General features: G+C 41.6%; 1 protein-coding gene across 1 annotated transcript; it reads right to left on the reverse strand.

The window, feature by feature from the left end:
• Positions 1-15,392: 15,392 nt before the first annotated feature.
• On the reverse strand, positions 15,393-74,667 carry ELFN2 (extracellular leucine rich repeat and fibronectin type III domain containing 2). The gene is made up of 2 exons (XM_063426510.1): positions 73,983-74,667; positions 15,393-18,982 (listed from the first exon to the last, which is right to left on the reverse strand). Exon 2 carries the CDS (start codon positions 18,588-18,590, stop codon positions 16,164-16,166), a length of 2,427 nt encoding a protein of 808 aa, XP_063282580.1. The 5' UTR covers positions 18,591-18,982; positions 73,983-74,667; the 3' UTR covers positions 15,393-16,163.
• Between the last annotated feature and the right edge of the window lie 69,512 nt (positions 74,668-144,179).

The following is a 144,179-nucleotide window of genomic DNA, read 5'->3' on the forward strand; positions in this document are numbered from 1 at the left end:
ATGCTAAAAAAGTTTGACACAAGTGATGAATGGCAGCAGGGCTCTCCTGGCACCATAATCACTACAGAGGTCTGTAGTTGTTAAAAAGCATTTGTTTATGGTATTAGATGATGTAGACAAATTTTCCAACTTAGCAATAGACCCAGTGTGCTGTAGTGGTTAGGATGCTTGGAGTGTTCCTTTAACCCCTTAAGGACACATGACGTGTGTGACACGTCATGATTCCCTTTTATTCCAGAAGTTTGGTCCTTAAGGGGTTAAGACACTAATAGATGTAGAAAAACCTAAAAAGTGAATAATTATTTTCTAATCACCCGTTGGACGCATGTTACCTTTGGTATAAATATTAAGGGGCTTATTTAATAAAAAGTGAGTTTATTATATTTTTTAATAGAATTGGAATTGTTTCCCCAACTTTGCTATTGTGGTCTTAAAATCACCAATAAACACCTTAGTGAATAGTCCTTTTTTAATATTAGATAAAAGGTTCAGATGTAGTTCACAATTTTCTGGGATAGTTATCGTCCTTAAATTTAATGTCACATTTTTTTTCCCCTAGAGAACATGTGAAAAATAATGTCAACCAATAGCTTATGTGTGTGTCAGTGAGCTTGTAGTGAGCATGTCTACTGCGCTTGAGTGTTTGTCAGTGAGCTTAGTGACATTGTGTATGTCAGTGAGCATGTAGTGAGCATGTCTGTAGTTAGGTTGTGTGTCAGAGAGCTTGTAGTGAGCTTATGTGTGTCAGTGAGCTTGTAGTGAGCATGTGTGTGTCAGTGAGTCTGTAGTGAGTTTATGTGTGTGTGCTTTAGGGAGCTAGTAGTGAGCGTGTCTGTAGTGAGCTTGTGTGTGTCAGTGAGTTTGTAGTGAGCTTCTGTGTGTGTGTCAGTGAGCATGTCTGTAGTGAGCTTGTGTGTGTCAGTGAGTTTGTAGTGAGCTTATGTGTGTGTCAGTGAGCTTGTAGTGAGCATGTCTGTACTCTGCTTGAGTGTGTGTCACTGAGCTTATAGTGAGCTTGTTTGTGTCAGTGTGCTTGCAGTGAGCTTGTCTGTATTATGCTTTTGTGTGTTTTAGAGAGCTTGTCTATAGTGAGCTTGTGTGTGTCAGTGAGCATGTAGTGAGTTTGTTTGTAGTGAGCATTTCTGTAGTGAGCTTGTGTGTGTCAGTGAGTTTTTAGTGAGCTCATGTGTGTGTGAGCCTGTGTGTCAGTGAGCTTGTAGTGAGCTTATGTGTGTGTGAGCCTGTGTGTGTCTCAGTGAGCTTGTAGTGAGCATGTCTGTAGTGAGCTTTTGTGTTTCAGTGCGTTTGTAGTGAGCTCATGTCTGTGTCAGTAAGCTTGTAGTGAGCTTATGTGTGTATGAGCCTGTGTGAGTGTCAGTGAGCATGTCTGTACTGTGATTGAGTGTGTGTTAGTGAGATTATAGTGACATTGACAGTATGACAGTATGTCAGTGAGCATGTCTGTAGTGAGCTTGTGTGTGTCAAATGAGCTTGTCTGTATTTTTGTCAGTGAGCATGTCTGTAGCGTGCTTGTGTGTGTGTCATTGAGCTTGTCTGTAGTGAGCTTGTGTGTATCAGTGATCTTGACTTGAGTTAGCTTGTGTGTGTCAGCGAGCTTGTCTGTAGTGAGCTTGTGTGTATCAGTAAGCTTGTCTGTAGTGAGCATGTGTATGAGTAAGAGAACTTGTGTGCGTTGTGGAGCTTGTCTGTAGTGAGCTTGTGTGTGTCAGCCTGGAGGGTGGGTATTACAGTACTGTAATACCCATGGATCATATGGAGTGAGAGACTGCAGGTAAGAAACAATAAAACAGCTCCCAAAGCACATCGAGATAAAAAACATAAACACTCTGTGGCACGATGAATTATAAGGCTGGAATATTTTTTTTTTCCTGGGCTGCTTTCTGTTCCCAGTCTGGCCCTGATTATGACATATGTAATTGCCCATTCGAGGAGTCTTAATTAAGATGTATTGGGAAGCCTGTGGCACCATTTGGAACATATGGAGGGAGACCATGAGTAATGGTTGACCGCAGTATTATAGAGTTGTATTTAACCCTTGTAGTCTGGAATTTACATACGTGCTGACTAGGGAGAAGTGGGGGGGGGGGGTGGGGAGGGAGGGACACAACATAGAATTACATGATGTGATGGTGGGCCTTTCATGGGCTTTGACCGGCAACTTTGTTAATTGAGCAACTTGCAACATTTTCTGGTATGTGAAATAATGTGGATGACCTGGTTGCACATATGTATCATTAATGTGACAGCTGAAGTGGCATAGAAAGGGGAAATAGAACGACATACATACGGAAGGGATATGGTCCCTCTGGAATGCACTGTATGTATGCCGGAGGGTCGGTGTGGCCGTGTGACCAGATGGTGAACTTAAAATGTGGTATGCTAGGGCAGTATATAATCCCAGGCAGCAGGACGGGTTACATATGCCGTGCCAAAGGGAAAGGGCTGAAAGTAAGTTGTAGCGGTAAGCGTCCTGATGGCCATACGAAGAGTATGTTGTGAAGGCCTAGGGAGGGCTGCAACTTAAGTATGCAATCAAAAAGGCTAAGCCCATAGTAAAACTTGGATGGCAAGGTGGCCACATGAAGGTAGTATGTGACTTAGTGGGTGTCTTAATGAAAATATGTGGGTACCATGTCAGCCGTTCAGATGTGTGGCGCAGGCCACTTGCGCATACCCTTGAATGCAGAATGGTGATTGGAACGCGACAGGTGGGGCCAAAGTGGCCTTAGTATAATACCAACTAAGGGTCTAAGTATAATGTGAGCATGACTACTGAATGATCAAATATTAGGGGAAATATGAGTCGAGAAACCGCAGTGTAACCCTATAATTATTCAACAAGCACCTAGTGTAAGAACCAGTGAACATGAGAATGCATGTATTAATGTGGAACTGTATATGATACATTCCTACTTGCGACCAGAGTTTAACTTCTTAATGCTTGGTAACATGACCCTCCCTGTCCCCAAGTATTTGGGCCACCTATGCATGCCTGAGGTGAAATATGGCACCTCCCGTATAGGAGTGTAGTGCTGATGTGTGGTCCCTTTAAATGACAACTTATGGAAATCCGGACCGGTTGGAAGTTGCGGGGTGTCAGAGTTCATAAGGTACAAGATGTGATTGCTGGGGTCTAGGACAACTAGGAAGGAACTAGCCACGTTCCGTATATTGCCGGACCTAACCGGGAATATATATGTAGAGTTAATATTCCCATTCAACGGTAAGGCAGTAAGACTGCTTAACCCAGATCCTACATGCCACTATGCCTTTGGCCACATTTGCCTGCGAGGAGTGAACTGGAAATTGTGGATGATTTTTTGTCATGAGGGTGTGTGGCTCCCCCCTTTTTGACATGGTAACCTGGTAAATTCCTATCTGTTGTATGATAGTAACAGTCTGTGGTCTTGCCGTCGAGTCTCATGGTTCGTACGGACAATTTAATTGGGGAGGCCCGAATCTCCCTTCCTATCTTACCCCTTATTTTTAAATCTCGACCGTGTCCCATGGCATTAGGAGGTTGGTAAGCTTGAGAGTTTGATGATTGTTTTGTCTCTGTTATGGGAAAATTCCCTTTGCACCATTAGCACATGTAGAGTTAGTTCATATGTTGCTATGACAACAGGGGAACATGCTGAGCCTGACCTGTTACGTGATATTCATTTGTTAGTATGCCGGTGTGGTTCGTGATGGCGATTGGAGTGGGTTGCATGACAAACGTAAATGTTAGCTGGTAAGGCTGCCTTGCGTGGATAGTGCAAAGTTTGTGGCTGTCATGGGGAATAGGTACTCATGTTACCACCATATCCCACGGCCTGGATGTGAAGCCGTAAAATGGCAGCCGGAGCGGAATCCGGCAGGTACATTTGAGGCATGCTAGCCGGATCGCTGGTGGGGTTGGTAGGCCACCGTGGGCCTTGGATGTGTGGTAGCTGTGCGTGGTGAGTGCGAGGTTCATGGCTGTCATGGAGGAAAAGGTACTCATGTTACTGAAGTGGTCCGGATGTGAAGCCATAAAGCGGGGCCTGAGCGGAATACAGCCACTAAGTTTGTGGCACGCTGGCCGGATCGCCGGTGGGGTTTGCGGGTCTACCGTGAGCCTGGGACGTGCAGTAGCCATGCGAGGTGAGTGCGAGGTGAGTGGCTGTCATGGGGGAGAAAGTACTCACATTACCGACGTGTCCCGCGGCCTGTGTGACTGTGTCTCTGTATCTGCATGTGTGGCTGTGTATCTGTAAGTGTGTATCTTTATGTGTGTCTGTATCTGTAAGTGTGTGTATCTGTGTCTGTGTATCAATGTATGTGTATATCTGTGTATGTGTGTAGCTGTGTTTCTGTGTAGCTGTGTGTGTCTGTGTATCTGTCTGTCAGTGTGCATATGTGTGTCTATGTATCTGAATGTGTGTCAATATGTGTGTATGTGTATATGTGCATACATCTCAGCATCTTGCCAACACTACACACAAATACACCCCTGCATTCAAACGCCACCACTACATACAAACACACCTCTGTATTAAAACACCACCATTATATATAAACACACCACTGTATTCAAAAATCACACGACACACAAATGTCAACACTACATAAAAACACTCCCCTACAGTCACTCACACATACTCCATAACATAACATGCTTACATTCAAACACACAAACACTGCTAAGTGTTAAATACATTTAAAAATACAGAAATACTGCTAAGTGCTAAATACATTAGAATGCTTTGTGTTTTGCTTTTTTTTATTTTAAAGCTGGGAGTGTGTGTGTGTGTGGGGGGGGGGGGGGGGGGTGCCAAAGGCATACCAACGTTTCAGCCAAAGGTTACTAAGAGCTAATGGGTCACTTTAGAACCTACAGACAGATCCTATTCCAGGTCTGTCTTTAGGTTCACCCATGAAGTAAATGCAGAAAAAAGAATGAAATAAAAGCAAAAAGTAGAAAAGGGAAAATGAGCACACAGATTGTATATGAATAATGACAGACAATTTAGTGGTAAAGGGAAAACATAAATCACATAGAAGTGCCTAACAGGTATCCAGGCATCCGGTATTTCCATATAATCGTATTTATTGCAGACCATGTTTTTAATTCCCTCGTCTCGTTGCACTCCTTGTAGAATGTGAAACCCATTTCCCTATTTAGTGGACAGTGTCCAATTCAGTATTCTGTTGCACTTTCTCTACCTCACTTTGAATTCCCTCTTCCTTTTATGAACACGCTCCATCTCTCACCTCTCAGTTTTCTTCTCATCCACGGGAAAACTGGATTTGCCACCTAATCCTATTACCCCCTGCGATTTCAGAGAGTATCATTAAATGCGCTCAGCACATCAGGGGAGAGCAGGGGCCAAATCTGTCACAGGATTTACAGGAATGAAAAAAATAGAGAGGAGGTAGGGGCAAAGCAATTAATGGAGATGGGGAATAGTAGGGGGGGGGGGGGGGGGGGGGCAAACGTATGCTCAGTTTATCTGTAAGATGCATTTAAGTAGTTACTGGCCCTGAAAGAATAAGGTAAATAATAAAGGCGAGGGAGGGAGAGAGTGAATAATGTGGAGAAAATTGAGATACATGCATACACAGGAAGATGTGTAAAGTGTGGTGGTCTCCTGTTCATTAGTATCCATCACACGGTCTTGCTCTAAGGCCTTGACTGTTACAGCTAGTGAGCTGCTTCCCCTTGGGGGGCTATTAATGGTAGGATTTGATTTCTACTTAGCAAACAGGGTAAAGAATGCCCATCACATCAACCTTTCAGCCAGGGGCAGATTCTCAGCTGCGTATCAGCTGCAGACTGTGCCGTGCTGGGAGGGAGACAACACAAAATGTATGTGTGATGGGGAGAGGAGAAGTGATACATGAAGCACAGAAAAAGCAAGGATGTGTGAGAGAGAGAGAACGAAAGTGAGAAGCAGAAATTAAAATAATGCTGTTAGCTCCTCACTGTGCGTTATGAATGCATTTAGTTACAATGCTAACAATGTAAAATAAATAGTCATCAGTCCCCTCTTCCCCTAACTTAACCCACATGCCCGATCATAGTTTCTAATTTGCTAAAAGCACATTTAAAAAAAAAAATTTACTCTGCAGAGGTCTGACATGGCAAATACCCCCCCTTCTACAAGGGATCAGGAAAATTCGCCTTTTAGTCAGTGTTGATGGGGGAGAGGAGACACAAGAGAAGAGGACAGATGGCACTGCGATTATATAATGTCACTTGTTACTCTGTATTTGCACGGGTATTTGTGCAAATCTGTCAGATACCCATGGCCCCTGTCAATGCAGTCAGCTCAGTGTCAAGGTTTTACTGCAGGTCACATCCATTATGTTTGTATAGGAGCAACATATAGATGTTTAAAGAGTTACAGCAGTAAAGGTTTAAGATGTACAGGATTTAAAGTTTATAGACAGATGACCCAAGGACCTGATATTAAAACAATCTTGTATACAGCAGAGTACTGCAGTAAAAGACAAAGTTATTTGTTATATTGAAGACAGAGTTATGAGTCTTCAGCGGTCATGGTGACGGAGTTAGCTCCCGAATGATTATTAACAGCTTAGCTGGTATTGAGGTCCATTTGGGTTGGTGCAGAGGTTACAAAGAAAAACAACAAATTAAGAAAAACAACAAATTAATTTCATCCACAATAGCTGATATTATAATCCAGAAAATAAATATTCTGCGGGAAAGGTGCAAAATGGAGTCAGGAAAAATCACTTTGTTTGTGGGTGCAAAAAAAAAGAAAAGAAAAACAAAAAAAATGCTATGGACATGGTGGGCCCAGTGGACTTCAAGGTAAAAGAAAAATACAGAGTATGTTATAAAAAAAAATGGAATTTGGATAAGGAACAGCAGACACTCACACAAAAATATAGTTTTAATTTTTACAAGGCTACTTGAAATCACCTATTTTAGCAAACAAATATGGGGACTTGGTTACACCATAAGGCCATATTGTGTTAAGCTCACTACTATATCACAGTACCCCAATTTGGGTGGGTTCTATGATAATATTAACATATGAGATAAACATAATAACTGCAATACTTACAGCTTAAACAGCTTCCAGAGACTCTCCTCAAATGTATGCTACAAAGGGCCACCTAGAGTGGAGTTTGGGTTTCTGGACCCAAAAAGGAATCTGGTCTGGATTCTAAATATACATAGAAAAACATGCATTTCTCAGCACTGGTGCTATTGTAAAAAGTTAAATATATACGAAATATGGATTAAGGAAGAGCGCACCCAAAAAAAATACAGTTTTATGTTTTACAAGACTACCTATCACGTATCCTAGCAAACACTTATTTGGAATTGGTTACACCATATGGCCATAAATATGTTTCTTATTTATTATATTTGTTCTTTTTTTATGTGTGCCGCAGCTATATTTGTAGATATGGTATATATTTGACTCCAATCTAAATGATTTTATATTTTAAGATTTACATTTGTATCATGAAGCTTATTTAATATAGGCTAGCTAAAATTCATGACAAACTTACCGGTATATGCAAATAATTATATTCTACTGGGGTAAATTATAACAATATATTTAAAATGCATTATATGTTTTGATCAAAATAATGTTGCTATTTATTATATAAGAATATATTGCGTTGTGACCTAAACAGTTAATCCAGGATTGAGCTCACCTCCCATATATTAAAATCAGTTAAACTCATTGCCAAACCAATTTTATATCATTGAATGTCAGTATTGGTTTCAGTCAAGAAACTATATAAAGGAAACTGCTGCACAATCTAATACATTTCAGGTTTGAATTCTTTTTGTTTTTGCTTTTCATGTGTATTAAAGAAACACTATAGTGTTAGGCATGCAAAACTGTATTCCTAACACTATAGTGTCCCTCTGCCAGCCCTCCTTGCACCCTTCCCTGCATCCTCCCCAGCAGCAAATAAAAGGTTAAATACCCCTTTTACCCGTACCTGATTCATTGATGCTAGGTTAGGCTCCGACAACAATGTCAGCCAATGGGGGCAATCTAATGTACATGCGCGCCTTAGGTCTTTCCCATAGGAAACCATTGGCTCCTATGGGGGATTTAAAGATGCTGGACGTCCTCATGCATAGCGTGAGAACGCCCAGCGTTGATCACGGAGTCAAACTCCGTGAGAGAGCAGGAAGTACCTCTAGTGGCCGTCTGGTTGACAGCCACCAGATGTAGTCTTAACCCTGCAATGTAGACATTGCAGTTTCTTAGACATTGCAATGTTTTACATTGCAGGGTTATGGGAACAGTGATACTGCACCCAGATCACTTTAATAAGATGAAGTGGTCTGGGTGCCTACAGAGTTCCTTTAAGCTTATCTTGCAGTGATAGTTGAAGATGGAGACGGGCTTATATCTGTAAAAGTTTTGACAATTGCTCCAGTTGCAAGCCATGAAGGGGGCAGGGGCTATGGAGCCTTTACATCACAGTACAGGTTAGGAGCATTGGTAGTGATAGGTCCCTTTAAATCAAACTATTTATTTTAAATCACAAAACACACTACACTGGGATACCTATATTAGAGACTACAGCACTAGATATTCATGGTTCTGAAGATCTTACCTGGAGGAATGAGATTTGTTGGTTGATTTGCATCATTGCCTTAGAGCACTGCTGTCCCTGAGTAAAGCCATGATGACTTTACAGAATTGAAAGTGTAAGTTAATTCACTCAAACCACCTAATGGCCACTGTACTAAATAGCTGCAGTAGCCAATTTTGTGAGTTGAGCAGAGCTCTCATCTGTAAAATAGTTTGGCTCATGACAATTTTGCACTTCCCTATCTTTTTTTTTTTTTTTTTTTAATTTCCTGTTTGAACAACTAAAAATACAACTTGTATGAGTTCCTGGTAATCCATCTTACTTCATGATGTGTTTTCTGTTCCTGCTCTACTATTTAACCATGTTGGTCATTGACTCATTATACAACATTATACAGACACTTCTAGTCAAAAGTCAGAAACCACCAAAACCCCGTAAGACACCTAATGTAAAGTTAGCCTCATTTTTATCGTACATCAGGTCTCTTCCATTATTAGTTTTATTTTATTTTTCTAGTTTTTAACTCATCCTGTATACTTTAGAGGATTAGGACTGGACATTTGTTTGTTACTGCAGCTGGAGTGACTTGATGATTTTGTCTATACTGTCATCAAATTGTCTTTAAATGAATACAGTGGGAAAAGAGAATATATGGTAAGACATTTTTGTGCCCCCCTTCTAGGGCAAAGGTGGCCGGAAGGTAAATCCTCAACTGTCCTACAACTCCCACAATGTTATGCAAGCTGGGAATCCACTATTTTCTGGCAGGGTTGTATTTGTGATCAGTGCATGCATGTTTGAATTAAAGCATATTCAATGCAGTATGTTTGTGTGAATGCAGTAGTGTGTTTGTGAAGTATTGGTATTTGAATGCAAATGTGTGTTCCTGTGTTGTGTGTGCATTTGAATATAGGGGTGTGTTTGTTTGCAGTGTTTTTGTTTGAATACTGGAATGTATATACTGACACACAGATATATATGCACTGACAAACACACAAATACACACACTCACACATACACACTGAGATAGACACAGATTTCTGTATGTTTAGCCACTCTCCTGTATTCTTACCTTTTGGGTGCTAGAGGGTGTCTTACTTAGTGTCAAGTGGGAACTGACACGATCAAAAAAGATGAGCGGCCAGCCCAGGGGTGTAGTGGCAATCTCATTTAACTCTTTGAATGTCAGAGTAGTGTGTTCTATATAGCACAATCAAAGTAATGTTCAAAATGTTATTCTGCTATCTTGATGTGACACGTCATAGTAATGCATATCTAATAATACCTTTTAAAACTTTTAAAAATCACAATTATGATCTTTGATTTCATAAGAAATTTATTGCAAATATAGAAATAGATTTTTTTTCCATCCACTATTCTTTTTTTTTTTTTCTTTTTTTTTTTTTCATGAACAATTGCGTGCCATTAAAACAAAATATGGAAAGACAACAAACCAGAGATCTTCCCAGTTCCTCGTTGACCTCTCATGGAGGACACAACTGCTTGGGCTGGTATCTGAAGGACAAGAAATGAAGGCAAAATGCTTGGGCACAATGTGAAATGTACGTGCGTACTCACATGTCTCCACATGACCAATAAGTGCTCTGCTCTCTGTGAGGTCATGTTCACCATGTTGTGAAGGGAAGTTAAATGTAAATGAGTATGTTTCAGGATAGTATCTTAATAGCAGTGATACATGCATTTTAATGGGGATATTTTGGTTTGTTTATTGTACTCTGTTATTACAAGATCACAGTGTTTGCATTGCAGTCAGTGATTATAGCTAATCAGCTCAAACCACATATAATCTTTACTTCCATCTATTTGAACAAACAATCTTTAATTCTTCTGCATAACCCAGCTTAAGTTATTTTGGACAAATCAAATGAGTGCCCTTTAACATTCAGTCCTCCCCATCCATGATGACCTGATAATCGAACCATTGATAGTGTCCATAATACAGAGACACGCGCAATAGCATTGCCAACACGCTCACTGAGTCACTAACATATAAACAGCATTTCCCTTGCTTTGCTTCAGAGGTCAGGGTCAGCATAACAGAAGATCTGATGCCAGTGATATGTTCCCTATCGTTTCAGTGAATTCATAGTGAAGCCAATGAACATCATGCTATACTATCCCCTTATGTCAGTCATTGACATGGCGGTCTAAAACGGTAAGGTCATTTTAAAATCCCTTCTTTGCAATTTCAAAGCTGTAGATAAAGCAAGGTACAACGCCTATGTACTGCTTGGAAACCAAACTGGTCATTTTTGTGTTTGTTTATCAAAAGTCTAAACATGAGAGATCGGCTTTGAGTATTCAAATACACAATACGTGGATTTCTAACAAATAATAATTATACAGTAGTTTATATTCTTGTTTTCTTCCTTTTTAAATTGAGCAATGGATATACCTGTTGGTTGGAGATAACATAAGCCAGCTAATTAGAAGCCCAGATTCCTATTATGTCTTTTTAGCCTCAGGCTGTCTCCTATCAGGGTTGCATTGATAGTCTTTGTGATAGGTTAGTACACATTTCCTTTCTATATACAGAAAAACACAAAGTATGCCTAAGGTTATGTTTGCCCAATTAGTTGATTGGGGTCCTTGCTTATTATTTGGTCATACATTATAAAGCTTAGTACTTACAAAGAGATTATAGTGTATTATTTTTAATGTAACCAAATCACCAAGTTGGTTGTCAGTATCAGACTGGTTGTTTCCATTGCATCATCCAGACATACAAATTGTTCAAACATAATAATTCTAAAGCAACTTTAATTTCTGTGTTATTAAGGCAACTTTGCTCGCTTCAAAAATAATACATTAAAGCGGCACTGTTACACCACCCTCTGTTAAAAAATTGTATTTCATAGACCTAAAAGCTTTAGGAAATACTCATTTTGACTGTGTTAGAATTTCATTGAAATTCAAACCAGTCAAGAGTTATACTGAGACAAGTTATGGACAACTTCGTCTCTGTATTTCTCCTCCACCTGACTTTCTTAGACTGAAGGAAATTGGCAGTGTCTATGGGGCATCCCCATAGCACAGCAGTGATGCTGGCTCCTGATACTGAAAAAGAGCAGACCAAAGAAAACGGAGCTTGCAAGGGACAGCTTCAGGTAAGTAAATCTCACCTTTATCTCACCCTTCATCCACCAAACCCCAGCAGCGATGCCACCATCAGGGGTCTTTGCTAATTTCCCAGATAGTGAAAGTGCCGCTTTAAGATTTCAATGGTTTTCTGGATCTAGATGTTTTCATTACGTAACTCAATGGTGCTAATTTTTACATATTAGGGAGGATGTTAATTTCAGTGAATAGGTATAGTGAATAGTTTGCTATGTTGCAAGAAGTATTTCAAGTTATGTGTGAATATTTTGCTAACTGTAACCTTGTTTTTTCCATTTTTGTGTAACTTTAAACTCACTTTATATTGAGCAAACACAAATATGTATTGATTGATTATATTAAAATGTAAGGATATCTAAAGCATATCATTTACAATTTAACTTTGTTCCACATTGTATTGCATCAGATATCACCTCCAAAATGTGTTATCCCATACAATTAAAATCTGGATTTGAACAGAAAGAACTGTGATGTTATTACACTGTGACCTTCTTTTGCACTTCCACTGAGTTGTATATGGATGTTTTATGAAGCAATATGAAGGGGTGATATAAAAATGTAGGATGGGTAATATAAGAAACAACGTAAATGATTAAACAGATTCCCAAACCTGTCATTCCGACCCTTCAGATACCAGGAAATTCACAGCAGGCAATCCATATTGAACAGCTGCATTTCTTTAAATTGTGAACACAGCTGAGTGTTTTTTTCATCTTTTGTGTTTTTTTTTTTTTTTTTTTTTTTTTTTACACTAACGCATGCAAAAAAATACAGTTCCGATTTCCTCTTTTGAAAATCATTGGCCAAAAATCTTGAGTACATCTTCCAACACACCGCATACCTTTCTCCCAACCCTCCCATATCCCCGCAAAAAGTGCCCAAAAACAGAATGTCACAGAAACAAAATAAAAATGCAAACCAACGTCCAAATTAGATTTTAACACAATAAATTGCCATAGGGTGGCTTGCCTCTGCAGAGTCCCTATTGCTCTGAAGTAGTCAAAACACGTGAAAATCGGGTTAAACCCATGCAAATATAAATTATGAAAAAGAATGTCGCAAGCTGACTTCATGTGTCGCATCAATCTAGTACAAAGTCTTTAATGGAGAAGACTACATAGTTACTCTATGTCTGCTTCTTTTAGAATTAGAGCAGTGTTTTGGCATTCTTCTTAGAAAAGATAACTATTTTAGTTTGAAACTGTCTCACCAGGAATCCAAGTTGACAAGCTCACTGTTTGAATTTCCATGACTTAACCTACATTCCATTCATGAGCCAAGTGGCTGGGACAAGTACATTTTTACTCAAACATCAACCTTTTTTTACTATGTGTATAGTCTCTTTTATTACCATTTTATAACACTAGTGTAAAGGACCATACATCGATGAGTTGTAACAGATTTTAGATCATGTTATCAAGGGAACATTTTCTATGGTTATTGTTGGTTAGTAAAATGGACCGGGCCATTTTCTGATGAAGAAAGGTTAGCCAAATGAAAATGAAGACTTTCAAGTTTCAAACTCAGTGCAGGAGAAAAGTAGAAGTTCACAGTGAGGTTTGTAGATCTAAACAAAAAAAGCAAAATTATTCTGCAGTCTCAGATCAATTTATCTTTCACGTTATGAGCCAGAATATGTTGTTAAACAATGTTGCAGAATTATTCGATTCAGAAAATAATATATAATGCATCCATTAATTTTATTTGTATTTGTATATGTGACTGTAGTTTAAGGGAGAATACGTATGTCCCCTTAATTCTTACAATATGTATTTTTATGACTTTAACACTGTCCTGTAATTGGTGTTCTAACTACATTAAGCTGTGACAGTTTACTTGTTACAGCTTGTTCTAGAAAGACATGGGATTAACGTATATGGTTGTTGGGTTTATCGGCTGCAAGAAGATTAAATGGAGACTAATACTTATGAAGGAAAGCTACTACATGCAAATTCACACTTAATGTAATTAAGTTAACAACAGCCATGTGTGCAAAATATTTTTAACATTTATAATACTCTACTTTTGTTCAATGGTAGTCTTGCATTTGTTGTAGACTTTTAAACTGTTTATATTCTTGAAGCCGCAGTCACCCGCGGGAGTTAGTGTATAACCTCTGTTCTACTTTCAAATTTTATTATCCAGAAGCAAAACTCGAACATGGAAATTAAATCAAAGGAGACCATCACTTTTCTGGGAACTGAATAAATGAATTACATTGAAACATGTTGTAAATTACCTATAACTTGTGTTAGCCTTTTTTTATGTCATCCTCTGTTATTGTTTTTGTTTTTTTTGTATTGTGTTTTTTTTGTTACATAGGCTGAAAAGAGACACGTGTCCATTAAGTTCAGCCTTTCTCACATCTGTTTTTGCCATTCCAAAAGAAGGCAAAAAAACTAGTTTGAAGCACTTCCAATTGGGAAAAAAATCCTTCTTGACTCAAGAATGGCAGTCAGATTTATCCTTGGATCAAGAAGCTATATGTATATTAAAGATTTAGCAACTGACCTAGGGCACACATTTTCGTTTTTGAGGAGCACAAAGAGAAACATATTTCTGTTTTCTTTGTCTTTCTACCTACGCTCTTCCTATGCTGGCTAACAGGTGCAAAGGGTAATGTAAAGGATTAGAGCAGAGCTTATAGAAAGGTCCTACAGGGAGAAGAGATTCATAGAAAGTAATAGATTCACTTTAAATTATGACCAATAACAGATGAAATCAATATCTTAACTTTGAACTGAATTAAAAAAGGAATTCAAACATTTGGCAAATGAGTTGGCAGAGTAATAAAATAAGATACTTTTGTCACTTACCTATGTTTGCCTAAATGGCATTAGTCAGCTTTCACTTCACCACAACCATCTGCTTACTAAATAAACCTTAGCAACTGTGTAAAATACTTACTATAAAGTAAAAATGTAAAAGCCAAGCGCAAAGTTAGGGTCAATCTTAAAGTCTAGTATTGTTTTATTAAAACAGCTACTTACTTTTAAGTCATGTTAACTCTTATATATATATATATATATTATAGCTCTATAAATAAATATATTTCTGCACAAATATATAGCAATCTATATAATCTATTTAATGATTACGTGTTGTATTATATAGAATATAATCTCTAAATAGCTGCTGTCTTACCTTGTATTGGGGAAGACAATGGTCATTGACCTAATGGATATTTTGTAAGATTCAGGAAGACTTGTTATGTTGAAATGCTTATCAGGGATTAAGTGCAAAACAGTATTTCTGATAAAGTCAACAATGTGCAGATTATTTTGGGCTGTTTTTCTGATCGTTAGCTATTTTATTCTTATGCTGATACTAAAAGCAAAAGAAAAAACACCAAAACAGTCACCTTATCACTCCCCAAGCCACAGAATGTACAGAACCAGTGGTAAATTAAAACCATACTCTATTACAATGGGATCCTTTAGGCTTACTTAATTTCAAGTTTTACATTATAAATTTGTTATAGTTCCAATTATAATTCTCTATACAACGTTGATCTGAACTTCTAACCTAGTGTATCTTTACTGAAGGAAGACCTTGTTATTCTTGGGAGATTTTGGAATGCATCTTTTTGTTTCGAGCTTCACAGTTTTAAAAGCAGACAAAAAGACAAAAGATTTAATATTTAAAAAAAACAAATGTCACTTTTAAATGCTTGATTGATATTTGTGCTTGTTTCTATAGGCAAACCAAAACGGCCTTTCCTAATATTTTTTAATCTATTTTTAAATATTAAGGATATATTTCATGTAACTCCTTGACTGTGGAGTGATTCAAAACACATTCAGGGTTATTTACTATAACGAGAATTCAAATTAAATTCAAAGTGAATTTCAAGTTTAAGGCCATAATAGCAAATTGGAAACCTCTCTTTGACAGCTACATTTACTCAGTTCTTTTCAACTTTGAATTCACTGTCAATTCTCACTTTAGTAAATCACAGCACTCTGTGCACTAGTGCACAAGAAGTAGGAATTTTTGTTTCATCTCTCTATATATATGCTTCTTTATATCTAACCTACAATCTAATCTAGACCTTTCATATATTACACAGTATAGACAAGTTAGACAGAACGTCTAGTTGTGAAAATATACCTTTTAAATGCCTTACTGCTGCATGAACTCAGCTTGCGACATAGAGCATATAAAATATTTTTTGTAAAATAAAAAACAAAAATCTTAAATCAAAATATATAAATGGAGAAAAGCCACCGGTACAGAGTGTGGAGAGGAGGGGGGTTGTAAAGAGGGGAGGTCTGTGCCAGAAAAAACTTTGTCCAGGCTCACAATAATTCTTCTCCCCTCCATTATGAGATTCCACCCCTCCCCACCTCAAATGTAAACTTTAATTGCAAACCGAGGTGCTCCAGCGCCACAATTCTCAACAGGAACCTGTCCACAGCCCTGGTTGGCCCTTTGCACCCTGTCAATCACAGTTTTTGTTGTGCAGACACCCCCTTCCAATAATCCAAGATATCATGCAAGTCCTCCCCCTTGGCAAACTGGACCTTTTTGCGTAGAGCATGTCCAGCAGCTATGTAGACCTCTTCCCGGGTGTGTTTTTTATAGGGGCGGAAACGCTCCCAGATCTTGTGGGTATTTTCAGTGGAGTACTCTGGACTGGAGGAATACCCAGAAAAATGTTGTCTTGGGGAGAGTTGAGAGTAGCTTGAGTCTCTCTTGGAGCGGGAAAGTGGTTTTAGGAAACTGACTCTCTGGCTCAGTGTATCTGCACTTTCCTCATAATAGAGAGCAGGAAAGGAGTGACGATGTTCACTACAGTGGTATGAAGGTTTGACATCTAAATGATGAACTCCAGCAGAGGAAACTAGAGGATGGCGGTCCAGGGGACTGTTGAGGGGGCTGCTCTTTTCAATGTATTTGGAGTCACATTTTAGAGGCTGATCAGGTACATCGAGACTGAAGACACGCGCACTCTTGATAGAACCACTAGACGAAATGCTGCATCGTTTCTTGGCTACTGTGGCAGCATCGGCACTCAGCTGACGCTGAAGAGGGTGCACACCATCCTTGTATGGAGGAGAGAGGAAGCTCAACCTTTCCAGGTGACCCAAGGAGCTGGCTGGAATTGACTGGCAGTCGTAGCCCAGCTCTGGGTCCCCCCCTCCTAAAAAAGAAGCAGTGTCTAGCTTAAGGGCATCAATACAGTTATTAATGATCTGATTTACTTTGTCCACCTCTTTAGCAATAGTGGATATTTCAGCTGCTGAACCTTCACCATTGTCCAGTTCCCGAAAGTCCTCTTCATCTTCATCTGCTCCTGACATCCCCCTCTGGTTTCTATCATGTCCTTCCCCACTGCGTACTTCCATGTAGTTTGTGCCCTTTGGACCTTTTGGTGTGCCCATCTGAGAATTCATTTGTTTGGAACTCATGCCTTTTTCCCCTCCACTACCAAGTCCAGCTACTGAAGTTGGCAATGAAGATATACGAGATATGGGTATGGGGTGTTCTGATAACTTTTGTGAGGAATGAGATGCTAGACAAGGATCAATATCTGAGCCATAACGCATCTCAAGGATGGTTTTCTTAACATTAAGAGATTTATTTTTCTCCTCTTGCATTCTCTTCTTCCTAAGGCAATAATATACCACTCCTAATATTATGACCATGCCAAATAGACAGCCCAATATAGTCATGATATAATGAGTTGTTGTAGAAGTGTTAGGAGTGAACTCTTCCTTATCCCTGGTACGTGTGGCTAGGAAAAGGCATGTGTGATTATAACGTTTTGTGTTGCGAATAGAAGCTACACAAAAAGTGTAGTTTGCATGAGGCTTTAGTTTGTCTAAGGTAATATATTCCTTCTTGTGCTTCAAAGTGGTTACATCATATATAAAACTATTATTATACTGCACCAGTATGTACATCCTATTGTAAGGATTTGGAATAGTGACAATTAGAGTGGCAGAGTTTCCTGTTACATGGTGAATATCAATGGAGGGACTTGCAGAAGAGTTGGTGGTAGAGGGCATTGTGGGTTCTGATGAAAAGAAGTCCCCAGGGCTGAAGCCAGAGTTCTCATCAGGATCACGTATGGAATCTGGAATGAGTGGGGTTGGCCTTTCTCTTGGTATAGAGAGGTAACCACCATTCCTACAGCGAGCCTGAAGTACTGTAATAGCATTTCGACTGTGGTGTGGCCTTGGACTGAGCAGTGGATATCCAGCAAACTCTCGTGGACTTTCACACTGAAGGCGGTCATAGTTGCGCGTGACATTATTGAACATGACTAACCAGTCAAGAAAGCCATAAAGTTCACAGCCACAGTGGAAGGGATTCCCTGCCAACTCACACACCATTAATGCCTGGAGACCAACAAAGGTGGAACTATCTAGTTTTGTCAGTCTGTTCGAGGACAAATCAATGCTTATAAGACTCAGACACTCAGTAAATGCATTTGGTGTCACTACCTCAATTAGGTTGTGCTGCACAAAGAGGAACTGAAGCCTTGGCATCCCTCTGAGCATTCCTTCTGACAGGTTTGTCAACTTATTATAGCCCAGCTGAAGAATGAGTAGATTAGACTGGCCAAGGAAGGCTCCTTCTTCAATGTAAGAAATCTCATTCTTAGTCAGATTTAAGTCTGTTAAGTTTCCAAAGCGTGACAGAGAAGCATAACCAATTATCTTTAATTTATTTTCATTAAGCCGTAGATCGTGAACAGTGCTGTTGATATGTTGAGGGATGGTCTCGTAGGGGGGTTGATTTTGACTGCAGATGGCCAGCCAGACATAACCCTTGTCACCCTCAATCAGCCAGCAATCAGTTTGTGCCCCTGGTGGGAAGTACCAGAAACAAAAGACTATTTTCACTAATAGCCACCAGCATAACATCGTGCTGTCAACAGGGATGGAGGGGCGAAGAAAGAGATTGTCGGGACTCAGTAATTTTAAGGGGTCAACTTAGCGAAGCCCGTGTGTCACAGTCCTGCACAGAATTCTACACATCATGTTCTGTGGCACGGGATATTAGGAGAAAGGTCACACAAATGATAAGATGTGGTCAGCAAGTTGCACCTCGTTTACAGCCAACAGCTGCTCATTTGTATTTTCAACTCTTCCGCAATCAAATCAGGGTAACCGAGGATGGAAGGAATGAGCGAGGGGGGGGGGGCAGAGCAGAGTGATTATGTGTGTATGTGCCAGCCGCCTCTGTGCCCCTGGGATGAAGATTTCAAGAGATGAATCCGTCTCTGTTTCTGTCCGACTCCAGCTGCCACCACAATCTGAAAGAGAAGGGAGACAAAGATACGTCAGCACATGATGGAAAGGGAGGTGGAGGAAGAAGCATGTACTGTGATCCATAGAGGGGAAGAAAGGCAGATGCTTAGAGGCAAAAAAGATGTGGATACAGAAGAGAGAAGAAAGACAGACTATGAAAGAGATAAAAGAGAGCAGAGAGGCATAATTTAACTAAGATCAAGAAGCAGAAGGAATGATAACAAGAGAGTTAGGCAAGTAAAAGAAGTAGGTGATAAATATGCAAATGACCAACACAGATAGAAGGGGGGAGAGACAGGGAGCTAGATTAAGGGGAGATATTCCAGTAATCAAAGGCAGCAGACTGAGAGATAAATACAGAAAAAGCATGAGAATAAAAAATGGAGGTATGGATGAGAATACATACAGCTGCCAACACAACCCCAATCTATTTTGCAGCATGGAGGGGCAGTTATACTGTACCCATCATTTTATAATAGTTTCTTTCACGCATGTATTAATAACATAAACCCATTCTAGTGCGATGATTTAAAAACCTGCATTTTAAAGACTTCATCTGCCTTTATGTACTTAAAGCAGCAATGACCAAAAGTTGTAAGATTATAAAAAAAAAAAAAGACACAACCGGTTCCAATAGGAGCAAACACAAAACTAAATACAGAGCATAGCTATGCTTTAAATGTGTCTTTCTTCTGTTTTGATGAGATAACATTTACTAATGAATACAATAATTTAGCAGTACTTCAAGTATAGAACCTCAGTTTAAAGGCTATATGTGTATATATATTTTGGATTTGACCTTGTGATTAAAAAAAAAAAACAACAACAAAAAAACAAGTAAAATCTGTTTGCACAGAAGTGTTAGATTGGTAAAAAAAAAAAAAGCTTCTTGCCAATGATCTCATCATGGTTTGCTTACAAAACTAGTAATAGTGGGGAAATGCCAGGGCAATTGCACATGCTAGCTCAAAATAGCTTGATGTGACCTTTAGAATTCTTCAAAATCATTTTGATGTGGTATGTACAATTCATTGTCAATTATTAGTTTAGTGAATAAAACCCATTGCATCATTTAATTGTGAATTCTAAAGGCTTTCACTTATTTCACATTGTATAAACAAGCTGTGTGCCTATCAATATGTCCCATTTTGCTATCATATGTCTGCTTTTGTTTTTATGGTTTCCAGATAATCTTCAGGCAGGGTGAGCTCCTGATTGCAGATTAATAGTTTAGGCTCAGACAGTGGTATGTTTATGGTATATGGGATGTAGTTAGCCCCTGACTGAAGATTATCAGGACAGATTCAGATAGTCCTGGGTTTCCAGTTAAAGAGAAAGGATCATCGGTTTCTTCAAAAATTAACAGATTATACAGATTTATACAAGGATCAGTCCCTGGCTGCAGATTACCAGTGCAGTGCTCTAATTTCTGTCTGCTGTAGAATGATTTTTTAGTTACAGATTACTAGAGTAAGCTCAGCGAATGCTGCAAGGTATATGATAAAGAGGAAGCATCACAAATTAAAACTGGCAATTCAGATGAAATTCAGCATGCTTACGATCACACAAACAGCAGGAACTAAAATAAGTAATGAATCAAACTAGAACTGGATGCATGATCTAAAATGTGTGGCCAAATATCTCAGGAATTGGGCCAAATAATTCATGAATTGCTTCCCAAATTAGCCTCAGAATGAACATGGTTGCTAAACTTTTTAAGCATTTAAAACTAGAGAAAGGGGATGCACGTCTTTTGACTCTCTAACAGTCACGCTTGTGTGTGAGGGTTTAAGAAATATGAGTTAATTTCTGCAAAGTCAGAGGAATGTCCCATTTATGATAGTCTCCCCATCCAATCTACATTGTATAAAGCAAAAATATACAGGAGTCCCCAGTAACCCCTTTGTACTTGAAGGGACATTCAGAGTGGTCCCTCACTTCTTCATAACATCGGAATAGTTAATCATGTAAGAGTTAATTATCCAGCTGTTAATGCAATCCTTCTACCATCCAATGCAATGGAGTGGCAATGTTACCTAAGGAATGGTGGAGCTCTTAATACCCGCTCCCCCAACAAGCCTTAGGCTCACTGCTATTCCACACCTAAGGTGAAAAGTTTATAATAATTAGGAAAGATCTTCAGGGCTTAGTAAGAAGTATATATTTCTTCTCACCCCATGTGCACAGTTATTTATAGGCAACTGTGGTCCCCAAGTCCCACAACAAACAGGGAAGAAGTATTGCTCGCTTTCTCTTGTTTCTCCTTAGGAGTTAATATTAATAATGAAGAATGGTGAATAGGGAGCTTACTTTATCATCCCCTTAAATCTACAGTTCGAAGATTTCCAGTTCCATGATGCTAAGGTTTCTGACTCCCCTAAAGTAGAGTCCCCCTAGCGTCTACAATACTAGCCACATCACCAAAAGTAGCCTGACCCACCTAACAAGAGTGATTTAGAAAGGAACTATTAGTTCACGTACTTAATGTCATTAAATAAATGACCATGGGATAATGAGTCTTAACCTTTATTAATACAAAAAAATGAACTTTTCAAAAAAAATAAAAAAATAAACACATGGTTATGTCTCATAAAACTTTTGTATTCATAAAATACTAATCAAATGAGAATAGGAGGTCCATACGTGAACTGATGGAAGAGCAATGCATATAATTCACGCAATTGCAAATGAGAGACCGTAGGACCACCTGCAAGTTATTTTAACAACTCCTCTTGTCTTATTATTACCAACAGCCCCTTACAAACCACTGCCTGCGAAATAAAGGGAATGGATGGGCCATACAGTATACCATGAGGATCCTAAAATAACTGTCTTTACTCATCATCTGCCCATTGGGTATATACTAAGCAGTTCTTGAAACCTTATCTCTCCCCCCCCCCTCTAAAATTTGTATTTATCCTTAATAATTCCAGCAGACATTTACTGTATTATTATTTAGGAATTCAGTTCAGAGACTCACAGATGACAAACTGTAATTGCTAAATGTTAGACTTCTCAAATGATATTTTCCCCTTTTGCAGCCAATAGAAAACCAACAATACATTTTTGAGTTTAGTTAAAATCATAAAACTTGTTTGTACTAACAAAACTGTGAAATGCTATAAAAAGGATTTCAATCGACACTAAGGTGCTTCTCCATGGCTGGAGCTAACACGTTCTACTTGGGTTAGGAGGCAAGGCTAATATATGTGTTTTCTCTATCAACCTATCGATCTGAACCTAGAGCAATTGAAAATAAAATGCTTTTTTTATTGCATTGATGATATATTATGAGTCAATACTATTCTAAAACAGTCATCAATATATCACTCCCAAGCCAGGAAACTAATTGTTTGTTTTATGTATTTATTAGGGGAGCAAACGCATTGCAACCAGATTAACTAAACCAGGTTACAGTCAATTTCTCTTGGGACCTGCTGCATTTAATAGTTAATATTTGGCACTTGGTGATGTTAGCTACCCCAATTTAGTTATTGATATTTAAGGCAATGGAGACTCTAATCGGCAAAGATGTAAGAGGCTTGCAAAACCGTTAGCAATAAGAGTTGTAGTTCGGCTATCATTTTAGTAAGCCAACTTGATATGTACAATGCATGGATTGCAAAATAAAACATTGCCTCTGTTCAAACAAGCATTTCCTGTAGAAATTCAACTTGGATTTCAAGAGATCAAGAATACAGTCCTTTTCCCCCTCATGTATCTATTTGTATATTTATGCTACAATTGATGTAATGTTTCACAGTATGTTATCTTGTTCCACTGTACAGTGTGGTGGAGAATGTTGGCGCATGAAGTTGTTACATAATACATAAAAATATATGGTAAATGGAACATGAAACATAATGCATAATGAATATATGGTATGCATGCTGGAGGATATAGCAAACTTAGATCTGTGTAGATGACAAAGAAGTAAGATCAACCTGCATATCAGCACATGCATTCTGGGACACAGAGGTACATTCACTAAACACCAAAATGAAAATTAATTCAAAACCCAATTGCTAAATTTAGGGTAAAATAGTCAAAGTAGAACAATATGCAGGCCGGAGAATTATTTCCTAGTTAGTTCGTTTATCCTACATTTTCACATCACTACAATTCATTGTTTAGTAAATATATACCTATGATTTACAATTTTTATGGAGACAGGTATGTCTACATTTCCATCAAACAAATTAGTGCCATAAATAATTTATGCTTACTAATCTGATTTGTATTACTGACTGATAAATCCCACCATAACACGGGAAGATCTATTCTAAGAGGAGACAAGACATTACGGTTTCTTCCCCCATAATGACCAGCTTATGCTCAATCAGCAGTCGAAGGTGGTATTGTTGATATAGCAGTTATCTCTCTGATTAGCCAACATTTAAGAAGGAATTCTATATTCTTAAATGTCTTATCGGCTCTGTTCATCCTTATGCAATTTGGTTTAAACTACTGTTATAAATAAGGTTCTATTTCATGACATGGCACTGTGACTATGCTAAGAATCCCATGGCACTGTGTTACTCTGATAAGATTGCTGGCATACATAATATGAGCAAGTGGTAAGACCTGTTCTCTTAGATAATGAAGATCTCTTTTTCTTCCTGTTAATACCCAATTGGTCTGCCACATAGTGATGGAAGACACTAGGGTTGTGTTGGGAAGCAGCAGAGAAAGACTTATGATATAGGAGACACAGGGCTCTTTCAAAATGTATCTGGTACCTATAGGCACCCTCAAGCTCCCCCTTGCTTCACACTTTGGAGGCAAAAGAAATCATCAAATTAAAAGTAAAGAATATATATTAAAAAAGAGAAAAAATGTATGAGGAGCTCGCCACACACACGTCCGTCAGCCATGCTGGTTAGGCCCCTGCAGGAAAAAGTGTATTGTGTTTTTATTACGACATATGCTCAGATACATGTGCCTAGCCTGTTTTGGATCAGTACCCGTACAACTTGAAATTGCAGCAGCCCGTGCTAGGGATTTATTATTGCAAGCTTTTTGACAAATGTTATTGTTATATATAAAGCCTAGTATACCAAAGCAAATCGATCTTTAGCCTAACAGCTAGACACTACTGACTCGCCTGTTACTACTATTTACCTTTTATAAAAAATGTGCAACGTTTATAAATGCCATTCTTTATATTACTATGTATGTCATTGAATGACTTGTCTATGCTATCGTGGCATTAAAAGTGCTTATGTTGATGCTTTGACATACTGAAAAATAAAGAATAATAATAAAAAAAAAAAAAAAGTGGTGGGACATTCCAAGCAGAGAGGTATCCAACAGACACAAATCAATAGGGAGCTTCCATACCTACTGGAATACTTGGCTTGAAAGAGATGTCCACTGCACCATATTCGTTGACACCATAGGTTTGCTTTCCAAACTCACGATACTTGACGATACTATCTGTAGCTGGATGTCCAAAAAATGGCTAGGGATTACCTATAATGTACTACTTCCCAATAATTAGGAGGGGACCAAAGTGTGATCTTGGGTTGCAAACACATACCTCTCTAACTTTATCTGTTCATGGGAGCAGTAGATTTTGGATAATGTGGAAGGTTACTTGTTTGCTAATCCTGTTTTTCAAAAATGTCAATTAAATAAATTCAAATGTAGTAGCATATTAGATTCATTATTTTGCCAATAAAACAACACAAGAGCATGTCTGCGCATAATAAAGAGAATGGAGGTGGACATTTATAACACTGTGTTTATTGCATAACATTAATATGGATAGTTTTCCCTTCAAAATAAAAATGGGACACTTCTCATTCTCTAGGCCAACCTGGCACCATGCCTAGACTAAAAATTCTCTTGATAGTAACGTTCAACGCTGTTAGGATAAATCACCACCATCACTTGCTTGGCTCTTGTGAGTCCAAATTCTGACACACTAAGCAGTCTCTTTTAAAGTTTAACAAGGAGAAATAATTTATTGAAAAAAATAGCTTGTCTGTAGCACTGGGGTGATAGGTAATGTAGGGTGAACTCCTGCCTGCAAATTATCAGGACAGGCTCAGCCAATGCTGGGTTTATATGTATTATACGCCCTGCTCCTGGCTGCAGATTATCAGGACAGGCTCAGACAGTGCTGGGTTTATATGTAATGTAATGTGAGATCCTGGCTGCAGGTTATCAGGACAGGCTCAGACAGTGCTGGGTTTATATGTAATGTAGGGTGAGCTCCTGGCTACAGATTATCAGGACAGGCTCAGACAGTGCTGGGTGTATATGTAATGTATATATTATAAGGACAGGCTCAGATAGTGCTTGGTTTATATGTAATCTAGGATGTGCTCCTGGCTGCATATTATCAGGACAGGCTCTGATAGCACTGGGTTTGTATGTAATGTAAGCTTCTGGCTGCAGATTATCAGGACAGGCATCAGAGAGTGTTGGGTTTATATGTAAGGTGATCTCTTGGCTGCAGGTCTTATATGTACTATATAGTAAGATCATCACATCCTTACATCCAGAGTTAATCACTTTCCAGTCATTGTTTCTGTGTCCGTCCCTCATTTTGTACCACTGTCCCTCCCTCCTTCCCCATTCATTATGTCCTAAGTTACATCATGCCTCTGCCCCCATTAGGATTTTTACTCTCTCTGCCAAATCATCATGTTTTCATGTCTCTTTCTCCCCAAATCAGTATGTTCCTGTGTTCCTGTACTTTCCCAGTCATTATGTTCCTGTGTCCATGTCCCTCCCCAATCATATCCCATTGTCCCTGTTCCTTCTCAGTCATGTTTTTTGTATCACTCTCCAGTCATTACATCCCTGTGTCCCTCTCACCCCATTCATTATGTCCCTATGTCCCTGCCTTCCCAGTTATCTGTTTCTCTTTCTCTCTCTTCCTAGTCATTATGTCTTTGTGTCTGTCTCTCCCCAGTCATTATGTACCTGTATCCCACTCTTACATTGTGCCCTTTCTCTCCCTCCGCCCTCAGTCATTATATTCTTGTGTTACTCCCTCTATAGCCATTATGTTCTTGTGTGCATCCTTCACATCATGTCATGGTCCCCCCCCAGTCATTAGGTTCCTCTGCTCCTCCTTCACATCATGTTCTTGCATCCCCCCACCCATAATTACGTTTTTTTCTGTCTCTTGCTGCCTATTCATTATGTTCTTGTGTCTCTGCCTTCCAAAATATTATCAATCCCTGTGTCCCTTCACTTTACTCTTATTTTGAATATATTTTAAGTAAAATGTATTTTTATTATTTCCACAGCAGTTTGAGTACAACATTGTTTAATGCATGCATCCTTGCAGCTATTCGACGTTGCACACCTATATTACCAGATCAGTGCTTACTGTGGGTTGTGAAGGATAATATGCCTGAGGCGTATGCTAATTTTACACTTCCATTTTGTGCTTTCTATAAACACAGATTTCCTTTGTAAATTAATAAATGACCCAAAATTAGGACTGAAAACTAGTGAAGTCCCTAACGGTTCGCCGGCGAATAGTTCCCGGCGAACATAGCTTGTTCGCGTTCGCCATGGATGGCGAAAATATGCGATGTTCCGTCCGCCCCCTATTCGTCATCATTGAGTAAACTTTGACCCTGTACCTCACAGTCAGCAGACACATTCCAGCCAATCAGCAGCAGACCCTCCCTCCCAGACCCTCCCACCTCCTAGACAGCATACAATTTAGATTAATTCTGAAGCTGCATTCATTTTTGTTATTATTTTTTTTTGTTTTTGTTTATTATACATTATCCCTCATAGTCAGTAACCTGTGTTTATTATACATTATCCCCCCATAGACAGTAACCTGTGTTTATTATACATTATCCCCCCATAGCCAGTAACCTGTGTTTATTATACATTATCCTCCCCATAGCCAGTAACCTGTGTTTATTATACATTATCCTCCCCATAGCCGGTAACCTGTGTTTACTATACATTATCCTCCCATAGCCAGTAACCTGTGTTTATTATTTATTATGTCAGCAGTGTGTGTGTGTGGGGCAATGTATGTATGGGGGGCAGCAGTGTGTGCGGGGCAGTATGTGTATGGGGCAGTGTGTGTATGGGGGCAGTGTTTGTGGGGCAGTGTGTGTATGGGGACAGTGTTTGTGGGACAGTGTGTGTATGGGGACAGTGTTTGTGGGGCAGTGTGGGTATGGGGGCAGTGTTTGTGGGGCAGTGTGTGTATGGGGGGCAGTGTTTCTATGTGGGGGCAGTGTGTGTATGGGGGCAGTGTTTGTATGTGGGCAGTGTGTAACAGCCAGTAACCTGTGTTTATTATATATTATCCTCCCATAGCCAGTAACCTGTGTTTATTATACATTATCCTCCCATAGCCAGTAACCTGTGTTTATTATACATTATCCCTCCCATAGCCAGTAACCTGTGTTTATTATACATTACCCCCCCCCCCCCCCCTCATAGCCAGTAACCTGTGTTTATAATACATTATCCTCCCATAGCCAGTAACCTGTGTTCAGGGCCGGTGCTAGGATTTTTAGTTACACAGGCAAGATGCATATTGGCGCACCCAACCCTCATTAAAAAAAAAGAAAATGCATCTTCACCTGTGTGTCTTTCCTCCCAAGCCACAGACACACAGGCATCATTTTTCAGTCACACAGTCAAAGTCATACAGGTACACTGTCATACAAAGACAGCAATAATCATACAGAGACATACAGACACATACAGTCAGAGACATACAAGCAGAGATATACATGCATACAGAGACATGCAGGCATATAAAGACATACATGCATACAGAGGCATACCGTCATACAGACACATACATACAGACAGGCATACAGAAACATACATACAAAGACATTCAGGCACATACATACAGACATACAGGCATAAAGAAACATACATACAGAGACATACAGGCATGCAGACACATACATACATACATACAGGCATACAAAGACATACACACATACAGATACATGCATGCATACAGAGACATAACGTCATACAGACACATACATATAGACAGGCATACAGACACATACATACATACATACAGAGGCATACCGTCATACAGACACATACATACATACAGAGGCATGCCGTCATATAGACACATAGATACATACAGAAACATGCTACAAAGACATACAGGCATACAGAGACACACAGACACACACATACGTACACACAGAGACATAAAGGCATAAAGTTACATACATGCATACAGAGACATATATACAGACATTCAGAGACAAACAAACATACATCCAGTTACATACATGCATACAGAGACATACAGAAACATACGTACAAGACATACAGGCATAAGGACACATACATACATACAGAGGCATACCGTCATACAGATACATACATACAGACAGGCATACAGAAAAATACATACTCACACACACAAACAAACTCACAGACTCATCCTCGAACACACACACACTGACAGACACACATACTCACATGTGCACACACACACTGACATACACACTCACACACCGACAGACACACTCACTCACACACAAACTCATAGACAAACTTACACACACACTGACAGACACACACACACTCACTCACACACACACACACACACACACGGACAGACTCCCTTCCTTCCTCCCTTCCTGGAGAGCTGGCGTGGGTCTCTCATTGGTGGTCCAGTGGGGCTGCTGGGAGGCGTGCGGCTGAACTGAATTAGGAGGGGGCAAGCGAGCTCTGATCTCTCTGACCGGCTCCCTCGCAGGCTGTTTTCTGACGCCGCGGGAGCCGGAATATGACGTCATATTCCGGCTCCCGCGGCATCAGCAAAAGGCGCGCGAGGGAGCCGGTCAAAGAGATCAGAGCTCCCTCGCCGCCTCCTAATTCAGTTCAGCCGCACGCCGCGCCACTCCGGGGATCCAGGAGGTGACCAGGCAGGAGGGAGCACTTCCCTCCTGCCGGTCACTGGAATTTTGCGCCCCCAGAGCCGGTGCGCCCTAAGGCCTTATGGGCGCGCCGGCCCTGCCTGTGTTTATTATACATTATCCCTCCCATAGCCAGTAACCTGTGTTTATTACACATTATCCCCCCCATAGCCAGTAACCTGTGTTTATTATACATTATCCCCCATAGTCATTTATCGTTGGACCTAGGCAGCATGATGTCTTAGGCCGGCCCAGAGAGTGAGTGAGTGAGTGAGTGAGTGAATAATATATGTTCAGAAACATATTAGTAATATATGTAAATCGGGTTCATGCAAAGAGGGTGAAAAGGTATTAAAGAAAAACACACTTATTCATCAAATTTACAAAGCCAAACTTTTAAAAGCTTTCCTCATTTCTTTCTCGGGATGAGGAATATATCGGTTGTAGACTGAGGATTTCCATCTGCCCAATCTTTTAATAATATGCACTGGAGTGTCAGTGTTGAAGGAGACCAAAGCTGCCCCTATTCTAAATGAAAGACCCGAGACATGGATACAACCCAATCTTAGAAGTAGTGTTCTGATGTAGAAGATGAATTTAGCCGTAGTCAGAGGGATTCAGTGAGAGTAGTGGTGAAATGTGTGTGGCATGACTGAGTGTGGGTAAGTAAGAGTCAAGTATTTTAACTGGGCACTAGTTCTAGGTGGGATAAAGTGGTATAGCGGATGGATGAGTAGTTTGGTTCGTTTTAGAGGTTTGTAGAGAAAGAATATAGTGATCATGATTTTTAGCGATATCCAATATTTTTAAGGTGGTCTTAAACAAACATAAAATGCTATATAAAATTTGTGGGAATATCGAATATTCGTGTACAGTAAATCAGAGAGGGCTCAGAATATCGAACCATCGATCGGGAACCTGGATGAAGTAGGGGGTCTATCTGTTTTATTAAATACGCGGTAATATGCTTTTAATGGGATAGGACGTTAGGAAAGGTGTGTGATTGGGATAAGTGGTTGTGGCTGTATCTCCTCTTCTGACTTATCCGCGTGCACTGACTGCAGTGATCGGTCACGTGGCCCGCCTGGCACTAGGAGCATGGCTCGGGTCACGAGCACGCTCTTAAAGGGGCAGTGGGAGCCAAAAGTTTATTCAGGCTCCAATTGGCCCACGTCATTCCAGCACCCCCACACACAAACGTTTTGAGGGCACAATAGCTTGCATTTAAAAAAAAACAAAAATCTTTTTTGACTGTAATATAATAGCAGTCAGTTTCCTTCACACGTGTGCGTTTCAGGGCCTGCCATGGCACAGTGTCACACCAGTGCAACTCATATCTGGTGTAACAGTAGTGTACATTTAAAAAAAAAATACAGGGGGCTTGGTGTTGTACGTGGCTGGGTGGAGGAAGAGACCTTCAGTGACATCAGTGAGGACATGGGACATGGCTAGCTTGGTATCCAACCTTGTGCAAATGGGGAGTTTGCGGTTGTGCAAATGGACTGTTTGCGGTTGTTTGCGGTGCGTTAAACGGGGAGTTTGGTCTGGCACTGTGAAGCGGTCATAACCCTTACACTACCTGATCGATACAACATTATACCTGATGTTTTAAAGCACGTTATTCCAAACAATTTAGGAATGTTAGGTGATGTATGCCCTTTATGGATTAAAACCAGACTCTGCATCAACTATGTAATTTTCCATGGGAGTTTTGCCATGGATCCCCCTCCGGCATGCCACAGTCCAGGTGTTAATCCCCTTGAAACAACTTTTCCATCACTATTGTGGCCAGAAAGAGTCCCTGTGGGTTTTAAAATTCGCCTGCCTATTGAAGTCTATGGCGGTTCGCCCATTCGCAAACATTTGCGGAAGTTCCCGTTCGCCGGTCGCGAATGGAAAATTTTATGTTCGCGACATCACTACTGAAAACTTTTCATGAAGTAAACATGGGATTTTGTTTCTACAAGTCTATTCTATTTTGTGTTTCCAGCCTATCCAACCAGCACCTGTGCATTATTGATCATATGAGAGGAGAGTGCAACCTCTTTCTCATTTCATATTTTTTTTAAATATAGTTATCATTAGGATTTCCTTAACAACCTGCCTGCTTCTTGTGTTGCACCAACACTGGCCTCTAGCACATAGCACCATTTCTCAAAGATCACATCTGACAGGAGATAGAAAGCGAGAGCTGCCATGCATAGGTCCCAGCTGAGAAGCAGTAGTGCATGATATTACTGTGCTAAGTGGCTTCCATTAGGAATTCATGTTTAACTCCCTAAATTCTAAGAGCTGTATCTTCAGATGAATGGAGCCCTGATACAAAATGACAGCTGAGTGCCACTCTGAGCATTTTGAGTGCTTGAGGGGTGCTTGGTGCAGTGCAAACAACACTACTCTGGTACTGAAAGGGTGTCCATTAGCTATAGTATCTGACGTGTCATTAAAAGGATCAGCACTTTAATACAATGAAAGGTATCTTTTACTCTTTTTACATCTCTTTCAGTCGTTGCACCAAGCACCAAAAAAATATTATTTTTGAATATTTGAATATTTTTTCATGTTTGTTAACATGTCAGCTTCCCAGCTTCCTTGCATATAAAAAATATAAAAATAAATAAACCCAGTGTCTCGCTATGTTACATACTTTTAATGTCCAAACAACTGGGCTTCTAAATTAGGTTAAATTAAGCTGATATTCATCACATTTTAACTGTCAACATATCACATCAAAACTGGGTCAAATTCAACAGCCAAGACTGTTAGTGAATTACCTGTTGTCATCAAATCTCAAAATAGATGAGTCATCTTAGGCAGTACATGCACCCTTGCTTGGTCTCAGATTATCTCAGGTTTTTTTCAGACAGATCCATAAATTGACAGACTGTGTATTTCTATGGAGATATTAGAACTCAATGTGCATAGATTGTGCATAGATTGTCTCGGCTGAGTAAGAGGAAAAAGATCCAGGAATGCCACGTTGCCGTTTTGTAGACTGCAGTGTTCGAGCAATATGATTGGTAAGCCCAAAGATGGCTTTTAGCATGAAGACCAACATGCCATATCTAGAAATGATCAGACTGCTGTCAACTTAACCCAGAAAAAACAAAATACAAGCCATATAAATGTATTACATGGCTTCTCATCGTAATGCTATCAACTCTCACCAATTCCTGCTACTAAATCAAAGCAACAGGTTGTGTAAAGCAGGGGTGTGAAAAGACACCCAGCTGTTGTAAAACTACAACTCCCATGATCCTTTTCAACCCTAAAACAGGAGTCTACCTTTTCTCCACCTTTGGTATAAAGCATATTATTTCCATTTCAGATCATGCATTTCTTATAAACGTCTTTCAGCACGGCCTTTTCTAACAGTCAGCCACGCCTGGAGACATTGTGAATAGCAGCTCATTTACATCATTATATAATGCTATAAATAAGTGAACGCTTTTAATTGCAAATGTTTTCGCTGGGGAAAATGTTGCTTGTTCACAGTGACACACTACTGTTCATAACTTTACATTATTTTACATTTTTTGTTTTTGCTGAAGCAGCTGCATTATTGTCAATTCTGACACGTGTTATAATTAACGAAAGGATATAAACTCATTGTATTCTTAATTGATAAAGCAAACAGGATTGTATAACAACAAGACAAAAAATAAGGCTCCTTTAATTGACTGCCAGTAAATATTTGAGAACTGGCTGGATAACCATGACAAATAAGAATAGTTATCCAGAATAATTTCAATACTAACTTCCTTTAGTACTTAAAACAGTTATGGCCACTTCAGTATCCCTACCACTAGCCGCATTTATGGATATATAGACAGCTGTTGTAGAACTTTAACTACCATGATGGTTTGCAAACCATCATTGGACAGGTAGAGCTGCAATGGCTGGAGCTCAATATGTTGCCTATCCATGCTATAGAAATCAGGCATAGGCAACCTTTGGCACTGCAGATGTTTTGGACTACACCTCCCATGATGCTTTGCCAGCATTATGTGTCTAAGAGCATTATGGGGGGTGTAGTCCACAACATCTGGAGTGCCAAAGGTTGCCTATCCCTGCTATAGATGATACATGAGTGTACTTTACTCACTTAACACATGATTGCACCAATATCTCCTCTGTTGCTTACAGCAGAATTCAGACTCCACCATATCATAGTTCAGGTGATAAATCAGGTCGATTTGTATACATAGACTTAGTTTGCAGTAGTATATGTGGGCAAAATCACCTTGTTAATGAGAGAAGTAAGAGGGAAATGACCCTATCAATTCAAGCTGACAATAACAGAAATAAGCACATGTTACGATAGTGATATGCAGAAGGACTTTTCTGAATGCACAGCACTTTGAACTAGACTTGAGCACGGCGTAAAAACATTTGTTTTAGACAAATTTCTTCTGCCGAAAAAAAAAAAAAATCATATGGGACAGACACATGGCAGCTGGCTTAGTAAAATTTAATTAGAAAAATGAATAAGACAACCCAAAAGAAATGAAAATGGTATGAAAATGTAAAGATGTACTGAAAACTATATACATAATGTAAATATTTGGCTTACAGGTCAAGGGTAAAAAAAGTAACCAATTGAAGGAAAAAAAGGAAGAGCAGTATAAAAAAAGCTATATCTATAAATTAAATATTATTAAAACTATAATATGTAAATAAATAGTTTTTACTGCTCTTCCTTTTTTCCCCTGGATAGGTCACTTCTCACTTGATCTGTGAATAAAATGAACATTTAGTGACTGTCATCCAGCCACCAATCACATTTTTTCCCATCAACCATCTCTTTTTTTTGGCGTCAAGGGTGGAATTCTGAATCACGAATCAAAATAACATGCTTATCCATTGCATGTTATGTTTGGTTGGTGATTTGGTTACATTTCGGCTCAGAGTTTGGGGATGCGACCTATCATTCAATCGGCCCAAATTCAAACAAATTGCTGCTCGTAACAAAGCAAATCTCCATGTCTAAATTGAACCATAAAGCGCATGGGTTAAATCAGTAGACCCGGTTCCACTTCTGTAATCTCAGAAATTAAACTGAAACTATAGAGGGAAAATGTGTAATAAAACTGGACAGTTGGAGAATGGAAACCCATCACCTGACCTGGCAAAAATGTAAAGATAGTAGGGTCAAAATTGTATGTAAACAACACAAATCATTTGATACATAGTGATGTCCCGAACAGTTCGCCAGGAACCGTTCGCCGGCGAACATAGCGTGTTCGCGGTCGCGAACACGCGCCATGTTCGGTCTGCCCCCTATTCGTCATGGAGGTGGGAGGGTCTGGGAGGGAGGGTCTGCTGCTGATTGGCTGGAATGTGTCTGCTGACTGTGAGGTACAGGGTCAAAGTTTACTCAATGATGACGAATAGGGGGCGGACCGAACATTGCGCGTGTTGGTTCCCGGCGAACTGTTCGGGACATCAATATTGATACATTCTGCTTTATGTCAATAATCCAGACTGCTGACAGAGGTATAATGGTGTAAGGCAGGGTGTAGGCGCACTTTGGCACTCCTTATGTTATAGACTTCATCTCCCATGATGACTTGCCAACATAAAGGCTGTAAGAACAATATGGAAGATGTAGACACAAAATCTGAGTTCTGATGGTTACCTACCCCTGGTGTAGGGAATATTTTCTTGGCAAACCTTCGGCTCATTCATTTATTTTAAAGAAGCATTGCTTAAATGCCCCAGTTTCCATAGGAACCTGGCTGACTATATGATGCATTTATAGCTGCAGTCTATCCATCTTAGAATGTCTACTTGCAGCATGATAATGTGGCATGTTAATAAAGAACATGCCACCTCAAGCTAACTACAGTAGCATGACAATGCGGTCACTGAACTTTAATGGCATCCACAGTCAACAGATGTCAACCCAATAGAGCATATTCGGAATGTGGAGGGATTTGCAGACAACAAAACTGCAGCAACTACATAACGCTATCATATCAACATATCTAAGGCATAATTCCAGCACCTTGTTGAAGCTATACCATCAAGAACTTTAGGAGCAAAGGCTGGTCCTATAACCACCGAGAATATATAAAGACAAGCCACCTATACTGCAATTACAATTATTTATTTTGCTCCAACATATTCTGCAGCGCTGTGCAATAGGTAAACAAGGCAACATTTAATTCTAACAAAACATGTATGACATATGGGATCAGGGTAAAAGGGCTGTGCCCAAATGAGCTTACAATGCTGCACTGTGGGGTTAAAGGAACATTATATTATTAGGAATACAACCATGTATACCTAATAGATTAGTGCTGGAGTTGCTGTTTTGGTGACAGACTCCACTCTCTGTTAAGTAAAAATGTATTTTACCCATCTTTTCTCCCACATCGCAGCAGGCCCACCTCCATGGTTTGCATTGTCAATCTTGATTATTTCAATCAATACAATGCTTTCTAATAGGCTGTAGTTAAGCTGTAGTGGTTCTGGTGACCATAGTGTCCCTTTAACATTTAACATATATTCTAAGCTGCTCAAACACAAGGACTTTCCATATATGCTGCTCTATGTAGAATGACATAGATAATAGCTATGTACATATCAATAAATGCAATGCTCCACGTGGTTATAAAGACTGACAACATATAATGCACTGTGTTGATTTAAATACTAACAAAATACAGTGTCCCCCATTAATAATACCCCACCTGCAAAACGTCTCCCCAACTACTCTAATATCCACCTCCAATACCTTCTCCTCTACTGCTCTAATACCCACCTCCAATAACTCATCCACAACTGCTGTAATACACACTTCCAATACCTCCTGCACAACTGCTATAATAACCAACTGCAATACCTCCTCCACAACTGCTGTAATACACACCTCCAATACCATATCCTCTACTGCTCTAGTACCCACCTCCAATAACTCCTCCACAGCTGCTGTAATACACACCTCCAATACCTTCTCCTCTACTGCTCTAGTACCCACCTCCAATAACTCCTCCACAGCTGCTGTAATACACACCTCCAATACCTCTTCCACGACTGCTGTAATATCCACCTGTAATAACTCCTCCACAGCTGCTCTAATACCCACCTGTAATAACTCCTCTACAACTGCTGTAATACACACCTCCAATACCATATCATCTACTGCTCTAGTACCCACCTCCAATAACTCCTCCACAACTGCTCTAATACCCACCTGTAATAACTCCTCCACAACTGCTGTAATACACACCTCCAATACCATATCATCTACTGCTCTAGTACCCACCTCCAATAACTCCTCCACAGCTGCTGTAATACACACCTCCAATACCTTCTCCTCTACTGCTCTAGTACCCACCTCCAATAACTCATCCACAACTGCTGTAATACACACCTCCAATACCTCTTCCACGACTGCTGTAATATCCACCTGTAATAACTCCTCCATGACTGCTGTAATATCCACCTGTAATAACTCCTCCACAGCTGCTCTAATACCCACCTGTAGTGATGTCCCGAACGGTTCGCTGGCGAATAGTTCCTGGCGAACATCGCTTGTTCGCGTTCGCCACGGCGGGCAAACATATGCGATGTTCGGTCCGCCCCCTATTAATTTACTAATACTAAGTAAAAATTACTTAGTATTAGTAAATTGTGCCCCTACTCGCAATACCGCGAGTAGGGGCATGTCTATTTAACAGTGAGCAGCCTGTGGCTGCTCACTGTTAAAAAAAAAAAGGGGTGGGGGCCCTAAAAATCACAATAAGGGGGGGACCTACTGTCCCCCCCAGCCCCCACCCCTGAGCGGTGGGTGGGGGCCCTAAAATGACCCGGCCCCCACCCCTGAGCGGTGGGAGGGGGCCCTAAAATGAAAAATAAGGGGGGACCTATTGTCCCTCCCCGGCCCCCACCCCTGAGTGGTGGGTGGGGGCCCTAAAAATGAACAATAAGGGGGGGACATATTGTCTCCCCCGGCCCCCACCCCTGAGCGGTGGGTGGGGGGCCCTAAAATGAACAATAAGGGGGGAACCTATTGTCCCCCCCGGCCCCCACCTCTGAGCGGTGGGTGGGGGCCCTAAAATTAACAATAAGGGGGGGACCTATTGTCCCCCCCGGCCCCCACCCCTGAGAGGTGGGGGGGGGCCCTAAATACAAAGGGGGGGACCCTAGTCACCCCTCCCCCCCCCAAAAAAAAAATCTACCTACCTACCCCCCTCACCCTAAAAATAATGAGGGGGGGACCTTTAACTAAAAACCTGTAAAAAAAATAGATAAAAACAACTTACCATTCGATGTTTTCTTTCTTCTACAATCTTCTTTTTTCAGCCCCCAAAAAGGGCAAATAAAAAACCATAATAACCGACAAAAATAATCCATCTTCACCCGTGAAGGGCTCCGCGCAGACTGTACTCTGCAGGGCGGGGGAAGGCTTATAAAGCCATGCCACGCCCTGCAATTAGGCTAAGAACACTCTGATTGGCTGGTTTAAGCCAATCAGAGTGCTCTTTGTCATTTTACACAGCGTGGGAAAATTCCAAAGAACTTTCCCACGCGTGTAAAATGACACAGAGCACTGTGATTGGATGGCTTGAAATCCATCCAATCACAGTGCTTTTGTCATTTTACACAGCGTGGGAAAATTGAACTTTCCCACGCTGTGTAAAATGACACAGAGCACTGTGATTGGATGGATTTCAAGCCATCCAATCACAGTGCTCTGTGTCATTTGACACGGCGTGGGAAAGTTCTTTGGAATTTTCCCACGCTGTGTAAAATGACAAAGAGCACTCTGATTGGCTTAAACCAGTCAATCAGAGTGTTCTTAGCCTAATTGCAGGGCGTGGCAAGGCTTTATAAGCCTTCCCCCGCCCTGCAGAGCTCAGTCTGCGCGGAGCCCTTCATGGGTGAAGATGGATTATTTTTTTGTGCGGTCTTTTTTTTTTTTTAATTGCGTCGGTTATTATGGTTTTTTATTTGGCCTTTTTGGGGCTGAAAAAAGAAGATTGTAGAAGAAAGAAAACATCGAATGGTAAGCTGTTTTTATCTATTTTTTTTTTACAGGTTTTTAGTTAAAGGTCCCCCCCTTATTATTTTTAGGGTGAGGGGGGTAGGTAGGTAGATAAAAAAAGTTTGGGGGGAGGGGTGACTAGGGTCCCCCCCCTTTGTATTTAGGGCCCCCACCCACCGCTCAGGGGTGGGGGCCGGGGGGGACAATAGGTCCCCCCCTAATTGTTATTTTTAGGGCCCCCACCCACCGCTCAGGGGTGGGGGCCGGGGGACAATAGGTCCCCCCCTTATTGTTAATTTTAGGGCCCCCACCCACCGCTCAGGGGTGCGGGCCGGGGGGGACAATAGGTCCCCCCCTAGTTGTCATTTTTAGGGCCCCCACCCACCGCTCAGGGGTGGGGGCCGGGGGGGACAATAGGTCCACCCCTAATTGTTATTTTTAGGGCCCCCACCCACCGCTCAGGGGTGGGGGCAGGGGGGGACAATAGGTCCCCCCCTAATTGTTATTTTTAGGGCCCCCACCCACCGCTCAGGGGTGGGGGCCGGTGGGGGACAATAGGTCCCCCCCTTATTGTTAATTTTAGGGCCCCCACGCACCGCTCAGGGGTGGGGGCCGGGGGCACAATAGGTCCCCCCAATTGTTATTTTTAGGGCCCCCACCCACCGCTCAGGGGTGGGGGCCGGGGGGGGGGACAATAGGTGGCCCTTACTGTTAATTTTAGGGCCCCCACCCGCCGCACAGGGGTGGGGGCCGGAGAGGGGGAGGACAGTAGGTCCCCCCTCATTATCTTTATGGCCCCCACCCGAACCCTGGGGTGGGGGCCGGGGGGGGAAGGAGAGTAGGTCTCCTCCCCCCCTTCAACCACTATTGTGGTTAGAAAGAGTTCCTGTGGGTTTTAAAATTCGCCTGCCTATTGAAGGCTATGGCGGTTCGCACGGTTCGCGAACATTTGCGGACGTTTGCGTCCGCCGTTCGCGAACCGAAAATGTTATGTTCGCGACATCACTACCCACCTGCAATAACTCCTCTACAACTGCTGTAATACACACCTCCAATACCTCCTCCACAACTGCTATAATAACCAACTGCAATACCTCCTCCACAACTGCTCTAATACCCACCTCCAATACCTCCTCCACAACTGCTCTAATACCCACTTGTAATAACTCCTCCACGACTGCTGTAATTCCCACCTTCAATACCTCCTCCACAACTGCTGTAATACACACCTCCAATACCATATCCTCTACTGCTCTAGTACCCACCTCCAATAACTCCTCCACAGCTGCTGTAATACACACCTCCAATACCTTCTCCTCTACTGCTCTAGTACCCACCTCCAATAACTCATCCACAACTGCTGTAATACACACCTCCAATACCTCTTCCACGACTGCTGTAATATCCACCTGTAATAACTCCTCCATGACTGCTGTAATATCCACCTATAATAACTCCTCCACAGCTGCTCTAATACCCACCTGTAATAACTCCTCTACAACTGCTGTAATACACGCCTCCAATACCTCCTCCACAACTGCTCTTATACCCACCTGTAATAACTCCTCCACAACTGCTGTAATACACACCTCCAATACCTCCTCCACGACTGCTCTAATAACCAACTGCAATAACACCTCTTCAACCAATGTGATAACCACTTACAATAACTCTTTCTCTACCGCTCTTATAACCAACTGAAAATAACGTGTTGACTGCTCTAATAATGAACTGCAATAACTCCTCTCCAACATCTCAGAAAACCACCGACAGAAAATTCCTTCTCAAGTGCTCTAATAGCTACCTGTAATAACTCTTCTTCAACCACTCTAACAGCCACCTGCAATAACTCCCAAACTGTTCTACTAACCACCTGCCATAACCCTCTCTCCTGTCTGCTTACTTAACCACTTGCAATAAGTCATCCTCTATCGGCTTTAACAATTACCAGCAATAAGTCCTCTGTGATCTGCTCCTACCACCTCCACTAAGGGCTTCTGTCAGCCTCCATATGTCCACTGTAAACGTCAATATATTCATACAAAAAGCTCAGTTGCCAAAAAATGCAACCATATAGTTTATCACAAACCTAAGCAATCATAAATTATTTTTATTATTAGTATTCACCATAATAAAAAGTATAATAAAAATGCCTTGGATGTTCTAAATATAAGGAAAAGCATGGGAGACATCCTCCAGCAATATTTTATTTGTGCATGAGTTGTGTAAGTCACCAAACTCCAAATATCAAATGCGATTAATATATCTCTTCGCTATGATGCATTGGGATGTTGGAGCTGGGGGCCGTGGTCTGCAAAATGACAAGTCTCTGCAAATCCTTCCTCTTCAGTCTCTTTTCATGTGACATTTAAAGCTGCTTTAACACAAGAGAGAACAAGAGACTGCAGCTATTAGCATAGCTGCGCTCATATTAAAGGTGGCAATAATTTAACATAATGTATTATTAATCTACGTAAAAATTTCTAATAGAATATTCAACATATTTGGGTTAATCGTTGCAATGGCTGAAAAAAAAAAAGAAAAAGAAAAAAAAAAGGAAAATAGCGTCTGTCTCTGTTATCTGTCTATTTTAATTTTCACTGCAACGGCTCCTGAAGCTGTTGATAAAACCCAGATAGTCTATTTTCTAAAGTGGGAATTAACCTGGAAATTCAAGGATCAAAGTGAATTTCTAATTTAATGCCAAAATAGCTGAACTGGAAGCACAGCTGAATATATTTATACCTTAAATTAAAAATTTAGCTTGAATTCACTTTGAATCTCTGACAATTCTCTCTAGTAAATAACCCTCAAAGAGTGGTATTTAAACTGACAGGCATCTAACTGTGAGTCACTTTTCAGCTATATTTTCCCATAAAGCTTTTCTGAAAGAGAGGATATAAGTACCAATTTATAGGCAACAATGCTATCTTATTTGGCAAAAGAAAATCTGATGTTCTCCATTCTATAGAAGGAGATTTAGTGTAAGCTTTTGTACGAATAATCAGAACTCTCTGTTTGGGACCATGCATTAGAGAATATGTCCTCGAGAACAGAGCTTCACTACAGAAGACTGGTCTTTAATTACCCACAGTGTACATATGTGCTTTTTCCATATTAGGGCAAGAATTTATATGAGGGATCCTGCCATAAGTACTTGGCACAATGTTGCTACTGTTGTATGTTTTTCCCATTGCTGTGGCACAGAGTGGCAATGAATGGCATCTCTTACGCTCCCTTTCATTCCTCTAGTTCACTCACACAATGCCGATTTAATTAGCCCGTTATCTCACAGTGCCAGCTGCTGCATTGTACACTCACTAGAGAAAAGGCATGAGGTACCCGGCAGTCAGTAGACAGATATAGTGGAGCAGAGGGGGTGAGGAGGAATATTTGTTGGGGAGACAGAAAGAGAGAAAGATTTGCAGATTGTTGAAGTGATGGACGAATGGTTTGTGATTCTGCCCAAGAATGTGTGTTTTTCTTGAAATGATCAAGCAGATGGAAAGTAACGCAGCTGCAGTTTCAATCTGTTCCAATGTGTTTCAACCAATTGATCTTTTATAGTGGATAATGTCGTTTAGAGATCAGCGATCCAAGATTTGATTTATTAAAAATAAGTTTGACACATATTCATTCTTTCACCTCTATTTATAGTCTGATATATGCAACTGTATTCACGTGATTCTGGTCTGCAGGTTCCCTAGTCTGCAAGGAACTGAAAAGGCTAAAATATTGTTGCCAAATCTCCAGTGTACAGCAATATGTCCTTCTGTAAGAATAATGCTCTAAAGAGCTTGACAATAGTATCACCTGGAAGAAAAAAAGTTGCAATTGAATCCAATCTCAAATGAACTCAAATGTGCATCAACACCTCAACAGACTAATGCTATGTAAATGTCATATGATATGAGCACAGTGTATGGCATTGTTATGAAAAATGCATGCTGACAAAAGCCCATGAACCCCTTAAGGACACATGACGTGTGACATGTCATGATTCCCTTTTATTCCAGAAGTTTGGTCCTTAAGGGGTTAAATAAACCCGAATACACAAAACAAAAGTCCTGCGTGCAATCTCCCACTACTCTTGGGTGGCAGCAATGACCCTAGTACACATCAGGCCCAATACATCCAATAAAAAACAGAGAAAAAGTTACTTGAGCACTATTTCAAATCCCTGTGCATATTTATATAAATGGATGTTTTTAGTTTCACTCCAATGGCCATTAGATGTAAGCCCACCTGCCACGTCAAGGCAAATGTCTTAGGTTGGTCCTACACTAACAATTCACCTTGCTTGCTTCAGCTTAAAGCAAAAGAAAAGCTCTAATGAGACTGAGAGGGGTATTTAAAAAAAAATAATTAAACCCCTACATTATTAAGATTATTATTATTATTATTGCCATTTATACAGCGCCAACAGATTCTGTAGTGCTTTACAATATTATACTTATTAACCCTTAATAGGGAACATATGGGGTGGGCGGCAGCACTTTAATATGGCTGTGTGATACAAAAGGTAAATATAAATACACAAAAAAAGTATTTCAAAGTATTTAGTAAACCCTCAAAAATTCTATTTTCTAGGTTTTTAATAAAGGACACATTGGTACCTCTGCTTGGTGGTTGATCACTATGATGTACCAGCTAGTAGCAGTTTTTAAAATGCTGCCTAATAATCTTTTATTGCCATGAGATCCATGAGAAATCCCTCCACACACCACTAAGTAGGTGTCTAAGGTAGCAATGTCCTCTTTAATAGATCAAGCTAAGAGCTACGGTCCGAGATGATCACATAAGTAGCCCCAGACTTTTCTTGATGCCAAAATTAATGGAATAATTTTATATTCCCTTCTGCTTCCATTCTTTTTGTAAGTTAATTGGAGGAGAGAGTTACTTTGCTGATCTTTATACCTACAAAATAAAACTGACCCTGTAAACTATAAAAGATACATTTTATATTAGAGAAACGGTTTAACAAAATGAAACAAATACCTCAAACTCATTGTCTTCTGCCCATGGAAACAGGCTTCTTTAAAATAAACTAGTAAACAAATGTCCCAATACATTAATAGAAACCAATAGCTATATATTTGCAATAGGGAAAATAGACCTCTCTAGTTCCATGGTTGGAACAAAAACTGGACCTTTCAGAAAGTGAAGAATGATATACATGTCCATAATTAATTTGCTTCTCCTGGATTAGTTTCCAGCCAAGCACAGTACCACATTGAGTCTCCATTATCTTCAGTGCCTTTCATTTTGTATTTGGAATGCTACAGATATCACAGTGCTAACCAGGACAGATACATATAGATGCTTTAGAGTCAACAGAGATAATCAAAGTGATAAAAAAGTATTTCTATTAATCTTTATTAATTAATGAAAGTTGGAAACCTTTTGGATAGTATTACCCTTTTTCCATGATATATCAGATAAAAACCATGGTCAGGAGCATAAACCTGAAATAAGTAGACAGGGAGGGTAATGCCAGGTTTGCCGTAAGTAGATGGGGGGGGGGGGGGGGAGGGGGTCACAGTTCCACATTAATTACCACTTATGCATGGGGTATTTAATAGCAACAGAGCTCTCTGTGTCCTTACTCTGGTTATAAGGAGGTGTCAATTAAAATCTGTGAACTTTGGTCAGAAGAGTCTCCAGTGTGTATTGGGATTCAGACTTCAGACAGAGAAGTCTATAAACCATGTTACTCTCCAAGCCAATTACACCTAACCCTATAAAATAACCAATAAGAAACATATCTATTAATAAACACAGTTTTCTCTAATTAAAATATTTTCCCTTTGTAATCATACATGTCACTTAACCTTAACGCCAGTCCTGGATGCAACTTACACTTGAAAAGAAATTTTTAAAAAAGCCAAATCTAGTCTTGCATTTTTTCAGAATAAAACAGAGAGCAATGATGTATCTTACATGGAGTATGCATAGTTATTCTCAACCAAAGTACAAAAAGTGAGCACCAGTACAATTCTACATCTGGGGGAACCTTTTGCTATGAGTTCTGGTTTGTGTGATGCAATTTTCATATGAAAAAGGATAATGTAAATAACAATGTAGAGAACTCTAAAATTAAATTGAAAAAGGGAAGAAGTGTAATAAATACAAATACGAAAGATTATTGTGATCAGAAAAAATGGGTATACGGTACATTTTGGTGGCAGAAAGGATGCATTAATATACATCTTGCATCATACACAGAGACACATGGAACCGGACCTACAATGTTATACCTCTTCCACACAGTCATTTCCCGCTATCACTGAACACAATGATTAGTAAGAGATCTGTGCCATCAGATTCAAATGTCACCTGCTCTTGTTTAGGAGGCCCCAGAGATTCACAAGCTACATAAATCAGTTTGGTCACATTGCTATGTACCATGAGGCCCATCATGACCTTTTATTGTAAAGCAAATTTGTCTATTACTTTTTAAATGCTGAAAATTGTACCGCACATAATAAATGTGTCTCAATATTTTTCAATATGCCAAAAAGAGGAAATGGAACTATTATACATGTGATTGACATAAACATGCTATTTTGTCCAATTCCATTATATTATATTACCATTGGGTATTTATACCTAAGCACTAAAGGGTTTACTCACTTAATTGCGTGAATTGACAATCAGATCGCAAAATATAGGTAAAAATAGTAGAATATAAAACGTATATCCCAAATCAGCTATTGTTCTATCTTGGCTATTTTAGCGTAAATTTGCATCTTGCAGATCATTCTTTAGCAAATAAACCTCAAAGTGTCCATTGTACTTGCGTGTTTAACCAGCGGAAAATGTTGCAAAAAGTATGTTGCAGGGCCTTAACAATTATGTCTAAAAACTGTCAAACGTTATATTAAATAATAATCTAGAATAGAGATTACGCAATGTAAATCTAGTATGTAAACATATAATTGAAAGTCCTGTGTAATGTGGTGGGACAGGAGATTATTAGCACATACATGTAAGACGAAGTACAGTAGGCAAGAATGTTTGCCTGTCACTTTAATAATGTGCTGCGATAGAGTTCTAAAACACTGTATTTAGTTTACTCCCCATTGCTTGCAAGACAGTAGCTTTGCCTTTATTCTGATTTAAATGCATAACTTACTGCAGCCTAAACCGCATACATATTAGATTTATTATACACATCTAGAAAAAGGTACTCAAGTGTAAGAATGGAGGGAAGGGGAACGGAACGACAAAGCCTCTTTAGCTGTTTTGTTCATATCACATAACAGGGAAAGGCTGTATTAAAGGCACAACATCTTGAACGCAAAAAAAGAGCTTTGTTCCTGCTGCCCAGAGTGAGCTGCATTTGGTGATAGAATAAAAGAAATGAGAGAGGTGTGGGAGGAGAAAGAAAGGAAAAGAAGCAGGTGTGTGCATGTTCCTGTGTGTATGTGTGTGTGTGTGTGTGTGTGTGTTTGAGAGGGATGCAAAGAACCTCGGCAATATGGGGGGATGGGGTAGAGAGACACTCAGCAGCAAGGAAGGAAAGAGATATCGAATTCTGAGAACACAGAAGAGTTAAACTACCAGTAGAGCATTAGAGATGTGGAAAAGAGGAATGAAGGTGGCGGAAAACAAGAAAAATAGCAATAGCAGCAAATTTGAATGGTGGCAAGAGGGAGAAGTCATTAGGAAACGCAGAGGTGTGGGGGGTATATAGGAAAGATGAGAAGGGAGTCTGACATTTGTGCAACCAGGAAAGGAGGCAAGATGATTTTATGCTGTAATGCATTGCAAATATATTGGAGATTTTTCTGTATGTCAGGGGGTGAGGGGGCAGAGAACATACTGTACGCTTATGGACTTGAAAAGGCAATCAGCAATCTGCAAAACAAACATGTTTTGAAAACCCAATATAAATTTCATGCTAATGCCAGTTTTATTTCTGTGGAAGCCCATCTTCAGCAGGGCAGAGAAATAAGCAGTGTGTCTGTGCTGAATGCACTAAAGGCTTTGGCAGAAAATCATTCTTGGCCCTGTGGAACCGAAAAAGTTAAGGGTCTCCCCCAAACACATGGCCGCCCCCTCCTCAGACAAGCACATTCCCTCCCTCGCACCCACACAGACTAAAACAAACAGTGGATCGTGTTTTCATATGCTAATGCCTCTCAATCTCCTAACGAGGCTGTTAATTAGAGCTGTGTGCAGCGCGGCAGGGGGAGGGGTCGAGCGAATGTAACTGTAACATGTTGCTAGGGATTCATTTCTTTGCACTGGGCCTGCAGAGCATTGCATCGGAATGCGGGGTGTAAGGTGGTCCTTATGCATGAATGCGAAGGAGGGATTGGGAACAGATGCGTCATTTTTTTTTATACATGGTGCTGAAAGACAGCTCCCTGCTATTCTGCTGCCTGGTATGAAAAGGGAAGGAGAGCAGAGAGAGTGATCTTAGTGAGAGAAAAAAAAGGAGGAGGGAGAAAGGGAGTAATAGAAATGAGAATTCAGGAGAAAGGGAGTGTGACAAATACTCAAGAGAACAAGAATATCGGAATTAAAAGAAATTATGAGAGAAAGAAAAAATGTAACAGAAGCAAGATAGGAGAGGTATTTAACCCCTTAAGGGCGCATGCCATGTGTGACATATCATGATTCCCTTTTATTCCAGAAGTTTGGTCCTTAAGGGGTTAAATTCATAAAAAAAAAAAAAAAAAAAAAAAAGGAATATGGGATGCTGATGACAATATATAGGTGGAGAAAATGAAAAAATTGATGTGTAAGAGATCTATATGCATAACATTGCCCACAGTCTGGCAAAAACAAAGCATCTCAGGATTTTTCCCCCTAAAAATAATGTTAAAAACAGAGCCACAGGTAGTTTTGAAGACTGTTTGAAAAAAAGTCCTGGGTTTCAAAACATATACATCAACAGAATAGTTCCTTATCCAATGTTACTTATAGTGAACAGTAAAACACACAATACTTGGGCAAAATGGTCTTAAGTACATCAGCGTAGCATCAACTGGGGTCATATGCTTGCCTGGTCAACTGTAGACACACCCAAGTATTGCTTATATGTTAGATATACTGGGTACATTAAATATACACTGAATGTAGTTAACTGAAAACTGATTTGCTAAATTTAGGCAAAAATAGAAGGTTTGGAAGATTATACATTTTAGTGATAGTCACAGTTTGGCAATATCTCCTGAAATGTTGTATTTTAAGTATTCAGTACAACGTGATGTTCAATGAATACACCTCACTATTTTGAGTCAAGTTTTCTAATATGGTTACCTGAGGTTGGTTGTGGTCCGGAGTGACAGGAACCACATAAAACAATATAAGTATTGGTAGTATTAGAGATAAACAAGTCTTAAAATCTTACAAAACAAAAACAAAGTCAGTGCTCTAAATGTGCACATTTTATGAACAACCATAATTTACCAAAGTTCAAAAACATTTAATGTTACTTAAGAACAAGAGTATTTCTTTAAAACATATCTGGAAATATAACGAGAGCTACAAACTCATAAAACAGCATGTAGCATAATTATAACTGCACTGTATTGAAAAACCCTCAGGGCTGAGAAAACAGTAGATCCCCAGGTGTAGAACTACAAATGCCATGATGCTTTGCCAGTCTTTAGAATGGCAAAGCAGCATGGACGTTTCAGTTCTGCAACAATTGGTTTTCTGCCGTTTGCTCACCCTGCTCTATATTCCAGGAGTCACATATTTTAACCTAATTCTGAGAAGAATACTTGCACTACTAAATATGCCACATTACTAGTTCTTGTTTAAATTACCTGAATGCATTTCAAATAGCTGTTGGGTAGTTATTTACCAGAACTGTGCATAGCTTTAATCCCTCGGTACCAATAACATGTATACGTTTCAGTTTGGATTGTATTAATTAAACAAACCTACTCCACTTTGTTCTTGTAACATTGGTTCTTACAATGATATTTACTGTATGAGAACATTATGCTTAGATTCAGTCCTACTGTTTACACACTGTTTGACTCTGACAGCTTCCCCAAGCCATTAGTAAATTCCTTATAAATTGGTCGGTTATTTGACCAATATAATATATAGTTCTGGCTTACTTTATATTATATTTATATAAATAGTTATGTGTCTTTCTGATTTCACTTTTCTTAATGTTTTTGAAGTATTGCAAGAAAAGGGATTAGGAAAATGAATTGTCATTGATATATTTAACCTTTCAATATTTTCACAAAGTAAGTGAAAAATATAAAAATGATCAGTAAATTTACATTATTTTTTTTTCCTTAACAGCTGTCTACATGGTATTTTTTTTTTAAACTTACATATTAGATATAAATCCAATGTTTTAAATAAAACGTGGTACATCTTTTTTGATTCTAAAAATAAACTGTGAGGAGTTAAGTGTTAAGAAGAAAAAGTTGACTTTTTATATAAATTCCAATTTTCATCACTCCATTGCAGTAGATACCAAACATGTCTTACACACACAATGAATACATCACCCAAAAAGTCCTATCCTAAGTGAAGAGTCTTCTAAATTATAAATGTCATACTCTATAAGGTCAGCGCACAAAATTCAGAAAATAACATAAAACTCATGATCTTCCTAGCAAATTCTAATCAACAGAGTTGGGATGAAGAGAGCATTCTTCTTCTTTTTTTTTTTTTTTTAGATAAGAATTAACTTAATTAGGTAGAGGAGAGCACTTGAGATTGAGATTGAAAGGCATTTGTTCACTAAACTGTGTTTTGAGGAAAATTAGCGTTAGACAAAAAAATTGTGTTTATTGGACAATATTGGATATTTTTTTATTTATCAACAAGTGCAAATTACAATGCACAAAGGCATGAGAACAGAAACAATTCTTGCAAAACATGTTTAGATATGAAAATAAATTATAAAAAAAAAATAAATAAAGATAAAAAAAAATAATACATTTAACAACTAGCACCCACTGTGGGGAGCCTGACAAATTATGCAATATAATCATCCCAAAAGCCGAGGGTGTTGTGGATGATGGTAGTGTATTATGCACAAGCGCTGTGAGCCTATCAATAAGACCATTGTCCACTATCTTGGCATTAACCTCTGGGATGGCAGGTACTGTTTCTAACTATCTAGACAACAAGGCTCTAAAAAGGTTATCAGAACCATCTATGAGCCTAGAGAGCAAGAAAGAAGGGCCAGGGTCAAAAGGTCTATAAAACACTCAGGACAACAAATGCTGCCTACTACACTGGGACCACAACAGGACAATTCCACCATGTGTGGAAGAATGTCACCTTAGAGCCACATGATTGACAGCCTAAATCATTTAGGGTTCTACCCATGTTTTTTTTTTTTTTTTTACTCTGGTGCTGTACCATCTTATTAACAATTTGAACAATTGTTTCTGCAAGAAAACACAAATAAAGATCCTTCTAGCCACTTCCCAGATATCTTCCCACATGCCTCCCTCCTGATGTTCATTCAAATCTTGCTCCTCATATATACAATACATTAGATCACCCCATACACCAGGGTTTGAGCAAAATGCATTATACAGCAAAGTGTATAATGCCTTGCTTTTTCCTGACAAAGATCCTAAGCAATAGATATCTAAATATTTTCTTTGGTAGAAAGAGGGAAAGTTCCATGTGATTGAATTTAGAGCTTAGGTGGGATGGTGAATGAGTGTCTAAGGCAGAGAAGTAATGAGTAAACAGCTTGTTAATACTATCAGAAGTAACCAGAGGCATCCTAAATTGCAGTAATAAGTTTGCCTTTGGTTCTAGGTTTTAGGCTTCTGGCTAGTAAGGTGTCCATTCTATTATCTCCTTTTAGTAAAGGGGACTAGCATGACATTAGTTAAAAATAAAACTATCCTTGAATAAATATAACATGGGGTAGAGTAAACGTTGAATTCTAATACATCTGGATGATGGGCTATCCAGACGAGAACACATTAATTTATAGAGTAGTTATAGATAGAGTGTGGAATTCATTTTTTAGCACTTGTATCAGCTGCAGAACATGACACAGCATTCAGATCCAAATTATCGCAGGATCAGCAACATTAGGAACATATACATTTAGAAAAGGTAATATTTTTCCATTGATTGTTCCTGTCAGTAAGATGACTCTCCTATCATTGTCAATAGAAAGATTGGTTACCTGAAGTGTGTAACTCTTCTGCATGAGAATCTCCACCAAATTCACATAACGGAATGAACCAGAGGAATGTACATATGATTATGATTATGGGGCAAACCTTGGGGCATAGGTCTCTTCAATGAAGATGATATCAGCACATAGATGCTTGAGCTCCCTCAACAACAGCCAGTGTCTAGTAGGACTTTTTATGCCTTTAGCATTTAAAGAAACAGCCTTATGGGTAAAATAGAGAAGCACATAAAGCACTCAAGACTGTCATGATAAAATGCACTCAGTAAAGGAGAATGCTGAAGGGAGTTAATATACTGCAATAAGAGGGGCAAACAGCCTATTTTGCATTAAGTGGGAAAGAAATTGTAAATTTCACATTACTGTAACCACACAGCACCGGTGGAGGCGTGATTCCTACCCACACCTGACATATCGATGGTCCAAGTGGGAAGTTAAACTACCACCCTCCTGAACACAGGTTATTCAACCTCTCCCTTGTACATAGCATGTGAAAGCACTAAGAGGTCCAACAAAAAGGACATTCACACATTATTACAGTAATAGGCAATATATGTGGAGAGAGGGTGCCATGGTGGAACAAGAGCACATAGCATGTGCAGAGCATCAGGCTGATCAAAAACATATAAGCAAAACACATATACAATCATTAAATACCTATAAATAAAGGTACAGTATCATAGATACTCGCATTAGTACATTAGAGAGAATCTTCTCAGATAAACAAAGAGGATCTATGAAGGGCAGCCCAACACTAGCACAGAGTTCTATAACCCATTGCATAGAAATAAAAACAAACAAAACGGTAAGTGGGTGTCAACAAACCTATTAAGAAAATGGAGGATCCATTAGCTAGAGTCCTCAATAGAGACATGATGTTTACCTTAAGAGCTGATAGTTTTAACTTTAGAGAAATATTTTACTAATGAATAGCTATAAATAAAAAGAGTAGGGTAATACTAAGATATACCCCATCTAAGCTGTTACACAGGAGCATCCTTACAAGAGGATAGCAACAAAAGCTTGAAACAATAAAAAAAAGTCAAAAAAGTCTACTGGTAAATTTGAAACCACTGATATGAATGTCCATGTGGTCTTTTAATGACTCCTATAAGGTAAAGTCCACAAGGCAATTTGCAAAGTAGATAAATGACAGAAATGGGTCACGATGTCCCTTGACTGTTCACCCATAGAGCTCATAAATCTCTGTCTATCACCCATAGGTAATCAGGTATGTCCAGCAGTAGCGGGTAAAATAGCTGTATGAGTAGAGATGGTACATTTTCATCCCTGTAGTCCTCTAGCAGGCCCATAAGCCTCAGTTTGTTCCAATATAGCTCATTGACTAAATCTTTGAGTCTGGTATTGACTTCCATTAGCCAAGAATGGAGATAATTGAAGTGATCCATGAGGGTGTTATGAGCCAACACCACCTCAGTTTGTTCCAATATAGCCCATTGACTAAATCTTTGAGTCTGGTATTGCCTTCCATTAGCCAAGAATGGAGATAATTGAAGTGATCCATGAGGGTATTATGAGCCAACACCACATATTCAACTCTTGAATTCAGTTCAGCCGTCCTCTGCCCTAGTGCCTGCATCATCTGATATATCTCTCTGGAACTCCTAGTCATCTCTTGGGCAAGTTAGGAGCACATCTCGCTCATCTGCTGCAAAATACAGGCTGTACCTGTTTAAACCATCACCAGCCCTTCCTCCACATACTCCATTTCAGGCTGCAAGCTTTGGCACTCAGTGCAGGCATCATCTTGATGGGCTGCATGGGCCTGCTCATTTGCTGCATGCAGGAAAAGCACTTGGAACTTTCACAACCTCACGTTCAGTTGATGGAATACCCAATCTACTGGAACAGGGAAAGTGCTGCTAAAGCTTGTCAATTAAGCATTTGGTGAGGTGTCAATGATGGAGCAACAAGCTCAAGTGGAAATTTCAATCCTTGTTCAAACCACCCTCTCTTCTTTTGAATAATTTAAGGTGATAATATGCATGTGGTGACAGATAGAGGAGAGACAAGAGAGAGACAGTTTATAGACTATAAAATGTCTGAAATTCCAATTTTTAGCCCAAACTGGCCCAGCGCAAAACAGCTTCATTGGAAAATTTTGCAAATTCATCCGATAATGGTTCCTAACAGATACTGCAGCGTCGAAGTTCATTACTGTGTACACATCATCCTATGACTCAAATGCCACCTTTTTGCAGCAGACCCGTAGAAAGAAGAAATTGGAGGCATATCATGGGGTGGAAATGGAACTGAACTTCAGCACTGCATTCTCCTTTAGGAACAATTATTGGATGTGTTCAGGTTTTATATCCATTGATTTTCATGAATGAGATACCAACCTGCTCTGTTGTTTTTTTGTTTAAAGTATTGCATTTTTTTTTTTGGCTTTGTTTCATTTTAGGATAGATATATCCATGTGTTTTGTACTAGGTTATTTTTTTTAGTAATATATTATCTATTTTACACTATACACTTATAATGTTTTGTACATTAGGAAGAGCATATTGCCTGTACAAGTAGAAAAGTGTTATTTTCTTTCTTTTTTTTATTTTAATATTTAAAATATGCACATATTCTCTTAAAATCTGACAGTATTAATAAAAAAAAAGCAAACGTGTTATCATTTTGATCTGAGTTAAAAAATGGTGTAGAAAAGATCAGCCTATTAAATCCTTAATATCATACAACAGTTCTTCTGTATCCAAATGTCAGAAATACAAAAAGGAGAGAAAATTAAGTGAATACTCCAAGAACCATAACCACTACAGCATGCTGCAATGGTTATAGTAGCAGGAGTGCCCTGGCTCCCTACCAGTGTAAACATTCAAAGCTGGGATCTGCCTAGCACCGCTCTCTGCCTCCACTACACTTACAAGAGAGCCATTAGATGACACTCGCAGCTAATGGGCTGGCTCTGCATTACATGGCATAGCTCCTAATCAGGAGCGACCTACTCTCTAATGACTACACTTGTGGTGGGATTCTACAATGGCTTGCAGTAGGTTGACACCTTTGCTTCCCAAAGGCTAGTATTCACAACTTCTTTAAAATCTCATACCTCGTGATATGGGTTTCTCAGTGTGGTCAACAATTTAATTGTATTTTAGTAAGATAATTTTAGACCATCCAACTAAGCAGCCCAGGAACTGTACCAGATGGAACCCAATACAGTTTGAAATGTGCCCACCATTAAATTGCACTGCATGGTACAAGAAGGACACCAACATTATACATTACTGTAAATAAGCAAAATGGCTATAGCAAACATAAGGTTGCATTCTGTCACTGGAGATGCTACAACTCAACATGGATGCATTTTACAGCATGCAGTTTTGTAGTATGTCATTATTACGGACAAGCGATATGCACTTTGTGACTCTGCTATTACTGGGTTATTTGGCTGACTGGGAAGTCAATGAACATTGTTGCCTACTTATAAATACATGAGTAAACCTTTGCCAAATTCAGTTGATGTGCTCTCTGACCCATTTTAGTATTTGTTTTATTATCTTCAACAAAACATGATGTTAAGTCATTGTGTTTTTTATATGCAAAGCATCACTCCTGATCCTAGTCAGTACAGTTTATCTTCATGTATATTTAATAATAAAAACTGCTAGTAGTAATTTATATTGTGCTTTCTGTACATTATTTAAAAATCTCTCAAAAATTGTGATTTAAAGCAGCACTCTCACATCTCCCTACAAACTTAGTATTTCATAAAGATAGTATCTTTATGAAAAACTCATACTGATTGTTTTTGTAATTTCATTGAAATTCCATCCCAGTCAAAACACAAATTGAGACAAAGTAGGGACTACTCCCAGTATGTGTTTTGACTGGGTTGGAATTTCAACCCAGTCAATGTTAATCTCCCAGCCGTCAATCTGCCAGCCGTCACGAGTGACAACTGCAAGGAATTAGCTTTATCTATGGAGGATCCCACAGTCTCGCAGGATCCTCCATGGACCTAAATGTTGCACCATCATGCATGTGTGAGAGTACAGCAGTGATGTCAGCTCCTGGTGCTGAAGACACAGTAGCAGAAGAGGACCAGCTGGAAGGAAAAGGTAGCGCCCATGGGGAGAGTTTCAGGTAAATTAAATTCACCTTTGAAACCCCTTCCTCCTCTGCTACAGGACCCTCAACGGCAATGTTGGTGACAGTGCCACTTTAAATGCAGAAAGTACAAACCACATTGTCTCAAGAGTGCCCCAAATTCAACTACACTGAACACAACCACATCCTCCTTGGTACTTTTAAAAATAATATCGTATAAAAGCGGTACAAATATTAAATAAAAGCAGAATATTTTAATTAACTGGGAACAAAAGAAAGTAACTTGAAGTTTAATCATGCTAACAAATGAGAGGTAATGTGAGAAATGTGTTAGTTGCTGCATACACATACATTACAGAAACAATATTTACATATCAGACTTGGAACAGGCGGTATTAAAAAAACACTTCAACATGTTTACCAAATGATCAAACGCTTCTTTCATATTTTCAATGCCTTGAGAAATACAACATGAGAAACTATACATTACTCAAAGTAATATCCCATATGCAAACTATTAAAGGAAATACGATTACAGCTCTGAATACACAGATCCTAACATCCAGCCTTTTAAGGTAAACATCCAGCATCCATTAGTACTGGGCATACCTATCTATGTCTGGTTTATCGATGGCCTGGTCAGCATAAGACCACAATTATGCCCATATTTGTTGTGGTTGAGAAGGTTATTGGCTTGTGCCAGTTGTAAAGTTCTATATTGACATGCTGGTACTTCAATAATGATGTTGATTGATGCACACAGTGCAAGGAATCAGCCACCATTGAGAGCTTAACCACGTTACATGCACATCCCTTGGCACATGCACACACACACACACACACTGGCATATACACACATTGGCACATACACATACACACTCAGATACACACACACAAATACACACAAATACACACATTGGCACATACACACACTCAGATACACACTGACACACAGATGCACACACACTAACACACAGATACACACACTGGCACATATGGACACCCACTCAGATACATACACTGGCACATACACACACACTCAGATACACACTGACACACACAGTCACACACACTGACGTAAATATACATACACTGACACATATACACACACTCAGATGCACACTGACATACAGATACACGCACACTGACACACGCACTCAGATCCACACACTGACAAACAGATACACACACTGGCACATACACACACTCATATACACACTGATACACAGATACACACACTGACACATACACTCAGATAAACACACCAGCACATACACACACTGGCACATACACACAGATACACACACTGGCACATGCACACACTTAGATACACACTGACACACAGATACACACACTGACACAAATATACACACAAATGCACACACTGGTACACACACACACACTCAGATACACACTGATACACAGATACACACACTGGCACATACACACACAAATACACACAATGACATACACACAGATACACACACACACACACACACACACACAATCTAGCATACATAGACACTTACATGTTATATTTTTTATATTTGCAGCCACCCTCCTATAAGATTTACTTTTGTATCCAGGAGTGTGGCTTACTTAAGGTCCTGGTGATGCTGGCTGAGGCTGACGGGAGTGAGCATGAGGGTCTGCAGCTGCTCATTCCAGCCTCTCCTTTGCCTCCAGCCACTTCCTCCAGCCTCCTTCTCCCTACCGCAAAGCACTCTGTGTAAAGCTGGGAGAAAGTGACCAGTTGCCTCCCTGCCAGATGATACTATAGGGATCCAGTAGCACTCTTAAAAGGCTGTGGCACCTGACTGGGCCACTGTTCAGCGATAATACCCATCGGATAGCCAGATCATACACAATATCCTGGAAATAATGCAAATACAATCTGGCATACATTGTAAATTGATACTATATATGATTTGCGAGTGTCAGGGAGCTGCTATGAAAATGCTGGTGACTCCCAGAACCTCTGGGAGAGTTGGGATGTCTGCTTGACAAACTAAATTCAACTATTCATAAGTTACTTTATATGTACTATAAAGAGGAACTGTCAATTTCCAGCAATTTTCAAGTTTTTAAACAAAATAAAACCTAGAATTTTATCTACATGTCTGTTCAATCATAATTTACCCACACTTATTATATGTAATTTTGTTAATGAGAAATAGGACTTTCATTTAACATCAAATATTTCTACATGTGAAACAAATTTAATATGAATTAAACTTAAAAAAATAAATAAATACAAAAGTGTGCGTAAAATTAAGAAATGTTATTTTCCAAGATCTGCAAGGCTTTTTATTTGTAAATGTCATAATACTGGGGAAGTACAATGATAACTGCCATGTACAGGTTTCATGGTGTTTTGTAAAGTTCCAGGGACAAATAATGGGCTTGCCCATTTCAGTTTTTACACATTGAAATTTGCTAGATTTTTTTTGCTGGTCTCATGTTACCTTACAGACCATATGGTAGCCTGGAATGAAAATTAACCCTATCATGGCATACCATTTGAAAAAGTAGACAACCGAGTGTATTCAAGATAGCGCATGTCCAGTCTTTTTTAATAGTCACTTTTTAGTAGCCACTTAATTACAAACCCTGGTCAAAGATAATGTTCATATTTGTTTTTACAAGTTTTCACACACTTTCACTGATTCACATTTTACTGCTCTAAAACCCTCATGTTTGTGTTCAGTGATGTCTCTCGAGTACAGTAGTACCCCTCATGTAGAGGTTTTATGGAGTATTGGAAAGTTACAGGATCAAATATAGGACTTGCAAATTAAATTCTTAGGATTTTCTGTCTGTGTTGTCAGGCAGGTCCCTTAATATATAATTAATGAAGTAATATCATTATATATAAATTATATATAAATCCACTTAGAATAAAATTATATATATATATATATATATATATATATATATATATATATATATATATATATATATATTAATATCATTGTATCAATCAGCATTTTTTAAATATATATTATATATTTCTTTCTAAGTGTATAACACATATTATTTATAAATCATTATATTGTTTTATTAATTATATATTGGAGTATCTGCCTGACAACCCCTTGCAGCCAAACTGCCAAGCAAGTGTGTCACCACATTTACATGACTCAGAACAACTGGGTTGGCTGCAGGGGGACTGTCTGGGTTGGCAGGCATGGTCCCCTGATTGCGATTGACACAGAGTGAATTATTTGGGCCGAAGGGAGGGCCCAATCATTAAGGTGTGCTATGCTGCCTTAACTTTACTAAAGCCCTCTGTTTGTAGGATGGCATAGCATGCCCTAATGTCGGGAATGGGTTAATACTTTGTCTGGTTATCCCTATATGTATTAAATCAATACTTGTAAAGCTTGATAAATAAAATGAAATACAGAAATCCACACCTCTTTTATCCCCCAAAATGAGCGTTTCTGTCTTAGCTCCTGTCAATCATTCTTATAAGCTTTGTGTATGCACTTGGCAATCACTTCTTTAACACCCACCTCCGGTCCATTTTCCACTTCTCCCGTAGTCTTCACTGATTTGCCCTGCTTGAAAACACTTCCTTAAGCAAAGCAAACATCATCTATGACGCCAACACTCTGACTTTGTAGTCAACATGCTGGTGTCTGAACGTTACTCCGATTCTATACTCCCTAGCCATCCCACCAGCGCCGATTACCATAGCAACCACTGCCTATGCACTATGTTTGCTATGGGTGTCTGTGAGTGGTCTCTTCTGCTCTTCTTTATCAATTAATTCTTCTGCATAGAGTCTATGTCCAAGAATTGATTGGAAGGTGGGGGAAAAAAAATTAATTTTTTAATATGTTTTTTCCCCAATCTATACAATTGCTAGCAAAACTGCTAGTACAATGTATATATTGAATTACATGCTCTTTAACAAGAGCAAAAGTCGTTTCAGGCACTACAGTTACCCTTTAAACAATGTTTCCATTCTCCAGTTTGTATTGTTCCCCCTGATTTTGCCTTTTCTGAACATGAATTATGATGCAATTTCCTAAATCTTTACTATATATTTAAAAGAAAAGATAGTATCTCTAAAAAAAAAAGGTTAACACAAGTTATAGGTGATTTTCAAGTTGTATTCAGTATTGCAAATTCCAGCAAAGTGACAATTCCCCATTAAAGCATACTTTAGACATGCAACGTCCTTATATCCTTTAGGTTCTAAGCAGATGCTTAATCTAAAAAACATAATGATATGGGTTTTCAAGTTAAGTGTGACAATGTTCAGTGTACTTCAAATGTCTATTATATCATGAGTATTATAACACATACTGGGTTTTTCATCTCCAATTAGAATTCTGGTGTCGATACGTTTACGCAATCAGTGCATTTTCTCAGCCCTATCATACATACATTGTTCTCCGGCAACTAACTAGCATGGCTTAGTGTTCATAGTTTTCTCGCTTAATTGATGGACCTCCGTACATCTTACCCACTGTGTTATGTAATCAGGTCAATAGAATAGTCTGTTAACAGAAATTTTACTCTTCATTTATTGAATACATGTCTTATTTTCTTTCAGGCATTGAATGGATATATTAACTTATTCCCAGTTCAGTGTACATTATGTCTGGTCCACTGGGCTCCATATGGTTCCAAAACATTAATAAAACAGAAGAATAAATAATTTAATTAGTTTAGAGTTGCAGTGGATTTTGCTTACTATTATGATTGATATCCAATAGCTCGTCTTGGCATCTGTTAGTAGTCACTGAGGAAGCTGGGACAATCCCAATATAAGTAGTTCTACCTGCTGGTGCATAATTACTGGTTGGGAAAAGAAACAACATAACATTTAAATAAATATTGGATTCTATACAAGTAATTTTTTATGTTACCGTTAAAATTTGTCCATGATGGGTTTGTCACAGATATACATAAATAATTCATTATTTGTCTATAGGACACTGTCCATTTACCCCAAAAACTGTAATTGTGGATATATGAAATATAAATATATAGCAAATTTTAGAACAAAAAGAAAGTTTTCCTGTATTGTTTTGCCTAAAACCTCTTTACTTTATGATTCCATAGAATTCCTGCTTCAGGGCTGAATTTTATTACAGGACATTAACCCTGGCAACTAGATAGCAATTCTCCAGTTTATATCTACAGGAAAATTGCTATTTAGTTACCAGATATGATTATTTCTTATAATATTATGTTGTTCCTCTTGAATTAACCCTCAGGTATCACAGACACGGGTAACCCAACCCAGTGATGCTATCCAAGTGCAATAATACAGCCTTTGTGGCAAGGTGGCTCTACTTATATCTCCGGAGCTCTGTAATAGAATCACATCACCACAAGTCTTATTTTATATCATAATAAAGTGACAAATTCCCTTGGAGAAACCATTAAGCTAAATTCAGAACCTTGTCAGAGAGTAATCAAACCAAATTGCACCAAACTCATGTCATGAACCCAGATGGCTAAAGTAAAACAAACCCTAAATGCTGTAAATGATAAGCAAGGAGTGGTACATTAAGTATACGATTGTATCAGCAAGATCAGATCTACAAATGTAATGGGAAATAATTAACACGTTAGAGCCTGGTTCTGTCTTTTCCAAAGCTGGTATAGGAAAAGGGCCCCGAGGAATATATACATGTGTAATCATGTTTCCATGGCAACTAAGAAAATCTACCACCCCAGATACAACACCCCCAAACCCACCAATACATGTATGGCTTGACTCCTGTTGCTTGGAAACAGATTCAGCTGACCTTCCTTGGTTTGGATAGAAAGAATACAAGTGCATTAATTTGCCGCACCAAGTACAGATAGCAATGACCCCGCTTGTTCAGGAAACAAAATCACATCATGCTCATCAAGCTGCTGGCTGGATCAGCATTATATGAGTTATACTCCAAAACAGCTGGAGTGTCAGGTGTGATGTACACTAGGACCTAATACATCAGGTTTCCTGGTCATTGTTTACAGCACAGCATCAGATATGTAAGACCTCTTCAACCCCATTGGTTTAATATGCAGTGACCCTATTGCAGTTCCAGTGGCTCCATATGAGGTGAAGTTAATACAGTGCTATTGTGTTAATGTGCGGCAAAAATAATGCTGAGTAATTGATTTTTCATAGACTATGATTCAATGTGCAGCGAACATGACGGGGAGCCTGTCATTTAATGTGCAGTGGCCATAATGCAAGGTGATTTTCAGCAAGCTTTTTCGTGGTGTCCCTGAATTAATGTGCCACAATCTTAATGCAGTGCCGGTGGGTTTAAAGTAAATACTCTGGGAAGATGCAGTGAGAATGAGCTGATGGACTGAGGCGTTAATGCAGTGCCAATAAAGTGATGTGATGTGAGCCTCCGATCATTCTCTGTACTCACATAATTAAAAGGGGCCTCAAGCATTCTTAGCACTATCCTAGCTGAGTGTTGTTATGTGAGGAAAATGTGCTTTTATCTGTCTGCTCTGGCTGCGTGATGTGCCTGTCTTAAGTCATAACGTAATGAATGTACTTACATTGCATTTTTTAAATTTGCCTTCTTATCATCCACCTCCTTCATCTATCATCATTCTATAGATCCTTTCACTGTGCCTTCCATCAACATTTCCATATTAACCTCTGTACTTATCTTCCTGAATAGGCATCCTTCCCACCCCCACCTATCCTTTATTTTTCCTGCACATTGTTGCATTGCTTGTTTTAATATATATATATATATATATATATATATATATATTTTTTTTTTAATCTGTAACTTTGTTTCAGATTTCATCCAGGTGATCACCATTGTAACCCTTCGAGAACCATATAATGTCCTAATATAATTTTCTTTCCAAATACCTGCCCACTCCTACCTATACCCTTCTTAAAAATCCTGCTCTACGTGATAATCCTTCCAAGAAACCCCAGTGATCCTTTCTCCATTATTCTATAAATATTAATCTATACCACACTCTTAAAATATAATTCCCAAACCCAGCATGAAGTACTTTTATACAGATCATACAAACTAATTGCCCCACACTTTTCCTTATCTACACCATTTTCCATCTTTTATATTATTACCTTAATCTCATTTTTCTTATATTTAAAGAACCAAATTTTTAATTTCAGTACAGGATCTTTTATTCATTTTTTGTTTTGTGTATAGTACCTTTATCCACGGTACTTTGCACAGATGATTACTGTTTAACCCCTTAAGGACACATGACATGTGTGACATGTCATGATTCCCTTTTATTCCAGAAGTTTGGTCCTTAAGGGGTTAATATGCTTTTGATATAACAAACAGCATAATCACATATTGCTAACTAGGATATACATGTAGAGGTCAAGGTGAAAAATTAATTCATGTAATTCATTGGGCCCATATCTACTTTAACGGAGCTCCAGGACCCCAACCGAGTACCTCCGCCAAGTCTGCTACCTCTTACTTATCAGGGACCTTGGAGCACTTCATATCGGGTCACCGAGGCTTGTCTGGGATCACTGAGGGCCTTTTCCACCCTGGACCAGGCTACTTTGTATGTAGCCCATGCAGGGCCGTCTTTAATATTGATTGGGCCCTGGGCAAGCATTTGCTTGGGCCCCCTGGACCCACTCCCTGGCATGCAATCATGCCTCCACCCCAACGCAGTGGGCGAACTAAAGTAGAAAGAGTCCTGGTGCAAGAATTTCATTTGGACCCCCAATTGCAAGGTTGGAAAGAAGGTAGAACCCTATCTGTCGTGCAACTCCAACAATGTATTGACAGCTGGGGCTCTACCAATTTCCCTTGCTTGCAGGGTTGTATTTAGCACTGTGTTTGTATGTAAACATTTTTTTGTATGGAGTATGATTGTGTGAATGTGTTTGTATGTAGTATTAGAGTTTGAATGCAAGTGTACATTTAAGTGTAATGCTGGTTTTTGAATGTAGGGGTTTGTTTATATATAATTTTGGTGTTTAACAGAGGTGTGTTTGTATGAAGTGTTGACTTTCAATGCAGGAGTGTGTTTGTATGTAATGTTGAAGTTTGAATGGAGGGGTGTATTTGTATTTATTGTTGGTGCTCTGACACAGGTAAACACGCTGACACACAAGCAGATACACACACTGACTACATACAGATACGCACACAGATAAACACACACACACAGAGATAAACTGAGACATACTGACACACATAAAAACATAGAATGATAGACATACTGACACACACACTGACACAAACTGTCACACAGGCACATACGATGACAAACATACTGACACACAGATACATATACTGACACACACACACAGGCACAAACACTAATAGACATACTGACACACACACACAGGCACATATACAGACATACTAACACACACACAGTATCTCTATCAGCATAGGTGGCTATGTGTGTGTCAGTATGTCTGTATATGTGCCTGTGTGTGTGTCAGTATATCTATCAGTATAAGTGCCTGTGTGTGTGTGTCAGTATGTCTATCAGTGTATGTGCCTATGTGTGTGTGTCAGAATGTCTGTCAGTGTATGTATCTGTGTGTCAGTATGTTTGTCATTGTATGTGCCTGTGTGTGTCATGATGTCTATCAGTGTGCCTGTGTCAGTATGTATATCAGTGTATGTGCCTGACACACACACACACACAACAGGTACACACACACACAGACACACTGGAAGACATACTGACACACAGGCACATACACTGGCAGACATACTGACACACACAGACACATACACTGATAGACATACAGACACATACACTGTCAGACATTCTGACACACACAGACACATACACTGTCAGACAGACATACTGACACACACAGACACATACACTGTCAAACATACTGACACATACACTGTCAAACATACTGACACACACACACACACATACTGACACACACAGACACATACACTATCAGACATACTGACACACACACAGACACATACACTGTCAGACATACTGACACACACAGACACAGACATACTGACATACACACACACATACTGACACACACAGACACATACACTATCAGACATACTGACACACACACAGACACATACACTGTCAGACATACTGACACACACAGACACATACACTGTCAGACATACTGACACACACACAGACACAGACATACTGACACACACACAGACACAGACATACTGACATACACACACACAGACATACTGACATACACACACACAGACATACTGACACACACAGACACATACACTGTCAGATAAACTGACAAACATAAAATTTACATTTTAAGCCCACCCTCCAGTTTCCTACCTTTTGCTGGAGGGTGGCATCCAGTGTGCTGCCTGAGGATGATGTGAGTGAGGAGCCCCCATCCTCACTGGCTCCTCCTCCTCCCTCCCGTGCAGGTCCTTCTTCTCCCGCGCAGCAGCTCTTTATGGGAGGAAGTGACGCTCGGCACTCACTTCCTCCCAGTGCTGCCGAAAAGCAAGGGGCCCGGTCGCGCTGTTAAAGGGCCACAGCGCCCGACTGGGCCCCTGCTGGTACAAGCCCACTGGGTGGCCCCAAGTGCATGGGCCACCCGGTGGGACTCCTTACAGGGCGGGGCCCGCCTAAAGTGGCAGGGAAACATTTTTTTTTTTAGGGCAGCGGGGCCCACGGGACAGTTGCCTTGGGCCCCCCAGGAGTAATTGGGCCCAGGGCAGCTGCCCCGTTTGCCCCGTGTTAAAGACGGCCCTGAGCCCATGACACCCTTTCCATCAGCAGATTATATCCCTTTCCCAAACACCAGAAAACACATGGTGAAGGTTAACACAGCAACTCCTTTACTAGACATAACACATACATTTTAAGCCCCTAGCAAACCTCATTTACATACAATAGTGTGCATGAAGCACTATTGTACAAGGGAGGGTGGGGTCAGACAATAGCAAGGCCTGATGGGAGATTGAGGAGGGACAAAGCAGCTAGTTTAAACTAGTCTGGAAGTGTCCCTGGGACAACGCCATGCTGGAGAAACAATGGGGCAGGAAAAAGAGGGATGGGGAGAGGCACAGACAAGCAATACATTAAACATACCCTGCACTAATACTGGGCAAAGGGTGACCAAAACAGAAGAGGAAGATGGGGACCTACATATATTGTCTGTCTTCCATTCTCAATGACTGTGACTACTGTCACATCTACTAAACAGTGATTGTATAGGGGTGGGGTTGCCCATTTGGGCAGAGTGTTCCTTTAAATAATTGTTACTGAAGCGCTTCAGCATATTTAACTTTTTATTGGTGTGAAAGGAAACACACTTATTGAATTAAATTTTATATACACATTTTAAAAAAATATATATACTTTATGTTTTGGCAGGGAGGGGGTTTGTGGAGAGGGCTGTGGATGGTGCAGGGACTGAGTGGATCTGGCCAGTGAGGGAGGGTGACTGTCAGGGTGCCGGGGATGCAGGGGGAGATGGGATCTGTGCAGGACAGGGAGAGGGATCTGTGCAGGGAGGGAGGAGATCTGTGCAGAGGAGGGAGGGGGGACTGGATCTGTACAGGGGAGGGAGGGGGAGATGGGATTGAGTGTTAAACTTGAAATAAATATGACAATTTGGTATTAAAGGATTACTATTGGAGGTGGGGCCTTTCTGGTGTGGTACTGTGGAGAAGGTTCTCCCTTCACATTCTTTCTCACTTGCAAATAAAATATTTTTACCCACCTGAAATCCAGTGACATACGAGGGGGCTCAAAATATTACTGCCAAAGCTCCTGGCGCTGATCTTCCATGCCCCCTCTGATGTCACAAGCTTTGCATGGTCTAATGATCTCATAGAGAAACCTGTGATTAGTCAGTTTCTCCAGCTCAGATTGCATGCGCGCATCAAGCCTGTGAGGGGAGGGAGTACAGAGGGAGGGAGGGATTAAAAAAATAAATACTGAAGAAATGTAGGGAGGAGGGCAGGAGCACACAGTGGGAGGAAGGAGAATAAGAAGTATTTTGCTTGCAGGCGCACTGCCTACAAGGGAGAAGATTTCTATGTCTGTTGTTAGCGTGCAGTGCCCGCTTATAACAGAAGTAAAATATGCACAGAATTGAAATTGGCAGCCTGTTCTGGGCTGCCAATTAAAGGTTCCTGTAGGTGAAACTGGCCCACCAGCACATAATTGCAAATATCTTAGTATGTGCACTACCACCATAACCACTGCAGATCACTAGAGTGGTAAGTAAGTAAGGAGAAAGAGATGAATGAGTGAGCCCTGGATTAAATGATAAAAGAGAGAGTGTGTCATTGGTATTGATATTTAGGATAAGAGTACAGACCTTAAAAAAGACAGTGCAGACCTGGTGATAAGAAAGTTATTCAAAGAAGAGCTAAGAATAGAATTATGAAGTGGTGCAAAGGCTGAACACTGTTAAGGAAGTTGAAGAATTAAGTGAGTTGAAGTGTCCAGGGAATATTTACATTACCCATTTCTGAGGATACAGTGCGCATGTGCACAGTCACAGCTCTCCAGAGGTGGTAAACTCCAGCTGACATTATCACACCTCCAAATCTCTTACTATTGTTAGATCACTAAACACGTATCTATGCCAGGAACTAATCAGTTAACTTCCTAAAACTTTTGCATTATTTCAAAAAAGTTACCACATTCATCATTAAATCCCCCCCCCCCCCCCCAAAAAAAAAAATCAATTAAAGCACAGTTAGACAACATCTGGAGTTTGTCTTTTACGCAAAGAAATCAATAACATAATATTTTCTCAGAATTGGCTCATTAACATGTTTATGGTGCATAAAATTAATTTATGTTTACATCGTCTGTTTTACTGCCATATCTTTTTTTTTTTTTAAAGTACATTGTCCCATATATATGTGTTTGTACTCTGTATGTAACATCTGTGTGTTTTTCCAGGGCACATCTTTGGGACTTTCTATTTAGTAATCCAAGTTAAAGTTCTTAAGCATGCCAATATATCTGTGAGTTCGACAAATGCTTAAAAATGTTCATATAATTAATATATATGTGCAGTTAGACAGACACACAAATGGGAAACTAATTATTGAGGATTTTTTGAGGCATACAATTATATACCGTAATTAATATTATTACTACATGCAGCATACAAAGCTGTCCCTTTGGGTCACATATTTAAGATATTTCCTTATATAGGAGCTTTGGATAACCCAATACCACACAAGGCAGCCCATTTCCATTTTATTATAGAATTTACAACATTAACTTGGCAACGCCAAGAAATCTTTTTCATAGAGTGGCCTATATTCCATTCTCATAGCCAGACCCGGGTCAGTTTGTGATGATGAAACAATGGCCACTTCATGAAAAGATTTGTTTTTGCTGCCAAGTCAGAATGATTCATTTGGGGTTGGCGGTAATGCTGGCTTGGCACCCACCTTGGCTCCCTGCAAGGGTACTGCGACTTCATATTGTTTGTATTCCCTTAATTGTAGTGTGTAGATGAAACAGGCCTTCGGGGTTCGTCTAAAGTGGTAGGGAAATATATTTGTGATCAAGAAGTCCTAAAAAACAGTTTTTTTGAACATCATAAGAATTATAGAACATATAGAATTGAGTGTGCCCCAGGTATATTGACTTGGTACATAAGGTCTGCAGAAGCTACAGTGCTTCACCTTGAGTATTGGGTAGGAAAACGCACATTGATACATGAGGTCAGGGTTTATGCTGTCTGATATAGGCCTGATGTAATATTTTTGGATAAGCTTTTTAAAAATTATTTAATATTTTTGGCTAAACTTTTAAATGCTTTTTTTAAAACATTAAAATATAAGTAATATAACACACACACACTTGAATATGTCAAACAATATAAACATATTAACATAGTTATCAAACTATTAAATCATTTGTACATTTTATCAAAGAAATATTAAAAAATTTGACAAGCTTATCAACACATTTAATTTGGGGTCACAGTTTAATGTATAATTTCTGCTAATTTTTTTTTTTTTTTTAGAATATTAAGAGATGTTCACAATCATAGTATGATTCGAAATAAAATGCTGCATCTCCATTATAAGACTGCTATGTTTCCATCACAGAACATTTCAACAAGATAAAGTGAGTCACCAGTTCACGAACATAATGGGAAATGCCATAATCAGGTTGTTTCACTAAGCCGGGAATTGCCAAGAACTGTCATGGAATATGCTAAGTTTAGTTCAAAATAATCACCCTGGAAAATTATAAGAGGATTTTTCCAATGGTTATTTTGCCCAAAATATTGTATTCCATTTGTCATTGGTCTATAATTCATAATTTCATGGATACATCCTTGTGTTCCATTTTTTATTGTTCATCATAACAATACCCAAACAAAAATGTGATGGTCACCAATATAATTTTATAAGACATCACATATTATATAAAAATATATACATATGTATATATAAATATCACATTTTACATACATACGTACATATATATATATATATATATATATATATATATATATATATATATATATATATATATATATATATATTAATATTATATTTATATAAGAATATTGTATATGAAATATTATAAGCTAGATCTATAATATAGGTTCTCATGGAGATAGGGCCCTCAACTTCTCCTGTATTTGTTTGTCATATTTCGCATTGCCTCTTAGATGTATTGTACCTTTGTCTTTTTACTTGTACCAGTTGTACGTATGGATAGCACTGCAGGGTCTGTTAGCTTTTTTTAAAATAAGTATATTGATAATTCTCTTACCAGAGTAAGGGTTTACTCTATGCACTGAATAACAATTGTCTCATAAACTTCAATAGAGAAAGTGAGTAGGCAGAGTAAAATAATTGAGCCTTATATATGCCAATCAGATTCCAATAAATTATAAACAATTAAAAAAATAAGGATAACGAGCAACAAAACATATAAATAGGAACTTGAAGAGATAGGACAACTATTTAGCAACATTTAGGCCACATCTTCACTTCTATTTTTGTTGTCTATTTATTGCAAGTATAAAAATCAAAACACATAGTCTGGAGTAGCAATCTGCTCCGATACAACTGTTGTTTTTCTTACTGTTTTTGAAGGGAAGAGAGAAGTAGGGGGTGAGTCCCAATAAAATATCACTTCCACAAGTGCTGATACATAATAGCATATACATGTTTTCGAATAATGAATTTATGCAATCAAATAAAAATGTTCTACCAGCATACACATAAATAATTTGCATTTAAACTGGCTGTAGGATGTGGCTAAAGACATCCATTTCCAGTGCTAGCCAAGAATAATTGGTAAAAAGTCCATACTGAAAAGGGAAATATAAATACATATAATACAGCAAGTTAATGCCACATATAATTTATAATACTATCACAAAAGTAGAAACACACCACAAATGATACAATGGAAAAGTAATGTTTCTTTGATTCTTGTCTTGTGCTGGAGTCATTATGCATATCCATGTTTATGTCCTATGATATTCCAAAAACAAATGAATGTATAATATAATTCACAAGGGTGCCTCTGAAAATTTTTATTTTGTCCATACCAAATTTTGCCCAATTGTTCATTTGGCAATTATATTCTATTTGGACAAATGAAATTCTGGTGTCCCTAAATCGGTACCCTTGTGGGATTACTATATTTATGCTTTTCATAACTTTGGTCTTTTAGACAACTTTACTAATAATAGGTAAAAAAAAAAAAACGTAGTTTTAGTAAATAAGGGAAGTTAAATCCTTCTTCCTGCCGTTAATGGTAAACTACTGAATACATAGCAGCCAGTACAAAGTGGGGCAGTTAATAAAACAATGAATTGGGGTGGACATAGGTACATAGTGTCACCCCTTTTCCCTCACCAGGGCCTAGCGAGTGGTGGCTATTAAAATAAATAGGGGGCCTAGTGTCCCCCTCCAGTCCAACCTGTGGCCATTAAATGGGGTCACCCATTGGCGGCAGATAGAGGCACTTAATAATAATAAGGGGGTGGACCTATATTCTCCCCAATCTCCATCCATTATTGGAAGACAATAAATAATAAGGGGCACCGTCCTACTGTCTCCCCCATGCCCCTATCCATCGGCAGCAGGTGGTGGCCTTAAATGATAATAGGGTGGACCTATTGTCCTCCCGTTAAAAATTATTTGTCAGAGTACACTGATTGGCTGTCTTAAGACACTTTATTCACCCATTCATTTTATTTAATAGTCCTTACACGTGGGGGATGGATGGAGGGGGGCACTAGGTCTCCCTGTTTATTTTAATAGCCCTCTTGTACCAGGTTACTGGTTTTTAGATTAGTGAGTTGGCAGCAATAGCTGCTCACTGTTTGGTAGACATGCCCCTGCATAGCGGGTAGGGGCAGGTGGGAGTATTTAATTCACTATCATAGGCCAAAGGTTATGGGGGCATGGGGAATTTAGGACTTCTATCTTTAAATATTACAAGGAGGTAGCCATGAGCTTCCTCCTTGTAATAAACCAAAATTAATGAACGAAAAAACAAATTGCATGTCCAACAATATGTTTCCTTGATTGTAATTTGTACTTTGTATTGTATTCATCTGAAATACAATTGTAATTTGTAAATCATGTTTGTTGTAATTTGTTTTCATCTTAAAATTCAGATGAAAATGTGTTAGTCCGAGAACAAATGCCCAAGTCTGCAACGTAGTGAGCAAAAAGTGCAACAAAAGTAAAAACATAAATTGAAAACAGGACATCCACAGATGAATCCACTGAATGCCATCAAATGAAGGAATATAGCTCAGGTCCAGGCCTGCTCATTCAAAAGACCATGGAGAGAATGAAGGCTAAATGTCTGTTCTTGCCTGCCAACAATGTAACAGGTTACATTTTCTTCACTGCTTACAGTAATTGTTATTTGAATTAATTTGTTTTACCATAAACAGTTTATATTCCATATAATGTAATAGTTATCTGGCAATGTAAGACTTGCATTTGTTTTAGGTTCACCATAAATATGTCTATATCTACAATATGACAACAGCTTTGATTTAGGATGGCATTAAGCAGCATGATGAAAAAACAAGGCCAAACATATATGTACATTGGCTCAAATAAGGTGTCTTGCTACTCTCATACTCAGAATTGGGTCTACAGCAGCACTTGAGGATGCGAGAATTTTTTTTATAATGATGTGGCTAGAGGCATCCATACTGACAGTGGGTCAAGATAAAAAAGCAAAATATAGGTCATTAGATTCAATGAATATCCAACATGGCTTCCATGATGTTGCTGTAAACATCAGCACCTTAATTACACCAATAGCACACAGCCATAGTGTGAAATATTAGAAACCACTGGAAAGTTAAATTATTAATCTACAACTCTCACGATCCAGAAACGAAAAGGAGAATGTATCCCTTGAATCAGGGATGAATTCAGTGTGTCCAGATCATATCTCTAGTGGGGATAACCCTTATACTGTAATACAAAAAGAAGGAATGAAGTGTAAATCTAGGACAGAATGTCCAGGAAACACTAGTGAGATATTGAACTGAGTGGCCTGTCACTTTAAAATAAAAATCTTTAATTGGTATACAATACCATGAACTAGAGAAAATAATACAAAATAAATAAAAAATAAAAAATAAATAATAAATATTATTAATATTAATAAATATTTTATTTATTTATTATTTTTTATTATTTTCTCTAGTTCATGGTCTTGTATACCAATTAAACGATTTTTATTTTAAAGTGACAGGCCACTCAGTTCAATATCTCACTAGTGTTTCCTGGACATTCTGTCCTAGATTTACACTTCATTCCTTCTTTTTGTAACTCTCATGATCCTCAGTTCATTTTTAGAACCCAAGAATCTCACAAAAAGCAACAGCAAAATTAGAGTTATAATTTGCTCAATTCTAACATATGATGAGTTTACACAAGTAGACACTTTCAACTCAACTACATACCATAAGCATTAATAAATGCTAATTCTATGATTACAAGTGACAATGTGACAATCTATGCTCAGCAAGCAAGCCTGTTTAAGCAGGGCTTTCCTCACCTTTTATCTGTCAACATGTATTCTATCTGCCAGTTACTAGCTACCTCAGCTCACAAGAGGGTGGTCATCATCTTGAGGATGGGAACCTGATCCTGCATTGGTGCACCTGTTGCTTCTGTGCATGTAGAGGCTTAAGGGGTACATGGAAGTCTTAATAGGACCTTCTTCCACAAGAAAGAGCAGATAGTCAAACCAATCAGGCCACAGTCAAAGAGGAAGAAGAGCCTAATTGCCATATGACACCCTCCATCTCTTCAACCCTGCCCTTAGAGCTGCATGCTCTTGCGGTAAAGGGAAAAAGTAACTAAACAACAAAAGGAGAAAAGAGGGTTGGGAGCAAAATCTCATGAGACTGCAGAAACCAAGAGGGAGAAACAAGGAACAGCAACAAGGTCTCATAAAAGTAAAGGGTGGCATCTCCCTCGCACATTAACAGTGTAACAAATTTACTCACAGCCAAGGAGAAGCCCCCTTAATTACATTGTGGTCTCTATATTCCCATCACAGCATAACTGGTACTTATACCCACCTTGGAGTGAAAACAACTAAAGAGCTGAGATGTTTGAGAAGGAATACTCCAATGAAAATTATGGGCTATAAATTGTTTTCACTCTCCAATGTTTCTCATGTAAATAAATCTACACCAAAGTTAATCAAGAACTCAGACATCAGTGGAGAAACTATAGTGAGACTACACCAAAAATGATATGCACATTGCAACATTAATTTAGATTTGCCAGGAGGGGGTGTTCCATAGAGAAGCCAGTAGAAGGACTCCAATGACTAACCGTAGAGATACTCGGAGGAAAATGTTCAAGTAACATTTGTAGTTATCTAGTTCACTGGCACAGTAAGCCAGATGACCTGCTTAGAAATTCTTAGTTCTAAGCCATGATAGAGGCTACGTACAATCATACTCCAGTGTGTGTTTCCAGCTTGGAATAGCAGTGCTCCCATTGATACTTTTTACAAAATACTCCTACATGCTAGTTTTCAATAATGAGATAAACTGAACAAAACTAATACTGCTACAATATCACTGAGATGATATAAGTTGAAGTCAAGAGCTCAACTTGAGACTGTATTTTAAATCAAAAACTTGTGTAGGCCTAAACTCTTCAGGCTGGAAGAAAAAGGTCCTTCAGTGGTAATGGGAACCAAAGAAAAATAACACTCCACATCCTATCATACACTACAGAGCCTATTTATCAAACAGATAGATTTTATAAACACTTTGATCAAAGCAACTAAGGGAGACAAGCAGCCAAACAGTATCAGAGTGGAGCCTAGAAAAAAAAATCAGAATTTAGAAACTCGGAAAGTAAATTACATTTTTCTAAAGCAGAGCAATTGAGAGATCTCTAAAGTAAATTAACTTAAACACTGCTAATACAATATATCACAGACTATTCCCAAAGCAGAAGCACCATAGAGCTTGACATTCTGTACTATGTGCCAAGAAGCCATCTAGACTAAATAGAGTGAGAGACATACCATAATAATAATGCAATGAAACTGACCTTGTGAGTTACAGCTAATAACACTACATGTATAACAGACAGTAACATAAAGAGGAAAATTAGAAAGCCACCTACAGCTCAATGAACACAGGAACCTGGATAAGGTATGTCCACTTTCACAACCTTGAGACAATAATATACTTAAATGTATAATCTGTGGCTATGGCTTTTGGACTAGGAGACAATGGGACAGTGTACTCCTAAACACTAAAACCATGTCAGATGTGAAATAATACTACATTATATATTAAAATATGTAGCATTGTGAATCCAAATGGAACCACACATATACACTGGTAATCAAACATACATTCTAGTACTCACTAATCAATAATTTACTGTACATGCACACACACATCAAACACTTTTATTTGCCTCCAAATACCTTAAAATACACTTTACACTTGGCTACATGTAATACATACACGCAAATGTATATGGTGATGAAAAATCCCTTAAAACATATTCAGGCAGCTAGATAAAAGATGCATATGCACCATATGGACAGTTGTAGGAAAGATTTACACATCACACATACATAGCACAGAGAGAGAACACACAGCACACCTAGCAATACATTTCACATTGAACAAATGTCACATTGAACAATGTATATGTGTGTATACACATAGGGATGACACTGCCTTAATCATACATGCATGCCTAGCAGGTCACACTTTAAAGCATACACAGGGTTTCATGGACTGACACACCAGCATTTAAATACTGACACACATATGCATGTACATTGCATATAATGACATCCATGCACACAAACAAACTGACTGACATTACTGTGTATCCACACACCTGATAAGCACTTACATAGAGATGTATCATCGCAAAAAAAACCCAAAAAAACAGCACACACATCCATACGCAGACCGACACTGGGAACCCCTAACATTACCATTAACACTTGTACACATGGACAAGCACTTGCACATGCAAAACACATACTGATGTATAAATGCACAGCAGGACACATCTAAGCACACAGAAAATGTACATGTATTTGCAAATCCCTAATACAACGGTGCAAACACAACATAAGATGTCTGCTAATATACATGACACAAACACACACTAACATATTAACAAATTAACAAACACACACACACACACACACATATATATAAAATATTACAATCTACATAATATCTATTTGTACTGATTCATGTATAATAATAATAATTAATACAGCTAAATAGCTCAGCTGCAGTCTCTGCTGCAGCTTTTTGTTTATATATACATACATATATATATATATATATATATATATACACACACACAATAATTGTACTTAATGTGTTATATATTATAAATATATGCACACACAATCATCTACGCACATAATTTGAACCTCTGGTCACTCACGCAGTTTAGCAGTGTTTCTGTGTCATCGGTCACTGCCTCTCATCTTTGTGGCATTAAGGGTCTGTTCATTCGCTTAGCAACCGGTGTCCCTGTCACTTTCCTTGCTCTTCCTGTCACCGACGCTCCCCCTTGTATGGTGTCACCAGCAGATCTGCGTCCCTCGCGGCGCCAGAGACAGGCACCCAGACAGAAATCTTTCCAGATCTCCCCAGCTGTCTTACTCCAACAGATAGGCACCCACACAGCAAGCGAGAGAAAGAGAGTGGGATCTCAATAAGGGAGGGCAGCAGTAAAAGGAGGAGGATAGATACAGCGAGGAGAGGAGACAGCCAGAGTGTGATAGACAGAGGCAAAGAATGGATGAAGCGAGAAGCAATCAAGGGAGTGAGAAAGCAGAAAAAGTAGGATTCACAGCAAACCGTGAGAGGTTAGGGGAGAGAAGAAATACTGTAAAAATGGGAGAGCAGAAAGAAGAGAATGTAGGTAAATGTATAAGAAAAAGAAGCAGGTTGGATATGATATGTATAATTGTTTCTGTATGAGAGGGTTAACGGGTAGAAACCAGAGGGAAAAAAGCAGGTCATTTTAAAGGGCTGGAGATAAAGGATGCTGCATGTACAGACTAGACAGTGCTGTATCAGACTGAGAAGAGAGAGAGAGAGAGAGAGAGAGAGAGAGAGAGAGAGAGAGAGAGGATAGAGATTATTGTGGGTCAGATCTGATTGAAAAACCAGAGGGGAGAGCAAGGAGGATTGGGAGAGATGTGAACAGCGAGAGAGGAATGAGCGTCAGTTGAATGAGAACAGGCAGGCAGAGTAGGACATGGGGAGCAAAGTGATAATATATAATAAATGAAAAGGAAGCAAAATAGAGAGCTGCAGAGATTTAAGAGAGAATGAGGAAAGGGAGAAAGAAAGGAGAGACTGCAAGAGAGGGAAAGAGACCGGAAAGAAATCAGGGTTTTGTGTATATGTGTAAGGAAGGAGGGAGGGAGAGATAGAGAAAAAAGGAGGGAGGGAGATATACAACAATTATGGAGAGAGAAAGATGGAAGGAGAAATGGAAAAAAAAAGAAGAAAAAGGTACAAAATCCGGCGGGGAGTGGAAGGATTGAAGATGCATTTTACTAGAAAGTAGGGATGAACAAGACAGTGCTAAAGTCCCAATTCATGAATAGCTGAGTGTGTATACCTATGCTATACAGGGTATATATTTAACGCGTTGGCAAATACAGTTATACAAGTTTACTTTCCTGGAAATAAATAGAAAACTGTACTCAGATTTATTGAGAGTACCATAGAGACTGTAGACGGGAGGCCAGCCAAGAACCTGCTCAGTGGGAGAATCCTACAGTTGCAATCTAGTTTGCATGTTGCTCTGCCATTTAAGGGACTGATGGACAACCTAGATTCTGCAGAGTGTAGAGCTTCCTTTCTAAAGTGTGAATCACCTTCTACGTAATGTGATGTGTCAGAGAGATTATGGTCTCCTCAACATGTCTCCATGACCTGCAGATCAATCAATCAAAAATAAATGAGTAGAAAGGCATAGAGAGAGCGGAGAGGAATTATCTGACTAGGCTGGAACAGGCCCAGAGCAACGAGACATGTAATTCAGAGCCAGATCTAGAGCATTAAGAAAACAATAGACTCTATACGCTGAGCCAACTCTCAAAGAGCATTAAAACATATAACGTTGTTGTTACCCCAAGACTGATCTAGAAAAGCATTAAGGTAAACAAAACACAACACTCTTAAGAGGGAGATGGGCAACACAATACATCAAGTATCCAAAGATAGACCAGGAAAGCAATAACAAAATCTCAAACCATTTGCAAAGCTGTTCCAGATGTGCTTTATTAAAAAACAAAAACAAACAAAAAAAAAACATTGTTACCCTCCATGACATCATGCATTAAATGTATATGTACTAATCTTTTTAGCTTGTTCTATTTTAATACTTTTTTTTTTCTGAGTGATCTGCAGTAACAGGTGAAATGGTATAATGTTGATTGATCACAAACACCTAATAAGTAGATTCTGTCCTTTTGGGCTTTTGCTATATATGTAATCAAATGTGAAAATCAATGGAAATTACAGGTAAATTGAGAATTAAAGTGTCTTTTAGAGAAAAGTATAAGCCCAGAGATGTCAAATGGAAAATAACAGCCAATTTGAACTCATAATGGTTATCATTATATAAATGAAAAAGAGGCAAGACTAAGTGGAAAAAAATAACTGTGGGATTATTGATACCTGCATACACAATCAAAAATAATCCAAGTCCGTCCAAGACATTCAGATTGCAAAATCCTGATGTTCATAAGATTTATGAATGTTTGGAGATTGCAAGCAGCCCCTGCTTTAATTTGAATATAGGCCAGATTTCAGCCTGTCCAGAAGCAATCCAGAAGTGAATTATAGAAATATACAACCGAATGCTAAGATTTAACAGAATTGTTCACTATTTGCCTATAAATTTAGTGTAGGCAAATTTACACAATTTTGTTGAACTCACTTGGACAGTAAATAGTAACCAATTATAATATTTACTAATAAAGTACAACAATTTGCAATTAGCACCATATAGGTAATTAACTCCTTTGGAGAAATGGTAAACTCCATAGATGGGTAAATCATAAACTAATAAGTAAAACACAACATTTCCGGTTATAAAATGGACTTTGTGTGATTATTTTATAACATTATGCATTAAACCTACCAAGACTAAATTGGGATTTTAGTAATAACTCTATAATTGTGCAAATTAGCCCAAAATACATGGATTCCATGCAAAGAACAGGAAATCACACAATGACCATACACTAAATTGGTCTCAAATGACACCCTGATGTTCATGGCAAAGTGAGATATGTGTACTTGTTTCATTTCACTTATTTAATTGACTTTGAATCTATTAGCTACTTGTGCTCTCTGTGGACCAACTTATTTCTTTTTTCTTCTTCTTCTAATTTGGGACTAATTTGGGAATTGCTTGGGACTTCAGCATTTCAGCATTTCAGCAAGTGGGCGTAGTAAATTGTTGAATTCTCACCTAGATTGTATTTTTTTATTTTAAATCCGTGGCTTGGTGAATGATCTCATGTGCATCTGCACCAAGGCTAACATGAGCTATGTACTGGAACTGGGTTAAACACGACAAGACCAAGCCTTTTAGGATACAATAGTGGAATTAGACTAAGGCTGTAAACTGAACACAATGTCAGAGCACTAAATCAGTGCCTATTTCTAGAGAAATGGTTGCCCATCTGCACCCGCACACATGTACAATTAGTGTTTAATTGATTTTAGCACAGTTCCATTAAGGAATACTCTAAAAGCACGAATAGGTGGTCCATGAGACCCTGGTATAATTTCAAGAGGGGGAGTGGCAGGTGTAGGGTTTTGAGTGAACCTCTGGACCCATTATTAGGCTGGGAAGCAGAACTTGTCTATTCTTTATCCACCCTATTTGTGGGCAGACGGGCATTCAAATACCAGGTAGGGACCTGCAGGTTTCCCAACTGTCCTGAATCAGGAGGGACTGTTCAGATTTCCACCCTCCCATGTTTGTTCCCTGGTATCCTGCTTTTGTCGATACCTGGGAACTGTTCACAGAAAGTGTAGCAAGGGTGCATCATTAGACACACTAGCGATAGGCTCATGAGCAGAATGCCGTAACAGCGCTCTGTGGGTGATTTTCCTTTAAAGGTGTGGGCCAATGTTATTGGTAGTCAGTCGCCCCTTTCTAGGCATTTACATCCCTTTGAAGTACAGGCCACATCACTAGCGTGTCAGCTGTGTTGGGAGGCATGGACCTAACCGTAAGTTATTTCCCAAGCCTCTATGCAAACAACCCCTTTCAAAACCCTACCTCCACTTTCAAATTAAGCATACTCCTATCTATGCCTCCCCCCATAATTGTTATGGTGTGAGGCAGTAGAATTGTGTATAATGAAAATAATTTGTTTTGGCTGAACTGCTTCGTCCAAAAAAATATATTTTTTATCACAGCTGGACTTTACCCACATGGCAGTTCAGCTTGTCCAAATTTTGTTAACAAAAAAAAGTCAGAAAAACAATTCAGATGTACCATTAGGGTACAAAAATGGGGCCAATAAGTATATTGCAAAATATATACATAACACAATCATGTTTTGGAAAGGCTTTTCTTAAGTAGTTCCATGAAACTGATCAAGATGAATTTAGCCAATGGCAGGTCAGATATCGCAGGTTCAAAATATATAAAAAAAGACAAACAAACAGAAGGATGGGACTGCGCCAGTAGGCAAGGTAAATAAATTAAAGTCCTGATTGAGATAGTAATAATGAAACGGAGTCCAGTATAATGGAACTTAGATCCTAGGTTGGTCTCTGGAGTTGTAGGGTTCCGCTCCTTGCAGGTATATGAAGGAGGGCGATGAGTGATGAAAATGATAGTGGTACAGCGTGATCCAAGAGGTATTCAAATAAAATAGAAGAGATTTTACTCACTTTTTGTAGAGTTTAATCCAGCTCTGGTGTGAATAGCTTGCAGCGGTATGATCCCCGCTTGTGGGATATGCATTGAGTATCCTCTTCGGTGCAGTAACAGACAGCCAGGGGGGAGATAAAACAAAAAACAGTGATGGTGCAGTATGTTCCAAAAATGGATACAAATGTTAAAATATAGTAGGTCCACTCACCACTTTCTGTTTTTTCAAAATATATAAAGCTGGTAGAGGCTAGCCTTAAAGGATCACTATAGGGTCAGGCACATAAACATATATTCCTGACCCTATAGTGTTAAAACCACCATCTAGCCCCCCTGGGACCCTAATGTATCCATAAATATAGCAAAATCTTACTGCATTCAAGCCAGAAGCTGTGTATTTGCATGATGTTTGCCTAAAAAAAAAACACAAGCTGTCTGCTGACATCATTAGAAGTGGTAGCCTGATCCAATCACAATGCTTCCCCATAGGATTGGCTGAGATTGACAAGGAAGCAGATCAGGGGCAGAGCCAGTATGATTCAAACACAGCCCTGGCCAATCAGCATCTTCTCATAGAGATGAATTGAATCAATGAATCTCTATGGGGAAAGTTCAGTGTCTGCATGCAGAGGGAGGAGACACTGAATGTTTGGATGAATTTTAGGCAGCCATGACCCAGGAAGGATCTCTAACAGCCATCTGCGGAGTGGCCAGTGAAGTTATCACTAGGCTGTAATGTAAACACTGCATTTTCTCTGAAAAGACCGTGTTTACAGCAAAAAGCCTGAAGGTAATGATTCTACTCACCAGAACAAATGCAATAAGCTGTAATTGTTCTGGTGACTATAGTGTCCCTTTAAGAAACCCAAAGCTCTATTTGCAGCCAAGGATGGTTCTACTCTTACTAACTTCGATGGAATGCACCACATTACATTATATACCAATAAATGCACCACATTACATTATATTACATTGAAAATCACAGTAAAATCTATTTTGGTTCAAGGCTGTAATATTAGATATTGTGGCAACAACTAAAGTGGTGGGGTGAATACTTATTCAAGGCACTGTAAATGGCTACTGAACTAATATCCTGACTTGATATTTCAAAAGGAATATAATAATGCATTTGGGCCTCTCATATTCCTGCTTCGGTAATAATCAATAACTAGTTTAACAACCACAGTAGATAAAACTGACATTATCTCAGTTGACACAGCACTGGATCAATACTCGACTAATTTCTCTCTTTTAGTCAGTCTCTAGTTTTAGACCCCTGTTTCTTCAGATGCAGTATTATCAAAATCTGTCTCTTCCACTGTTGAGTCACATTCTAACTAAAAACATTCAACATGCTCCCTTCCCATCTCCTTTAAATCAATATACTACAGCATTGTGCCACTGTATTTATCTTGTTTCCAATATATCCCCAGAACCTTTATTTTTTTTTCTTCTCAGCCGATTTCCCTCTCCTCTAAACAAACTGAGCTCACAATTTTCTCAACATATGTATACATTCATGGGATTTAAAAACACAATCCAAGCACCCCATGGTCATCAGAGCTTTAAATAATAATCAAAGAATCATAACAACTACAGCACACTGTAGTGGTTATGGTTACAGGAGGGTCCCCAATGTAAGAAGTCAAACTGTGGTGCCAGGGCCTTTCTTAAGGTCACAGATGCCTCGGCGCATCATTTTTCGTGTGCCCAAGGTAGGCGTGGCCATCATACTAACCCCTCTCCTTTACAAATGTCCAGTCCAGAAATGCATACTTCTATGGCAAATAATCCACCACACCAATTAAGGCTGTAGTGGGGTGTATGGTGCTGTAGTGTGGGATTGTGGAAGTAATGGAAGATAGTGGCTGCAGTGGTGGTTTGGGACTATAGTGGGGTATAGGGGCAGTCGTGTGGGAGAGGAGGTATAGTGAGAAACAGGAGTTGTAGTGGGGTATAAAGTGTAATGAGGGGGTTAAAGGCTAAAGTGGTGGGTTAGAATATGTAGTGTGGGTTAAAAGTAGTACTAGTGGGGTATATAGTATCTCACAAAGGTATATAGTACCCTCACATTTTTGTAAATATTTTATTATATCTTTTCATGTGACAACACTGACGAAATGACACTCAATGTAAAGTAGTAAGTGTACAACCTGTATAACAGTGTAAATTTGCTGTCCCCTCAAAATAACACACAGCCATTAATGTCTTAACCGTTGACAACAAAAGTGAGTACACCCCTAAGTGGAAATGTCCAAATTGGGCCCAAAGTGTCAATATTATGTGTTGCCATCATTATTTTCCAGCACTGCCTTAACCCGCATGGGCATGGAGTTCACCAGAGCTTCACAGGTTGCCACTGGAGTCCTCTTCCACTCCTCCATGACAACATCTCAGAGCAGGTGGATGTTAGAGACCTTGCGCTTCCCCACTGATGCCCTACAGATGCTCAATGGGGTCATTATCATGTTGGAATACTGCCCTGCGGCCCAGTCTCTGAAGGAAGGGGATCATGCTCTGCTTCAGTATGTCACAGTACATGTTGGCATTGATGGTTCCCACAATGAACTGTATCTGTTACGCTACTAGGGGTGATTTGGATTGGAACTCAACTGCAGCTTGTAATCTCCCTAATTACAATAGTGAAGAAATGGAGAATCCTTAAGTATCAATACTGTAGCTTTAAGAAAAGAGAGAATCACTGGTAACTTGATTCAACCGAAATTTTAATAAGTGTTACACTTAAATGAATTGCATTTAGGCAATAATCCAATAAGAAGAAGTGCAAGTAATCTACAACACAAAGTTCATTATTAAGTATTTCTTCAGAGATGCATTAAGTAACATTAGTTCATGAGAATAATCTTCAATATGAACAATAATCAATTAGCTAAGAATATTTGCAAAGCAAGAAACAGTTCATAGTGAATAAGCATGATGGGCGTTGTCCTTCATGAGATTAGTATCTTGAAGCACTGAATGTAATTGCAAAGCAAGAAACAGTTCATAGTGAATAAGCATGATGGGAGTTGTCCTTCATGAGATTAGTAACTTGTAGCAATGAAGATTTGAGTAAGCAAGCATTAGTTCATTAATAAATGATATTGCAGACAAATAGCTGAAAGATATACTTAAGGTTAATATGGGTAGTCCTCCAATAGTTCAGAGATATGGTCCACTTGTAAAGTAGCAAAGTATCCGTTCTCCAGTAATCCTTTATGGCATGCAGCAATCCTTGCATTTGCTCAAAGGCTGGAACGGTTTGTCTGAGCTTGTGGAGAGGTAGTCTGGTGGAAGTAGCTCCCAGTAGCTGAGCCTGTGGAGCCCGCGGTCTCGCGGAGGCAGCTCACACGTTAGCTCACACAATCAATCACCCAGCACCCTCTCTCTGGCCCAGTCTCCCTAAAGACCGTCAGAGCTGTGTCAGAGGGGGGCGGGGTCCGGCTCCTCACCGCTGAGTGCCGAACCCGGAAGTGTTACTCCATGACAGTATCTCCCCAGTGCCGGCAGCACTCATACAGGCCCAGACCATGACACTCCCACCACCATGCTTGACTGTAGGCAAGACACACTTGTCTTTGTACTCCTCACCTGGTTGCCGCCACACACGCTTGACACCATCTGAACATAATAAGTTTTTCTTGGTCTCATCAGACCACAGGACATCCAGTAATCCATGTCCTTAGTCTGCTTGTCTTCAGCAAACTGTTTACGGGCTTTCTTGTGCATCATCTTTAGAAGATACTTCCTTATTGAACGACAGCCATGCAGACCAATTTGATGCAGTGTGTGGCATATGGTCAGAACACTGACAGGCTCACCCCCCACCCTTTCAACTTCTGCAGCAATGCTGGCAGCACTCATAAGTCTTTTTCCCAAAGACAACCTCTGGATATGATGCTCAGCATGTGCACTCAACTTTTTTTGTCGACCATGGCGATGTAGTGTGGAGTTAGGAAGTGTAGTGGGTGGTTAGAGACTATAGAGGGGGGGTTAGGTGGTCTAGTGGGGTAGATAAGAGGCTTTACTAAAAATTAAAAAACAAAAATGTAGTTTCTTCCCCCTACCTTTGGCAAGAGAGGGAGCATCTTGAACACAGGTGGTCCAGGGGGAGATGCAGCTTGTCAGATTGCTCTTAATGACCGGTTGTTTAATATGTACCGGGTATGTGACATGTGGTCATATGCTCACAGTTCCTTAATTTGCTCATCCCTATTCAGGCAAACGATATCTCATTCAACACCATATCACTTGCCTTACTGACCACTTCATTTATATAATATCATGCCCTTGTGGTTGGCACTACGTAGGTGTGACGAAGGGCCCTTCGCCACTTGTGCCTGGAGAGGACTAATTGCTGGCCTCTTGCCATGTGACTATGGCCCCTGGGAGACTTTGCCAGTTAAAAACATTATTCGGACTTATTGGTGTTTAAAAGACTGTTCTGGCCCTTTAATTGGAACTGGCACAATTCTGCACCTTTGATTCCATGGGAGAATGTGCCCTTTCCTGTCCCATTGTTCTCCAGCAGGGCATTGTCCCAGGGACACTGCCAGACCAGCTTAAACTGGCTGCTTTGTCCCTCCTCAATCTCTATATGAGCCCTTGCTAAACTTAAACCCCATGGCGATTTGACTGTGTTCGTGGAATCTGAGCGCTGTTCGGATATATTGAGTGCTCAGATCGAAGCTATCTGGGGATAGGTTGAATGTGGGGGTTCTGTTCAGTATGATAGGAATTATGTATTTTTGTGTATTTTTGCTGTTGTTGTGAATCGAGATATTTTCTCTACCTGGAGATAATTGGCTTACCACACCCAAGCCATGCTTGCAGTCTTTCAAAAAGGACTACAACCTAACTTTTAAACCACTGGAGGGAATTGTCTGATTTTCAGTATGTTTGTACTTGGAGTATGCTGATTCTGAAAATGTAAGAAAATGTTTTGTGTGAATGTGATGTATACTTTTAAATGTATGAATATTGTGTGAAACAGTGTATTTTCCTGCCTGTTATAATTACGTTAGCCCATTGTGTTCAGTAATTATATCACAGGCAGAGGGGAGGATTTTGCTGTAATGAATGGGAGTGTTTAACTGTATTGTATGTGTTTGATTGGCTGTTCCTCAAAACCCCTGTGGGTGGTACTATGTGTGTAAAACCTGCATAAATGAAGACCCTTGGTGTGCATTAAACAGAACTACTTGACCCTTTCTTTAAGCCTTAGCTCATGTTTGAGGGATGGGATAACTACACTGGGTATTGCTATATTCACACTATACTCCCCAGGGTAAGCTCTTGTAAGAGCTTTTCTTGTTCTGCTATGCTCTCTGGGAGAATAGAGGCTTGCCCACTGGAAGCTGGATCCTGGCCTTGGATCCAGGGTTGGTGAAAGACAGCGAGACCCCAGCGCAGCTGCATCACTGGAAGTGGGGTCTGCAGTACTTATGGTGTCTGGTGGAGTGCTTGGAGTCCTCGGCGAGCACTAGGAGCATCGATTGGTGGAGTTAATCGGTCAGAGTGCCATCACAGTAGGGAAAACAGATCTTACCCTTCGTGAATGAATACGTGGTCACAGATCAGGAATCATGACTGCTTTTAGAGACAGGAGAACTGATAAACCGGTGGCTAAGCACAACATTGGATCCCTACATTGAAGTTCATGGCAATATACCATGTCCCCCCTCTATCCCAGGGACGGTGACAGATCAAGACTGCAGCTCCAAAGAGAAACGTACTGGATTAAAACACTGGACACTGTCCATCCGAGAGTCCTTAATGAATATGTGTCATTCAGCTCATTCTTGGACACACGATAAAAGTTCTAGGATATAACTTTTTTCCCCTCTTTTTTTTCTTATTTTTTCTTATATGTTCCCATTTTTCTACAGATATATCTATACTTAAAGTAAACTCAGAGATGGACATCAACTCCATTGAGTTCTAGCACCATTTTTTCCTTTTTTGTTTGTTTTTCTTTTTTTTGCATTTTTTCCATCTGATTTGGTTTGATTTTTTATTTTTATTGATACCTGTTCAGGTTAACAGTATGATATCACTATTTTATTATACAGATAACATTTTGGTATTTTTTTTTTTATTCTTTATTTTTGATTCGGCACGGAATGCGGCATAGTGATATACAGCGGCTCACGCAGGGGCCGATTACCAACAATTTTACAGGTTATGTAACAATAGACAGGTGTTTTCTCAGCATATGTGACGTTAATATTTTGCCGTTCCGTGTCGTCTTTAACTGAGGGGGGCATTTCCAGCCCTTTTATAGAGTAAAAAGAAAAATAACAATACAATAAAATACAATGAAATAAAAACATTACATTGGAAAAGTACAATACGTAGTGCAGGACACTTTCTATCGATTCACAGTGGTAAAGTGCAGTCTATGTTGCATAGATCAGGTCAGGCTTTAACCTCTTTGTGTTGCGTCGGCACTGAGTGTGGCCCGCTGAAACACTGCGGCTCACACAGAGACCGACCTCCGAGAAGTGTCGTTTGGCCTACAATAAATGAACATTTTGGTATTTTACCTGCTTTCTCTTGCCTACTGTTCAGCTGACAGATTATAATTATTTTGGCTAATTGCAGAGTTCTATGAATACGATACTTATGTAGTACATATAAACATTTTTTACTACTTTTTTTCTTCTTACATTTTTGATGAATTATTGTCTTTGCAAAATCTTGTTTCTCGAGACATGGTTGATGTTATCTAGATATATATGTATAGGCCATTCATTATTTTCTGCATCACTATGTTTATTTCTCATATTCTCAATCTGCTCACCTGGTTTTCAGTACTTTTATCATGTCACTTAATTCACCCTTTCAGTCCTCCATTCACTTCTCACATTCATCGGGTATTCTCTTCACACTCACTTGTTGTTTTTGCTGCACTCTATTATCCTAGTCTACACTCCACTCACTTATCTTTTTTTCTTTATGTCCTATATTTTTCTTGTTTCATCCATCTCCTTTACTCATCTCTGTAACGGATCGCCTGGCACCCCGACTTGGTACCTCCGTTAATGGATGCTCCTAGTGCTTCCTGAGGACTCCAAGCACTCTGGCAGACACCACAATCACCGAACCGATGCAGCATATGAACCTTCTCAAGCATAGGAATGCTGTAGACCATTGAATAGGAACCATACGAATAGGCTTGTACTCCTAGCAGTCAACTGGAACAGCATGCCATAAATCCTTCCCCCCCAATAATGAGACGACACATCACTTTGAGGATAAAACAGGAACTCTGGACTGGCTCATCCAGCCTGGCTTTTATTACACTAATCCACATACAGGCCACACCCAGGGGGAGGCATAAACTAACCAATCACATACATGGTTCAGCCCACACATCCCCTCCCCTCAGATAACATTAAACCCAATTATCCGGTACACTTTTTCAGCCAAGTTCTGGATGTACCCCAAAACCCGGGGGTACACCTTTAAATCCAGCATCGCTGGATAGCCCTTATTCAGGGGGACAACATATCCAAAATTCAAGTAATTCGGATGAATGGTTCGTGAGATATGGGGTTCCAAAGATTTGACCGACCGCATGGGTAAAGTATCCGAAAACAGTTCCATGCATTTTGGCCCTGCGGTCGGTCACAAACAAGGGAATGAAAACAGGCGAATTGCCTGTGTTATAGAGCCTGGAGAGGGTTTGAATGAATTCCCTTGTTTATGGGGTTCTTTCTACCGAACGGCGGGTCATTCGGTAGTTTCCATACGAATTTCTGGAAGTATGGAGGTCTCAGCGGTGTTTGCCTAGTCAAGTGTCCGATTTTAGTTCCAGACACTCAACGGCAAAACACCGCTGTTCGGTAGTTTAAGATGGCCGCCGCCACGTGTTTGTTTCCCGAATGGCGGCCACCCAGAGGACAAAGAATACATTACACTGATTGCCAATTACCCGTTTGCAACATTGTTGCAAACTGTAATTGGAGGCACACTTATTCCTGGGTGGTCTGGTTGTTCGGTAGTTTCACTCAATATAATAAATGGAGTGATTCTACCGAACAATCAGATGAATGCTGCATACATATCCCAGGTTAAACTTAATACACATATAATATTACAGGCAGTACACTAGAATATGTATCACAGTCTTAAAGGGACAGTAGTCCCAAAAGTCCCAATATGTCCATAGATGCTGTTAAAAGGGCCAGTAGCAACAATATACAGTACAATATGCCCCAAATAACCCAGGGGCCATAGTCAGCAGGTAGGAGGCTAGCAAACAGGCTTCTCCAGGGCCCAGTGGCGAGGTTGGTTTCGCCACAATCTCTTTTTTTCTATTCATCATTTTGCTCTGTCACTCGGTTTCACCTCTCTAAATCTTATTTGGACTCTATTATTTTGGTCTTTCACATTTTTTTACCATATAGAAACCAGACCTAGATCATTTCCATGTTTATTATCTTTACTGTCCCCCTCCTCCTATTTTCATTTTTATTAGTCCCTAACACGAGCACTGTTGTGCACTCACTGCACATTTTTCTCGTCTGAGCGTCACCATAGAAACGGGACGCGATACTCACAGACTCATCACATAATTGTGGTCACGTCATCACATTCACGTCCTCCCGCTCACGTAATCACTCCCACCAACCTCCACGGCATTTGAGCATCGTAGTAACACCTGCACGGTTCTCTTGGATTATTTTCACGTCAAGGTAGCAAACACCTTCCACAACTGCAGGCTTAAAAGCATTCTAATTTGTGTTCAGTGACAACAAGTTGATAGAGTTGTAAGTAACTATAGTGAAGAGTTTGTTGTGGTGTGTGAGAGAATGATGTGTGGATGAGCCTGGGAAATAGAGCAAAAATATTAATAACAACCAAACCACTACTAAATCCTAAAGATATGTTAGTATTAAGGATATTCATGTGAGATTATGTTTGGAGGAAACCAAACAATGTAATGAAACTATTTTGTTATAGACCGAACGTAAACAGACCCTATCATGAGTAAATGAGTTCCTGTAATTGAGAAGAGTGAAACTATTTACATCAATAGTACCTGATGGACAAGAATCTGTACTTAGTAGTACAAGACACAAGTACAAGTTGTATTTACTGGGAATGCTAAACATAGATAACTAAACTGAATGTAGAGCAAAACTGGACATGAGAATGTATTATTAACCCAGACAGCCAAATTGTCAACTATGATTGTCAATAGTGATTAGGTGAAGTTGCAAGGGTATATTCCTTGATTGAAGGGAACTCTTCCTCCTTATCATAGCATTCAGCAGTGTATCGGCAGGAGGGAGGCCAGGTATGTGTGTGGGTCGTGGCACACTGAAACGCGGCAAGTGCCATATTAACTTTTTTTAACCCCGGCAATGACATTCCGTGTATAAGACGACCCCCAATTTTAGACTAAAAACATTTAGAAAAAAACATAGTCTTATTAATTTAGCAAAATAAAGTATTACTACTAATCATTGCTCATGTGGAAGGAAAAACTGCCAAAGCCCACTCGAGAGCAAGATGGACCAGCAATAGGCTGTAACCTCCCTGCATGCCAGTCAGCGCACATGAACCAGAGACATGACGTAGCTACAAAACCTTGACAAAGACCTCATTGAGAGTTGAAAAGCTGCATATTTCCACATCTTCTAATAAAGGTACCTGAAGACATTGGCGTGCCTGGAAATGTTTTCTAATACTGGTATTTATTAGCTACAAAACGTGTGAGAAACCCCCAAACCGCCAATACCCAATCTAAACAGAGGGTCCTATTTATTGTTTTTTTTTTTTCCAGATACATAACTTTTGTTCAATTTACAGTTTAACTGTTTAAGTGACAGATAGGTGAGTAAACCTCTACTGCTCAGAATGTCCTAAAATTGATAACCAAAACTAGTATGGTAAAATTATATACTATACTTAGCATTAATATATAAACCAATTAGTAGTACTGTGGGTAGAGAGACACAAGTAACTGCAGCAAGTAATATATATGTATATATATATTTATATGTATATATTGTAATATATATACACAGTTCACTTGCAAGGTATAACTTAATTTTAGCAATGTGCAGAGAGATTGTGACACACAGACAGAGCATATAGATGATTTAATGGATTTCTGCATATTCAGGGCAAGGCTGCCGACAGATTTTGGTGATGTCACAGTATAAATATAAACTGTCCACTTAACACAAATTCCCATATGGAATATAAGAATCAATAAGCCCATGTAGTTCTGGTTAGTTTAATTTATATGCCCGCAGCTAGCCCTCCTCCCAGCCCCAAACACACCATCTGCATCGAGAAAGAGCCGCCATCCACGTACCCAATGCATGTCAACCCATGGGCGCAGAAACTCGGATCCATTAACTGCTCACCCAGAACCTGAGTACCAAGCCATCAGGGGGAAAAAACAGTGCTCAGTAAAATACATTATTCTACTGAATGAAATGTTGACTCTGAATGAAAAAAAATGTGTAGATTGATTTTTTATTACTACATACACTATGTACATAATACTACATACACTATGTTATATTTAGCCAGAGGAATCATATAAGCTTGTTATAAGAGTCTACACATCAGCATTTTTTACATTTTTTTTTTATAAACTTTATTTTCAATATATACCTGAATGTTTTAATTTCATTATTCATTGTGAAAGATATGGGAGTATGTTGGTGCTTTTAAAAGAATGCCATGGATCATTCAAAATGTAAGTCTATTTTTAAGTTACAAAGTTGCTTCTTGTTAAAAAAAATAATTCAATCTTTTTTTTTTTTTTTACATTAAAGCACAAATCTATTCCATCAAAATAAAAAATGCATTAGAAGAAGATAAATTCAGAGAACCAAAGACAATTGCCTTTTAGTGCCTTTGCTGCATTACAATCTGTAGATAAGATTAATCTCCACGGATGGAGGCGCACAGAGGGGCGAATAATGGAGGGTGGCTGGATCAATTGACCGTCCAGATGTAGAAGTCAGTGAGAAATACTGAGAAATGACTGTGACATCACATCTGAGTAACCAATCAGACATCTTTTCTTGCACCCTATGCATGCACAAATCAGGCCGAGTAGAGAGTGGAGGGCATAAGGAGCAGCGGATTGATAGGCTTTCTGACATCAAAGGAGTTAATGCAGCTGTAATGCTGTGCAGGGACCGTGACCTATTTGCACAAGTGAAAAAGAAGTTGCTTGGCAGGGCATCTAGAGAGCAGATGTGATGAGTGCAAAGGAACAGAAGGCAGGAGCAAAAGTGCGAGAGGGGATATACATATAGAGACAGGAGAAGACAGAAGTCAATTGGAGGTGGAACATTATGTAAAAGTATTTAGAATATTGAGGAATTAAAACTGTACAGGGAATCACTCAGAAACACTGTGAAGCTTTGGAAAGGGAGATTGTATGCAGACAAGCTGGTAATAAAATGTAAAAATTGCACAGAAAATGATGGTGAGAAGCTGGATAGGCATTAAAAACACTTCAAAGAGCTACATTTGAGGACAACCCCCCTCCCCCAACCCCTCCATAAATGAGTATGACCATAAAGAATAATTTATTTATCACATATCTTCTATATATTTTCTATATATCTGTATATTGTTAGCTCATTTAAGCAGGGTTCAAATCATATATTGTTTCAGTTCACCTTAATGTGTTTATCAAAATGTATTTTTAGTATTCTGATTGCACACATCACAGCACATGTTGGTGCTATAAAATAAATAATAATAATCTTTGGATATAATTACTGTCACTGCATCACATATGCTAAAAGAGCATACATGATGTATATTTCTTGCATATGCTGCATGTACGTGAGCAGGGAGGGCGTTTGCAGGAACAAATTGCTTCCATATCCAAGAATCTGCCATATTACAAGATATAATATAAACACAGGAGGGATCTAGTTCTATAGAAACAGCGTAGAGAAGAATATCATGGAGAGAGAAGTAGTAGGAGGAAGAAAATGAGAAAGAAAGAGAGGTAGAAAGCATGCGAGTGGGGAGAGCAACAGACGGCTCCTATATTAGAGAGGGCCACTCTCCCCGGCGCTCTTTAATCTTTTAATCTTTTCTATTTTCATCTCTCTCTATGTTAAATTCTGTTTAGAAATAAATAAATAAACCACACTACAAATGGAAAAAAATATATAAGCATGGAGGGAATGGACCGCAGCAGAGATTCAGTAGGAATGAGCAAATTTGGGCAAACTCATGTTTCTCACAAAGCAAGTGTTCTGCGGACAGGGGTCGTGTCGGAAGATAGAATTTGCAGAAGATATTACTGTGAAAAGACAATCTATAGAAAGCAGACATATTGCACAAGGTTATAAGGAAAGGGTCAATGTGTTTGAGGATTTCCTTTGTAGAAGAAAAAAGTGGAATCACAGTTGATAGGAAAATGTCAGAACAGGTCAGTGGGCTAAAGTATGGGTATATTTCAATTAGCAAAAACTCCACCAAAATAGCAGAACCACTAGCAGAATGTGCTGCATTACTAAATTGCCAAAACGGCTGAATAGTTTGCATGCAATTGTATATGCTCCAATAACACTATTTGCACAATATCATTTAAAGGAACTGTAACACTGCTCAATTGTTTTTATATAAAATCATAAATCAAAGTGTATGTGTCAGGAAAGAATAGTATTTACGCTTATCGTGCATAGTTAATGGACAGTTATTACTTTAAAGTTAACATTTTTAATTTTAAATCAGTTTTGTATCTGTGTCTACATTTATTTTTGCTATAGTACTTATTATAAGGTAGGGTTGTATTAAACTTTTTATTGGATGAACCTTATATTGTTCATCCTCTCTTGCATTGAAAAAAGGAAATGTAATTCATAAACTCCACTTGCATTCCTGTCTGCTCCAGTGCTGGTGACCACTCTCCACAGAAACAAGTTGCTCATTCGGGGTTCAATTATGTCCCTCTGCATCTCAGCAAAGGACTTGTAAATGGCTCCTCACACAAAATAAAGCAAACACTGGTGGAAGTCATACTTCACAGCTCAGTTCTAAAAGTACTTAGTACTTAGACCACTATAGACGTTCAGTAACAGCCTGTAAATGCTTGTATCATACAAATACTTAGTATGATTGTATTTACTGTCAGCATTATGATGATATAAAGTTATTATACCTTAAAATTTGGTGTTTTACAAATACCCATAAACAGGTTATTTTACCATGTGTATTTTTCTTTTTGTCACATCTATTGCACATAACAAAATACTATTTCTACACCTTGTATAATGAAGCATGCCATGCAAGCTCTTTGCATTTTTCCAATAATTCTCTAAAGGATGAACACATAAATTAGAAATGTAAATGTATAAACAAAATTGCTGTTTTGTCCTTCCTGTCCATGCCAATTAAGCATCACATGGTTCAAATAAGTCAGATTATTATTTATCATTATTATTTTTATTAGCATCTACAGTTATTCAGTAGGGATATATAACAGCAAGTAAATGAGAGAGAAAATACATGTTGACAGATAAAGTAGGTGAAGAGGGCCCTGCTTAAACAATCTTGATGTGAGGATCTAGAATTGGAGATGTCTCATTTTGTTGACTGAGTAAAGGGAATGGTGAACAGCAGATTAACCCCTCAATGATTTTAATTAAGTGGAATACAATTATTTTTTTTCAATAATTCCCTTCCCTGTGTCTTTGAAATGATGCATTATCATATTGTCTGGTGAGACCAACACACACTTGCATATTTTTTAGACATTTTTAGTGTTGAAATTTAGTAAAGTTGTATTGGCACAGCAGTAGCATGTAGAGGTCAGGGCACATATATAGAGGTCTTAAAAGCAAAATGGCTAAATAGCAAGAGAGAGAGGAAATGGGGCAAGACAAGAAGTCACAAAACCTCCCTCTCGAGCACCGCAGAGACCAGAGAGGACAGACAATGACATATCACCAGCAACAGCAAGTTCTCCCACACATCCAGACTAGGCACCAGTGATTATTATTAGCAATACCCTTCTTGAGTGGTACACAATTCAAGTCTACTAAATGTAACTTTAAGACGGCACGGTCATGCCGAACTTACCTTTCCCTAATCGCTTCCTCTTCTCTCCCTCTCTCAGAAGCTGTTCTTCTTTTTTTCCTATCTGCTCTAGTTTTCTTTAAAACATAAGACAAAGTACTACATTGTCTTATGTATTTTTCCTACGCTTGACCAGCTCAATTGGTTTAGAGAAATTTTCGCACAATACTCACCCTTTCCTCCGTGATCTCGTGATTCGTGGTTTCACTATTCCCGAACGTCCTGTCATTTAGACAGAATGCTGACAAAACTACCAAATTTCGTCCTAACAGAATGAGAATAGTTTGTTCATTCATGTTAGGCTGACATTCGGTACTTTTAGGTCGGTTCCAAATTTCATTGGAATGAATTAAATTCCGATCCGATCCGTGCTTTGGCTGCATCTTGCACACGCTTAGTGGATAGCTCCCTAATTCCCACGGTATTAGGGAGCTATCTACCAAAATGCTGAAAGACCTTAATTGATTTTTCAGCCAACTTTACTAATACTAAAGATTACTTAGTATTAGTAATTAATCTGCCCCTACTAGGGGCATGTCTAGTAAACAGTGAGCAGCCTGTTCACTGTTGTAAAAAATAAAACAAATAAAGCACCCTCCCCCCAATAAATGGCCCCATGCCCTATGGTGGAGCATCTATTAACTAGTGGGGGGGAGGTAGTGTCCCCCAGATCCCCCACCCATGTGCTTACTTGCTTGCTTTGCTGTGGAGATATACTCTGCTTCTGTAGAAGAATGTGACGCTAATTCTTGTTTAATAACTTTAGTTTGAGTTGAGCGTGATAAACCCCCAAACACCACACAAATACTCGGACACCTTTATTTGGGAAAATTATTACAGCTTTACTAATATTCATAAATAAGTTAAAATAAATTAAGGTTATTATCACATTAACATAACATATCCCTCCAACTCATTTAACAATACTACGCCCGACAATGACCCACAACACAATAAGTAAAACCACATTATAACATATAATTAACATATAAACATAACCATTTCCACTGTGGGCATGACATAACCATTACCTTGGAGGGCATGGCTACCAGTTTTATTCCATGTAGGGGCATACCGAGATACCCTACACACACCAGGTTCAGAGCTACCTACGAGCTCGAACCTACCAATACTCTTACAAACCAAATTGTTCTTACGCGAACCAAACTATTTTCCTTTGACCTTGAGCTACGCCCCCCACCAAAAACAACGCTCTCTAACAACCTTCCTGAAACCCTAACAGCAAGAAATCTGTACCCATGTCTGACAGATGCACCCCATCTTGCCTGTAATAACCTGCCAGCTGAGTTTCTAACTCCCTATGCCGAATAACTACTCCTCCCAAGCACCTAATGTAAGTTTCCATTTTATTGACTTTCCCCCTATATTTTGCCACTGCCTGGTGGTCCCTGGCGTGGTGCCATTGTAACCCCAGTACCATCTCTGATAATAATAAATGGCATAATAATAAGAATATGACAACCACGCTAGGGCCATCTGCCTCAACCTTCCAAATCCTTCTTCATCCCCATGATCAAAGCCCTCTGTGAAATCAAGCCTAAGTCATTCCTTCCGGCATGAAACAGAATAATATCCGGCACTCTACCCTTTTAAACAGCTCCAACCACACCCCTTGCCAACTAAAACCCCTAAAGCCAAACCACTCAATCTGCACCACCGAGCGCAGGAAGCCCAGCAGTATGCCATGACGACAAACTGCAGCTCTCCATTGTGCCCAGTACACGTACGAGTGTCCCAACAGCCACGCAATCCAACCTGTGGAAAAAAATATGTTACCAAACACACAACAAACAAAACCATAGCAACCAAACCAACTGGTTGGGCCTCACATATGATCAGAAACGAACATCCTAACCCGGAGCGAGCCACCAGGAAAGCCACTGCACAAGCCACCGGACATGCTGCCATCCCTGGCACTGCAAAAAGCATTAAAGCGGCATCCTTCCCAAACACATCCATTTTGATGGATGGTGGAGATGTAGCACCACGCAATTCTGCCACAGCTCCACGTCCGCACATTGTAACTGTCATGATCGCCACCGTGACATCCCAACTGCCAGACGTGGTCACCCCAGAAGCGGTCAACAAGGGATTTGAACCGTGGTTCTTCTGGACTGTACCCTGCTATGTTACCTCTGAGCCATTTCAGGACTTTGGATAACTCCTGTTTATTCTTGAATTGCCTGCAGCACTAGGGGGCTAGACTTCACAAGGCTCAGACCTGTCAGTAACTCTCCAGCTGAATCTGATACCTAATTAACAAGGTATAAGACACTGCCCCTCCCTAAGAGCAGTGTCAGTTCATTGACTCTGGTTCGAGTATTGCTGTTCAGTGTTCTCCTGACCTTGGATTGTTATTTCGTTGTACCCTGATTTCTGGCACCCACTGACCTCTGGCTTACCCACGACGATTCTCCTGCTCTAGTCCTTGTCTGTACTTCGACCTGGTTATCCTGAACAGCCCCCGTGCACAGACTCACAGGCCAGGTGAGTTCTTCCCTGACCACCTTGGCCTGTGTTTAATTGCAAGGGTGAGAATATCTCTGTCAGGATCGGGACAGGGATCCAACACGCAGAGTACAGACAGTAGAAAGGTACGTATACCGGACCTTAGAATGGCCGGACTAACGTACGGAGATAGAGAGAATGGTCAAAGGCAAGCCGAGGTCGAGGGAACGAGAAGACAGGTAAGCGAGGAACAAGCCGAGTCAAAGGGTAACAGAGATAAGCAGAGTAATACAAACAAGCCGGGTTGGAACCAAAAGGATAACTGGAATAAAAGAGCACTGAGTGACTAGACAGGCTAGAACCACGACAGGTCAATGAGCAAATGGAAGAAGCACTGTTAAATACCCTGGCTCAGGAGAGTAGACACGCCTCCGACGAGTCCTGATTAGTTTCCAGACAACTGAGTGACAGGTCGGTCCGGGTTGGAGTCATGACGTCGACTGCTGGACGTCGTGTTACAAAAGGAAGTGGATCCCTCGCGGCCGGCGTGTAAATGACCGGAAGGACCGCGAGGGACGGAGGAAACAGCCCTTCTGGACGGATAAACTTCTAAGTCTCTACCTCTCTCAGAGGTAGAGACTTCAGGTACCCTGACAGTACCCCCCCTCTCAGATACGCCCACCGGGCGGAAGGAACCGGGGCGAGATGGGAAGCGGGAGTGAAACGCCCTGCGGAGGCGAGGAGCATGAACATCCTCTTGAGGTACCCAACTCCTCTCTTCAGGACCATATCCTTTCCAGTCGACCAGATATTGTACTCTCCCCCTGGAGATTCGAGAATCGATGATAGAGTTGACCTCATACTCCTCCTGACCCTCCACCTGAACAGAGCGAGGAGAGGATACCGTGGAGGAAAATCTGTTGCAGACTAGCGGTTTCAGCAATGAAACATGAAAGGAGTTAGGGATGCGTAAGGCAGATGGAAGAGATAGACGATACGCAACTGGGTTAATTCGAGTCAGAACCCTGTAAGGTCCAATATAACGAGGAGCGAACTTCATGGAAGGTACTTTTAAACTAATGTTTCTAGTACTCAACCATACTCTATCGCCTGGAACAAAAACCGGAGCCGACCTTCTACGTTTATCAGTGTGTTTCTTAACCAGCATAGAATTGTGCAGAAGAATTTGTCGAGTCTGATCCCACAACTTCCTCAAATTGGCAACATGAACATCAACCGACGGTACCCCTTGGGAAGGAGAAACCGAGGGAAGAATGGATGGATGAAAGCCATAATTCATGAAGAAGGGGCTTGAATGAGTAGAATCACAAACGAGATTGTTGTGCGCGAACTCCGCCCAAGGAATCAAACCGACCCAATCGTCCTGGTGTTCGGAAACAAAACAACGTAAATATTGTTCAATCTTTTGGTTGGTGCGTTCAGCAGCTCCGTTAGACTGAGGATGATAGGCGGAAGAGAAATTCAATTTGATACCCAGTTGAGAACAGAAGGATCTCCAAAAACGAGAAACAAATTGGGAACCTCTGTCAGATACAATTTGGGAGGGTATCCCATGTAAACGAAAAATCTCCCTTGCGAATATCTCTGCCAACTCGGGAGAAGACGGAAGTTTAGGCAGAGGAACGAAGTGAGCCATCTTGGTGAATCTGTCAACCACGGTGAGGATAACAGTCTGTTTTTTAGATATAGGTAAATCGACAATAAAGTCCATAGCCAAACAGGACCATGGCTTTTCTGGAACCTCTAAGGGATGCAGAAATCCACATGGAAGCGTATGAGGTTGCTTGGTCTTAGTACAAACCTCACACGCACCGATGAAATCTTTAATATCCCTGCATAAAGCAGGCCACCAGAAGTCTTTAGAGATCAAAGCGCACGTCTTGCGAATGCCAGGATGTCCAGCCACCTTGCTGTTGTGGAAACATTGTAACAGTTCCAGTTGAAGAGCAGGGGGAACGAAATGTCGACCCCCGGGAGTCTGTTTAGGGGCTAGATGTTGCAACTTTAAGATCTCGGCAAGTAACGGAGAGTGAATCCTGAGATTCGTGTTAGCGATAATATTGCATTTCGGAACTATAGAGGAAAGAACAGGTTCAGATATAGTAGAAGGTTCATATTGGCGAGACAAAGCATCGGCTTTAGAGTTCTTAGAACCAGGTCTATAAGTAAGCACATAATTGAAGTGGGTCAGGAACAAGGACCAACGAGCTTGTCTGGCGGACAGTCGCTTAGCCTCCCCAATATAGGACAAGTTCTTGTGATCCGTTAAAATGGTAACAGGATGTAAGGTCCCCTCCAATAAATGTCTCCACTCTTTTAAAGCCATAATGACCGCTAATAATTCCCTGTCACCGATGTCATATCTGCTCTCAGGCCCAGACAGTTTCTTGGAAAAAAAACCACAAGGGTGTAGTGGTTTGTCCACCCCTAACCTTTGTGACAGAATAGCACCTACGCCTGTCTCAGAGGCATTGACCTCGAGTAGGAACGGCAGAGTCGTATCAGGATGGACTAAAATTGGAGCAGAAGCAAAAAGTTCCTTGAGAGTCTTGAAAGCAACGAGAGCTTCAGTAGACCAAGTCTTAGTGTCAGCCCCTTGTCTGGTCATATTGGTAATAGGCGCAATAATAGAAGAGTATCCCTTAATGAAGCGCCTATAACAATTGGAGAAACCAATAAACCTCTGAATAGCCTTGAGTCCCTTAGGCAATGGCCAATCTAAAATAGACTGGAGTTTGTCGGGATCCATCTTAAAGCCTTCCCCAGAAATCACGTAACCAAGAAAGTCTATCTGAGACTGGTCAAAACTACATTTCTCCAATTTGCAGTATAAGCCATGTTGAAGAAGTTTGTGTAATACCTTTCTGACTTGTCTGTGGTGGGTCTCAATCTCTCTAGAGTGTATAAGTATGTCGTCCAGGTACACAATAACACAATCATGTTGAAATTCCCTAAGAACTTCATTAATCAAATCCTGAAATACTGCCGGTGCGTTACAAAGACCGAAAGGCATGACCGTGTATTCATAATGCCCATAACGGGTATTGAACGCTGTCATCCACTCGTGTCCTTGCTGGATTCTCACCAAGTTATATGCCCCTCTGAGATCCAACTTGGTGAAAATTTTAGAGCCCTTTAGGCGATCAAACAGCTCGGTAATCAAGGGAATCGGATAGGCATTTCTGATGGTTATTTTATTCAAACCTCGGTAATCAATGCAAGGTCTTAGGGAACCATCCTTCTTTTTAACAAAAAAAAAAACAGCCCCGGCAGGAGAAGAAGATCTCCTAATGAATCCTTTGTCTAGATTCTCCCGAATATATTCCTCTAGAACTGAATTCTCTTTGGTGGATAGAGGATATACATTGCCCCTCGGAGGCATGGTACCAGGTAGTAGATTAATTTTACAATCAAAAGTCCTGTGTGGAGGTAGAGTATCAGCATTCCTTTTGTCGAATACTGCTTTTAAATCCAGGTACAGGGGCGGTATCCGTATATCTGTAGACTGGGTAGAACTACCTGGTGTGTTAATTACACCCAATGGAGAAACCCTCCTTAAGCACTTCTCCTGGCAACCCTGGCCCCATGAGAGTATCTCCCCTAACTCCCAATCAATAATAGGGTTATGTCTCTTTAACCATGGGTAACCCAGGACTATGGGAACAGAAGGGGACAAAATAAGCATAAGTGGGGGCGTGGCTTGCCGTGCATGGAGTGAGTCGCACACTACAGGAGCTCCGCCGCCTCGGACCACAAAGCCCCATATCAATGCCACACTACACCACAACGATGGGTAGAACGAAGCGCCAGGGCACCCCGGGACCCTCTGGGTCCAGCCCGCAAAGGAAAACCGCCGGTCCGCTAGATGAATTCCTCTCCTTTTCTGATAGCACCAGACCCGCGAGGCACGCGGACAAGATGGCGGCCGCTTCCCCAGGGGCGGAGAGTAACGCAAGCTCGGAGCCAGGGGCGACGGGCGGAGACCCTCTTGCTAGGATCACTGCCGAACTGGCAACCATCTCAGCTAACATGCTCTCAAAGTCTGATAAGACTGCCCTAGTAGCGGAGCTGCGGTCGGCGATACGAGAGGAGATACAGGAGGTACGGAGAGACCTTTCAGCACTAGAGGAGAGAGTCACAGAACTAGAGGGGGAGAACCTCAGGGCCATACAACACTCCCAATCGGCAGACCATGCCACAGCGAGGCAAGGCTCTGTGCTGCTTGACCTCCGAAGGCAAGTGGAGGACCTGGATAACAGGGGGAGACGCAATAATATTAGAATTCGAGGCCTGCCAGAAACTGACCAAGAAAACCTGACCTCAGCCCTCACACAGTTATTTACCCACATCCTGGGCGAAAACGCCCCGGAGGACTTTCAAATAGAACGTGCTCACAGGGCCCTGCGTCCCCCCAGGAGAGACGGCCTACCACGAGATGTGATCTGCTGCCTCCTGTCCTTTCAACTCAAGGACGCCATTATGAGAGCGGCGCGCCCTCAGACCATCGCCTTCCAAGAGGCCACTATCTCGCTCTATCAGGACCTGTCCACCCTCACTTTAGACGCACGAAGGGCTCTGAGGCCTCTCACGCATGTACTCCAAGAAAAACGTATTCCCTATAAGTGGGGCTTTCCCTTCAGCCTCCAGGCCAAGCGAGGGAACACGTGGTGCACACTGAGGTGGCCCAACGACGTACCCAGTTTCCTGAGGACAATGGACTTGCCACCGGTTTCCATCCGCAACTGGATCTTGGACCAGCCTCCGGCCCGTCCGGACCATCCTGAAGTACCGGCTCCGCTACGTAGCCAGGCACGGAGCGACACACAGCCTACGCGTTGGGGAGGCCCTGATGGACCCGAAGAATAGACTGATCCCCACAGACCCCGGCCCCGGAGCTTCCCTGCCCTCCTGCACAGACTTAACCTGCTGAGGTTACCCCATGGCTTCGCGATACCAGATAAGTACTCACACTTTCATCCACTGGGGTGCTGCCACATTTCCCATCCTGCCAAGGGTAAGGGGGCCTGGGGCCTATAGTTCTGAACACCACGGGTTCTTGGGGTGGGCCTGCACTTCTTACGATCTGACTGTCTCTTGGGTGGGGTACGGGCGCGGGATTCACCAATACCTCCCGGGTCAGCCGTGTAGCGGAACTCACCTTACCGGGGTTCCTGAGATGAGGCACCCTGGCTTTGCTTTCCCCACATGACATGCCGTTGCCCTGGATCCTTCTCGTGGACCAACTTAATGAAGGCCTGCCTCCCCTCCTGCCCCGCCGACCAACTCACCAGTAACTGTTGACCCGCATGATAACCCATAAACTGGGGCTGAGTGGACACACACTGAACCAGGGTTGGGTGGCGGGGGCTTGGGAATATTGGGGGTTATTTGCTTAGGCTGGAATGTCACATGTTTTGTGAAATGTAACCTGCCCTGTTTATTACGCACCCGCATGCTGTCTGTTGACCTTATTGTTTGGGGTTCTTAGCACTTTTAGCAGATTTGCTGGCCACACCGCTGCGACACTTTAACCCACGGGTACCAACTACTCCCCACCCATACGATAAGATGCTCATATGATTCCTTAGCGGGGAGGGGGGGGGGTTCCCTGAGTTGATCTGGTCTAACCACGGTATTGTGTAGAACATGCTTGTCTCCCAGCTCTGTTATATATCAGTTCACATGCCCCCACGCACCCATAGAGTTTGTTTTCCGTTAAATGCTCTTATGTTATGCTTGCCATGCTGCTGTCGTATTTTCGCTCCCGGGGCTGAGCGGGCCGCCCGTGCTGGTCATGGGAAGGCCCGCGCTACCTCGGGATGGGGAGTTATAGGGGCGGGGGGGCCTGGGCATGGTTAAATCTAATGGGAATGTCGAGAGCAACGTATGACTTTGCATGATATGTACTGTTTGTGAAAACCCGAATAATCCTGCCGGTGTGTGAGGCGATCCCTGGACTGGCTCGACTGACATACCCTCCGGGTTTCCTCAGCTGAGACGGTACCAGGCCGACCCCCCCCCCCCGTCCTCCCCCCTTCCACTACCACCCCGGATGGTCCGGGGACGGCTCATGAACCGGGAAACGAACTCACTCACTACACCCGACCCACCACGGCATGGCTGGACAGCCCCTGCCGTTGCTACCCCCCTAGAGACATAGCATAGGACATTGTGCCCCTCCCCGGTGCCCGTTGCCCTGATGCTCTGACAAAACTGACGGTCTACGGTCGGACGCCCCTGGGGATACACATTAATCCCGCCCGGACTAAATTCCCTGCCCGCCCACACTAGATTACTAACGAGACCCCCAGTAGACCAGCTGAACGGTAACGTGGTCCGAGGGACCGCGGTCCCTGGTATATCCTGACAGACCACACTCGCCAGACTTCCGTGACCCCCTGCGACCGGCCCTCTTGTAAATTAGGTCACCCTAGCTAGACCTAGGGCTACGGTTGCCTATACCCCAGAGCCCCCTCCACGGGCTAGCACCCTAACCTCTCCCACCCCCCCCTCTCCCGACTGCCCCTCTCTGCCCTTTACATCCCGTTTCCCCCTCCTCCCTACCCCCGGCGCTCCGCTCCCTCCGAGAGTACGGTGCCACCACTCAGACATGGCGTCGGGCTTCAGACCCTCGCCTTTGCTCCTGCGGACACATAATGTCCACGGTCTCAACTCCCCTAATAAAAGTCGCCATCTGCTGCACACATTATGGTCACAAAAGGTTTCAGTAGCATTTCTACAAGAAACACACCTGAAAGGAGGTGATGCTCCGCAGATCAAAGACAGGAGATTCCCATTAGGATTCTACGCTAACCACCCTGATGCTAAACGTGCGGGGGTTGCCATCATCTTCTCCCACAACACCCCGTTTCTCAGCTCAGCAACACAGGCTGACCCCATGGGCAGATTTTTATTCGTTAAAGGCACGATAGCTGATCACAAATACACGTTCGCCACTATCTATTGCCCCAATAAAGGGCAACACCGATTCTTAGCAAAAACCCTCGTGAAATTGGAGAGGTTCCGGGAGGGAACTTTGATCCTAACCGGTGACCTCAACATCCCCCTGGACCCCCGGATGGACTCTTCCGCGGGCTCTAGCACCATCCCCCCGCACTGTATCCGACAAGCTAAGCAAGCCCTGTCCAGATCGGGCCTGGTAGACTGCTGGAGGGTGGCGCATCCTGATGATAAAGATTTCACATGCTACTCAGCAGCACACAATAGGTATAGCAGAATAGATTATATCTTCCTAGCACAGGAATACCTCCCCTTCCTAATGTCCTCCTCGATAGGGTTACAGCACGACTCTGATCACGCACCGGTCCGAGCCACTATTAAGTCACCGCTTTTCAAACCCAGTGACCGCCATTGGAGGCTAAATGAAACTATACTGACTGACAACGCTGTCGCCACACAAATAACCCACACTCTGACCCAATACTTCCAAGACAATGTCAGGCCAGACACTGCACCCCTCACGGTCTGGGAGGCGCATAAATGCGTAATACGGGGACACATGATTAAACTGTGCTCCCAGCGGAAAAAAGAGCGCTCAGCCAGAACGCAGCAGCTGCTACGCGAAATAGCCACCTTAGAGACAACACATAAAAGTGACCAGACGGACGATACCTACCGACGCCTCACAGACACACGTAGGCAGCTTAGAGACCTGTTATCCCAGAACTTACTCCAAACCATACGCAAATCCCACAGACACTTTTATGAGTTTTCTGACAAATGCGGTAGGACACTAGCCCGCACACTGCAGCAGAGACGGAGACAACACCACATCCACCAGATTAAGGGGAAGGATGGGACACTGAGAAGGACACCGACGGATATCTTGCAAACGTTTAGGCTTTTCTATGAGGAGCTATATAATCTAGATACCACAACACGACGCTCAGATAGACCCCAACACCTACGCAACATAAATGCCTTCCTCACAGAACACGTAGGCCGGACGCTCCCGGAGGAGCTAGCCGAGGAGCTAGAACAGCCTCTGACGGGGGAGGAACTCGCCGCCGCACTAAAAAGCTCTAAGTCGAATAAAGCACCGGGCCCCGACGGTTTGACGGTCTCATACCTGCGAAAGTTCAAAGACATACTGTTACCACATCTGTTACAGGGTCTCAACTCCTTGCTGGAAGGTGGGCGGTTCCCGACGGACTCCCTCCGCGCCACGGTCACGGTCATACCTAAGGAGGGGAAAGACCCCACTGAATGTGGGAGCTATAGACCGATCTCGCTCCTCAATGCCGATCTTAAGCTCTTCGCAAAAACCATAGCCGTGAGACTCGCCCGCGTCCTCCCCACTCTGGTCCACCCCGACCAGGTGGGGTTCATTCAGGGACGGGAGGCTCGAGACAACACCATCCGAGCCCTACATATGGTCCACTCTGCTCGATCGACAAATAGAAGCCTAATCCTGGTCTCCACAGACGCGGAGAAGGCCTTCGACCGGGTAGACTGGCAGTACCTCGAAGCCACCCTCAGTCACATGCGGTTTGGCCCCCACATACGCTCGTGGATCCTCGCCCTGTACACAAACCCGACGGCCCGCATTCGGATTAACGGCGGTCTCTCAGCCCCCTTCGCCATTCGGAACGGAACCAGACAGGGCTGCCCCCTGTCCCCCCTCCTGTTTGCCCTCACTCTAGAACCCTTCCTAGAGGCGGTCAGAAGGGACGGGGGAATCACCGGGTATAGGCACCGCCACTCAGAGCATAAAGTTGCCGCCTATGCCGACGACATGTTGTTCTTTCTGGACAACCCCACGGTCTCCTTCTCTAATCTCCTCCGAGCCTTCCGAATCTTCGGTGAGATCTCCAATCTCAAACTAAACCTCAGCAAATCGGAAGCCTTGCCGATCTCACTCGCCGCCGAGAGAGTCGCGCACTTAAAGTCGCAGTTTCGCTTTACCTGGTGTGATACGAAACTCAAGTATCTCGGCGTCTGGCTGCCCAGTGACCTAACACTCCTGTTCCGGTTAAACTTCCTTTCCATCCTCTCAGTCCTTCAGGCGGATCTACATCGCTGGAAGGGCCTCTACGTCTCTTGGTTCGGCCGAATCAACGCCGTGAAGATGAATATACTCCCGCGCCTTCTGTACTTGTTTCAAGCCATCCCCATTACGATACCCAGGTCATTCTTCCAAACACTAGACACAGCAATACGGCAGTTTGTCTGGAACGGTAAGGCAAGCAGAATAAGCAGGAAGCTCCTAGAGCGCCCTAAAAGTAAAGGAGGCGCGGGACTCCCATCCCTCCGGGGATACTATCATGCGGCACACTTACTCAGGGTTGTTGACTGGCACGCACGTCCCACGGCCAAACTGTGGGTCCCCATGGAGCGGACGCAGGCGGGAGGTACACTCCCCTCCCGCCTGTGGCACAGTTCACTCACTCTAACAGCGCTACGAACAGGTAATCCCCTGACCGACGCCACACTGCGAGTCTGGTGTAAGTTACGGTTCACACACCAACTCACCACCACCGACGGCCCCCTTACACCCATCACACATAACCCACAGGTGGGAGGGGGACTCACGCCTTCAGACTTACGCGCTTTCACAGACACTGGCTGGCTCAGCTTCCGGCAGTTGCTGCGGGGTACCCAACTCAGACCTCTCACTGATATACTGGGGGACAAGACACCAACAGGAGTAGATCACTTTCACTACGCCCAAATTCGAGCTTACTACGCGACCTTCCCTAATAAACAATGCCTGACCAGACCGCCCACGCAGTTCGAATCCCTTTGTATAGCACAAACCCATCCGGAAAGGGGGGTCTCGCAGCTATATGCGACCCTGCTCAACGGCGAACATCAGCCCCACCCGAGGTACATCGCGAGGTGGGAATCAGAGACAGGGACCACGCTCACAGAGCAGGAATGGGACAAGATCCTAATACTGACTCACAAATGCTCCATCAGCTCTAAGCTTCAGGAGACTAGCTTTAAAATCCTCACACACTGGTATAGAACCCCGGACATCATACACCGTATAGACCCAGGTATACCAAACGAATGCTGGAGGTGCGGGGCCCCTGATGGCTCTTTTATTCATATCTGGTGGAGTTGCCCTGATATCACTCCCTTCTGGTCAGAGATCAGGGAGACCATCCGTCTCATAACGGATATTACCGTACCTCTCCAACCCCTCACTATGCTCCTTCACCACACAGACATGTCCATCTCCACATACAAAAAATCACTACTCAAACACCTGTTGTCCGCGGCAGCGGCAATAATCCCAACTAGGTGGAAACAGAAGGATGCGCCTACCCTCTGGCAGTGGCTGGACAAGGTGGGAGAGATACACCATATGGAATCACTCACGGCAGCGCTCTACGGGAGGCTAGAGAAATGCGATCGCACCTGGGCGCCATGGCTGTGGTACCTTATGATGGACGGAGCGGGAAGCCGGAGGCCTCTACCCCCCCCCCCTCTCCTCTCCCCCCCCTCCCCTGTCATGCCCCCCTGACCGAACAATGGACAGATATCCAGTCGACTGAGTAAGGACTAACCCTACCTCATAAACGCCCACCCCCACTAGACGTCCCCTGTGTTCATATGTTCCAATCCCCACCGGACTCCATACCTACGGCTACATACTTGTATGGACTTGAGACGACCGGACACTGACAACGATAATGCTTACTATGCACAAGCCCAATGCCTGAGTACCGCACGCACAGTTCCAGACGTGCGACTTGCACCCAGACATGACCTGGTACCCGAAAAACGGACCCAGGGGACCGGAACTACCGATATAGTATTCCCAAACGTGCTACCCTCAGACAGGAGGATAGCAACAACTTGACAAACAAGACGGTTCTCACTTACCATCTGACTGAAAAATTAATCTCACTGGTTATATGCAACTGGATAACCGAGCAATCCTCCTGAGGTACTGACCTCCTCATCCTGCCCACGGAACGTCCTACCCGCTAGCGGAGGAAAGCTCCTAAGCGCCCCCTTAGGTAGAGACGCCCCGAGCTCCCGTTTCCCTGTACAATTGCTGTCACCCATATTTGATAGGAGGTAATCCCTGTTACAAGTTTCACCTTATTTGGATGTTACTGTGCATATATAACAAGTGACTAGTTGAATCTGTTGTCCCTAAATCGATGTTAAACGTTTCACCCAATTAACCTGTTTTCTAAGTCCATTGATATATGTACACTTGTATCACCCTTTTGATGTATGTCGAATATAAAACGAAAATAAAGATTGTCTAAAAAAAAAAAAAATAAGCATAAGCGATAAGTTTTCCTCGTGTAAGATACCAACAGTTAAGTTAACGGGTATGGTTTCACAAAAGATAACAGGCTCAAGTAAAGGTCTACCATCTATGGCCTCAACGGCCAAGGGTGTATCCCTTAACTGGGATGGGATAGTGTGTTTAGTAGCAAAGGCCTGGTCGATAAAATTCTCAGCAGCTCCGGAATCTATCAAAGCCATGGTCTTTAGTACTCCCTTCTCCCAAGTTAAAGAAACTGGTAGCAGAAGCCTGTGATCTTTATAATTATGAGTAGAGGACAAAATAGAAACACACAAGGCCTGTCCTCTAAAGAAACTTAGGTGCGGGCGTTTTCCGAGCGATTAGGACAATTCAGGCGTAAGTGACCTCTGACTCCACAATATATACACAATCCCTCCCTTCTCCTGTACTGTCTTTCCTCTTCTGAGAGGCGAGTATTGCCTATCTGCATAGGTTCAGGAAACAGTGAGGTAGTGGAATCAGGACTTTGAAATGCGGGAGCTAATTCAAAGGAAGGTCTAAAGTTCCTCTCTCGAGTGTTCTGTCTCTCTCTTAAACGCTCATCAATACGAGAAATGAACGAAATTAAATTCTCCAAACCTTCAGGGAGCTCTCTAGTAGCAACCTCGTCAAGGATTACATCTGATAGCCCGTTCAAAAATACATCTATATAAGCCTGCTCATTCCATTTAACTTCTGCCACCAAAGACCTGAACTCTAGTGCATAATCCACAAGTGTTCGGTTCTCTTGTCTCAGGCGCAAAAGTAATCTAGCTGCATTGACCCTTCTACCAGGAGGGTCGAAAGTTTTTCTAAAGGCAGCTATAAAGGCATTATAATTATATACTAACGGGTTATCATTCTCCCATAATGGGTTGGCCCATCTCAGAGCTCTCTCAATGAGTAAGGTGATAATAAATCCAACCTTCGCCCTATCTGTAGGATAGGAGCGAGGTTGTAATTCAAAGTGGATACTGATCTGGTTTAAAAAACCACGACACTTCTCAGGTGAACCACCATAACGTACTGGTGGGGTAATACGGGAAGAGGCACCTACAGTGGCTACCTCTAGGCCTGAACTCACAGGGGAAATAGAAGTAGTACGCGTCTCCTCTGGTTGGTTATTAGCACGAGATAATAACGCCTGTAGTGCTAGGGCCATCTGATCCATTCTGTGTTCCATGGCTTCAAACCTAGGATCGGAAGGACCAAGCTGACTGTTTGTACTTGCAGGATCCATTGGCCCTGTCGTAATGTCAGGATCGGGACAGGGATCCAACACGCAGAGTACAGACAGTAGAAAGGTACGTATACCGGACCTTAGAATGGCCGGACTAACGTACGGAGATAGAGAGAATGGTCAAAGGCAAGCCGAGGTCGAGGGAACGAGAAGACAGGTAAGCGAGGAACAAGCCGAGTCAAAGGGTAACAGAGATAAGCAGAGTAATACAAACAAGCCGGGTCGGAACCAAAAGGATAACTGGAATACAAGAGCACTGAGTGACTAGACAGGCTAGAACCACGACAGGGCAATGAGCAAATGGAAGAAGCACTGTTAAATACCCTGGCTCAGGAGAGTAGACACGCCTCCGACGAGTCCTGATTAGTTTCCAGACAACTGAGTGACAGGTCGGTCCGGGTTGGCGTCATGACGTCGACTGCTGGACGTCGTGTTACAAAAGGAAGTGGATCCCTCGCGGCCGGCGTGTAAATGACCGGAAGGACCGCGAGGGATGGAGGAAACAGCCCTTCTGGATGGATAAACTTCTAAGTCTCTACCTCTCTCAGAGGTAGAGACTTCAGGTACCCTGACAATCTCTGCATACTGGACTCCCACCAAGGTAAGCCGTGACAGAATGAACTGACCATAATGGAGTCTGCAGAGATGTCTCAATTGCTTACCCAGCAAGTATCCAGCCTGGCCCAGACTGTCTTGGAGCTGCAGCGAGAAGTTCGTTTTCTTAAAGGCACGGTAGGCCCAGCCCGGGAACCTGTTTATCCTGAACCGTTTACAGTTATGCCGGAGAGATTTGATGGTAACCATGCTTCCTTCCTATGTTTTAAAGTGGATTGTGAATTGGTGTTTTCCCTGAAGTCTCGGACTTATGCTAATGACTTCATAAGGGTCCGAGCAGCTATTAACCTGCTGTCTGGAAAAATTAAACAATGGGCACATGAAATGTTGCAGTCTCAGAATCCTGTCCTTGCTGGATGGGATGCTTTCATGACTGCCATGGAAGCACAGTGCAAGACTCCTAGCAAGACCGCTGTGCCTAAACCAGCACCACGTCCCAGAGGATCCCAGATTCCCAGAAACAAAGGGAACCTGTACCAATACCACAACCCTGTGCTGCCTCATTATGCTCCTGTTCCTAGAAAGGCCCCAGAGCAATCCTACCTTCCTCTTGACTCAGATGAACCTATGGAAATAGGATTGGTCCAGCTCAAGGTGACTAGTGAAGAAAGAGACCGGCGGAGAAATCATGGCCTTTGTTTTTACTGTGGTGAAAGAGGGCACTTTATCTCACTCTGCCCAATTCGCCCACATCGGCCAGAAACCGTTCAAGTTGGGGTTATGCATACCCATCCGGCCAAGTCTACACCTCTGCCTGAGAAACGCCAAAGTCGCTGTCAGTCTGGACCACGCTCCATGACACATAAGAGTACTCAGACCACGGTAGTTAATACAATCTGTGTTTCTCTAGAATCAGCTACCAGTACCCCTGAAGAATCTCTACCTCCTGCTCCAGAAACATCTGTACCTCTTCTTGAAGAAACTACTGTTCAAGCAAGCACCAGCACCACTTCATGCCTGGCCAAAAAAGTTCTACCACCTGACCGCACGTATGCTTCTAATGTCACAGTTGAATGCAAACAGGATCTAGATGTGTTTGAGGAAGCTGCGAACGCCTCTCCTGTGAGAACGACTAGAGCAAAGGCTACAGTAGGTGCTGTGTTTCCCAATGATCTGGAAGAAGGACGAACTTATGGCATGGATGATTATGGGCATATGTACCTCCTGCCAGAGAATATCTTTGATCTCTTGGAGGAGGAAGGTATTTCCAATCTAAAAAATAATGAAGAACATCCTAGTAACGCCCAGAGTGCGTTCGTAATGGGGAGGTATTGTCATGATCGCCACCGTGACATCCCGACTGCCAGACGTGGTCACCCCAGAAGCAGTCCACAAGGGATTTGAACTGTGGTTCTTCTGGACTGTATCCTGCTATGTTACCTCTGAGCCATTTCAGGACTTTGGATAACTCCTGTTTATTCTTGAATTGCCTGCAGCACTAAGGGGCTAGACTTCACAAGGCTCAGACCTGTCAGTAACTCTCCAGCTGAATCTGATACCTAATTAACAAGGTATAAGACACTGCCCCTCCCTAAGGGCAGTGTCAGTTCATTGACTCTGGTTCGAGTATTGCTGTTCAGTGTTCTCCTGACCTTGGATTGTTATTTCGTTGTACCCTGATTTCTGGCACCCACTGACCTCTGGCTTACCCACGACGATTCTCCTGCTCTAGTCCTTGTCTGTACTTCGACCTGGTTATCCTGAACAGCCCCCGTGCACAGACTCACAGGCCAAGTGAGTTCTTCCCTGACCACCTTGGCCTGTGTTTAATTGCAAGGGTGAGCATATCTCTGCATACTGGACTCCCACCAAGGTAAGCCGTGACAGTAACCCGCCGTCGCCCAAGCGGTTGCTGCTCACCAACTCACTTATCCTTAATGCATTGAAAAAGGCACAACTAAACGCTATGGGAAAACAACAAAACTTCGTACTCTGAAAAACAAACTCTTGGAAGCACCCCGAGTAAACCTTGTAGAATTTCGAAGGACACTCTCCAAAACCCCTTGATAGCCTAATGCACTAGGAAATGCTTTGTCAAATCCTCCAAGCCATTCATCTTAAATAAAAATGCCAAGGCCGCCATGTTGCGCCCTGTGGCAGACTGAGATGCCCCCAAAGCAAATAACCTGCAAATGAACCACAACAACGTGTTGAAACCGCACCACAGCCAAATTTTGACCTCCCACAAACACCATTGCAGCATTCCATTCTCGCCAAACATATGCCGCTCAACCCCCTTATGAGTCCGCCAAGCAAGATTTCCTGAGCTGCTACACATCCACACTCCCTCCCTCTGTGTGCCTGGAGCTGCTGCCCTGAAATCGTTCCCACTGAAAACGAGAGAGCGAATCAGCCACCATGTTCAAAAGCCCGGGCACGTGCCGCGCCCTGAACACAACTTTAAACTGCAAGCAGGAAAGAACAAAGCAGAGAAGGAGCCGAATAACAGGGATAGAAGAAGCAGATAAACCATTAACAGCCTCCACCACCGACACGCTGTCGTTAAAAAAGATAACCTTCCTGTTCCTCAGCTGTTGCCCTCACAATGCCAGCATTACCAATAAAGGGAAGAATTCAAGAAACACCAAGTTGCAGAGGAGCGGGCTGGCTTTCCACTCCTCCAGCCATGGCTCGGCACACCAATTCCCCATGAAATAAGCCCCAAACCCGATGCACCCTGACGCGTTCGTGAACAACTCCAAATCCATTGAAGTCGCCATCGGCTCCCGGAAATACACCCACCCATTTAAATCCCTTAGAAAAACCTGCCACACATCCGTATTGGCATTCATGGATGCTGACACCCGAATGAAGTGATGCAGTGACGCTACGCCACTGTTTGCCCTTGAGAGGAACCTGTTGAACACCCTCCCTACCGGGATCAACTGGCACTCAAAGTTGAGCTGGCCCACCAAAGACTGGAGCACTCCGCCACCGCCTGTCGCAGAGCCATCAACTTGTCCTCCGGTAACCAACATTCCCCCCGGACTGAATCTATCTCCAAGCCCAGGAAGGACAAGCAAGTTGTCGGCCCCACCGTCTTGTCACCCGCCAGCGGTATTGCGAAGACATTTGTGTTTGAAACGACATGCTGTGCCCCACTTACACTGCGCCTCGTTATACGTCCAGCAGAACCCTTTTTTGTGGATGGCCGGCGAGGTGGAGGAAGATCCCACGCTGGTCCTGGGCTGAAAGGGGTATGCCTTTTGCACCATCATGAGCATCATCCACAGCGGCAGGTCCATCCGGTCCCACGTCATGCCCGGATTGACCGACAGTCTCTGCTGAAGCTGCTCATTGTACTGCCACCACGCCAAGCCTCTGTAAGTGCGGTCAGCCTCCCAGATCCAATCCACGTAGCAGAACAACAGCAAGCAGCACTCCGGGGATTTCTCCCCCACAACACTCTCGAGAATGCAGAATGCCCTCAACCAATTACCAAACATCTTTGGAATTTTCCAATAACAGCACTTGCTCTCTTCTTTCTCCTTCTTGGCATCTTTTGTATCCTCTTCCTTCATGTCCAAGTATTCATCTAAAGGAAGAAGAGAAAAAACCTCCACACATTCCCCTTTCCATGTTCTCTCTTTCACCTATGTTTCACCCCAAGGGCCCTGAGAAGGAGACATGAACATTCTGCCTAACTGCATCCAGGATGACCCTATCAGTTCTACCCTCTCCACTCTTAAGTCATCTGTGGCCATCACTGATGGAACCCCTGTGATCCCGTCAGAGCTGCCAATTATCTCCAGAACCGCCACCATTTCCGCCTCCGCCCTATCCTGCCTTGATGCCCACACCTGCCCAAAGCTAATGCTGGCCCCTGAACCCCCACTCCATTAGTCTAGAAAAGACTTCTTAAAGGTCCCCAGAAGGTTTAACAGCATATAACTGACCGCCGGAACCACTGGCTGCTGAAGGTCATGTGTCCCATCTGCCTTTGTCCAGGCCTGGGCACGACACCGCCCCCAGCCGTAGCTCCACCTCTCGAGTCCTCACCCATACCGTGGGCAGCCATCTTGGTGACCTACAACGAGAAACAACTCTAGATAGGCTGTCCGACTGATACCTGGGCACCATACTCTCTCGCTGGGAGCCGGGGAAATACTCGTCTTCTCTGCGCCTGGTCACATGTGGCCGTGCTTGCTCCCCACCAGCAGCGTTCCACAGTCCCCCCTGAAACTTCCGCTAGATGAGTCTGATATACTGGCGCCCGCCTTCAAACCACCCGGTTGCTGCCCCTGGACCTGCAACCCCTTGGGATGGGGTACAACTCACCCAACATGTCACCAGCTGGAACCGCCACTCCATCCTGACCAACATCACTCAGAGCGCCTCCATTGCCTGCTGCAAATCATTTGTATGTGTGAGTATGAGTATGAATATAAGTGTGAGTATGAGTGTTTGTGTGAGTGTGTGTGTGTGTGTTTGTGTGTATGAGTTTGAGTGTGTGTGTGTGTCAGGGTGTGTGTGTGTGTGTTTGTGTGTATATATATATATATATATATATATATATATATGCCAGTGTGCTTCTGTGTATGTGCATCTGTGTGTCAGGGTGTATGCTTTTATGTCAGTGCGTGTATCTGTGTCATGGTATGGGCATGTATCAATGTTTGTGTTTTTCAGGGTGCATGTGTGTATATGTTGGTGTGTATCTGTGTGTGTGTATGTGGCTGTATCTATGTGTCGGTGTCTATATGAATTTGTGTGTAATTGTCGGTGTATTTATATGCATCTGTGTGTTAATGTGCATGAATATCTGTGTGAGTATGTATGTATGTGGTAGTGTATGTGCATGCATCCAAGCAGTCAAACACCAGCACAACATACAAGCACACTCCTGCAATCTAACTCAAATATTAAAATACACACCCCTGCATTCAAACAAAAAAAATATACAAACTCACCCCTTCACGCAAAAAAATACTTCACACAAATGTACATCCGAACATTAAATTCAGACACATCCCTGCATTCAAACGCAAACATTACATACAAACATACCCCTGTATTAAAACACAATAACTATATACAAGCACCCCTTCAAACACCAACACTGTACATTACACTATAGTGCCAGTAAATGCCGCAGCGCTGTACAGATATGCAACCTGGAAATTTTGACTTGGGGTGCCATGGAAAACTACTGCAATATTAAGGGCGCCTTGAACCTAAGAAGTTTGGGAACCACTGGTATATACTTATAATGCCCACAAGACATAGGTTGTATTGGACCACATATATCTGAGTGAATGAGTTGCAGAGACTTTATTGAGTATCTTTGATTCTGTTTGGGAATACCTTCTACCTTTTCGCATTAGACAACATTCACACGGTTCTCTGCTGTGACCCATCTAACAATGTTTTATGTCTATTCCTCTTGCCAAACATTTACTATTTAGATCAGAAATTACCTTGAAGTATTTTTTTTTTTTTTTTTTTTTATCTACATAGTCTCTTATGCCACAGATACAGTTTGAGCAATTCTTGGCTACAAGTCTTTTATGCCACACATAGATACAGTTTGAGCAATTCTTGGCTATGTTGAACTTTTCTTCTTGTGTGTTAAATACAAATACACCATTAACTTCAAAACCTTCTGCACGTAAAAGGCAATTTTATGTTGTTATACTTGTACATATATTGCAGTTGAAGTTTATATTGAATCCACACTTGGATAAAGGACCACTCCACCCATAAAACACTGTGGCTTGCTTAAGTACCTTATGGGTGAAGAGTAGCTCATTTAGGAGAAATCAGCACTTTTAAAAATAAATTATAAAAGTCATTCAGTCAGACAGCCAGGGAGGTTTTCCTTCTGTTAGCTCCCCTCTACCTGAGTACCACTGCCTCCTCCCACACACAGCTTAGACCAGTGTCTTCAGAAAGTCTCCACAGAACAGGCACGCATGTGGGTGAGCCAGCGTGCACATCTGCACATGAGTGCACAGGTAAGCTATTTCCCCATAGAGAAAACTATTAGGGGAGGGCTTACTAAGGCCACGGTTCATAAGAACTGCACCTTTTGCAAGCTCTTTTAATATACACCCCCAATGAATATATGTATGAAAAATTCACGTATTCATTGAGGGGGTATTTTCTAAACATAGACAATTTGATGCCATTACAATACTCGGTAAAATGATTGTATAGTTATTTTTAATAAGAATATTAGCAAAAGTGTAATATTGCACCCGAATCAATAATCCAATGATTTCTGAACTGAAAATGCTCAAGCAAATTCTTGCTCCAAAATTTTTACGATTCATTATAATTCGTGCCCTTGACTTTATGTGGTGCGTTGGCTGCATTCCTTTATGTGGAGTATACCAGCCAACAGTCTTGAATCCTGTGGAGCGCTACTGATATAGGAACTTTTCCTGACTTTTTAATTTGATGTGATCCTTCAGGGGACCCCCTAGAAAAGTCCCCTCAAAATTATGAGTATGTGAGTCATTTAAAATACTTGCCCTTTAAGAAAATCATTGCAAGACATTTTACCCATGTGAAAGTTTCCACACATAGATCTTGGGCTGACACATTCACATTCTGGGCATGACTGCCCCCACATCTTCTGTTCTTGACAAGCATGCCATAATTTTCCCATCCTAATATTTAAAATTATTATGGCACAGCACTCAACCCTGGTAATCAGGGTGCCCACATGGGTTCAAAAATAAATCCAGTTATCATAGGGTTTCTCATGGAAGAATATTCATGCATATTTTTGATTTATGTTTATGTGCTGACACTGGCAAATTTCTTAAGATGTTCATCCAGCCATAAAATAATAAAATCCTCAATTCACCTTTAAAAAAAATCCTTGTAAATCAAAAATTGCCTTCCTTATGTCTTACATTGCAAGCATATACAGGTTTGATCATTATCTACGGATCTGTCCGTTCTGGGAGGTAATGCCCACAGAAAATCATTACACCAAGTAGACTAGATTGAAAGATGATGGATTTACTATGGCACATGCCATTTCGTATCACAATAGCCAAGATATTTGTAGGTATGTTTCTCAGAAAACCCTATTTGACCCACTTGTCAATCTTTTGATTCTTTTGCCTGAAGAACACACACACTCGACATTTGCTCAAATCTTAAAGAGAGAATTAATAGCTTCGTACAGTTTTTGAAATTAATTTTTTTAATGACAGCATATGTTGAAAACGTGTTTAAAGATAATTATTTTCATTAAATTAATGGGTAAATCAATTTTAAAAATAGCAAAGCATAAAAAACCTTCTGATATTCTTCTTACAAACACCACTATATAATGTGAAGAGTCTTTAAAAGATATACTATTAATACATAGGCCATATACACTCTGCCTTGCTTTTACTTCATTTTATGTGACTGTTCTCTAGCAAGCACTTTTTTACCACTTTACACTCCCAGCTGCTACAGGATTAGCTGCTAGCTGAGCCCATCTCTCTCATAGTCAAATCAGCTGACGACTATATTTGAAAATGCCCCTAAGCCCACCGTATGACCTATTTTTTAATCTTTATTTTCTGCCTGGACCTAGGTCCTGGGCGCCGCCATCTTTGTGTGGGTAGATGAAGTCCCTGTGGGACACGTCATCTGCCCACACTGGATAGCGCTGTGGAATTCCTGCACATGTCCAGTTAAACACTTGGGTGTGTAAACTGGAATTTCATCTATTCATTAATTCGTCAGAAAGACGAATGAATTAATAGAAATGTCAGACGAACAAACAAACACTGAATTTCAGTGTTCATTTGTTCATTCGGTTTATTACAAGGATGGAGCTACCGGCGCGCAGCTCCCTCCTTGTAAAATGTCAAAATAGAAGCAGCAGGGAGCAGTGCTCCCCGCCACTTCCTAAGCCCCCCATGTCCTCCCTCACTATATGGGGGTCAATTTGACCCCCATAATAGCATAAGGGAGATCACAATCTCCCGAATGCCCCTGCTCGCTATTTTAGTTAATTATTTATATAACTCTTTTTTTCTCAAAATACTTTATTGGAGCCAGAAATGTCATATGATTAAGATTTACAAGATCGAACAAATCAAGATATACTAATACATTTAGATGAATGCAAGTGTTTTTCCTCTTCTTCTGAAAGCTGGGTTTGTTTGTTTTTTTTTAGTTACTATTTTTTTTTTTAGAAACACACATTGAGTTATATTAGGTAAACAACCAATTTTGTTAAAATGACATGAAAATATATACAAATAATGTGAAAGGGCTAAACACCCCTCACAAAAGAAGAATATTAATGGAAGAGGCAAAGCAAAATAAACTAGATGTGTTGTATATTCAAGAAACACACTTTGCACACAATAGGTCTATATGACTATCCCATACAATTTCATGCTACACACAGCTCTAAATCAAGAGGAGTATCAATATTGATTCATAAATTGCTATCATTGGAACTTTTGTCAATAAAGAAAGATAGTCAGGGATGGTTTGCTATTTTGCATTGTATAATTAATGATATTACTTATACTTTCATTAATATTTATAGTAAAAACTTTCAACAGCAGAATTTTTTACATAAGGCTCTTACTAAGATTCCTGAAGTCAAATTAAAATTTGTAATTTTGTGTGGCGACATGAATCATGTCTTAAATTCTAGAATGGATACTACAATTAAAAAGGATTCTCCACGCCATAAAATCTTACAATCACAAGGGAAAGCGATTATTAAATTAATTATGGACTTTGGAATATATGATGCTTGGAGGACGATCCATCCCAACGAACGAGATTATACATTTTATTCCCAAGTCCATAAAACATATTCCAGGATTGATTTTATATTGATATCAGGAAATGTACTTTCTAATATAATGCAATGCAAGATAGATAATATTTTATGGTCTGACCACGCACCAGTGTCAATTACACTGCGGGACGGCTTTCAACACAGAGGCTTAACAACATGGCATATGAATGATACGCATTTACATGATGAACAATTTACCAGAAAACTTGAGGAAAATATAAAATCTTATTTTGATATTAATGAAACACCTGATATTACTCCAATTACCTCTTGGCAGGCCCACAAATCAGTAGTGAGAGGATTACTAATAAGCCAAGTGTCATATTGAAAACGGAAGTCGCAAGAACACCTCTCATTACTTTGGCTCACTTCTTAAACTTCTTAAACCCAGCAAAGATACATCAACACATAATTGATGTTACAACTAAACGATTAAATGAAATATTACTTACCAAATCCGTACAAACTTTACAAAAATTAGGACACACTAATTACACACAAGGTAAAAAACTGGGAAAAAGCTGGCAAATTTGCTTAGACAGAAACAACACATTCAAAAATACCGCACTTACTTAAAAAAGAAGGAAAAATAAATATTTAATCCACAAGATACAAATAATGCAATAGCTGATTATTATAGCCAACTTTATAATTTGAAAGATGACTCTTCCCTTCATCAGCCAACATTAATAGATATAGAAAGTTTTTTGGTAAAAATAAAACTTCCACAACTTAAAAATTCTTATCAAAGTGGTTTAGTTTCTCTGGTTTCCACTCAAGAAATTGAACAAATTATTAAACAATTACCAATTGGCAAATCCCCAGGCCCAGAAGGCTTTTCAAAACTTTATTACAAAAGATTTGCCCAAACTTTGATACCTAAATTAAAGTTAGTATTTAATCAAATAATTCAAACAGGCAACATACCACAAGATATAATACACAATGCAAATAAGTAAAAAAAAAAAAAAATGTGCAGTGATCACAACCAATAATAAAGTCTTTCCCCAGCACTTAACAAAATACACATCAGAATAAAGTAAATATAGTAGTTGTGACCCGCTGCATAAAAAGTTTTAATAAATAAGAAAAGTGGTAATAATACCAGCAAATGGAGTAGTCTTGATATCACATATGATTTGGAAAACCTATAAATAGAAACATAAACCCATAGTGTGACCTGTAAAACTAAGGTAATGGAAATTCAATTCTTGATTTTAAAACACTTAAACATAATTACAGTATTTCAGAAGTAAGTAGGTTTCCATATTTCAAATATGTTCGTGGCTTACAAAATATTATGTAAAAACTTGGATGAATGTAAATAGGCAGCAGTTGACGGACATTGAAAAAAATCTGTTTAAAACAAAAGAAACCAAACAAATAGATCTCAAAGCTGTATGCAGAGGATACAATTTCTACTAGCATTAATAAAATATCATTCATTAAATCGTGGGAAAAAGAAATGGGGCATACTTTAAGCTAATCCACACGGATAAGGATTTTTCGAGGACATAAGGCATTGACCATGTGCACAAATCATATAGAACTTACAAGGAAAATACTACTACGCTGGTACATGGTACCAGACAGAATAAAACATGGCAACACTAATGCATCTGCCAATTGCTGGAGATGTTTAAGGGATATTGGTACAATGCTGCACATTTGGTGGGCATGTCCAAGCCTAACAAAATTTTGGATTGACATAAGCATAATGATAAATAAATGTATAGGAATAAATCTGGAAAACACAAAGAGAGAGGACCAATCGTGTGGAGTGTATAAAATTAATGGAACAGTGATAAAAATATATATGTCACACTCACATTTAGATGAGCTATAGCCAGCTCAGGATTTATAGGCATATAGCGGAATAATCCCTGCTATCAGGATGTCTTGGTGCTTGTCCTCCAGGGGGTTTATCCAATTCTCAGGAGAAGAAGATAATAGTAGTGTGTAAAAAATAATAATGGTATAAATATATAACCAAATATCTTTTATTATATAAATAACACAGCGGTGAAACGCGTTAATGGTTATTTATATTGTGTTATTTATATAATATAAGATATTTGGTTATATATTTATACCATTTTCATTTTTTACACACTACTATTATTACTATTTATATTTTTTCCTGGCATTTTATACAACATATCCTGAGGTGGGGATTATACCACCAACGTTTTTTCCAAAGTGCAGTGTGACCTGCACTCCACTTAGAGCACTATCTGCTGTTTTTATTCCCTTCTTCTCCTGAGAATTGGATAAACCCCTTGGAGGACAAGCACCAAGACATCCTGATAGCAGGGATTATTCCGCTATATGCCTATAAATCCTGAGCTGGCTATAGCTCATCTAAATGTGAGTGTGACATATATATTTTTATCACTGTTCCATTAATTTTATACACTCCACACGATTGGTCCTCTCTCTTTGTGTTTTCCATATCACGAGACGGTGTGAACCACTACAACAAGAGAAGATACCCCCACAGCGGAATTAGTGACTATATTTATATCACCATTGGAACTTATCCACTTTTTATCCATAACCACTCTTTTTTAATTTTTTATGATTTTTTACTACTTTTATTTCTTATATTTCTCTTTTGGTGCAACCTTTCTTTCTTTTTACTGTATATTTCATATATAGAGGGTTAGAGGGTTACCCTCTATAAGGTTGCTGCCTGTTCATTATATTATTAGCGCTAACCTCATCCTTTTTGTATAGGAATAAATCTACCTAGAACTCCTAAAATATTTTTGTTACAATTTTATCCTAAGAATATTACTTTGTATACTAAGTTTTTAATATACCATTTAAATAAAGCAGCGTTAACAGCTATAAGTAGAGATTGGAAAAAGGTAAACCAACCCAATATAATAACCTGAATACAAATTATAGAAACAACTTAACATTATGAAAAAACAGTAAGGCAAACTATATTACCCCAAACATTTTGGAAGGAAGCTTGGCTTAAATGGGACAGATATATAAAAATAGATGTGGGAAAGCAATAAGTAAAGATAAGCATATGAGTAATTAATGATTAGAATGATCCGACAGCTGCGTCCAAAATCCAGGATGAGTAATAATGTAACAATGTACAATGCAATTGTAAATCTTCTCATTGCAAAACTTTATGAAAACATGAAGTTTTAAAGCTTGGCGTAATTATTATAGACTCTTGCTCCAATATTGAACCCCTTTTATTTTATTTTTTTTTTACATTTAATTTCTCCTTTTTTTTTTTTTTATCTTAATTTAATAATATTGTGTACACAATGGTTTATTTGATCCACTATGTGGTTATAAGCATGTGTTAATAAATTGGTAAAGTTTACGGTAATAGACCAGTATTGTATAAAGTGCATATTATGATTTGTGAACACATAAAACGCAAAATAAATAAATAAATAAATACACAGGCTTTCCATTAAAAAGTTTGCATTGCTTATTACACAGACTTCCGTCACTGCAATTTCATTACAAAGGACAGCATAGGGATATAAAGCCATCACCCAAGCCATAAAAATGAATTTAAGGAAATTAATATAGAAGTGGTGTGTAGGGTTGAGATGTTGGGAGTTGGAAACTGGGAACTGGAGACATGACAGGTGTATAGTCGCCATTTGGGCAGTCGGAATCCAGGACAAACCACCCCCATAACCTAACCCAATAACACACGGACACTAAGTATTATGGGGAAATTTGTCCACAGCTTTATTAACCAATAATTATAATAATAATAATAATTATAATAATAATAATAATAACAATAATAAATTAACATATTAAACATGGGTCATTGCCCCCCATACTCCGCCCCCTCGCATCCTGTTCCTTCGGCTACCATACAAAAGGCAATGACCCCCATATAATAACACCTATACATATTTATAACATATTTATAACATACACCAACATTCCAAAGTGCCAACCATCCATTAACCACGGCAGGGGTATACCCGGATACCCCTGCCCCACCAGGTTCTGAGTCACCTCCAGGACTCGAAACCTCTCAACCACCGATGACCACAATCTGTTTATTCCACCTCACGTTCATCCAGGGGAGCCTATTTCCTCTCCTTCGGCTCCCCGTCCCGCCGCTGTGAAAGAAACGGGTTAAATAGACACATAACAAACAAAGGGAGGGTGGGTGGGACAAACTCAACCAGGTAGAAAGTTAGAATGACTCACCTAAAATGGCTGCTCATTTAAATAGCCAATCCTACTTACCCATAATCCAACCCTTGCTTACTTCCTCCTAAGCCCGCCTCCTAACCCCTGTCAAGGCCTTTTTCCGCTTAGCTGCGCTCTAGCTACATGGGGCTACATGACAGGTGTATAGTCGCCATTTGGGCAGTCGGAATCCAGGACAAACCACCCCCATAACCTAACCCAATAACACACGGACACTAAGTATTATGGGGAAATTTGTCCACAGCTTTATTAACCAATAATTATAATAATAATAATAATTATAATAATAATAATAATAACAATAATAAATTAACATATTAAACATGGGTCATTGCCCCCCATACTCCGCCCCCTCGCATCCTGTTCCTTCGGCTACCATACAAAAGGCAATGACCCCCATATAATAACACCTATACATATTTATAACATATTTATAACATACACCAACATTCCAAAGTGCCAACCATCCATTAACCACGGCAGGGGTATACCCGGATACCCCTGCCCCACCAGGTTCTGAGTCACCTCCAGGACTCGAAACCTCTCAACCACCGATGACCACAATCTGTTTATTCCACCTCACGTTCATCCAGGGGAGCCTATTTCCTCTCCTTCGGCTCCCCGTCCCGCCACAAGCTCAGACCTTGACCCCTTAAGCTGTCTGAGCTCCGCCACCCCGAAGAAACAGAGCCATCCTGATACCATCCTGCCAACCCAAGTTGAGCAGGTCCAAACCCACCTCCGAGAGGTGAACACCATCCGAGCGGTAGTATCCTGGCAACCCTTCCTCCAGCTCAAGGTGCCTTACCACCACACCTCCTACCTTCCGCACAAAGCTTGCCATCAAGCTATTCACCTTCTTCCTGCACCTATCCATAGCTAACGGATCCCGAGCGTGCCGCCACCGGCGCCTCGGGACAATCTCCGACCAAACCAACATGACCCCCGGAAGCAGGCCCCTCAACTTATTGATGTCCTGCTTCATCCACTTCACCAGCCGGCGTCGCGGCGTAAGGCCCAGGTCATTACCCCCAATATGCAGGACCAGTAAGTCTGGCGTGAATCCCGCCGCCAGCATCCCAAACAGTTTACCACAAACATCCCCCCAGCAGAAACCCCGATACCCAAACCAGCGAACTGCCAACTGGCCTCTCGGAAAACCCAGCTGCTGGCCTTGCGCTCGAGCTGCGGCCCTCCTCTCGGCCCAGAAGACAAACGAATGGCCCACGATCCATGCCCCACGCCCTGGGGGGAGAAACAAATGATGAGGGAAGTCCGACAGAGACCCCCACCCCAGCCCAAATAACACAGTGAACCATTTTAGTACAGCCAGTTACCAGTCTCTTATTCCCAAAACCAAATTTTATTTTTTTTTTTGCATAAAACGGTCCCCAATCTCATTACTCCAACAGACCCAATCTGACATAGGAACGGAATCTTACCGATTCCCACCTCCCGATCCGTTTCACCACCTCGTCCCCCAATCCCAACCGAGCCGCCTCCGTGGCAGCCCCAATACGGAACGAGTGCGTTCCAAATCGTTCAGCCCGAAGCCCTAACTTGCCCAAGCCCAACCGAAAAACTTTCGTGAACTGAAACCGAGAGAGGGAGGATCCGTCGGCATGCACCAACAAGGAACCCCCCATCGCCGGCCTCCGCGCCAGGTACTCTGCCGTAGCAGCCAACGGGCACAAAGCCGAGCCCGGCAAGGCCCCCAGTGCCACGTCCCGGCCCACGCCGCGGACGTCCGTTTTGGATCTGCCGAGGTGCACCACCACCTTCCCATCCAAGACACGAACCCCCGAAAATTGCAGGCCCCCTTGCACCCTCTTATTAGCGCTCACCAGTTCCCCAATTCGGAATGCCCCAAAAAACGCCAAAATAAACGCCACCTTGAACAGCGAAGCCTCGAACCCATCAAAACAGATTTCAGGCAACAAAGCCACCAAATCCCCCAGTAGTCGAACCGACACCGGGCGCCTGGTATCCGGCGACCTGCGTCCCTTGCGATAGCCCTTCAGGGCCTGCCTGATAATGAAAGTCTTAGTAAAGTCCTCCTTCCCATGCCATCTGAACCAAAACGCCATCGCCGCCATGGACCTGTCCACCATGGCAGGCGACGCCCCTTTTGCCAGCAACTGACAGGTGTACCACAGGAAAGCATCCCGCAGAGCCTCCCCGCTGTCCATGGCCAGCCCGTCCAGCGACCGCTCCCACAAGCCCCAAACCTTACTGTACGAGGCCCAAGTGGCCGGCGCCAGGGAAGCCTTCACAAGTCCTCCAAGCAGGATGTTCCCAGCTGCCAAATCTCGTCCAGGCAAGCCTGCCCGTCCTTCGAAGCCCCCGGCACCGCCAGCCAGAATCGGGACCACTGAAAACGAGACAGAGCATCAGCCACCTCATTCAAATAACCGGGAACATGCCGCGCGCGAAAAACAACATTCCGAGACATACACAGCAATACCAGTCGCCTAAGCAGCCTAACCACCGGCCTTGATGCCGCAGATTGACGATTCACCGCGTGAACCACCGCCATGTTATCCGAGAAAAAGACCGCTTTCCGATCACGCAGCCTGTCGCCCCACAGTGCCATCGCAATCACTAACGGGAACAACTCAAGGAAAGCCAAGTTGCGCATAAGAGGGCTCGAACCCCAAGAGTCCGGCCACCTCTCCGCACACCAGCAGCCACCAAAATATGCCCCAAAACCCACACTGCCCGATGCATCCGTGAAAAGCTCAAGCTCGGCCGATGACTGGCCCTCCTGCCTGAACAACACCGTCCCATTAAAATCCCGCAAGAAGGCATCCCAAATGCCCAAGTCCGCTTTCATGGCCGCCGACACCCGGATGAAATGGTGCGGGGACCGAACCCCCGCAGTAGCGGCCGACAAGCTGCGACTGAAGACCCTTCCCATCGGAATGACCCGACACGCAAAATTGAGCAGCCCAATCAAAGACTGGAGCTGCCGCAGAGTAACCTTGCGCGCCCCCGCTACAACAGCCACCGCCCCTCGAAGCCTGTCCAGCTTATCTCGGGGCAGCCGACATTCGCCCAACCCAGAGTCAATCTCCAGACCCAGGAAACTCAGACACGTGGTCGGGCCTTCAGTTTTATCCGCCGCCAGCGGAACCCCGAAGTGGCCCGCCACCCACTCAACCGTCCGCAGCAGGCGCAGGCAATCCAAGGAATCAGCCGGCCCCACGCATAGAAAATCATCCAGATAATGCACAATAAAACGATTCCCCGCTTCCACCCGTACCACCCATTCGAGAAAAGTGCTAAATTTCTCAAAATAGGAGCACGAAATGGAACAACCCATGGGCAGGCACAAGTCCACGAAGTAGTTCCCTTCGAAGAAACACCCCAGCAGGTGATGACAGTCCCGGTGGACCGGCAGCAGCCGAAACGCGGCCTCAATGTCCACCTTCGCCATCAGAGCCCCACGCCCTGCCCGCCGGACCAGATCGACCGCCCGGTCGAAAGATGCATAAGACACCGAGCACAAGTCCTTATGAATACCGTCATTCACCGATTCCCCTTTCGGGTACGAGAGGTGGTGAATGAGTCTAAATTTACCCGGCTCCTTCTTGGGAACCACCCCAAGTGGAGAAATCCGCAGGCCTTCCAGCGGAGGCACTGCGAACGGGCCCGCCATGCGGCCCAGCCCGACTTCCTTGCCCAGCTTCTCCCTAACCACGTCCGGGAAGTCAGCCACAGACTTCAGGTTGCGCAGCATCCCCGATTCCCCCTCCCGCTCCTGGAACGGAATGAAAAACCCCTTCGCAAAACCCGCCAGGAGCACAGCGGCATCCGCCTTGTTATCGTAGCGGCTTAGCCATGGCTCCATCGCGCTTAGCCTCACTGGGGTTAAGCCCAGGGGAAGCGGATGCACCCCCTCCCCCGGTCGCGACAGCAGCACCGGCGCCACCGGACTTCCCCTTCTTGAAGCAGCGGTTGAGCCCATGAGCGCCTCCACAGCCGGAGCACTCATGCTTGAAGCGACAGGTGGTCCCCCACTTGCATTGGCCCTCATTATAGAGCCAACATAAGCCCTTTGGTAAGGCGGCCGACGAGGCGGACTGCCCCCTAGCGCCGGCCGAGTTCTGAAAGGGCTGCGCCTTTTGCGCCATCATTAACTTCATCCAGAGCGGCAGGTCCATTTGGTCCCACCGCATACCCGGGTTAGCCGCCAGACGCTGCCTAAACTGCTCGTCATACCGCCACCACGCCAACCCCCCGTAAGTCCGGTACGCTTCCCAAATGCCATCCAAATAACAAAACAGAGAGGAGCATAACCCCGGCGATTTCTCGCCGAGCACGCTAGCCAGCACACAAAAAGCCCTCAGCCAATTCCCAAAGGATTTCGGAATCTTGCGATACCGCTTCCTCTTCTCCTCCTCCTCCTTCTTCTCGTCCTTCTTATCCTCCTCCTTGAGGTCTATAAAGTCCTCCAATGGGAGGAGGGAGAAGATCTCACAGAATTCCCCTTTCCATATCTTATCCTTCACTTCCTGCTTCAAATGAACCCCCAACGGGCCCGCAAACGACACATACGCGTGCTGCCTAGCCGCGTCGGGAATACCCCCGGTCAACTCAGCCCTCTCGCTCCCAATCTCCCCTACTTCCTGCGGCAACACCATGTCCCCGCCCGAACTAGGCCCTGAGGAGTTCCCAACCCGAGAGCCCGTAGCCACAACACCCGGAGCCCACACCTGACCAATGCCGCTAGTGTCACCCCCCGCCCCCAATGAGTGGAGTAGTGCCTGAAGTGTGGTAATTAAAGCGTTAGAGTGTAGCGACCCACTGGACTCACCGGCCAAGCCCCCCGAAACCGGGACGGTGGGGGCTGCAGTGCAGATCGCCCGGCATCCAGGAAGAGGAACTTCCGCTGCTGTCTCGCCGACCGGGGAGCCCACCCGGTGACCAGCCTGCGAGGAGGCGGAACGGCTCCGAGACCTAGGACAAGGAGAAGAAGTCCTGGGTAGGGTGTAACGGACATCAGTACCCCTCCCGTCACGACCCCGGGAGCGCCTGCTCTGTACCGAAGCCTCCCGCTGACCTCTACCACCACGTGGCACCCTGGAACCCCTGGGGCTACGACTCCTCCCGTATCTACTAGTAGGCCGCCCCTGCCGACCATACCTAGGGGCTGCCGCACATTCCCCTGCCGAGCTGTCCGAGGGGGAACAGTGCCGATCCGACCTCCCCCGCGCCTCCCGGGACCCCTGCGATCTAACGGGCGATGGACTATCGCTACCACTCCCAGAATCCGGGCCCCCCCGCCGCCCGACCACTACCGAGGATCACGGTCCCCGACCTCCTTTAGTCTTCCGACTGACTGCCTCCGGAACTCCTTTTCCTGCGCCTACCACCACCGCCCCTTTACCCTTACCCCCCTGCTGACTAGACCCCGACAGCCCGGACCTACCCACCACCCCTACGGGGGACCCGCTCTCTGACCTGGCCACCTCTCGAGACCCCCCCCCCGCCCCTGGAACTCACACCTGTCGATCTACGTTTACGCTTAGGGGCCCCGGGACCCTCCCCCCTTAGGACTATGGCCTGGGCACCCCCCACTGGCCTACTCCCGCCTCTCTCCGTGGTAGAGCTCCCCCTAACGACCTTCCCGCCAAGAGGGCCCCGGCCGGAGCCCCCTGCACTTGCCTGTTGCCTCCCAGGCCGGCCATGCGGTCTCCCGGATCCAGCCTCGTCATCCTCGGTACTCTCCGATGGGGGGGAAGCCCGCCCAGACCTCCCCTCCGTGGGTCTCACAACGCCAGGGGGCCGCCCGGCCACTTCCGACCCGACAGCAGCAGCGCCCCCGTCCACGACATCCTTCTGCCGCCGAGTGCTCGTCCGAGGCTCCGTCCGCACGCGGGGAGGCAAGGCCTCGACCACGCGGCTCCCGGGCCTGCTGCCGGTCGCAACCGAAACCCCACTGCTTCCGGGGACAACTTCACCGGGCCCCGTGCCCGGGCTTAGCCTCCTCGGGGGCCTCCGGGCCCTGACCGGTCTCCCGCCATCGCCGTCCCGCTCCGCCGCCTCCGCCAGGGCAGGGCCGAGCTGTGCCCGTAGCCAGTCCACACCCTGATGCCGTGCCGCCGACCTGATCCCCTCCAGCAACCGCTCCACATCGTCCATTGGCCCTGCAGAGGAGACAAAGAAAATCCAACCAAGCAAAGTCCGCGCACACCGAGGTGAACACAAACTCAACCAGGTAGAAAGTTAGAATGACTCACCTAAAATGGCTGCTCATTTAAATAGCCAATCCTACTTACCCATAATCCAACCCTTGCTTACTTCCTCCTAAGCCCGCCTCCTAACCCCTGTCAAGGCCTTTTTCCGCTTAGCTGCGCTCTAGCTACATGGGGCTACAATATGGAGAAATAGGGGTTTGGAACTGGAAGAGAACGGTTAAGCCAAAACTATGGCTGAAGTGTCAGAATCCATGACAGAAATGCAAAGGAATGTGAAAAAGAACTTTGGGTGTTCCAAGCACAGTTAACATGACAATGTCTGCACTGCATGTGCTATGAAAAGTCTGTTTGCGCTGATATAAAAAAATAATTTGTGAGGGAGTTCTATAATTAACTGCTTGTTACGAGACCAACTTTTCACATTTCTTTCTTACACTTTTACCTTTCTTCTCTAGTGCCTTTTTCTCAAATCACAATTTTCCTGCCTCCAGCACTCTAGAACACCGTTTGTGATTTCTAACCTTCTCAGGGTTGCAGGTCTAGAGTGTAGAAGGCACCAAAATATCTGCCTCCTCTGGCATAGGGGAGATCTTGCAGTACAGAGCACCAGGATTTAACGTAATATTCTATTGGACAAAGGAGAGTATATCATAGAGAATTGTACTACAGGAGGTATAAATTATTGATACTTTGAACTAGGAGTCAAATCATAGGATGAAGGAATTATTTTTTCTCCTATATAATCAGATGTTTCTGTACATATGATGGCCAAGCAGTGGTGACACTCATTGTACCTAAATTGGTATGAGCTACACCACATGGACAAGGCCCAAAAAAGCCAAACTGACTGTCTGGAAGTTGCTGAACCTCTCATGCACAGGGAACTTGGCAGCATTTCAGATCGGTACTACCTCTGTTGTCGGGATCAGTTGACATGTAAAAGGTATAGGTTCTCTTTGTAATGGAACAAATGAGCAAACACCTGTTTGAGATATGAACAGAGACTAATCAAAGGAATTGTAAGCTTATTAGGCAGGGCTCACTTCACCAACTGTTCTCGTATTTCATACATGTTTTGCTGGAATTAAATGTTTGTTTTGTTTCCTGATGTAAAGAACTGCAGAATATGTTGGCACTAGAAAAATAATTGTAATTGTTCTAAATTTAGAGAATTACAATACAATACACGATGACAGTAACATATATCAGATTAGTTTGGGTTTTCTTTTATTGATTTCATTGAGTTCATTGATGGAGAGCTGGGTACCAAGAAAATAGACAATAAATTAGAATAAAAAGGTGGAGATAGGATGAAAAATGAAGAAGAAAGAAGTTTGGATGTTAAAGACGAGGAAGAAAAAGAAAGATAAATTAATTGATCAAGTTCAGAAATCAATGAAAATATATGGTGGAGAAGAGGTGACCAGGACAAGACCTAAAGAGAAAAAAATCCAATCAATAATAGAGAAAGTAGAAATATATTTGACAACTTGTTTTATTTTTTTCATTATTTGTGTCTATTTTGTCATTTACTGTAGCCCTTACAACAAATATCAGATAATTTATATTGCATACATTTCCATTCCAAGAATAATTTAACACATCATGTGGCCCTTTCTAACTGTTTTCTGCAAGTTAAAATATGACTTAATATTAAAATAAGACTGCAGGATCCTGGGGTCCTCATATCCCTTCACACCTAGCATTGCTTTGTCTACTCTCACCATATAAATATAAATCTAGATAATAGTGTGTTTGTCAACTGCAGGCAAGCCCCCGGTCATTCTGCCACAGCGGGAGGCACGGGGAACCTCCATTAAAGTAATTAGGCAGAAATAATCCTTTTCCATGAAACACAAATTAAAGGCATAGGGAAAGAAATAATTAACCCTATCAGCAGGGAATTTGTTTCAAGATGCAGCCAAGTGTTGCGAGGAACGCAGAGCAAACCCAAATGAAAACAGCACTAAAATTCAGGCATATACTACCTGTTTTTAATTCGTGTTTGTCGTGTTTGCAAAAGTGTAGATTTCAGTCCCTGATAGACTGGATATTTGTAAAGAACATGCAGTTAACAGGACTGCCTTTGGCAATATGCTTGAAGCATGGTATCTCTTTCAGTTAAGTTAAGTCCATGTCAGTTAAATCAGCTCCGGCTAAGGAATTATCTTCTAAGATGAATTCTTTGCACCATGACTTGAATCTCCAGTCTTAGGGTCTCAGGGAATCAGATTAAACAGGTGAATGGATATTCAAGGTATCCTATCCTGAAAGTACCGTCTTAAAAGTGTTAAATTATTGGATGATACCCTGGGTTCCCTGATTGTATGCTTTTTTTTACTTTCTTAATATCTCTTCTTGAATTTAGTTAAGTGATCATATATTTGGCTTATCAATGTCAAGCTCAGAATTTCCAAAGGTCTCCAACAGTTACAACGCTGCTGGGGGTCTGGTGGCAATGGTGGCAGGAGAAGGTAGGTTCTGCTTAACTGAACCTGTCCTTTGCAGGTGTCGCCATCCTCTTCCCTCTGGTCTTCTTTAGCTCCTAGCTCTTCAGCTGCCAGAAGTTGATCTCAGTGCTGTACTCTCGTGCATGTGCAAGAGGGCAGCATTTAGGTTTATGAAGGATCCCGCGAGACTCACCATAGAAAGGGCTTTATTTTCCTACAGCTGCCACTGGTGATGACTGGGGGAAATGACAAGTTTGCAATAACTCCACCTTTTGTCAAGCTTGTCAAGTGTAGGAGAAATACACAGTATATCTTTTGACTGGGTTGGAATTTCAGTGAAATTCCAACACAGTCAGTGTGAGTATCTAATAAAGATTCAATCTTTATGATATAATAATTTGGTGGGGGAGTTGATAGATCCCCTTAAATTCAGAATTATCAGTGTAGCCTACATTGGCAGCAGGAGGGGAGTGCTTTATATCAATATGTTCTTAAACGGTGGGAAGGTGCACTACAGAGGTTAAAGAGATATTCAGAGTAGGGAGATCTGCTTGTGCAGAATCCCCTGCTCTGAAACTAGAGCACCAAAGAGAGACTCCAGTAATGTCTCGGGGCTTAACCCCTATTCATCTTTAGAATTAAATTATATCTCCTACTTCCAGAGAGGAAGCTCTGTGTGTAGATGTTACCTGGAGGGAAATAAAGTGTATATACTTCTTATTGGAACACTTCACCAAAATGTGGTTGTGGTCAGATTTGAAATCCAAAGCCAATTAGGCTAAGCCTCTGACTATTCAAATTTAAGCATAGATCCAATTCCCCTTTCTTATCAGGCTTTATTACGGTATAAACCAAAGAAAAGAAAATGTTACTTGCGCTTTTTCCTTAATCCCTATGTATATTTAGACAAATGGAGGTCATTTAGTTGCTCCAATGGCCATTGGAGGGATGCCCGCCTGCCAACGTCAAGGCAGACCCCCCCTAAGCGGGTCCTAACACTGACCCTTCAGCCTGCTTCCTTGAGCTTCTGGCAAAGATATCTCTAATGAGACAGAAAGGGGTATTTTTTATATACACCCCTTTACTTATTAACCCTTAATAGGGAACACATGGGATGGGCAGCAGCATTGTAACCAGGCTGTGTGATACAAAGTAAATACAAATACAAAAAGAGAAGTCCTGCGCTAAAGCAGCAAGGACTACAACACACATCAGCCCCAATATGTAGTAAAAACCAAAGAAAAGAAAATGTTACTTGCGCTTTTTCCTTAATCCCTATGTATATTTAGACAAATGGAGGTCATTTAGTTGCTCCAATGGCCATTGGAGGGATGCCCGCCTGCCAACGTCAAGGCAGACCCCCCCTAAGCGGGTCCTAACACTGACCCTTCAGCCTGCTTCCTTGAGCTTCTGGCAAAGATATCTCTAATGAGACAGAAAGGGGTATTTTTTATATACACCCCTTTACTTATTAACCCTTAATAGGGAACACATGGGATGGGCAGCAGCATTGTAACCAGGCTGTGTGATACAAAGTAAATACAAATACAAAAAGAGAAGTCCTGCGCTAAAGCAGCAAGGACTACAACACACATCAGCCCCAATATGTAGTAAAAACCAAAGAAAAGAAAATGTTACTTGCGCTTTTTCCTTAATCCCTATGTATATTTAGACAAATGGAGGTCATTTAGTTGCTCCAATGGCCATTGGAGGGATGCCCGCCTGCCAACGTCAAGGCAGACCCCCCCTAAGCGGGTCCTAACACTGACCCTTCAGCCTGCTTCCTTGAGCTTCTGGCAAAGATATCTCTAATGAGACAGAAAGGGGTATTTTTTATATACACCCCTTTACTTATTAACCCTTAATAGGGAACACATGGGATGGGCAGCAGCATTGTAACCAGGCTGTGTGATACAAAGTAAATACAAATACAAAAAGAGAAGTCCTGCGCTAAAGCAGCAAGGACTACAACACACATCAGCCCCAATATGTAGTAAAAACCAAAGAAAAGAAAATGTTACTTGCGCTTTTTCCTTAATCCCTATGTATATTTAGACAAATGGAGGTCATTTAGTTGCTCCAATGGCCATTGGAGGGATGCCCGCCTGCCAACGTCAAGGCAGACCCCCCCTAAGCGGGTCCTAACACTGACCCTTCAGCCTGCTTCCTTGAGCTTCTGGCAAAGATATCTCTAATGAGACAGAAAGGGGTATTTTTTATATACACCCCTTTACTTATTAACCCTTAATAGGGAACACATGGGATGGGCAGCAGCATTGTAACCAGGCTGTGTGATACAAAGTAAATACAAATACAAAAAGAGAAGTCCTGCGCTAAAGCAGCAAGGACTACAACACACATCAGCCCCAATATGTAGTAAAAACCAAAGAAAAGAAAATGTTACTTGCGCTTTTTCCTTAATCCCTATGTATATTTAGACAAATGGAGGTCATTTAGTTGCTCCAATGGCCATTGGAGGGATGCCCGCCTGCCAACGTCAAGGCAGACCCCCCCTAAGCGGGTCCTAACACTGACCCTTCAGCCTGCTTCCTTGAGCTTCTGGCAAAGATATCTCTAATGAGACAGAAAGGGGTATTTTTTATATACACCCCTTTACTTATTAACCCTTAATAGGGAACACATGGGATGGGCAGCAGCATTGTAACCAGGCTGTGTGATACAAAGTAAATACAAATACAAAAAGAGAAGTCCTGCGCTAAAGCAGCAAGGACTACAACACACATCAGCCCCAATATGTAGTAAAAACCAAAGAAAAGAAAATGTTACTTGCGCTTTTTCCTTAATCCCTATGTATATTTAGACAAATGGAGGTCATTTAGTTGCTCCAATGGCCATTGGAGGGATGCCCGCCTGCCAACGTCAAGGCAGACCCCCCCTAAGCGGGTCCTAACACTGACCCTTCAGCCTGCTTCCTTGAGCTTCTGGCAAAGATATCTCTAATGAGACAGAAAGGGGTATTTTTTATATACACCCCTTTACTTATTAACCCTTAATAGGGAACACATGGGATGGGCAGCAGCATTGTAACCAGGCTGTGTGATACAAAGTAAAGACAAATACAAAAAGAGAAGTCCTGCGCTAAAGCAGCAAGGACTACAACACACATCAGCCCCAATATGTAGTAAAAACCAAAGAAAAGAAAATGTTACTTGCGCTTTTTCCTTAATCCCTATGTATATTTAGACAAATGGAGGTCATTTAGTTGCTCCAATGGCCATTGGAGGGATGCCCGCCTGCCAACGTCAAGGCAGACCCCCCCTAAGCGGGTCCTAACACTGACCCTTCAGCCTGCTTCCTTGAGCTTCTGGCAAAGATATCTCTAATGAGACAGAAAGGGGTATTTTTTATATACACCCTTTTACTTATTAACCCTTAATAGGGAACACATGGGATGGGCAGCAGCATTGTAACCAGGCTGTGTGATACAAAGTAAATACAAATACAAAAAGAGAAGCCCTGCGCTAAAGCAGCAAGGACTACAACACACATCAGACCTCCATTTGTCTAAATATACATAGGGATTAAGGAAAAAGCGCAAGTAACATTTTCTTTTCTTTGGTTTTTACTACATATTGGGGCTGATGTGTGTTGTAGTCCTTGCTGCTTTAGCGCAGGACTTCTCTTTATTACGGTATGCCTATGTAGGGGAGTTGGATTCAAGTTTTACTCACTATGTAGGACTGTAGTCTTTAAGCAAGTATTGCTGTCAACTACTCTACTTTTAGTTACAACACTAGAGATATCTTGATAACATTTGAATTCAAATTTGAATTACCAACTATTTTAGCTCCTGTTTTGTTTATCTTAATTAAGTCTATATGTGGACATATTTCCCACTGGTGTTTTCCCATTGGATTATACTGATCTAAACCGGTATAAGCGTGACTGCAATTCTTGAGTTAGTATACTACTTTGCAACAGCTCTACATTACTTTTACTTAGTAATTGGAATTTTGCCTTTTTCTCTGTATCTTTGACAACAGGATCTAACTATATTCAATTTAACTCAATTAAACTTGTATCCAACTCCCCTACATAGGCATACCGTAATAAAGCCTGATATGATACAGGAATTGGATCTATGCTTAAATTTGAATAGTCAGAGGCTTAGCCTAATTGGCTTTGGATTTCAAATCTGACCACAACCACATTTTGGTGAAGTGTTCCAATAAGAAGTATATACACTTTATTTTCCCTCCAGGTAACATCTACACACAGAGCTTCCTCTCTGGAAGTAGGAGATACAATTGAATGCACTACAGTGGTTTGGATGCTTTGAGTGTTTATTTGGTACGGTTTGTAATTAAAGAACATGTTTTTTTCCCAGAACAAACAATTACCCAATAATTTAACTTTTAATCAAAAGATTTAATTAAAAAACATGAAATCACCCAAGAGAAATTAAAAACAAGTATAAAAAAAATATATAATAACCAGACTAATCACTATAGTTGCTATAAATATAGAGGAACTAGTGATTGCATATAAAGTTGCAAGAAAAAGTATGTGAACCCTTTGGAATGATATGGATTTCTGCACAAATTGGTCATAAAATGTGATCTGATCATCATCTAAGTCACAACAATAGACAATCACAGTCTGCTTAAACTTATAACACACAAAGAATGAAATGTTGCCATGTTTTTATTGAACACACCATGTAAACATTCACAGTGCAGGTGGAAAAAGTATGTGAACCCTTGCATTTAATAACTGGTTGAACCTCCTTTGGCAGCAATAACTTCAACCAAACGTTTCCTGTAGTTGCAGATCAGACGTGCACAACGGTCAGGAGTAATTCTTGACCATTCCTCTTTACAGAACTGTTTCAGTTAAGCAATATTCTTGGGATGTCTGGTGTGAATCGCTTTCTTGAGGTCATGCCACAACATCTCAATCGGGTTGAGGTCAGGACTCTGACTGGGCCACTTCAGAAGGTGTATTTTCTTCTGTTTAAGCCATTCTGTTGTTGATTTACTTCTATGCTTTGGGTCATTGTCCTGTTGCAACACCCATCTTCTGTTGAGCTTCAGCTGGTAGAGAGATGGCCTTAAGTTCTCCTGCATAATGTCTTGATAAACTTGGGAATTCCTTTTTCCTTCGATGATAGCAATCCGTCCAGGCCCTGACGCAGCAAAGCAGCCCCAAACCATGATGCCACCACCATACTTCACAGTTGGGATGAGGTTTTGATGTTGATGTGCTGTGCCTCTTTTTTGCAACACATAGTGTTGTGTGTTTCTTCCAAACAACCCAACTTTGGTTTCATCTGTCCACAGAATATTTTGCCAGTACTGCTGTGGAACATCCAGGTGCTCTTGTGCAAACTGTAAACGTGCAGCAATGTTTTGTTTGGACAGCAGTGACTTCCTCTGTGGTATCCTCCCATGAAATCCATTCTTGTTTAGTGTTTTACGTATTGTAGATTCGCTAACAGGGATGTTAGCATTTGCCAGTGACTTTTGTAAGTCTTTGGCTGTCACTCTAGGATTCTTCTTCACCTCATTCAGCAGTCTGCGCTGTGCTCTTGCTTTCATCTTTACAGGACGGCCACTCCTAGGGAGAGTAGTAGCAGTGCTGAACTTTCTACATTTATAGACAATTTGTCTTACCGTGGACTGATGAACAGCAAGGCTTTTGGAGATACTCTTATAACCCTTTCCAGCTTTATGCAAGTCAACAATTCTTAATCGTAGGTCTTCTGAGAGCTCTTTTGTGCGAGGCGTCATTCACATCAGGCAATGCTTCTTGTGAAAAGCAAACCCAGAACTAGTGTGTGTTTTTTATAGGGCATGGCAACTGTAACCAACACCTCCAATCTCATCTCATTGATTGGACTCCAGTTGGCTGACATCTCACTCCAATTAGCTCTTGGAGATGTCATTAGTCTAGGGGTTCACATACTTTTTCCACCTGCACTGTGAATGTTTACATGGTGTGTTCAATAAAAACATGGCAACATTTCATTCTTTGTGTGTTATTAGTTTAAGCAGACTGTGATTGTCTATTGTTGTGACTTAGATGATGATCAGATCACATTTTATGACCAATTTGTGCAGAAATCCATATCATTCCAAAGGGTTCACATACTTTTTCTTGCAACTGTATATATATATATATATATATATATATATACACACACACACACACACACACACACACACACAAAGGCACAAAAAAGATAACATACACACAAAAAAAACCAGGTCAGCTTGTTACTAAATGTAAAAAAACTAATTAGCCCAGGTAAATACCTTATGTAGAAGAAATATAGTTGTCATGAAATATATATATCATAAGGGTAATTGTGAACCATCAAGGTGGCTAAACCATCAAGGTAGTTATGACAAAAGCATCTAAATAACTTTAACCAAAAGTTAGGTATAACGCACAGAACCCTGACTGTGCCTTGGAGGGCACGTAAATTAACAAGTTGTGAGCGCTTAGATTATATTATGAAAAATAAAGCTAAACGTTTGAATCATTAGTTGGTCCTAGCCTAATAATCAAATGTACATATTATCAAGCAGGCGAGGTTAGGACAAAACAGAGCCCCGACGTGGGTTTTGTCGGTCAGGCTGCTCTTCGAGGAGGGTACTGCTGGCAATGTATTCCATTCTGTTATTACCGCAGGATGTGACATCAGAGGTCAGACACACACAAGAAGTAAAGGCGCCAGAGTAATAAAAGCAAAGAGTCAAACATGTACAGTCCATAATAATAACGACTAAAGGTTGCTGATAAAAGCTGGTACTTATCAATTTATTTGAAGACGAGTCGAAGTGATTGAAGTATTGAACATGGATCTGCAGGCATGAAGCAGCTACCTCCTTCACAGGAATATGGTTAAAGAGTGGGAGACATTTAAGCAAAGTAATACTCTGTATATGAAAGCCACAAGCTCCTTTATCTTGCCGAGGGATGAAAATGTGGCCTTACTATTAACTGTTCTGTATGTCTTACATGTTTTGTTAAAAATAAATGTTCATCTTGTTTCCTATTGTACGACACTGTGGAATATGTCGGCTCTGTAAACATATTTTAAATTCTAATAATTGCCTGGCAAGAATCCATAGACCTTTATAACAGCTTACAACTAGCAGGAGTTGATCATGACAACTCGAACTTGTTATGGAGAGATTTACAGAACACTGCACACTCAGGAATAATGAGACATATGAGCGTTTTGTGTTTAACTCCAGGGTAGAGCAACCAAATGAAACTGTGGAAGAATTTGTTACTGACCTCAGCATGGAAAGCAGGTCACATAACTTTGGTACTTTGTAAGAATCACTGATTAGAGACAGACTAGTTTTAGGCTACAACTGTCTGAAGACACATGAGGAGCTTCTCATTGACACAGTGATCTGACACTGCAAAAAGCCATATCTATATGTTAATCTACTGAACAGACCAAAAGACAGCTAGATGTTATGTATGAGGCTTTCCCTCAGGAATCAGTGAATGAAGTTAGGGAAACAACAAGGCATGTCCCCACCTTCCTCTGGCAGGAGACAGAGAACATCACAGCAATAATGAATTGTTGTGCGGGAGATATCGCAAGAGCTCTGCGGCAGGGTAATGTAAATGCCCAACATGTGGACAGAAATTTAAATTTTCCAGAAAAGATAATTATTTTGTCTCACAGTGTAAGCAAGCTGCACATATTCATGCTGCTGAAACAAATCCCTCAGCTTCTAGATTATCTTTCAGTGGACCTGGTACAGCAAATGTCAAAGCCGGACATGGAATGGATTGTGGAAGTGGAAGCTCATGGCATGTTGGTATCTTTCAAAATTAAAGGCTGGAGAAAATATGGAAAAAAATAAAGCCTAGACCTACTATGAAGGGACAAATTAAAATACCGAGAGCATATAATGTACTTCCCACTCTGGGATAATGTACATTGTCCTTACATCATAATAACCACACATCAAGACCCACCATGTTCAAACCTTATCTTTGGTTTGACAATTTACTTGGGGTCCACCAAGTGCTGGCACCAAGGGCTCTTCTTCAGCCAGAAGCTCATGCTGTAAGCTTTTATTAGCTTCACTGACATAAGCGTTGCTGTTCAGGTGACAGCTAAGTGGATAAGAGCATCGGTAGTTTGTCAGTTGCAGTTCACCAAACAGGGCCACACTGGGACAAGATGTAGGCCTGGCCATTTAAAGACACAGCAGTGCAATAGCAGGGCTGAACTAGAAAAGCTACAGTTTCTGGGGAAATTGTGTGAAGTGTTCTTGCCTCCACCAGTAGTCTACAACTGGAGTGGGCGGAGTAACTGGGTGGAGTGGCTTGAGTAACTGTGGAAAGGTTGGAGTGTGGTTCACTCACTATACAGCAAGGGCAGAGAAGAACTTTTTAAATCTTTCAAATCCCTTGAACATTCCAGCAACTGCCAACAGGAACTAATAGATTTCAAATAGGGCAGAGAAGAGCGGTTAAAAACAAACTGCTCCAAATTGCTCACTTCACTGGCGGTTCCCATCTTCAAACGGTCGTATTTAATAAACCTTTATAAATCCTACAGTGAAGAGCTTTGTATTATATGAGAATCACAAAACTTATACTTACATTTTGATGCATAGTATGCATCAGTCGCAGTCCCAGTTTAGATATCGCCCTTCAAATTTTAGGTGGCTAGAGTGAAGTTTCAATGAATGTCAATGGACGGCGTGAGTTGCAAATAAATGGTCATATTTTGAAAACTATCAGGACTATGGCTTAGCCATGGACACGTTTAGTGGGAGCATGGATAGCTGAACGTTTTGATATAAGATTTTGTGTAGGTGGGCTTGAAAATGAGGAAGTGGTAGCAGTTTAGAAATCATGTCCTGATTTTTCTGCTTTTGTCAGCTCCCACTCTAGTTTTGAACATTTCGCCATTCATTCCAATGGGACCAATTTAGCCACAAAAACGATGATATTCCGTGAACCATTCAGCGAAACGTTCCACAAAGTAATAGCACATCAATCGGGAACAATCTGCACGTTTCGGCATATTACTTTGTAGTGTAAAGCGTGTGGGAGGAGTTAGGGTGGTAAATTTTACTATAATAATAATAATAATAATAATAATAATAATATATATGGGAGAGAACATTAAGTGGTTTCGCTATGCAAGAACACTTAAATAAAGAGGGTGTGTTGTCATTAACAGTTACATGCACACCCCCCTTTGTGGGCATGTCAGTTCAGTGCCCTTCCAGGGCAGCCCTTGCACAGAAACCTTACGAAGAGCTCTTTCATAGGAAAAATGCTGTGTTCCTGTTCATACAGCACAATCAAATGAAATTACAAACTTACCCTATATTTATTGGTGACCTGTCTGTATTATTCATATGAGCAGGACACCAGAAGACAAAATCGGTATAGGCCTGGAGAGAGTGTTTTTTGTATGTTGGTATGGATGTGGCTTGTGGTGTTGTATGTCTTTGGAAGCTGCTTGTGGGGCTGCACATATGGATGTGGCTACTTGTGGAGATAAGCAGCTTGTGGTGTTGCATATTGATGGTGACTCTACTTCTGTGGTTGTGTATGTGGTAATCTGGCTTGTGGGGTTGTGGGTAAGGGAGAGGCTGCTTGTAAGCTTCCATGTGTGATGAGAAGGCTGTCTGTGTCTTTGCATGTGTGGGAGACTGTTTGTGGGATTGCATGTATGTGGATGGGGATATTTGCAATGTATTATGTGTGTGCGCATGTGAATAGGAGCTGTACTGTGTGTTTGTATGTGGATAGGGGTTGTAGTTAGTGATAGTGTAGTGTGAAGGGTAGGATATGGTTGTAGTGTATGTGGAAAGTGATGGGGGGCTAGAGGCTGTAGTATGTGTTGTGGTGAAGATAAGTGCTGCAGTGTGCTGTTTTGCAGTAGATGGGCTGCAGCATGGGGTATTAAAAAATGATTAACGCAAACATTTGCAGTAGAGGGGGGCAGTACAAATCCACTGGTCCAGGATGCATCATGTAGCTTGCATAGCTGGTGGATGAAGACCATTCATATTGCTCCTTAACCCACAGCAATGTTCACAGGAGCAACTTACGAGGTATGCACCCTAAGGAGGTATAGAAGGCAAGCTTCTTTTTGCCCCCAAATCACAATGGGACCTAAATCTTGAATCTCGCCATCGAACTAATGTATGACTCTGCCTGTTTGTAAATAAATGCATGTATGAATGCAGTGTTTGTAAGCATACATATATGAGAGCCAGTAAGTGAGAGCAGCATTGGAAGACATATCCAGAACAGGTGATAGCCTATAAAACATATATTAAAAGGGAGACTGTAGGCACTGTAATTGAATCATCTAATTGAAGTAGTTATAGTGGAGTCGCCAGACGCTCTCCTATTCAGTGGTCAACCATTTTTGATGTTTTACTGCTATATAGCACATTTCCTCTTGCCAGTGTTAAACTGTTTAGTGTTAAACTGTTTGAAAATGGTTTAACATTGAATAGAGGGGAATAGACAGTGCCAGGAAAAAAACAGGCACCAACAGTGCCAACAGTGTCCCTTTAACAATGGGATAATATGCTACTGAATGAGTTGGATCTTAAAAGATACTTATCCTAGAAATATATATGCTTCTTTCACTTACCTGGAAATTATCAATGGATATATATTTTATGTAACAGTGGTTCTTTTAGACACTCATCATCAAAGGTTCCAAGCAATAGTAAAGATGAAATTTGGATGAAGATGAAAAAAAATATATGTGGAATAGCAATTAATAAATGGCTGAGGAATATAAGGTTTCAGTGAAGGTTGCACGAAATTGAAGATTGTGTTTGTAGCCGAGCACTAGTTCCACATAGAATTTCTCCGCTGGTATTCCAAGAGTCGCTCAGGAACAAGTAGTTAGCAACAAAGGACAGCATCAGTAGCAAATAAAATAATCCACGAATATCCCATTACCTTTCCTAATAACTGGATGATACACAGTATCAGGAGCAGAACTGATGTTTAATGCCACATACTCTGCTTTTATGCAACTCTCCCATGCAAGGGAGACACCCACAGAAAATTACACATTATCCAATCACAAACTGGTTACAGCCCCCACAGCCTGAGAGATGACCCAATTAGCAGTACAGTTTAAACATACATTTTCCCCGTTTTCTGGATGTACCCCAAGACTATGACATACACCCCTAAATTACATATCCCCTGAAAGCCCTGATCTGGGTGAGCAACATACTCAAAAATCACTCAGATCGGATCAGGGGTTTGGGGATTTCATGGCGGTCTTTGTTTTACTGACCGCACACGAGGCAATAGCCAAAAGGAGTTCCATGTATTTTGGCCTTGCGGTCAATCTCCATTCGTGAGGTGGAAAATACGAAAATAGTCAATATACTGGGTTCTACCTGGATTCATATGACTTCCTTTGTTCGTGGGTATCTTTTTACCGACCGCCGGGCCGTTCGTGTGTTTTCCCACGAATGGGTGGAGGTATGGAGGTCTCTGCGGTGTTCGCGTGGTCAAGTGTCCGATTTGGGTTCCAGACACTCAACGACCGTTCGTACGGCAAGATGGCCGCCACCACATGTTCGCATGTCGAACGGCGCCCACCCAGGGAATACACATTGCGTTTGTATGATTCTCAATCAGGCTGGTGTGAAGAACGATGGGGAGGTAAATTAGAGTCACGTTCTTCTCCGGGGTGGTCTGGTTGTTTGGTAGTTTGTTCATCTGTCGAACTGAGATATTTAACATTGTTGCCATTGTGTTCCTACCGAACAACCAACGAATGCTTCAGTGGTTCACTGATTACCTTTTGTCTTGAAAGTAACAAACCATAGGGAAAGGGATAGAATGTTGCAACAATCAACGTTATGGGACGCCAAAATTAAGAACGGTGGATAGTAGCCAAATTCAATCCGCTACACTGTTTTATCATAGTTTAGTATAATGAGGCTCCTATGAATGCCTGTGAAGTAAAAATTGTCAACAAACTCTATATTTGTCAAGCATCATCAAGTTTCCTAAACTGTGACCAAGGTATGCCCCAATTAAAATTACATTTTAGGGCTTTAAAATTTTAGGGCTTTAATCAAAAGCACTTTGGTAATTTACTAATGAACACATTGTTGGAAATGGAAAGTTGATTGTAAATTTAAGGCCAAGGTAGCTGAATTGAATGCAAAGATAACTTTTTTCAATTCAGCTCTTTTGGCCCTAAACTTTAAATTCACTTTGAATCACTGACAAGCCGTACTTTAGTGAATAAACCAGTAATCCACAGCTCCGAAGTGTTCCTATTTAGGCGGGGCAATCATTATCTTAGGCCTAAATCCAACTGTCCCTCTTTTCTGTTCAAATATGTCCCTTTTCTAGGAGCTCCATATTGTTGGTGTGTCTGCGTGTATAACAGACCTCCATGCCAATAATTCTCACATAATGTGTCTTTAAACTAAAATAGATGTGTTTAGAATTCAGTTTATGTGAATAAAATGCAGTTTGTTCTAAATTGCATTTTGGTTGCATAAATTATTAGTAAGTGTCCTAAACTTTCTCAGAACAGCCCCTTAGCCACACCCCCGTTTACACCCCTAAAATTGTAGATTATACTAGCTTTAGTGTAACTATAATCTTAATTTTATTAATGACAGGAGGCGAATATTTGCTTAAGTCTCTCTTTACTAGAACTCCACAGCAGCACATTAACAGAGAGATAAACACCAAAGACAAAAACATAAGGTATCTATATAAGGCTCCTCCTAAGCCACCATTTCCTCTTTCACGCTGCGACAACGTAACGTACACAACAATGACAATAACTAAATAAAGAAAAATTCACAACATAACGATGAATGTCATCTGGAAAAACTTCGGATAATGGATGAACTTGATCTTTATCCCGCCAAACGGCCGATCCTATGAACTGAAGTCGAACCATTAAACTGAAACGAAATAAACAGAATCGAAAACACTGATTAGTGAACGAAATGTACTGATAAAACATAAATCCCACGATCCAGTACTGATAGAATAAAGACACGAAATCCATACTAATGACCGTCAATACAGTATAACATGCACTTCCCACAACATCACCCCAGACTAACCAACCTAGCCCAGATAATCAGACAAATCAACAGAAATACAATCAATGCAATCCATCCAAAACAAGGGGGGGGAAGAAATCAAATTGGGTGGGAAATATTCGCCTCCTGTCATTAATAAAATTAAGATTATAGTTACACTAAAGCTAGTATAATCTACAATTTTATAGCATGACAGGAGGCTTCATATTTGCAGTTTTAACGCTCCGACAGCAAAGCAAAAGAAGCATGTTCCGACGGTCTAAAGTAAAATAGGCAAAAAAACTCTACACGGGACCCGTCCGCCGAACGCAAAATGTCCTGAAGGGAAGCGCTCGCCAAAAAAGCTCCGGAAGCTGCGGCGCCCCTAACCAAAAGCGCTCCGAAGGTCGCATCCACGCCAGCCAGAGCCAAAAGACATCTTATCCATCGTGCCAGTGCCTTCGCTACACGAAGCTTAGGCGAGTCCTAGAAGTAAGGGCATGATACAACCGTCGAATCCGACTTGGTACGTCTAAGCACCTTGACGGAGACCCCCTCTGGAGAAAAACGAGAAAGCGCCGACATCGAAGGCCCGGACATCCGAAACACATCTGAACAAGACCAGACACAAGAGGGCAAATTTCGCTGAAAGCTGGCGAAGAGAAAGGTCCTGGTTATCAGGCCAATTCCGAAAGAACGCCAAAACCAAACGCACGTCCCAGAGGGAAGAATACTTGGGCGCCGGAGGGCGCACCAGTCTCATTCCACGCAGGAGCCTGCAGACTAGCGGATCCTGGCCGATGGGGAAAAACCCGAAGCGGGACAAGTGCCGTCGAGATAGCTGATCTAACCACGATAACCAAGCGATATGACCGACCCAGGTCAAAGACAAGAGACAAGAAATTCAGCACGCTAGATACAGGGCCCGTAAAGGGATCGGTATCCCGTTCCAAGCACCAGCGAAACCAGGAGCTCCATGTTGAGAGATAACACCTCTAGTGCTCGAAACCGAGTGGTTGATGTATTGCACCGCCGAACCATTGTCCATCCGAAGGAGCACGCATCAGTCCGACAGATGCTTCGCCAGGCTCCGAATTGCCAACGAACCTGCAATCAACCCCAGGCAATTGATGCGGGATTCCGATCTATTGTCTGACCACGGGCCCCCCGTGGACCTCGTCGTGCACGAGGCACCCCAGTCCCAAAGACTCGGATCCGACTCCTACACGAGATCCAGGGTCATCCCGAATATCGCCTTGCTGTTCCAGGCGGATATATGCGGGAGGCACCAGCTCAATCCGGCCTGCACGTCCGAGGCCAAGGAGATCATCTGGTCCTAAGAGGGTCTCTTGCGTAGAGAGTGCG

The sequence above is a fragment of the Pelobates fuscus genome, chromosome 7 (assembly GCF_036172605.1).
Source record: "Pelobates fuscus isolate aPelFus1 chromosome 7, aPelFus1.pri, whole genome shotgun sequence".
In the NCBI taxonomy this organism is placed as follows: domain Eukaryota; kingdom Metazoa; phylum Chordata; class Amphibia; order Anura; family Pelobatidae; genus Pelobates; species Pelobates fuscus.

Bases quoted from the DNA above. Each gene is read 5' to 3' on its own strand.
- ELFN2 (XM_063426510.1), bottom strand. From the start codon at position 18,590: ATGTTATGCTGGTGGCTATTAGTGAAAATAGTCTTTTGTTTCTGGTAC.